Source organism: Rhipicephalus sanguineus, chromosome 1 (assembly GCF_013339695.2).
Source record: "Rhipicephalus sanguineus isolate Rsan-2018 chromosome 1, BIME_Rsan_1.4, whole genome shotgun sequence".
Taxonomy (NCBI): Eukaryota; Metazoa; Arthropoda; class Arachnida; order Ixodida; family Ixodidae; genus Rhipicephalus; species Rhipicephalus sanguineus.
In genome coordinates, this window is record NC_051176.1 from 79,226,738 (window position 1) to 79,370,916 (window position 144,179).

The following is a 144,179-nucleotide window of genomic DNA, read 5'->3' on the forward strand; positions in this document are numbered from 1 at the left end:
GTCAAGATAGGACGTTGTTCTATCTTGTGTAACTGTATTTGCACGTACCATTTTTGGGCGCTGTGAAAGACAAACCACCTATAATAGAATAGCACATTCTAGTCCCGAAGATCTATTTTACCCATTCAACAGCTAACTTCCTAATTGTTCCTCATCTTGCTTCTATAGCAATATATATTACACGCACGTAGGCAAAGGGGGGGGGGCGAAATTTGTCCAGCCTTCTATATTACCGGGCAACTTTTTTCTTTTTGCCATGGAAAGACTTTCTTTCGAACAATTAGGCCTTGCCCCCCCCCCCTCCCCCCGAAAAAATATCCTGGCTACATGCCTGATATATTAATATCATATATGCCACTAAGCGCTACTCCTTCGCGTTTTAACCTTGCAAATGACCCACAGCCTTATGTTTTCCGGAGGCTCGAATACGAAACCCGCTGCCGTTCATCCATGCTTGAGCGAACAATTTCCCGTACCGTCTTCACCATGCAGGCGTAAATAGCTTCGCAAAGACCTAGATGAGATGTCGTCGCCTTCGCTTACCCAAATACCGAGCGTCAAATGAAAAAAGAATGTAATGGTAAAACGCGCAATTCTTCCAACCCCTTGTACAGCTGTTTCCTTGGTGTCGGTTGACGCGTTCGTCGTGAACGTGACATTCCTCGAATGTGTGCGAAATGTTCCCCCGGCGTAAACAAGAGCATTCGAAGGGTGAATCTCCGCGGCGTAACTCGCGTGCTCGATGCCTCGCGCGAGAGGAACGCGAGAAATTTCGCGGTCAATCGCAAGGTGCCCGTTTCAGACTAGCGTCACGGGACGCCGATACCTTCTAACTTTCCCATTGCAGGCATGCTATAGCCAGCTGCGTACGCGTCTACATTTCAGCATCGGCGTTCCAGTCGCCGTGGCATTCACGTGAGCCCGAGTTCGCTCGTGACTCTCGAGTCAGTAGTAAACACTGTTTGACTGTAATGAAGCGAGCTTCTTGTCACTTTAGGAATATCTGCGTAAAGTGTGAACGTGAAGCTGCAGATCTAACGGCGTTTTCGAAACCATAGAAGCAACAATCGCAACTCTCTCCAGGTAATGCGCAATGGCTGTCTGATGTTTTGAAATTGCTCCAGCTTGAGGAGACCGCATATACACCGGTTGTTTCTGCGAGCACCTTCCGAAATTCTTAAAGATAGGTTTTTTGAGAAAAAAAATTATAAAATCAATCTCCTTAAACGCCAAGCTGTCAAGTTAGGCGGACGTCAGTACATATGAGAAACATGCGAATTGCATGGCTAATTAAATTAAATTTCCTAATTAACTTTTAAATGAGTCACGTTTGGCGGTTAGTGCCAATGGTTAGTTTGTAGCCACGGAAACGACAATGCCGTGGCAGCTTTCAAAGCAAAGAGAAAATTATTCTCTGGAACCCTGCAGCCAGCAAATATGTGGTGTGTATGTTTTTTTTTTTCCCCGCATCAAACCGAAACTCTGGGCATGACGAGCGCAGTAAGTCATGAATGAACGCAACGTCCGCTGGTGACGCGTTGGAGCGATTGTGGCGGCCAATTCAAAATATACGGGCTATTTTCCTGAACTAGCTCAAAGCTTGCGGCCGCGAATAAGTGGCATCTTTCTTTCCCCCCTCCGAATAGGCAAAAGATAACGCTGGCTGTTGCCAATGCTGAGCGTCGAGGCTTCTTAGCTAGAGCGAGTATAATGTACATTTCGAATTCGCCGCCGCTGTCATTGCAACATGTCACCAGCGGACGTTGCGTTTTCTCATGGCTTCCGGTGCCTCCTCATGCCCAGAGTTTCGTTTCGGTGAAGAAAAAAAAATACAGGTTTTGTCGTGCCGCAGGGCTTTTTCTTGTTTTAAAAACTGATATGGCATCGCCTTTTCCGGGGCCACAAAATCAACATTGACAATAACCTCCCAACTTCGCAAATTAGAAAGTTAATCAGTAAAGTTTCGTTAAGCAGCTAATTAGCACGTTCTTGACACTTCCTGACGTCCACCGCAGCTAACAGTTTCCTCATGAAAATGTTTTCTTTTTTTCCCCCAAAGAGCCTATTTTTAATAATTTTCGAAAGTGTTCGCTGAAACACCGAGAATGTAGAGTCAGCTTCCAATGTTTATGACCACGAGGCAAAGCAAAAGTTGAATATTCCCGCTGCTTCGGCAGGCAGCCTTGAATTTATATTTGCAGCCTGTTCCAAAACGAGCTAACATGTACTGTGCAGTTCGACCGAATAGAGTGACAAACTGCTGGGAAACTCAAAGTTTTCTCATACCTAGAGGCACCCAAAGTTCTGACGCCCACTGTAACTCCTCATCCGAACTTTTTGTACAGTGAAGGTGCCAGAGAAAGTGTTTCCGAACTTTAGCTGACAAGTGCGAGGGAGATGTCGTTTGTCGGAGGACATATATTGCGTCTCTTCTTTTTCAATTTTCAATTCAATGTCTTTATTTTCTTGACTAGTCAAGAGGGCGGCCAGGACTAAAGGCTTGCGAGCCTGACAAAGGTCCCAGCCCCCACATACACTTCAGACAACGTTTAGCAATGTTCTTTGCAACATCTCTCTCTTATACGCTAGACTAAAGCGGTACTATAACATTACCAAAAACACTATTTTAAACTGAATACATCCATTATGCGCACATAATATATACATATTTATATAACGTTCACAACGTAGCTCATATAACACCAATATCTGGAGAGAGAGAGAGAGAGAAAACTTTTATTTGTGAAGGCCTCAAGGATTATCCTCGTTAGGTGGAGCCCTTAGGATGCACAATGCTCTGTTGTGTCTGAACTCAAACCATATACACATAATGACCACAAACATTGTTATATCACATGGAATAGACCCTAAGTAAACATAGGAAAAACCAAATAGATTGTGAGTATGCAACAATTTTTGTTTGGTATCTATAAAATCACTGGAAGGAAAAATGCAACCCAGTTGTAATTTAGGATTTAATTTGCTATTTTAAATGCGGACGAGGAGCATTCGTAATTAACTTGGCCTTCTGTTTTTGTTTAAAAGATAAATACTTTTCTATGAAATGGTTTGTTTTCCGTACTTCGTTCTCGTTTGTGGCGTGTTGAGCTGTGTGTGTCGGAGGGAATGCATTATAGAACGATTCTGATTCAACTCAAGGAAGAGCTTCTCCTCGTATATATATGTTGTAACATTTTTAAATAGTATACCAGATCTGCACGAATCACTGACAACTGCCCTAACAGCGACGCAGTTTTGAGGTCTATCAGCGGCCCTGTGTGATTTACATGAAGGCGGAGAACTCTTTTCTGTAGTCTTACGAGTCGTAAATTATTAGATTTAGTGGTAGTACCCCATACTAATGCTCCATAACAGAGCTTTGAATAAAAAAGTGCGTCATAGAACAATATCTTTACGGAAATCGGTACAAAGCGTGCTGTGTTGTGCATGGTTCCTACAACTTTTGATAGATCTTTGGAGAGGTGTTTATGTGGCAGTTCCAGGACAAGTCATCACTAAACGATACTCCCAGAAATATCTGTTGTGTTTTTCTGCTGAGGATAACTCCATCAAACATAACAGATATATTGTAATCAACCTTTTTGTTGATTGGTCTGAATAGGATGTAGGTTGTTTTTGACACGTACAGTTGTAATTTATTTCGACTAAGCCAAACAGACAGTGATATTAAGTATTTATTAACCATTTCTTCTAGTTCATGCAAGTCATTTGATGCAAAAAATAAATTGGCATCGTCTCCGTACATAATTATCTCAGGCGACTTAGGAATGACAACTATGTCATTTATATAACCAAAGAAAAGCAGTGGGTCTAATTTCGATCCTTGCGGAACACCTTGTTTAATTTCTATTAATGACGATGACGCTGTTTCTAAACTGACAGTTTGCCTTCGCTTCTTTAGATAATTACTAATAAGGCTTTTTGATGCCCCCTGATGCCATATTTTGTAACATTTCTTATAATATATCGTGGTCAATGCAGCCAAAAAATTTCCTAAGGTCGAGAAACAGACCCAGGGTAAAGTTTTTCTTCTCAATATTTTCGATTATTCTATCCTTGATGTAAAAAGCGCTTGTTCCGTACATTTGTGTTTCTGAAAACCGTACTGACTTTTTGTAATATCATTATGGTTTTCAAAAACTGTAGTGACTCTTTCCAATATGACATCTTCGAAAAAACGGGAAGAACAGAAATGGGCCGATAGTTTGACAGGTCATCCTGCGTGCCACCCTTGTAGGCAGGAACTACGCTCGCAACCTTTAGTTCGTCGGGATATATTCCAGAAGTGAGAGTAAGATTAATAATATATGATAGTACATCAGAGATTAAGGCGGCAATATATCGAACAGGTTTGTCTTGTCTACGAAGTGAGCATCACTACATAAAAAGAAACAAAGAAAAATTGTCTATACGACTATCTGCCGTTGGCACAGAGCTGATACGAAATTCATGAACAGATCTTATGCTAGATTAGCTCGCGAAAGAATATCTAAGCCGATCCTGATGCTGGACGCATAATTATCGAAGGTAGACGGACTGGCGAATAGAACTTACGAGCGATAAGTTTTTGTGTATTCGGCCCAACAGACCTACCTACGGTAGAAAGACAGATTGCAGACCTATAAAAGTAGGTGAACCGTAGGGAACGAGTTTTGTTGGTCCACGCCCTATGATGCCAACAGATAAGAGAGGATCATTACCGGTTGGCTTCATATATAGCTGTCACAACAGGCATGTTAAATATGCAATTCTCGCACCCTAATCACACAAGCAACAGCATCTGCCGCCAAACCTTCGAGTCGACTCCAGAAACAATTCTGTGACATTAAACCCCATAAATCATTATGATTACTGTGCGAATCGTAGCTAGAACAAGATACGCAGCAAATCCGGAAAACCGAAAGCACTTCAGTGCACAAGTAAGCACCAGGTTCCCCTAAATGCCTAATTTCGGTGACAAAAGCCCCATATTTGCCTTCAAAGCAAGGTGCTGCCATGCCATCGTTCTTCAAGGTGGAAGAAACCGTCCCTGTCAAAGGGAGAAAATAATCAGCGGTTGATTTCACCAAGCTTTCCCTTCGTAAGCGCTAGCATAGCTCGTGGCATTAAATTAAAACCAATAAGTGCCTCACCTACGGCAGCAAAGGCTGACGTTGCTTGTGCGAATGGAGACGTCGGGTCGGGCATCATGACGTCGCCCGAGCTCCACTGCGACGGAGGGGGAACGTGCGAACCGAGCACAGCGTTAGCTGGCAACTGATTCGTGTCGTCTTCATCATCGGTTATCAGCTGGTTGCCTGTCGATTCGGCAGCCGCTTGGGCCCTGTGGACAAAAGCGCGCACACTGTTTGCACGGACGGATGCACTCATTCACTATACCCAGGGTCACAGTCCTAAGACATTTATAATACTCAGAAGTAACAAAAACAACTTAGATTGGGAAAAAGTGTAAACGAGACAGGATATGAAAGAAGATGCTATGACACTGCCTGTCTCTCTCTGCCTTCTAGGGTATTTCTCCTTTGAGCAATGGTTTTGGAACGTCTCAGATGTGAAAGTTCCAGCCATCCAACATCTCAGGCTTAAATATGCCCCAGGGTTAAACCCTGGTTAAGCTCCAGGTAAACTTTACAATTCGACACTTTTTATGCAGCAGCTATCAAGAAGCACTGAATTACATTTAGTTGAAAGCCACCTGAGTTTAACGTGACTGGCTTACGTAGGAAATTTATCCAATAGGTGCAGGGGCTTTTTAGGAAGACGTGATAGCTTCACTTCATGTATTTTTACTGTTTTCTCCAATGTGAAAGAATAAGTGGTGCGCATAGTTCTGATTAGCGTTTACAGTCCAGTGCGAAGGCCAACCAAATGAACAGTAAGTAGAACAAGAAGTACATAAGCCACTATATACTCCAGGTCGCTGTAACCGTGGCAACAGCTCCACATAGGTATGAAGGGCATATTACCTTGCTTGCATACTAACCTTTAGCGTGACAAAATGAACAAGAAATACGTCGTTCTTGTGTCATTTTGTCGCGCTAAAAGTTACTATGGATAATCGCCAATTAGCCCGGCAACGCCTCGTATTAAATAAATTCGCATGCACCTTCTTATAACGAACTGCTATTGGCTGTGTAACATTCGATAGACGTCGCAACGAAAAATATGATAGGACTAGGTTGTGAGGTAGGTTGTGAGGCCGTGTGGTAAGTATTGTAATGAAGAATTTAGGGAACATTTTCTTCACTAGAGTGCTTATTTGGGCCGGTTCGTACATGTCCATAGACAACGAGAAACAGTGTGAACAGGACAACTGGACGGGAACGGAATAAGCACTTAGTCCGTCTCTGTCCGGTTGTTCGCACTGTGTCTCGTTTTCTACAGTTTTTCTCGACAGCCTTCTTTGTAGCACCACTGTTTGCTTCCATATTAAAGATGCATCCGGAGCCCCAAAAGTATCACTATTCAGTAGCCGCTGGAAAAATCTGATACTGTTTATTATCCCTCATCGAGTGACTCACACTATTCAAACAAACTTTCAAGCAGCTGTATTAGTTACAGAGACTCCACAAATGTTTGTGAGAAATAATTACCGTGAAAGATTACAAAAAGCAAAAAGAGTGCAGTAGTCAACAGCTAAGTGTGTATAGGGACTGTATGCTGGGGAAATACTATAATTTCCGCACTATGTTATCTTTCGTGTATTCCGCGCGCACTAACGTTGCATGTGTCGCACTCGGCTTTTCACGAACAGCAAAATGGTTGAGAATATTTACGCCTCATATCTGCTTTTCAAAATATAGGAACGCTCGCGCGCACCAAATGCCCCACATTTACAATACGACTCGGGCAACTACTTCATCACCAGAAAAGTGCAACCCCACCCAACTCAAGCAGCAACCATTGGCGTAACCGGGGGGGGGGGGGGGAGGGGGGGCAAGCGAGCACAAACTAAAACAAGGAATTTCTTTAGTTCTGCATGTGTGCATGCATGCACACTCACACACATAGACGCACGCACGACCATACATAAAGTGTAGTTGTACCCCCCCCCCCCGAAAAAATTTCGGGCTACGCCCTTGGCAGCAACAACCGCAGTGACCCGGCATTCCATGTGAAATTCGAGTTCTCTGGCCTCACTTTCGTCGCGTGCAACGTGTGATCCGTTCAGCCCATTAAACGAGGCACCAGCGCGCACGAGCGCGCCTACCACGGTCCGTAGACGCAAAAAAAAAAGAGATGTTGGGGGTTTACCTCCTCAGGGCCACTTGCTTGGCCATGACCCGTTGGCGTTCGGCAATGAGCTCGCACTTCTCGCATGTGCATTCCCGAAAGGGACACTGGCGCTTGTGACCACGCACCAGCCGGCGGCGACCGTGGTTGCGGCAGCGGGCGCACTTGGGCTGCCGGCCGGTCGGGGAACGCAGGGCACAAGCCGCGGGCAGCGCGGCCGCCTCCGGCACACCGGCCGCGGCATAGCGCGCAGTCGTCGTTGTACCGCCGTTCATGTCGGACGCAAGTTGGACGCAATATGCCAGAAGGAACGCCGGCATCGCCGCCCGCCTACAGCGGCAGCGTGCGATGGGAAAGGGGCTTGCGAGGGGAAGGGTGCGCGAGCAGCGGTGCAAACGCCGGAGGCGCTCCTCTCCCAACGTAGCTCGGAGATCACGACGGAGATGATGACGGCGACTCCTAACGACGATCGGAAGGGCGGCCGAGACTGCGTTAGAGATATGTCACGTGGTCGAACCGCGCGGACCTATTCAAACATCGACCAGATGCCCCAACGTTTGTTCCTTTTGATTCTCCGTATTCCATGAAAAACATTCGTAGGTTCCATAATCGGAATACCCGTATTAGAGAACAAAAGAAAACGTCAGCCGGAGAAAACAATTGCCGTCGTCTGCTGCGTTTTGTCCGCGTGCTTTTATGTATGTATGTATGTATGTATGTATGTATGTATGTATGTATGTATGTATGTATGTATGTATGTATGTATGTATGTATGTATGTATGTATGTATGTATGTATGTATGTATGTATGGATGGATGGATGGATGTATGTATGTATGTATGTATGTGGAAAAATAAGCACACTGAGATTATTTGCTGCGCTTCTTATGCATTCTAAGGCTTACTGAGTTAACTGGACCTTATATGTTGAACTCAAACGATAGCGGAAGCCCCCTGTCTTTCGGTGGTCTGAATTCGGAGCATCTCACTAGGTTGAATTTATTCTCGGAAGGTGGTCAACTCGAGTGCCCCGGCCATACTAGAACTCTGCCTTTTGGGCAGTTTGGAGAAATAAGAACTGCAAATATGAATTGAAAGCCATTGTTCTTCCAGCTAACATTCATACGTATTATACAATTATAAAGAACACGAAAACTTCGTCACGCATTTTGCGTCACTATTTATAAACGTTATTCCTAAGAAAAAAAATGTTCTAGGGAAGAACTTTGAGTACAACACTGTAGATACAATGTTCCTCCTGGACTCAGAATACGACAAATAAATATTGCGACTTTCTTACATAACAATCACGCTGATGGGTCATGTCGAAAACAAAGTTCTACGTCAGCTTTCCATATACGTGAATACCAAGAGAGAAAAGCTTTTAGGCTCTGTCACTTTACGACGTCCACAACGGCAGAACTATTTGCTATACTTTCTGCTTTACGCTACATATATAGACAGACAGGACCACTTTGATGGGTAATTTTAAGTGACTCGCAATTATCATTAGTGTGTATTAAAGACATCAACTCAGGAAGAACATATAACAAATGAACATATGAAATTCGGAAGACATACGCCATAGCAAAAGATTCACATCATGATATCGTTTTCCAGTGAATCCCAAGTCACTGTGAAATCACCGGAAATGTCACAGCTGATTGTTGGGCACATGCAGCGCATTAAGATGACGATTTATCTTTATTACCTCTGGAGGCGAGTGATTCACGATGTTTCTTGAACAAACTATGGTCGATTGTCCAAAGAGACTTGGTTCGCGAACAGAGCTCAAAACTCTCAATTATATACAATCGATCCTAGAATGGACTTTCAAATTCCGATTAAAATTAGCCGTTCTGTAGAAGCATTACTTCACAGACTTTGTCTAGGCACTGGCTACACTAAGAGCTTCCTATATAGGATAAGAAAAACTAACTGCGCTACGTGCACATGTGAAGAGGCAGAAGAAGACATAGAACACCTCCTTCTACACTGCAAAAATTATGCTGTTCCCCGTAAAAAATTGTTAGAAAAACTAAAGAGATTGGATAGACGGCCGCTATTATTAGCAAAAGTTTTGGGTCTATGGCCAACAGAAACCTTTCAAAACATTGCTGCACGCGCCCTAGCACACTTTTTAGAGGAGTCGGAAATATCAACAAGATACTGATTCACATTTGTAAATTATTCTTGACATTGAGATACTTCTGGTCACATGTTTCGCGTTGCCTTTTGTGATTCAAGACAGCTGTGTTTAAAGTGCGGGCAAGGGCCCAGTGAGTGTTGTGTGATCGCATTATACAAAGGACTCTGAGAGGAACTCTTCGGCAAAGTGCGAACGTTTCTTGTGTGTCCTGTGTGTGAACATTGTTGTCGACATGTGGACATTATGCATGACGTTCCTTTTAAAAGGGCATTCCCGTGAGGGAGTTTTACAGTAACCTACTGTTATTTATAAGTTCGTGACACTAATTAATAAGTAAGGGAAGAGGAGTAGCCGGAGCCATGTATAGGCACCAACCTCTCTTTAAACACATTTAATAAAAAAAATCGCATCAGCTATCATCGTGAGAATTTGGTTGTGCTCTATTGCTATGGAGCTCAGGAGAGCAAATAGTATTTCGTGTTGGGTCTTCTGTTTGTGTTCTTTTTTATTTTGACATCACTGAAACATGCAGCGCTATCACTTGAGTGAATATGTCGCCGGAAGCAGCACTACAAAGTATGTTTAAGCAAGCGCATTCATTCACGTTATGCAGTGAACAAATTGCCAGCAATGATCTGATGCAAAGTTGAGTGAAGTTAACAGTTCGAATCGTTAACAGTAGGGGTGATCAACCATTTGTGGGAAATTTGGCGAGGAACTTTACCGTGCTTCCCATTGCCATTCCGGTAACATATACCACTGCAACCTTCCATGTTAATTGTCAAGAATCTTCAATTTAAATATAAATCAACGACGGAATTTTCAAACGACTTTCAAATGGTTTCCATACAATACTATACCCAGACAATCCGCAGCAAGGCCTCTTGAAAGAGGTTACTGCTGCGATAGTTCCAATAAAAGAAAACAATTGTCTCCCGCCCTTGGGCTCTTGGGCCCTGATGAGGCATTCCGGCTGTTTCAATATTGTCGCATTTTATTATCATGGTCCATTTCCGTACATTCGACACCCATAGACCACTCCACGTGTCACTGTCGTAATTTTATGCTATATATCTTTTGCGCTCCCATATAGCGATTGATTTTAGGTCATTTTACAGCAATATTGCACCCCATCATCGTAACTCATTGGTTGGCGCTAACACCACACTTTCAGTCGTGGTGCTTTTTGCCCCCACGTGGCCCTTGCAAAGATAAGCATCCTTTATAGTGCCAATAATTGCGACGAAGCAGATGCTTAGAGCGACAACTCGAAAAATTCCGCGTTGCCGTACTCCAGTGGCTTTGAAGGCTTTCTTAAGTTATTTCAGTAGATATCCCCTCGCTAGTTTTACTACTATTGAGGTTCCAAACGTAATCACGTTTTCTGCACCTATTTTCTCACTCAGACAACAGCAGCGAAATTTCAAGCAAAGTGACCATTATTGCATTCGAAGACGCATCTTTATTTTATTTTATTTATTTTCTATTTCATTCATAGTGTCAGCATATGCCAAGACAGAAGTTGGGATCACATTGTTGTCACGTGCAGACATTGTACATGTTTAAACAATTCCACACAAAACACTCAAGATAAGAAGGCACAAACTATTAATATAAGAAAACAATACATGAAGCTAAAAATAAATAAATAATATAACATGTTAGAATACATCCCGCACCCTTCACCGAAATAAACTTACAAATATTAAAGCATATGAGAGTTAAACATGTGCTACCGACGGGCAACCCACTATAAAGACAATTGAAGAATGAACATGCGCAAGCGCAATACAATCCAGCTACAAATACTCTGACACAGCCATTTCGAAAGCTTGTAAATCACAACAATCGACTATGTTTTGAGGTAAGCTATTCCTGTCATCTATGCTCCGAACCAAGAAAGAATACTTGAATGAACTTGTTTTGTGGTTATGTTGTGTAATATGTTTTGAGTGCATTGTTCGGTGAGTTAAAGCTTTCGGTAGCGTGATATGTTCATCTAGGTTTACTTAGTAGCGCCGTTTAATATGTGAAAAAGAATATGAGTCTATCAAGCTGCATTTTTTTTGCTTCACCGTCATTACTCCAGCTTTTTCTCTAACCTCTCTGACAGACTGCGTTATGGAGTACGAGTTAAATATGAACCTTAAGGCTATATTTTGTATGAGCTCACATCTTAGTGTTTTTTTTAGTGTATGGTTCCCATATTATACCTCCATAGGTCAATACAGGAAGAAGTGTCATTATTGTGTGCCATTGCTTTAACCTCCGCGGAAGCATCATGAAGTTTTCGTCGCAACGATCAAAGTCTACGCATGGCTTTGTTACAAATGCTATCAACATGTACGGACCAGCTCAGTTCTTGTGCAAGATGAATACCTAAGTATTTAACATCCTTAACCTCCGATAGCACTGGAGCCTTTGTGTGATGTGCATGAAAAGAATTTCGAATGCATTCATGTTCTATTTGCCATTAGTCGCACCAGAGACTGTTTTTTTTAATAGCTAACAAGTTCCAGGTGGTCGTTCGCGGAGAATGTATTCGCATACACAATAGTGTCATCTGCATAATGTCTGATAGCTACTTGCTGAGAAAAACCGGCACCCATATTGCTGATGTAACTGGAAAACGTAAAGGGCCTGTAACGGACCTTTGCGGTACACCTGATAGGACCGGTCTATTGGTACTGCAGTCCTTATTTGTTCTCTACTTGACAAATGTGCCTCTATCCATTTTTAGAGCTGAGTGTTACCTAGAAAGCAAGAAAACTTTACAAGCAGCCTTCTATGATATATTTTATTGAATGCTTTCTGGAAATCAATAAATATGGCATATACTTGAACCTTCCATCAATACACTGGCAAATTTCGTGGGGACATCAGTGAGAATTGTAATTGTGGAATACCCTCGTCCGAAACTCGTGCTGAGCTTTACCTAAAACACTGTTTTCTTCCCCAAACTTCATTAGGGGAGTAGTCAAAATATGCTCCAGTGCTTTGCAACAAGTACTTGCCAAAAAGATTGGGCGGAGATTAGTGGCATAGTGTTTGGAACCTTGTCTGTGAATTGGCATCACCTTGCCACACCTCCAGTCTGTGGGAACGTCACCATATTCAAAATATTGTGTAAGTATGTCCAAAAGGAAAAATGAGCACCATTTGGCATATCGCCTTAAGAAGGTGTTTGAAATTTGATCAGGCCCTGGTCATTTTTAAATGCGAAGCATTTCTTAGCGAACCTCTGGCAGTTTGAAGGTTTCTATCTATCTATCTATCTATCTATCTATCTATCTATCTATCTATCTATCTATCTATCTATCCAGGCGCCTACGTCTGGGTGCTCTCATGATCGCCTCCTTAACTTCGTGTAGACCAAAGTTGACATTGGAGGGTAAGAGAATTTGACAAATATGACTGTTCTGTCATAACATGAATAATGTGAAAATCCTGTCGCGTACATCGCCAAACCATTTCTTCCAGACACGTGTGGCGAATACCCGTTTGCCACGGGCCGCGGTGTACGGGTATGCGCCACAAGTGATTGAAAGTTTATATTTACCCAGAAACGGCAAGAACAGGCATTGGTAATTTAAATGCGAGAGCGTTAAGAAAAACCGACATCGGCAGCATTGACCCAACGAATGGAAAGAATAAAAATTAGGATCCTAGTAGGAATCGAACCCAAGCATTATGCGTGGCAATCCGGCATTGTACGACAGAGCCACGCAAGGTCTATAAACTTCTTTGGAAAAACAGCCTATGCAGGCGTAATGTCGGTGCAACGTCAATTGTGGTTGTGGTGCTAGCTTCTAATTTTGCAAGAATGCAACAAACACTGCATATGTACTCCTACGATACAGGCGTCATATCAGATTAACGTCTGTGGTTCCATTGTTGGCTCCGCTTTTATAGCAGTCTAATAAAAATTACATTTGTATTCCTACGATTCAGCAAGCTATATTGAAGCATTGCTCGACTTCGGCGGAATACATTAACGAAGATTACGTGTGATATTCACATGATTGCACCATAAAGTGCATTTAGATTCCATAATACTGACATATGTACTCTAACGTGAGGTCTGACGTTACGTCGCACCATAAGTTACCCTTCAAACGCCAGTGTTGTCGACGTTCCTGGTAAGCCCACGATGTGCAGCACACAACTACTACACTTCCAAAAACACGTCGATCCACCTCGTAACGCTTGGCACAAAGCCGTAAAATACAGCATAGAAGTACTCGCTGACTACTTCGCATGAAACCGATTCCCACAACGTGTGGGATCTGCCGAATTTTTTTTCACATCTGGTTTACGAAGCAAATCCCGAATGCCACCTTGTCCTATAGTTAGCTCAGGGAGACATTCCTTACTGCAATTTTCCATTTGAGGAGTTGAACCATCGTTCCAAATGAAAACTGAAATTAAATTTCAAAATATACATTGAAGAGGCAGGCCACCTCAAAGCAATCCGTGGCAGTTACATTATTGTTCTTCAAAAATTGGATGCCAGATTTTGGTCCTGAAAGGCACCTCCAAAATTTTTACGGTGATGTTTTAATAAAATTGGCGAGTGTTTCATTCATGAACCCTCATTTTTCTTGAAAAATTTCCCTTTTGAGTTCCTCTGAGAGAGAACTGGCGTAATGACGTGTTTTTGCAGACAATGGCTTTTTAGCCCTTGTTCGTTTGAAAAGGCATTTTTTATGAATTAATTTTTGTGTAATCCATGGGTCTTTTCTATTAACTTTCTTGATGTGCTTTGGAACAAATAGTTCTATTGATTTCAAACCTACGCCCTTAAACATCTACCAAGCGTCATTTACTGATGTAGTATTCAGAGAAATAAGCTGGATGAAGGCATCATAACACTGCTCTAAATGATCTGTTAACGCAGTGTCATCTGCTTTACGGAAGTCAAGAACTGACGCGGTTTTATTCTTTTTTTGTCCGAGTATATGTGGTAGCTACACGCGTGATCACCATTTTATAGTCCCATATTCATTCCGATACTTCACACTGATATTTAGACTGCTTTCCGCATTGGGATAGCCGACACCGCAGCCTGTGACCACTGTGGCAACGCAGAAACAATTGAACACATTTTTTGCGACTGCCCACTGTACAGTGCACAGCGACTATCTCTTTGCAACGCGCTGAACAAGTTGCACTGCCGACCTTTGTCGGAGGAAAGAATTCTACGCCATCGACAAGACGCAACGTCGCAGAAGAAGGCCGAGCAAGCGCTACTGCGCTTCTAGCGATAGACTGGCCTTTCTGAACGACTGTAACCAGAACGCCCTTGCTGTGTGTGTTGTTTTTTATCCTGCGTGTGTGTATGTGCGTCTCTTTTTTTTTCTCTCCCTCTACGTTGCCTTTCTTGCCCATATTTCCCCACCCCAGTGCTGGGTAGCAAACCAGATGCTAATATCTGGTTAACCTCCCGGCCTTCGTTTTTTCATCTCTCTCTCTCTCTAGACTGCGCGACAGACCTACTCATAATTACAAATATAGTGCGAAAATATAGTAAAAAAATATTGTCATATATGCTACAAATCGCATATTTTCTCTGATTTCACAATTTTTTGGGGGTAAGATTTGAAGTCTATTACAGCCCTAAATATTTTTTAACAAAAATACACTTTCCTAAAAACCATACTAATATTAAGATTGCTGAAGGAGGGTTCGAGTTAGCTGAAAGAAAAATCGCAAACTTTGAAAAATTTCGTTGTTTTTGAAAATACGTAGCTGGTAGTTGAAAACAAAAATTTCGGAATTGTTAAATAGCACAACTAACCAGAATCTCTGTAGTAGCGCAAGCGCTGCTTCGAAGCTCAACATGCAAAATTAGATTTTATATCCATTTTTAATTAGGCACAGTTTAACAAAGACACAGTTTTAGGTACAGTTTAACAAATCCGAGGGGGTGCCACGGTCTTGAAAAATTTTTTGGAGCAAAAATGTTTAGTCACAATGCTCCATGGCGTATACGAAAAAGGTATAAATTTTATCAGCAAAATCTGCGACGTGCGAGCGCCACGTCTGGGACACTTGGCATGGAATGACCCATGTATATATTGCGAAAATGTCCATATAATTGCTACCTCAATAAAACAATGAGCGCACATGTACTGTACGCACATACACCCTATGTTCAGTGTACACGAGCTATGTTGCTATGACTAGCTGGCCGAGAGAGTTAGCCCGCGCTACGAATCTGAACGCCCTGTGGTATGAAAATAACTATCCTACCCACATACAAGTCTGCAATGCCAGTAGTGCCATAAGAACCGCTTACACAGAAGAATGGCATTTATAGTGAAGGCGCTGCGCAGCCCATGTGGCTTTTGACAATGGCTGTAGTACTTCCTGGTCAAATGTCTTCTTGGGTACTCCCTGAGAAAAAGAATTGGCGATAAAGCCAATTTCTTTTCAATGCTGTGAATGTAACTTCAAATTCAGAATAGGCAGCGTAAACATGGCGCTGCGAACTGTTCAGATGAATTTTTTTTATGTCAAGAAAACAGTGCATTGCAAAACTATTGGTTCTGTAGCTTAAGATAGCTTTAATGTGTTATTGGCATGCCAAGTTGTTAGATGTAATCATTACTGCATAATGTGAACGAAATATAAATTAGGTTTAATTAAAGGAAATGAACAGTGAATTAAAGGGACACTAAAGAGAAAAACGATTCCTCTCGTCTTAGTAAATTACTCTTTCACGATACGAAAATAACCACGCTTGCCGCGAGAAGACGCTTGATAAGCGAGAGAGAGCGCAAAAAGAAAACGCGTGTAGCGACTCCACCTTGATGTCATAGATGTTGACGGCGCCTGCTATGCCCTACGTTGTTCCTAATCGGTAAAAATGAGGCACACTGACCTATGCGGGGGCCATGTACGTCACAAGCCAAGTTTCAGGGAGTCAATGTCGCCGAAATGCGACAAATACACTTTGACATCTGTGACATCACGCCCGGAAGTTCTGGCGCGAAATTTAAAAACGATATACTTTGAACTTGATTTTCTCCAATATCAACAAACCTATGATGGTGAAATTACTAACGTTAGAGTCCTCAGAGAGCCGTTTATTAATCTAGACCGATTCACTGTTTCACTTTGGGCTCCCTTTAAGGTGAATCACATGTGAACTAAATATCTATAAATGTAGAGGTTTACACAAGGGGCTCAGTTATGAACTAACAGTGAATGAAATGTTACAATCCATTAAAGCGAACCAAGTATTAGACTGTATAGAAGCGAATGAAAGGTAAATGAAATATGAATTAACATCTCGCCGACCAAGGATCGGCATGTAGAGCCCGTGGTGATGTCTCGGCGACCGAACGTGAACAAGTAAAAGGAAGTACCAATGCATTCGACTGATAACGTCAAAGTGATTTAATCTCAGAGTCTCGTGAGAGCAGATATTTTCGTCTGTACTTTTCTTAGCGTAAGCTACAAGGACTAAGTTGTTTTTCCTAGCACCCCACCCCTCCAAAAAAATACAGCGATTCTAAGCACATAGCATACAGCAAATACAATAGCACCCTCCATCTAACAGCTGCTTGTTTGTTAAAGGAACACGCAAGTGACGTTACGGACACTGTATAGCAGTCGATGCCTGATAAGAAAATAATGCAACAGCTCAAGGGACTTTTGCTGTTGTTGCTGCTGTTCTTTAGTGATGTAATAATTTTAATGTATTTAATGATTTATTTGTCTCCTTCATCCCCTTGTCTATGAATAATCTTATCTCGTCAATCAAATGTAATAATGAGCACACCATCTTCTTAGTACCGGTTAGTGAAAGTAAAGTAGTTTAGTTTTGTCTTTTATTAAAATAATTAACAATGAGTTCCTCGATGCATCAGGAATGCAAATTACCCCATTTAAATATGTAATTGATATAATAGGGAACTGCTTAGTTCATATTTATAATTTTAAATATATGCGTTACAACCTCCGTAATTCCACGTAAAACACAATGTGCGAAAGCCAAAGTATAAAACAACGGTGACAGAAACCGTCTTTCCCATTATCTTCTTATTTTTATCCTGGCAGTTTATTCGAAAGAATTAGAGAAGGTAATACTTAAACAACTCTCATCTGTCGTTGACCGATACAAGATTTTAACCTAATACCATATCGATACAGGATTTTAACCTATACCATACCAATACAAATTAATTGAGGTGTACCTCAAGGGAGCATCCAAGGCCCGTATTTATTTATTCTTCATGCATCAATGACATCATTAGCGTTAACGAGATGATTAAGTGCGTCGTTTGCACTGATGATACGAGAATTTTCTTCTCTCGCTGCTCCGCTGTTGATTTAGCAAGTTATGCCAACATTACTATACATTTAATTCAGAAATGCTCCCTCCAAACCACCTGAAATTTAACGTCGGCAAAACGAAAGCATTGATGTTTCATTCGCGTCATGAAGAGTCTCCCACGTATCCCTATTTACCAACGGTACATCGGTTGAATGCGTTCAGTCGTTGAAAACTCCAGGCATCTATTTTCTGCAACCACCTCATGGGATGCACCAGTTCATTTCTTAGTTTGAAAGCTTTCATGCACTATTAAATTCTTGCGGAGCAACTGTCCAGCGTTTGCGCTTACCGTAAATGTGCTCTCTTATAACTAATTATTGTCTTCCACTCTTAGCTATACTGCTCTTGTGTGGGGAAACCCACAAATTTTACCATTATGAAGTTGTTATTAATGCAAAAGCGAATTGTTAGCTTAGCTTGTAGGATGCCATATTTGTCTCATGAAGCTTAATTGCTTACAAAATTACACATAGTAATGTGCATACATGTGTATAAAAAAAGCAAGAGAAAGTATCGCAAAACCCTGTCAGTCTTAATTCAACGCAGTCGGATATGAGAAACTTAATACGGAACACGAGGAAGCAACACGAAGTCGTGCTATGAAAAACAAATGCTCCGGTACCAGCTACCTTCATTGTTAAATAGCTGACAACGAAGAATGGTGTTCACATTGCAAGCATATCATCGCTAGTGATTCGTGAATGTGAATTGTTCTTTTGAACATCCTTTAACTTTATTTGATTTCGCCAAACATTGCTCGAGTTGTTCTCTATGCTGCCTTATTTTTACTGCTGTGTCCGTTTTTAATAAGAGTATTTTCATCTCGCTAAAAATGTTTGACACAAAGGTTTTCTCTCAGTCTACTGTTCAAGAACCTCGCACCAACGTGCAGCACTTTTCGTTTTACGCGCTGTCTGTCGCTGTCGTCAAGCTGTTTACTTCAGTAGCTTTTTGTGACTGTTCTTTTCGTTATAATTTCAAGATAAATAAAGAATTCAATTGAATTGACTTGTTGTTATTGTTGAAAGCGGCGTGGTGGTGGTACATGTGACTCATACCTACCAGAGAGCACCAGCCAGTAGAATAGCGGCTGATGTCGCTTCATATGCGGCAGGTTTGATCCAGATGTTTCGCCCTCCGCAGCACTTTACTAGGCTTACAACCGCTCTCGGATCACCGACACACGGCATCACTCAAGTTTCTGCACTGCATCATTAACTCCTCTTGACGACTTTCTTCAGATACTTACCTAACTCCTGCTATACTATAACACTAGAAGCCACCATCACGTGAACATCACGCTTTATTTTGCCCGTAGAGACACTTTACAAAGAGGGGAAAAAAAACTGACTATCACCAGCTGATCACCGGCTTACTTTTGCCATTGATTTGGCTTTACTTGAGACCCTAGCTATGGCATTTAAAAAAAAGGAGGGAGAGAGGGGGGAGGGCAGTCTCTCGTAATATATGGCCTCTGAGATTACGGTAGCAGCCATTTCCTGGTACTCGCGCCACCGCGGCATCTCGGAGGCCATGCTCTACCAATGCAGTGGATCGTGCTAAACCTATAATGCAACCAGAATTTGAGAATGGATTTTTGAAACAGGGTCGAATAGTCACTGTTATTCCCATGTCGAAGCATCTGCAAGAGCCATTGGCAAATATAGCCTTCAGTTGAGAACTTACGGGCCGCACAGCCCACAATGACTTGGTAGGAAGATGCAAATGATACCAGCTTCGGAACTTTTGTTGTTGTTGTCGTTGTTGTTGTTGTTGTTGCCCTGCGCACGAGGCTACGCCGTTACAGCCATAAAGTAATTCCGTTATTACCCGCGCCGCAAGGAACCCATACCCTTGCACTGCTTGCACACCTCGGAAACACCACGCTCAGCAAGAGTAAAATTCAGATTACAGAATTTATATAACACAAGGAGGAGCAAAACACGATAACATTTGAGAGGGGCTTATCAGAGCGGAGTATTACTTTACGAACGCGCTTTCCTTCAACGGACTGAGCGCCTTTTTTTTAGGGGCGAAGCTCCTTATAGCATCACCTGGTCGGTCGTCGCTCCATGCAGCGTGTCCCCGCCGTCGCACCTCCCGTATCATTCAATAGATGGCGTTGTCCCATAGAGATGCACGCAAACTGCAGTTGGGTGACGATATACTAGATGGCGTTGTCCCACAGAGAAAGTGTGCAATATGTGTGCAAAAAAAAAAAAAGAATTCGACCTCGCGAGCTTTGGGTGAGCACTAACCAGGAGTAGGATTGCGTCTCAATAAAATAAAGCTTGTCACGTATACTGCTTCAAAAGTGGTTTGCTTAACAGTTTGGCTTGGTTTGTCGGTTTATGAGGTTGGCTTCCCAGAGCAGTTCAGGCTGCGAGAGACGGCGCAGTGGAGAGCTTCGGGTAATTTCGACCCCCTGGGTTTCTTCAACGTGCACTGACGTCGCACACAGTAAACGGACCTCTACATTTCCCGTCCGTCGAAATGTTACCACAGCGTTTAATACTTTGTCACCTCTTCACCTTGGTGCACTGCAACCACAACTCGCGCAACCTCCTTTGTTGGTGTCGCTCACAATTTGTCCTGTACCGTATTTTGTCCAAAGCTTCGCTACCATGCATGTCCGCCTTGGCTGGACACAGCATCGGACGATGGGAATATAAGTCGATAACAAGGAGAGATGCTTGATTTCAAAAAAAAAAAATTGGGAGTGGGGCAAAACAGGGAATTAGAAGCTTGGTGGAGGGCTAAGGCCAGTGGAGCCCTGGACAGGTGGATAAGACGTTTCATAATATTAGAAGCTGGTCAGATTTTGTTGTGGGAAAATGAGATCATTCTGCCAAAACTGACTATAGTACCTGAGCGTCTCAATGCGTGAACGTGGACGCCTAAACTTTACAAATTTAGCTGAAATCTACAGGGTACAAATAGAACAGTGTATTTGTACAGGGTACAAATACAACTCCTTCGGTTCATCGTGTATGAGCATGAAACTCATCTACAGCAAGTCAGCCCTTACTGCCTGGAGCCCCTCAAGGTCACTGTGATGATAACGCATGCCTTTTCATCAAATCCAGTCATGTATTTTGTTACATCGAAAGTGGCTGCCCAAGTATTGTTAGACTTCTCGGCCGACGCGAAGGGCCGATGTTATTCTTGGCCGCAAAATCTACTGTATAAGGAAGTGGGCAAGTACGTGGAATAATACGGTCCCTTTAGTGTTACAGGACTCGGCAGGTATTAGTGCTAGCAAATTCCTGGTATTGTTCACCTTTTATCTGAAGCCTATTTTCGCGATTTTTAATGACGTATTTTGCATTCACAGGCTATTTTATTACGTATTCTTGGTCTTAAGGAGGAAAAGTCTCACGGAGTAAAATGCTCTAGCCCATTCTTTTTGCAGCTTTAACATGATTCATGAGCTCTCATTGTAAAGGGACGGGCCGTAAAAAATCCTCACAAAGTGCTTTCAAAGCTTCGTCGTAACTACAATATTGACACTGCCACCGCAATTCGCAATTTGCGCAAAATATGCCTTAGACACGCGGTTCGGTACGAACATGAATAGGCCATCCTTATGAATAACGGTTACAAGTTTAAGTTAGCAGACTTGCTAAAGCTTCGGGAAAACGAAGAACAAGTTTAATCTCGAGGCATAAAAAACAGCTTCACGAAACCACTTGCTTCAATGTGGAGCACTACAATGCTTTGCAATGAAAGTGTTTCAACGAGCTTGTTCTTCCTGCCGTATTAATTCAGCAGGCACGAAACACTGGGCGCATTTGGAGCCAATTATACGCTAATAATAGTAACAATAATAATAATAACAATAATAATAATAATAATATAAAGTATTGTCAGATAAAGTCCTAAAAAATGGGGCCAGCTACGCACTAGTGATGCGAAGACTGAGGAAAAAGCAGAGCTGCTGGTGTTGCCCTCCTCCTTTCCCTCCTCCTCATCCACACTTACACTTCCCACCCTTTGTCGTACTATACAATACAAGACTATGCTATGCTTTACCCTCTCACCTCCTCCTTTCCCTACTCCTCACCTTCACTTTCCTTGCCCACCCCTTGCTATACTATACCATACATGAGTATGCTTCCTCTCTCTTTTTTTCTTTCCCTTTTTCGTTGCGTCTGTTTCTTGCCATCTCTTTCTCACTCTGTCTATTTCTTTCTCTGCCTTTCTATCTTTTTATCTCTTTTTTCCCTTTCTTTCTCTCTATTTCTCTCTTTCTCTTTCTTTCTAGCTCTTTCTCTATCTCTCTCTCTGTACGCGTTCCCTCACCCATCAGAGTTATTGCATCCCACGCCGGACAAATCGGCGCATGTGTTAGCGAAGAAGAAGATGAAGAAGAGAACGAAGACAGCGCGTGCCGGTTCATGATGGTGACAGTTTTCGGGTCACGCCAGGCGGCAAGGAAAAGCTGAGCAGTTCCGCTGTAAAAACGCCAAAATACCAACCGAGCAAGTCTACAGGTTACTGAGGGGAATAAAGTGTGATCTTCCACTCTGTGAGTGGAATGGCTCACATGCCCAGATAAGCTTTCTAGCACGCAATACAGGCGGCGTCCACTTTGGTATAAAGGGCCACTAGGGGTCGAAGGGCGGGGTGCTTGAGGGGGGTTGAAAAAATTTCTGTACGATGAAGCAGATGCTCTGAAATGTCAAAGTAAATATATTTACAGATTGGTCGGCGTCGTTCAAAGTTTTCAGCAAACTTTCTGCACGTAGAGAAGCCAGGGGCAGCCATCTAAAGTATTGACTGATAGCACTTGCGTTAAGCGTGCAATCTGCGTGCGCTGTTTATTAAGGCGAAAGCCTTAGATGCCTCAGCAAACGTGAAAATTGCCGTCCCGCGTCGGCGGCGTCAACACAAGCGATGCTAAAAATCATCGGGTGATTATGTCACCATCACCATATCACGTCATCATGGCGTCACAGGATCACGTCGTGACATGACACAGTCGCTTGGTCAAAGGTTGGCCGATCACGGAGGCAGTGCAAGGCCACGTTAGGTGCAGAAAACTTTCGGAGGGAGGCGGGGGAAAATCAGTACGTCGACTGAGAAGAAAAAGAAGATGGCTTTCGCCTTCGAGTCGTCTTAGGCGAATGCATAAGGGACACTGTGAGTTTTTTTTTACCGCTTAATAACCTTACTACGCCGACAATAGTATAGTTATATAAAAAGAACATCCCACAGTACATTCTTACCGAAAAGTTGCTGAAAATTTGTTTGATACCTTATTTTATCCTTATGCAGAAAGAAACGCCATTAACAAAGTGATGCAAACATCCAGTGCTTCACTTTTAGCCATTCTTAGTAGCTTTTTTGACACTAAGGGCAAACGCCAACTAACGAAAGAGGCAGAAAACGACTAATCATCGTAATTAGCTCGTAAAACCTGCAAAAATATTGGCAGCTTTCAAAACAATACGTTCGTTTCCAAGGATTAACGGTTTTATAACTTGTTCAGCTTCATAGTAAATTTTTTTTTTCTGCCACATTGGTTCCTTTTTCGCAACAAGCGCGTGAATGGGGTCTTAGAATGCGCCCACATTTCAAGATCGAGCACGGCACGCAGAATAGGGCACGCCGGCACGCCTGTACGGAAAACGAAATAGGTCGTAAAAAGTGCTAACTTAAGTGTCCGCCCGCAGCGGTAACTCGCGCGTTGCTTGTGGCAATTGTCCCTGGACACATAAAGTTACTGCTGCGCGGATATTCTGTTTATTGAAACCGGCGAAGCTGAGGACAATGCGAGCGCAATTCAACGAAGCCGAGGTGGGTCCCGTCGCTTCCAGACAACCGGCGCACACACGATGTTGGAGCCACATGTCGCCTTCGCAGACGGTCAGCGAAGAAACACTGACCGAGCAGCTGCGTAATCTACGCAAAAAAAAAAAAAAACAAGAAAAACCGGGACACAATAGAAAAAGAAATCACATCGCCTGATAAAAAGAGCAGAAATAAAGAGCTATTGCGTAGGTTGTTGAGAGTAGAAGCCTTCTCGGAAACACAAAGAAAAATGTTTTTCCAAAGGCAAATATTGTCCGAATACTTTGTAAGGAGAAATAAAGTGGCATACGTTAGAATACTTTTTCTCTGCGAATTATTGTGAATTATTTTATTTTTTTTTACGTTCCGCTAATATTGTGTAGTTTCGTCTGATCTGTTCTTGACTTGCGAACATTTTATGACTTGCGATTCTTTTTTATGGCTATGTTTTATGACAGTAAAAAAAGAACATTAGTAACACTTCCCTTTATACAGTTGTACTCTTGATGAGAATGACTATTCTTTTTCTTCTTAGTTAAAAAATGTTGATCTCTAAGCGATTCCACCCGAACTGACACAGTAATTGAATGTAAAAATCAGCCAACCCGCCGCGATGGTCTAGTGGTTATGGTGCTCGACTGCCGACCAGCAGGTCGCGGTATCGAATCCCGGCCGCGGCGGCCGCATTTTCGATGGAGGCGAAGATGCTTGAGGCCCGTGTAGTTAAATTTAGGTGCACGTTAAAGAACCCGAAATTTGCGTTCTTTAACGGGTCGAAATTTCCGGAGCCCTCCACTACGGCGTCTCTCATAATCATATTGTGATTTTGGGACGTTAAACCTCGACAATTATTAATATAAAAATCAGTCAATATTTTGTGGGTCGCGTCGCAACTTTATCAGCAGTATTTTCGTAAATACGGCGCCTAATAAAAAGCAGGCGCAGAAAGGCCGCATGGAAAAAACTTCTCATTAATCAGTGCCCTACTAATTGAAGTAATTATAAGTACGCCAAGGCTTTGTTTAAAATAATTGTTTCCATGGTGAAAGCTAAACATGACGAAAACCGTTATAACTTTCTCTCAAAAAGTAGGAGCTCTTCTTAGATTTCCTAGGTCTCGTAAGGTTATTTCTGCGCTCATAAACATAGAGTTCGTTCTGCTAACTCCAAAAGAATTGGCTGATTTGTTAGACGGAACTGCGTTGGGATTACAAAAGCTCTTTACCTCTCAATTGCAATCATTTTTCCCCAAAGCTTCATGTGTGGATGATTTCGTCAGCGTAACTATCTAAGAACGTGTACATGTTGTTCAATCACTCTCCAGTTCAGCTCCAGGCCCAGAGTGCATTACGGCAGGGATGCTAAAAATGTTATTTGAGGTGTCTTTTCAGACCCTTCTTAATCTCGCCAACTACTCACTCGGAAATGGCTGCCTTCCTCCAGATTGGAGAATAGCAAAAATAATTCCGCTGCTTAAAAAACAAGTAGTTGTTGCGTATATTGATAATATAAGGCCTATCGCACTAACTTCGCATGTTATAAAATTAACTGAAAGAGTAATATGCATTAGAATCATCAAATATATAGCAGATAATTCAATATTGAGTCCACGTCAGATAGGAGTTAGACATGGATACTCCATATGGTATGCACATGGTATGCACACGTAGATTTATAGGGACGTATTAGGCTTGCTCGTCGCAGGCGGCAATATGCAGCATTAGTGACTCTAGATTTGGCTAAGACGTACGATAGTGTAAAATATGCCGCCCTACCCAATTCATTAAAAACTCGAACTTCTCGCCATATACTATTAATTTATTGTATGAGTTTCTAAAGGATAGGGAATTTTATTGTTCCCAACGCGGCTTATCTTCCCCAAAATATAATCAGTCCAGAGGGGTTCCTCAGGGTTCTGTTGTTTCTCCTGTTTTATTTAATGTTTTATTAAGCTCAGTACCGTTGCACAATAACGTTCAGGTGTATGTATATGCAGATGACATTGCGTTCTTCTCTTCTGCATGTGATATTCCCTTCACTCATTGAGGGCTTCACTCATTGCATGCAACATTACAATCATATTTAGGAACCTTAGAGTTATGGTTTGAACAGATTTGAATGATCCTCAACGATAGCAAAAGTTCCGTGAATTTTTTCCCTTTGAATGCTCCCATTAGCATTTTACTTCAGTATCGTCAAGAAATAATTCCACAAAATGACTCCGTTAAATATTTAGGTGTATTTTATGATGAAAAACTACGTTGGCGGAATCACACTGAGCATGTTAAACCTAAGGCAAACGCGTTGTTGGAATGATTAGTAAACTTGGTCGATACCCCACTCGCCTAGGCAGGGACAATCTTATGATTTACCGCAGGTATGTTCGTCCGATGCTAGAATTTGGTTGCGTTTTATTCTCAGGGGGGCAGCATACAAAATTAATCCCCTGGTTCTTTTAGAGCCAGAGGCTCTTCGTAGTTGTCTAGGGGTACCAAAATTTACTGCGAGCAATGTTTTATATCAAGAAGCCCGAATCCCCACTCTAGCTTGCAGATTCCGCATTCTTACCGTATAAAAATATTTAAAAATTTACGCATCTTCACTAGAACGATTACAGTTTGTACTCATTTCTGAATTGAGAACATTTTTAATGAGCCTTGGTCTGGGGTATATAAGCCCCAAGTTTTGTTTGGGCAAGATCAGCTGGAACCTCTAAATGTTGACATACGTGACATCGTTTGAAATGACAACTCATTGGCCAACACAAAAATTCAATTTGATAAAATATTCCCGTCTAATTCAAGCTACTACCTTCGAGATATTTAAGTGGCTTGTTATAAGACAATTTACTTCAGTTGAGAATTGATAACGTAATTGCTACTGATGCATCCATGTGTGAAGAGAAAGCGGCAGTAGGCCTTTTCTCAGAGCCTTTATCATTGTCATTCTCATTGTGTCTCCGAGATTATATTCCCATATTCGAAGCAGAGCTCTAAGCAATGCTTTTAGCCCTTCGAAAACTTTCAATAAATGATTCGGCAGTTGCTGTAGTTACTGATTCGCTGTCTGTATGTAGATCTTTCATTTCAGCTTCTCCTTGCGAGTCTTCTATTCTGAATGCATACCCATCATTAATCCCTAAAAACGTGCGTACAGTGCGATTGGTGTGGGTTCCTGGTCAGAGTGGCATATTTCTAAACGAGATGGATGACGCTCTTGTGCGGTGGTCCCTCGATGGTCCTGTAATGTCTGTTTTGTCTGATACAGCTTTGATTACTGAATCCAGATTCCGCAGATATTCCTTACTCCAAGATTACAAGAAAATGAAATTTACAGTTCAAGAATATGGTCATCTTTCTCTTGCTTAGGATAATAAATGGTGTCCCACTCGCAATTTGGAAGTGTCTTTTAAAAAATTGCGATGCCGTATACCTCCTCTTAATTTTTATTTATACAGGTCTGATTTAATGCCATCTCCACTATGTTTTACAGCGAAAGCTGTTATGAGATCATTTCACCGGCCGTTTTTGGCGCCGTAGTTGTCCGCCGCCGCCGCCGCCGCCGCCGCCGGTGTCCGTAACCAGTATCGCTCGAAATAAGAAAAAAAAAACGAAATAGGAAAAAATTACAGGATGGAACGAGGTTCGAACCTGGGCCCTCTGCGTGGGAGCCCAGTATTCAACCTCTGAGCCATGCCCGTGCTTGAAACTGCTTTGCAAAAAGGTCCTATACAGGCTTCATGTCGGGAAGGAACCACATTAGCATATGCAATATAGCGTGGTAGAAGAGTAAAATAAGCACCAAGCGTCGCACAACGCGAATTCTGTAACCAGGCGTCACACAATGCGAATTGCACAACGAGTAGGTTGTTGAATGCTTCCAACCCATTACAAAGGGCTCTGCCATAATTCTTCATCGTCATCAGGGACAGCATCAACAAAGTGTGCATAATGCCTGCATGCGTTTAGCAGGTACCAACGCTCTCCGTAGAATGACGAAAAATGGCACAGTGCCTGCTGCCCTACTTCTCAAAAATTACAATGCTTTATAGCGTAGTGGGTTCCTCGCAAGTGCACTTGTATTGGTTGCCAAGGAAGCCCATAAGCGCATGATCCACTTCCTCGGGATCTCAGTAAAATTCGTCGCCTCCCCCTCCCCGTCTCTCTCCCACGTCAACGTATGTTATACAGCATGACGGGAGAGGGAAATAGCGACCGGGCGTCACCCAATGCAAATTACGTAACTGGTGGGCCGTTTAAAGATTCCAACCCATTACAAAGGGCTGAGCCATAATTCTTCATTGTCATCAGTCGTCGCGTCCACAAAGTACACATAATGCCTTACAGACGTGTAGCTGGTGCTTCGCTTCTCCGCAGAATGACGAATAATTGCTTAGTAGGTGCTTCCCAACTTCACAAAAATTGTGATTTATGGCGTAGTGGATACCTTTCTAGTGCACTTGTATTGTAGCCCCAAGAGAGCTTAACGGGCTCTAGAAACGCCGCTCTTCCAGCTTTCGCTGTGACTGTGGTGCGGTTTCAGCGCAGGCCTGGCGTTTTTATTGTCAAGAGCCTGAAAACATCGATCACTTTTTACTAACTTGCCGTCGTTTCACAAGCCATAGGAAAAACATTTCCAAGTTTTATTCAGAAACTTAAGAATTACTCTTAATTCTGAAAATATTCTATTCCTTGGGGCATCTTCTCTGGGCCACAGCAAAAGGAGCGCCTGAATTTCTTGGCTACACAAAAATGATTCCTTACTGCCTTTTCTCAATCAAAATTTCGTACTTCGGACTTCCTCTCATTAATCGATTATATCCCACAGTATTGTTCTATGCTTATTTTATTGGTACAAAAACTAATCATTCTTAAAAACTTTTCTATATACCTGAGACGACCGATTAGTTCCTCTTCCTTCGTCTCAATTCTAAACTTCATTCCTCATATTAACCGCCGGTTTCACGGCCAATCCCCCGAAGTGGGTAAGACCCAAAACACAAGGGTCAAGCAAGCAGGCAAGCAAACACACCGTGGACGTCAATTCGAATCCTCCCTGTTTGCTTGCCTTAATCGCATCCTCGGAGCCAGACATTGCCGTACCACTGCCTATCATCCATGTGCCAACGGCATGGTGGAACGCATTCACCGACAACTGAAGAGCCCCCTGACTACCCGCTTCAGTAAGTGCCACCTGGTTTGATGCCTTGCCTCTGGTGCCTTTGGTGCCCCTGGGTTTACGGGCTCTCATCAGGGCATATATACAGTGCCCAGCAGCACAGTTGGTGTAAGGCAGCTTTCTGCGGCTCCCAGGAGACTTCTTTATATCAACACAGCTAGCAGCCCAGTCGCGAAAATTCCTGCAACGCCTCCTGGACTGCGTTCAAGACCTCCGGCCCACTCCCCCACGATCTTCCAATCACAAAACAATTCGCGAATAGTTTGAGCCAATACGCCACCTAGCGGAGAGAGCGCGAAACAGGCTATTGAGGTCCATGAAGCAGACGACATTCCCTTTCGCACGTGCGGTAGCGGTTCTGGCAGATGGATTCGTCGTCAGAAACGCAAAAAAAAGTGCATTCCAAAGCAGTTTTTCAGCGTCTCGCTTTGCACATGGCGATGATAATGGGATAGTATCTGTTCACAAGTTTCCGTTTTCTGAGTGAACGGCGTAAATAACCAACCTCCTCATCGGCAATGTTACTCCGACGATACATCAGGGACGCTATAGGCTTTGAAAGCCTATAGCCTCCCTGATGTCTCATCGTAGGGTTCAGGGACCTAGGAGAGGGTCAATTTACACCTAGCTATAACGATACATTGCTGTAGCAGCAGGTAAGCGGAAGAATTTGCGGGCATCACAATTCCGTTCACGTATGCGGACCAGCTGACACACACGCACAGACAGACAAATCAATTAGGCTCTGCGCGTTGCAAAAAATGGTGAACAAGTTTCCTGCGATCATTTCTTCAGCAGTTAACACTCATTGTTTCTCGCCGCTTCTTCTTGTACCTGAAACGTACCTCATTTCGCTCGGTGTACCATCACCGCCTCATTCTTTGGATTTGAACATATTTATACACGGACGCGACAAAGCTACCGGCTGACAAAGTCGCTGCAAAATACTGACGTGTCGCCGTGGTGCTCTAGGCAAACAGCATTTCATAAACGATACCCACCGGCAACTACCGAGTGCGCTAGCCCACCTACCTTCAAAACAGTGCCGAAGAATTATTCTGCCTTGCCGATTGACACGGCCCGTGACAGCGCAGGAGTACTTAGCAGTAGATGAGAACGACTGATATGCGTTTGCACTTCGCTAAAAGGGCATGGTGCAGGAGGAATGGCCATCAGAGATCACAGGCTCAACAAAAACTCTTCGCAGCCGCACCGGGATTTCTTGCGCGTCCGAATTCACGCCAGACGTTTACACGAAGTGCAACATTTATTTTATCATCGATCTTGCCCTTCGCGACCACCAAAATGAGGTACTAGGTACCAAGTACTCTCACCTTCGACGAAACACCACGTTTCACATTGGAATCTAGGAGACACAGTATTTCCAGTAGCAACAATCCGCATATGGACCTCCTTACCGCCGCCATGCTTGCCAGTGTGGCCTAACTTCGCAGCGCCCCCTGGATTTCGTTTTAGGTGCGAATATTCGTCCACCTTGACTTGGTCACCTCAACACACGTTTTCGTGCGCCGCGACGCAGTCCGACCACCTTTAACCCCAACTGAACCAAAATCGACGCCAGCAGGGAACGCGAGCCGTGGCTTCGCGTTTGTTTGTTTGTTTGTCTGTTTGTTTGTTTTTCCTTCAGCCCTATGGCACATACCCACTCCAGAGGATTGGCCAAGAAACCGTAGTTTAAAATGTAGATGTTAATTTGAACAGTGTTGAATCACAAGATTAATAAAAAGCAAATATTAGCTAATATATCAAACAAATACTGCAATTACATTACTATGCAACTTCACTAATAGACCAGACTGCCATATTAATCTGATCAGAAAATTTTCGAATAAGCTTGTTGGATTTTAGCGCATTTTTATTTGCGAATAGTTGCCCGTCACGATTAAAACGGTGTACGTTTAGTAGCCTGGATGAAATTACACACCGCATTAAAAGCATCCCTGTGGCAATATCCCAAACTGGAGGCACCGAAGCTTAGCACAATTTCTGCAGTTAACTTTAAGCCTATCTTTGAAAGCGGATTAATGAGAAGTCCCTCTAAATGCGCAGCATTTCTTTGCCAACCTTTGGCACTTTTAGCGTTTCTATCTACGTATCTATCTATCTGTCTATCTATCTATCTATCTATCTATCTATCTATCTATCTATCTATCTATCTATCTATCTATCTATCTATCTATCCGCCTACGTCTGGGTGCTCTCATGATCGCCTCCTCTACTTCGTGTAGACCAAAATAGGCATGCGAGGGTAAGACGACTTGACGAATGTGACTGTCTGGTCATGACATGTATAACATGAAAATCCCGTCGCGTACGTCATCAAACTCTCCTCCAGACACGTATGGCACATACCCGTTTACCACGGGCTGCAGTGTACGGGTATGCGCCACAGGTGATTGACAGTTTAATCTACCCAGGAACGGCGAGAACAGACATTGGTAATTTAAATGAGAGAGCGTTAAGAAAAACCGACATCGGCAGCGTTCACCCAACGAATGGAAAGAATAAGAATTAGGATCCCAGCAGGAATCGAACCCAAGCATTCTTGCGTGGCAATCAGGTATTCTACCACAGAGCCACGCTAGGTCTATAGACTGGTTTGGAAAAACAGCCTATGCAGGCGTAATTTCTGTGCAACGTCAACTGTGTTTGTGGAGATGGCTTAATATTACAAGAAAGCAATAAACACTACATACTACTTATGTACCACATATGTATTCCCACGATACAGGCGTCATATCATATTAACGTCTGTGGTTTCAGTGTTGGCTCCGCTTTTATAGCATTCTAATAAGCATTGCATTCGTATTCCTATGATTCAGCAAGCTGTATTGAAGCATTGCTCGATCCCGGTGGAATAGAGTAACGAAAGTTACGTGCGACATTCACATGATTAGACCATAAAGTGCACTTAGTTTCCATAATACTGACGTATGTACTCTAACGTGAGGGCTGGCGTTACGTCGCACCATAAGTTACCCTTTAAACGCCAGTGTTGTCGACGTGCCTCGTAAGCCCACGATGTGCACATTGCTACTACACTTACAAAAACACGCCGATCGACCTTTTACCCTTGGCTCAAAGCCATAAAGTACAGCATAGAAGTACTCGCTGACTGCTTCGCATGAAACCGACTCCCACAACGCCTGGGATCTGCCGAATTTTTCTAATAATTGAATATGTGCGAAATGACCAAAAATAATGTTCTATATTTTCTATTTCTTCGCAGAATTGACAGAGGGGCGATATCGTGAGACCAGCCCTGTGTAAATATAGGTTTAATGGGGGGGGGGGGGGGGGGGCATGGTATCGAAATGCCAAGGTCAAGCGCCTCTTTTTCTTCCTCTCTTGCAGTCGCGCGCTCTCCGGTTTGCTCGCCACCCAAACGAAGGCGCTACAACGACACTCCTGGACTTTGTGAGTGAGCCACTTTTGCCTAGGCGACAAAACAAAACGAAACAAGCATAACTGAGACCCAGAACGGAGGTTCCGCATGCCTCACAAACTAAAGCGAAATATCACATGAATGATTCACTATAGATTCGTCTTGGTGTGGCCTTCACAAGACGCTATGCCCACGTGATCGGCTGCAGTGACACAGGTCCCAATTGTGCTCACTGTCAATTACCAGAAACATTTGAGCAATGTACGTGGACGTGGTGAAGAAGTTAGAGAAGGGCTGAGGGAAGACGAGAAAGAGAAGGGTGTTCTAAATAAAGAACATGGCTGACACGGGAACGTCAAAAACTGTTTACTCGATTGCACAATTTAATAATAATATATGGGGTTTAACGTCCCAAAACCAGGATATGAAATGAGAGACGCCGTAGTGGAGGGCTCCAGAAATTTCGACTGCCTGGGGTTCTTTAACGTGCACCTAAATCTAAGTACACGGGCCTCAAACATTTTCGCCTCCATCGAAAATGCAACCGCTGCGGCAGGGATTCGATCCCGCGACCTTCGGGTCAGCAATCGAGCGCCATAACCACTAGACCACCATGGCGGGGCGATTTCACAATTTCATAGCAGACCGTTAACCGATAAGTGGCCTGATTTCAACAGCGCAAATGTGGTTATAGGAGCAGTCGTAGCCTTCCTACAAGCCACTCGACTGAATGCACGACTTCAGAGTTGCCCTAACATGACTGGACTATATTCTCACCTCCCTAATTTACCATTATCATTCATTACTCTTTTGCTTTCCTTTCCCCTTCCCCAATGTAGAGTAGAAGGCCAGAGGATGCTATCGTTCAGGCCTACCTCTCTGCCCAAGTTGTAAATAAATTCTCTCGCTTAACTTAAAACAAACCACCCTATTTTGCCAGCCGCTAAAGACGGTGCATATTTTGTAAATATATTCGGTAAATATTCTGTAGCTGTAGGTGTTCTGTAAATACATTTGAGTTTCTCTTACTCCTGTGAAAATAGTTTCATGCGGCACATTCTGGTGACTCATGCGGATAAAAACATGTGCACGTATATTTTTATCAGGAAATACCGTAGAATATGTATCGAAAGCCATAAAAAACACACACAAACCCACTTGTTCACCATGCGTCTTCGCGTTAAAATAATCGACTTAAACAATGGTCGGCTTAAAGCATTTATATTACCACGGCGGAGCTTCGGAAATCAAAACATGGTTTGTTCTGCTGTGCGTGGGCGGCCACTCAATGCATCGCCTAATTTTTGTCACATAGAGATATAGTATATAAGATAAATAAGCAACACATGCAATAATTAGTACAACCAACATATGGATAATTATGACGATAGTTTAAAACTATTGTCTAACGCTGACATGTTGCTTTCGCCCCTGGACGAAAAACCTGTCAAAAATGCCAAACTAATGCAGTTCTTTTGCCTTGAACGCGTGAAATGGGGACGAAGCGGGTGCCGTCAGTGAAACTCATTCAAATACTGTATAGAAACGTAATTTTCATGCCAAAGAGCTAGATGTTTGAAACAGTCAGGCCTAGTTATCAAGGAGTAAAATGAGCCAGGGTAAAAAGAATGAGGCCTAGCAAACAAAACATATAGATTGCTCTGTTAAAATACAGTACTCTCAAATTTGCCGAGCTCCTTATGAACTGAATTATTTGAGAATAAATGTCGACGTCATACTTTATTCAGATATGGTGCTTCCAAAAAAAATGCAGTGCCTTCCAAGGAATACAAAACAAAGTTTGTCGGCCTATTATATCGCCTAATACAGCTGAGAAAGGCTGTTTTAAGCATACTGGCGCATATATAAATGGTGGCACTCAGTGAATGCAACAGCAATGCTCGTAAAAAGGACTCTTTCCGTGCTGCAGATTGCAGCTTGCACATATGTTAGAGTTCCTGGAAGTCAGTGCGATATCTAGCAATATTATCGCAAAAGAAATTGTTCAGGGAAAAACGATTGTCAGGCTAGGCACACAAGGGGTTAGTGAATCTGCCCTGTTACGAGCAAAAGACTTGTTCTATCTCAGGTTGTATTTTTTTATTGTTGTCTAAGGTGTGCATTGTGTGTTGAAAATTACTTGTGTATACACAGTGTCGCGCTAAAACGTTTTTTCAGGGTCTGGGCTAATGTGGCATTCCCTTCACTGCCCTTGGAGTATTCCGATTGCTTTTGTTACACTCACCCTTTGTTATATCATTTTCTGAGCTTAGACTATAGTAGCAATGACGTAGCATTTCTTGCACAGATAGAACCTGCACGGGTCAGGGGCTTGAATACCTCGAAGCACACACACGAAAAGAAAAACATGGCTGATTCCTCCGTCATAGGAATCGGTATAACACGAAAGTGAAACGTGTCTTCACAGAAGTAGTGCTTCTTGTGTAGTGATATATGAGAGCTTGTACAATGTCTTGTGTCCTCTTCTTTGTGCTCCGTCCCGTTCGCGCTGAAAAGTTTTCAAAATGTATATTCGTGTTTGGCAGCTGTAGCACCGTATGACGTGGGTGCACCCATGTTGACGCCTAGTGGCATGTCTCCATCGCGACGACTAACGCCCATGATCATGATTAGACTGTTGTGGTAACTGAAGTTGTGGACATATATTCGGACACAGCGAATCGTGAATCCTGCGTAAAGATGACATCAACTAGCTCATAATCAACACTGGCACCGGATATGCACTTCTTCAAAACGTCGTCAATTAAGGAGAGAAACGGCACGGTGGGCGCTTTCTAGTAATGGGTAATCGACGCCTGTGCTCATGTATACACTACCACACTGCGCTTCAGCAACACGGGAGGCAGAGGTTTGGGAGGCAGAGGCCCGTTGAAATCGTGTCCTTTCTGCAACGCGTATTCCAGCAGTTCTTTTAGTCGGTGTTCTCGCAATCGAAGCAGTCGGCGGCGGAGAAATCCGGTTGGTGCATGTGGAAGCTGCACTACTTCGATGAGCCGGCGCACGCTAACATGAAGAGAAAGGCAAAGAACGTAACTGCGTCTAGGGTGCCTCGGCGACGCCAGCGTGGCCAGTGTCCCTCGCTGGTATCGAGACGCTTTAACCATCACCTCCAGGATCGCGGGCAGTCTCGGAGTAAGCGCTAGTAAGTGTCGATCGTGACGCATTACTTCTTTTCACCTCTCAGAGACAGCGGCACCACCCCGCTCTGCCCCGCCTATACCTACACCGCAACAGAGAGCACCGTGCAAGAGAGAATGTGTGAAAGATATAAGGTGCGTTCGTGAAGTGTCCAGCATCTGCCAGTGTAGCTTAGTCGCTTGAACCTTACCGCTTGAGCTTGGCGCTTACCGTCGCGGCCACAAGGTCGTGGGTTCGATTCCCAGCGGCAGATCTTTTTCTTGGTTTTTTCTTTCTCACCCATTGGCGTCCATTTTGTCAACGTCATATCCGTAACGGATGTACTTGGTGGACCCCGGCATAAAACAATTTCGTGTTAAAAGTTTCAAAGGCCATTAAATGAAAGCGTGGTGTTGCACAAGCCCCAAAGAGATTCTCAAATAATCTCCATTCACTCCACTCTATTTTTTCGATCGCAGCAGTGTTTTAGAACGTACTCGAAGTCCGTGAAAAAACGGAAGTAGAGAGTGTGCTAAGGAAGGCTAGACTTCTACCGCTGAATTGCGAGAAAGCAAGTACGGAATATTACGAGATATACGACAGGACATGAGAAACCCTGAATAGATCTGGAAGAGACAAAAAAAATTGCCCTTTGCCGAAGATTCAGACAGATCATAAGCACGTCATGTTAATTAACAAAAAAAAAGAAGAGCATACAAAGGAAGGGTCTTGTTTCTTTTGTTTTTAAAGGAAAAGCCTTAAGGACCGACAACCGACAACGGAAAGCTTACCGGTCAGAGTGTCTAATCACTAAATGGTAACGCGGAAAACGCCTTGAAATATTTATATTCTAAATGGTTCGATGTGCGGCGACTATGAAGTCGTATACAAACACCACATGCTGCAAACCATGAAGGAAGGAAAAACTAAGGATGGGTCGTCACGTCACTCTCTGTGAAACCTCGGTGAAGCAGGAAGTTTCTTCTCTATTGTTTACGTGTGAACAGCGAAGTAGAAGGAACGTCTCTCTCTACGGCTCGAAAACCACATGGGCTGCGCGGCGCGCGTGCTGTGGCGATCCGAAACAAACGGAACACAACGCACTGGGCCAGCGCAATCCCCTTGGCGAGATCGTGTCGCCCGAGTATTCTTCTCTTGCGCTGAAAGAAGTTTATATGAGCACTGTACATTATACCGTTTATGCTTCTCAGCGTGCAACTCGTTTTACCTCGTAAGCATCACCGAATAGAGGAGGGATGGATAATAACATACATACATATACTCTAATATTGAGCACTAATTACGGTGCGCGTGAAAGTATCAGGCTACGTACAGCAGAGTAAACGACTCCATAATCCACCCTCAAGGTTCTTCCGCTAGGCTGCGTGACACACCGGTTTTTGTGACATTTACACGTGATTTAAAAATATAAATCCTGCTCACATCGCGAAAATGATGCTTGAATATGTCACTATAATTCAGGGTCCTTTCATTTCCACCAGGATCTAATCACACCTTGTGGCCAGTTGTCGGTCCCTTTTAAGCGCCTCATCAGACGAAAAACGCGTCGTGCGGTGCAAAAACTCCCGTGACCTCGCACACAGAGCCCCGCCAGCCTAAAATGCCCTAACAAGCGCCACATGAGCGCAAATTATATGTCGTTGGTTTCATTCCGTTGCGGTTAACCACTTAAAAAACATCCTTGGTCCTTGTTACGTGAAACATCCGGTAAGTACAGATGCAAAATGTAAACATTTCGGGAGGGGGGTGGTTTGAACCCCGCCAAACCACCCACCTCGCTCACGGCAATGATAAAACTCATATGTTCGCATTGAAGGCTTGGACAGTGCATGATACGGAAGGCGGCAGTAATGATGTCACTAAGCAGGATTTCCAAACCTTAACGCTGCAGACCCATGTACGCTACTCTGGTTGGGTCAAACTTTATGTATGTTGGAGAAGTGAACACTGGTATCTCTTTTCAGCGCTCGAGATGTCACGTACTATCGCGCTGGCCGAGTGCTCTGCAAGGTTGTACAGTGGCGCCGATTATGGTATATTTTCGAGTTATCGGGAGAGAGTTTGGCTGAATGTTGTACGGAACGGCGTTCCAAGGAACGACTTTCCAGGAACTACTTCCTTTTCGGAGGAACGGAGGAACGCTACCGTTCCATTTATGATCGGTGGAACTGTAACGGTAACTCGTTACGTTTACGTAGGAACGGCATAGGGAACGGCGTTCCTTCTGTAAACGTTCCTCGGCATTGAACAGGCGCCCGCACAGAGCACATCATCCAGAAGAGGGTGGATGGGCGACCGCGTGAAGCGCAAGAATCTACCGCTCACCTGTCACTTGACTACGCTGGTGGCCTCCCACGGCGCATGAATGGTATTCGGCCCCAACGTAACGGTAACGAAGTTACACTTTGGTTCTACCCCTTGGGAATGAGCGCCTTGCCGCGTGCATCGTGCTCTTCCGGCGTTTTATTGGTTTTATGTTCGCGCGCTGCCGACTGCGAAGCTTCAGCCCAGTTCCTGGGAATGTTTCTCTCGTTGCGTGGTCTTTGGCGGCTGGCTCGGTCGTCCATTTAGTTTCTCGTGCATGCCGCCGGCAGCTATCAACGCATCTGTCTTTTGACATTCCGTTGTGTGGATAGCGGGGAAGAGGACCGAAACGCAGTGGACGCGGGTGCTGCAGTGGCACCTGTCCGGTGCCTTCGATGGTTTCGTTTGGGCAGGCATCCCTTCAACATACGAGTTATCCCCGCGGCTCTCGGTCTATAACTTTTATTATAGTTCAGTTCGACAGCCGCCGCACCGATAACGTCTGTCATGCAATAAGCGATACGCGTACATCCAGCGCTATTCTTTTTGCGCCCGCTGAGCCTGCCCTCGCCCCTACGACCACGGTTGACTTGTCCCTATTTGTGTACAACACGGCAGTACCCTCAAGCACTTGATGGAACGGCTCTTCAACATTGCCAACGAAGTACTGATGAGAAAGCAGCTTCCTCAGTCGGATACCAACATCGAGATTCAACTCTTGCTGAGTGCGAACAAGGGACTTTACTAAGTTGCAAATGTGTATACTGGACATTATTTTATACTCACACTGCGATAGTGAATCATCACTCATTAAACGCCTGTGTATTGTTCTTTTCGATGTGCTTTCCTGTGCAAGAAACTCATTTATATTGGTGCATGCGTGGGAATTTCAATTTAAATATCTGAAGCGCAGTATTCTGACGGCGCATTTGAGGACTGACGTGGAAATTGCCCCGTGTGTTGCACTTGTAATAGACGAGCACAAAAGTTGCCGTTAGACATGTCTGTAACATGGCCGGTGGTCTCTAAAAAAATTCGTCTACGACCATTTCTTTAGATTAATTTTATCTACATATAACCTACTGCTGGCGATGTCAAAATCGTAAAATATATGTAGCTCAATGTTAGCTTTAAATTGCTCTCTTTATTTCGCCTGAGGATTATCCGGCACTATATTATGATTAAAAAATCAAATGTAACGTTAATGTAACGACACGTTCCAATTTTCGAAATGTAACTGGAACGAGTTCCTTTCACGCGAAAGGAACTTGTAACGGGAACTCGTTCCAAGATTGGGAAGGAACGAGGAACGAGCTTTCGTTCCTGTTTTAGAGCAACGTGTACAACAATGGTTTGGCTGTCCCTGCTAGCGCGCATCCCCTCCACTTGCTTTCACCCACGCCCTCGTTTTACCCTGACGTCATATCAGCTTCGAAAATGATAACTTCGAGGATCCAAGCGAGCAAGTGGGATCGATGCGCGCTCGTACCCGAGCAGCCAAACTTTCTCCCGATAACTCGAAAGTACGCAGTGATCGGCGCCGCTGTACAACCTTGCAGAGCGCTCGGCCACGCGCTCGCGTGATGTAGCTCATACTGAGCGCGATAGTACAGCATACTCCTCATGTGTTTGTGTTCAAGTCATTCTGCATACTCTTTACTGAATTCATTGTTACGTTACTGCGCACCACTTTGAGGACGAAGACTGAACCACGCGAACACAAGCGCAAACTTGCAACTGAATTTATTGGACGGACACATGAAGCTTTTATACAATCGCGTATCATAGTTACAAACAACCAAACCAAAAATACTTACAAAAAATGATTTAAAAATTATATAAATAATATTACAATACCGATAAACACTCATGTTGATGAATCACGCACCTACCGCATATCTCTGGATTACAAATTCAGATATGTTATTTCCTTCTGCGTTAGTGCCAACGTTTACTGAATATTTTGCTTTACCTAACTTGAGTTCAGCATCGCAGCGCCATATGTCTATAGGGGATGCAACAACAACGACAAAGAGCACAACGACGAGAAACAATAGAGGATATGTGTGCGTGTTTCAAGACGCATCGGTGTAAAAGAATCAAAATCGTAAAGAAAGACGACAAAAGAACACAGTCGGTCACTGGCTGCGTAGGTGTTCAGGATTGGAAATGCTACAGCTATACGATGTTAAATGGGCAAGTGCACCCGCCAATTCTTCTGAAATAAATATGTTCAATTGCTTCCCGCTGTATTATTCTCTTCGTTGTAATAGGCTCGTTAATAAAACGAATTACACGGAAACTTACGTAAGCAGAAATTTTGAAATACGAAAACATACTTGCCTATTCATTGTTACACAAAGTATGAGAGAAAATGTTTCCACCGATGGTGTATACATTCTACGCCCGCGCCTCTGGGAAAACAAGTACTCATATGACTTCAAGAGAAAAGGAATCTAAAATAAGCGGTCACCAAAAGCAAAGGGCTGATTAAAATACTGCCAGAGATTTGAAAAGCAGGACGAGCTTTTTGCACTTATCGCACCTGTAGCAGAGTGTAGCATAGTGTTACGAATCAGCACAGCAACACATGTGGAACCGAGATCGTAAAGAAAAATGACATTCTTACTAGTATGTTGGCGACGTGTGACTCGGCCATATGCATGGCATGCCGCTTCGATCATAGGGCTAATACACGAAATGATACGTATAGTTGCCCACGCAAGCTTACGAGACAAGAGATTAGACAATAAAACTGATTTGCCGGGATTCCTTGCTATCTATCTCCTCAAATTCCAATTCTTAGTCTTCAAAGTTGTTTTATTCATCAACATATTTATTCCCCAAATCAGCGCACTGTGCTAATCAATAGAGCATAAGCTCGCATTCGTCATGGAATTCGATCGCGTTCCATAAGCTTTCATGCCTAACTTCACGTCAAATACGGGTATGATGTACGAAGCTTACAGAAAAGCGAAAATTGACAGCACTCGGCGAACTGGTTCCCTTCTCGCAGGAACCCCTTCTTGTAGGGTATTGAACCCTCGCCCTTCGGAGCGTGCGGAGACTCGAACCCTCGACCTTTTGAGCGTGTAGCGAATGGAACCTTCGACCATGTAATCACGTAGGGTATGGAACAATTAAGCTTTTGAGCGTGTAAGGCGCGTAACCTCGTTTGAGCGTGCAACCTCGTTTAATTAGACATGCGTAGCGTTGAAAGACCTAGCGGAGTCTCTGCTGCCGTTTTTCCACGTGGTAGGTTGTTACAATGTTATGATATCAACGCATTTCACGGTAAGTGAACGATTACCGGAGAAAATAATATCCAAGCATCCTTTCTTTTTTCGCATTCCCTGCAAAGATTCAGCGCACGAAAGTCACTGTGATACCACAGATTTCAATCTATTCTTTCGCATTGAGGCTGTCTTGGCGCATAAAAAAGTGAACTTTTTGTAGGTTGCAGTCTTTCGTTTCTTACTAATGTAATGCAGCGAGTATTTAGCGATAAACATATACCTGAACCCGAATTCTCGCTGTCAAAATTGATAACGTCACGGCAAGCTCATGCGGGAAGTTGGGGGCGCAGTCACCTTTGTACTTTCATTTCTGCGCCTTTTCCTACTTACCCGTGCTCATCTTACACTAGGACTAGCTGTTTTGCTCTTGCAGAAGCGCAATAAACTAATGTACCCAGGCTTGTCATTCTCACCTGTAGAGTGTCACTCTAATGAAGGGCTCCAAGTCGAACGTACACATTTCTACCCTCTCTCAGTATGGTGACTCATGAATTTACGTTATCACCCGTGGTGGTAGCTTAGAACGCAATGTGACGCGCTGCTAAGCTCAAGGACGCGGGTTCGAATCCGGTCACGGCGGCGGACACATTTAGGTGGAGGCAAAATTCAAGAACACCCACTCACGAAGAGTTAGGTGCACGTTCGAGGATCCCAGGTTGTCAAATTTAACTCGGACAACTTCACTACGATGTGCCTCGTAACCATATCGCGGTTTTGGCGCATAAAAACCGTCAAAATTTATCTCATCGCCTATGTATTTTCTTAAGCGCGCACTGTACAGCTCGCAAAGATGACTTCTTCCCCCTCACCCCGATATCCTTGAAAGTCATTGTTTTAAAAGTTAATAACTTTCTCCGTCCGCGTCAGTGGTACAGCGGTTACGGTGCTCGGCTACTGACCTGAAGATCGCGGGTTTGGTCCCGGCTGTGGCGGTCGCATTTCGACAGAGGCGAAATGCTAGAGGCCCGTGTACTCTGCGACGTCAGTGCACGTTAAAGAACACTAGATGGTCCAAATTTCCGGAGCCCTCCACAATGACGTGCCACATAATCAAATCGTGGTTTTGGCATGTGAAACTCCAGATGTTACTATCCATTATTATCAATAATTTCCTCCTTACTCATCGGTCGATACAGGTGATCAACCTGTTTTCTGTGTTGCAAGCTTAGCAAAATTCTTCACGCTGCGGATAATGTACACTGCTCGCAACATTCGAGTTGCGCAGCGCACTCACTGGTAACGTTCCAGCCCGTATTGCAAGCTGTTGCAGTAACCGTCCACCCTCACTTCCTTTTCACCGCATACCAATGCGGTGCATTTTTTTTTTTCTTTTTTAATAAATGCTTGTTATCATTATCGGGCCACCTTCGGAGCGACATTGTATACCAAACAACAATGTTGCGGCACCGTTTGCATAAACAGACTGATGAGGCTTGTAATCCAATGCGAGCGATTAAGTTTTGACTCGGCAAACAGACCAGGCCTCGTAGGCGCCCGTTCGTCGTGTTTGTATTTTCTTTGAGTCGGAGGGAAACATGCTACCCGCGCTCTCGGCGTATCTTTTTGCCTCGGCGAAGCAAAGACCGCATGTGAGAAGCGATAAACTTACGCCTAGGTTGCAGGAAAGAGTTCAGAGCCATCTTCGCGTAAAGCGCGGCTCATAAGGAAACATCCCATTCAGGGCGCAGGTACGACCGCACTTCTTTAAATCGAGGACGTGCGTTCGTATCTCTTGTTGCCATGTTTTTGACGAAATGGATTACGTTGGTGATGATTTTGCTGGGAACGAACGTAAGTAACGAACATTGCCATGCTTTAAATAAAGCACGTGCGGATGCTCAAGCATAGGCTCGCTATTTGCAAGAATGAATTCTTGGATGTTTTCGTGTTCAATACTACCTTCGCTTTGCCGGTAATCTAATTATGTGATTTTATGCGCCGAAACCACGATATGACTATGCGCCACGCTGTAGTGAGTAATTCCCGATTAATTTCGCCTCCGGGCGTTCTTTAACGTGCACCCAAGTCTATGTACACGGGAGTTCGTGCGTCCTATTCGAAGTTATCATCGTGAATAATTTATATAATGCTCAGAGTAAGCTAATTAGTCTATAATTATTCGAGTGTTTTACGTTTTCTATCGGATTCATAAACATTATATCGGCGTTTTTGCAGCTGAAGTGTAAATCTATGTGCAGTGTCGCAGTTTTCTTAAATATGGCGGCTCCTCCATCCTTGATCAGATCGTCTGCTATGCCGTCGTCTCTAGCCCCTTTTTCACGGGAAATGTCTCGTATGGCCTTTCTAACCTGACTGATAGCTACAAATGGAACTTCAGTGTCCTGTTCGACATTGATTTCACTTAAGGTTGGAGGACATAACTGCGAACTTTAGAGTTCAGAACAGAAGCCTTCTGCAAGCTTCACTATTTCATTGAAATTGCTCATGCGTGCAGTTTGGTCCTTCCCATACACAGTGTTCTTTGGCTGCTGTGATGTTCCCGCCAATTTTACTGCTGCGCCTCCCTCTTTGACGTCATAGTTACGTATGTCACCAAGATAAGAAGTAAGCAAGCTCTCTCAAACCACAAAGGACTTAGTAAAGGAACGACAGCAGATGAATGTCACTACCGCAAAAGATTAAAAAAAAATTATCTTTTATCACTACGGCGAAAGATAAAATAAAACTAAGCTTTCAAAGCCGATCAACAAGCAAAACTCAAAGACATACGCAGTTATAACGTCAAAGACAAAAGATGGTGCACGCTATTAAGCCACTTCGACAGTTGTTGAATGGTGTGGAACTAACAATGTGTCCGTAATGGCGATTGCCTGGCATCTCTTCATACAAAAGGCTTGCCGGTCATTTCTAGTCCAAGCACATCTATTTCGTGAAAACGATCACTTAGTTTCGACAAGATCATTGCAATGAGCCAAGTGCGCGCATTTTTTCGCTCACTTCCTGATATCCTTCTCGATAGCGCTATATTTCTCTAAAATGAAATTGCGCGAGCGTGCAGTCAGGCTTTTATTTCATGTTACGCCAGAACTATGTTGTATAATATAGCAATGGCGGTCAGCCAATTCTATAGAGCACTTACCATTTTAGCAACGAAAAGCCTTGGAACTCCTGCCTCGGATTCGTGTCTTCGTCAGTTTGCAAAAAGTTCAATATTTAAATATGACTTTAATCACAACGAGTTAACTCAGACTGACGACGAAATTCATTTATTTTCTGACGATAATGCAGCAATGTTCTTTAATGTATTCTTGTTAGTCATTAATTTTCTAATCTAAATTAGTTATTGAAAGTAAGCGCATTAGTAAGTTTGTTATTAGTCATTAGTTACTAAATCCAGAATTCACAGTTCTATTGCTAAAATAACATGCAGAATGTTTTTATTTTTTAATTTTGCAGTGGCCAATGGTGCCAGTTAGGACAGTTAAGTATCTAGACTTTCAGATACGACCCCAAAAGCGGCTAGCCACGCTGACATGCATAGTAATCATTCGCCACCACCCACCCGACTTCTCTAATCGCAAAAGTGGCCTCTGTCAAATTCTGTGTTTTTTGACGTCGAAACTTCAAGAACCAGAAGTTACAAGTTATCGGAGCTCTGTTGACATTTTAATAAGGCGTCTGGCTGAAACGTGAAAGGTGGAATTCCACGTTGCAAGTGCCCTCCACGAGAGACTTCCTCCTCGACTTGTAGTGTGTGTGTCCGAGAAACTCGGTTGAGCATGTATTCACATCTTGTAGATCACTAAAACGTTTCTTCATTCTGCATTATCTTCTTTTTCTTTGAAAAGCGCATTGGCACTCTTTTTTTTTTACAAAATAAAAGTCGCTACCAATAATCACTGCCCTATAGATATAACACGTGGTATTTCACCTAGTCTCTTATTTTCCACATCTAATTATTGTTGCACACGTTTCATTTAATCAATTTCAGAACTGTGACGGATGGACAACGCATTCAATCCAGTCTTTCGGCCATCCACGCCCCAGCGGTAGGTCGAAGTTGGTTCTAGGCACTGAAAAAGCGTGCAAATGGCTTCATTGAGAACAAAAAAAAAAACTTTTCTGGGCTATTTTGGGGAGCACGTGCAAAACAATTCACAACACTGTTAGTACTCTCGTTTTGAAAATGATACCATGTCAGCATGATGGTTGTTAACAACAAAGAAATTGTTTGTTCATAGATATTGACAACTTTTATAAGCAGCCCATATATATGTCTGCGCGTACCACGCCCTGCTTACGTTATTTTATCTATCGGTCCGGGTCTTTCTTACGTTGCACACCAGGGAGATTCAGATTAGGGACAGCAAATATTTGGGGCACCAAGGAGCTTTGCGTGCGCTAGCTTGAAGTGACTCACGGGTTGCAATCTTTAGAAAAGTGTTTTCGCGCTCACTGTTTGCTTCTTGCGCTTGCAGCTACGGCAACTAGAAAGGCAAGCTACGATGAACAATAATTAATGGATGATGCGTGAATTGTCTTGGGCACAGGTATTTTAATAAAAAAATAGAAGCCTAAGTTTTAATAAACTCGATTGTAATCACCAGAAAAAAAAAGTTCTGGATAATTTGCCATCATCACACAAGGTGAAAATTTACGATCGCCAGCCTATCAGCCATCAACTCGACAACAGATCTTAAACAGTGACAATCTATCACAATTTTTTTCAATATTCGTGAGATGAGACAAGTCGGAAACTTAAACCAGAATTTATTTATTAAGAACATCGTTAGTTACATCGGCTAGGCCATTTTGCTACGCCGTTGTTTCAATGGGTTCCACCATGTCGGTTGACACAAAGATCTCCAGGCTCATTTTTCGGCTTCCCAATAAATCCGAGTACTATAACGTGCCCGACGCACTACGGAAACGCTCTACGCGTTTTCAGCATGTGTAGGAGCGCAGACGCTATTTCTTTCGGGCGTAAGAACGTTTTAGGCTTCTATTCTGAAATTTCAATTTTCATATCCAAAGCTCGCTGTTAACGCGGTCGTTTTTTCTCGTATACGCTTGCTGGTCATTCACTTAGATGAGAACGAATCATTTAAGAGGCAGAAAGAAACTATAGCGCCTAAAACGAAGACGAAGAATAGACACCCAATGACGAATTTTTACTAATCACTAGAACCATTTTATTCAGACGTCAAGCTCCTTCTCGTCCATGCTCAATTTGTTATCATGGCTTTGTGCCGCACTAATATACAGCGGCAGCAAAATGCGTAAGACACCTGATAACCTAAGTCGTGCGTCTAAGATGGCAAGTTCATTGTCCGGCAGGGCCAGTGACGCTTGGTTCATGCACACATCTCAACTGCTTTGTACACAGTGTCTCCATTAGCTCTCCGATTAGCGCATCGTTATGACGTAACAGTTCTTGCTCTCGTTCGAAGTTTCAGTTTTAAGGAACATTATTTTTGAAAAAACGGTGGTTGTAAGTGTGTCATCATGTTGCTTCGTGCAAATTAACTATTCGTCTTCAGGGTTTATTCTTTGTTTATTCGTTTTTTTTTCGCGATAGTAAAGTTTGAATCAATGCCAACTAGCTCGATTCACCGTTTTCCTAAGGAAACCTACGAAAAGAATGCGACCCACTTCGACCAAGAAGCTTTACTTGTGCTCTCCCATGAATCATCGCCCACTCATGCAGCCACTATTTGTTTCTCTTTTCCTTGTCGCAAATGCCTTCGTCAATTTGTCTCTACTGCTGCTTTTCTCAGCGCATAAAAGATAAAACTGGTATTTCACTTCGTATGTGCCGTTAGCATTTTCCTTTTTTTATTTCCCTCTCTTTCTCTCTGTCAATATCTTCAATCTGCCAACTGCTGAAACTGCTGACGGACTCACAATGAACAGACCTCCCTCTAAGCCGGCGTCCCCACCATCCACCGGCGGTCCTTCCAACCCGTCTCAATGTGTTTGCGGCTGGCTGGCCTTCATGGTTCACCCAGTGGTTCAATCCCAGGAGCGACGAGGTCGACAAGCCGCTGCAGCGGATTTCTCGCCCACCTATGAGGCCCAGCGGTGGTCATGCCCCAGAAGGTGACGCAAAAAGGATATTTTGTACACTCCATCTACACACTGCACCCTATTAATGCACCAAGTATTTGAAAATAACATATTATTTTTTTTTGTTAGCTGGTAGGTCCAACTCACGCTGGCGATACGGGCGTTGTCACAGCTGAAAGTTGCGCAAACATGGGAGGAGGTCGGTATTGGGTTATATGCGGCAAATACAAGGACGTTACTACGACCACTGGGTCCGTTTGTTTACCAGTGAAATTACATGAGAATGTGCAATACTTATTGTGATTGTGCCGCCTAACGTAGTGCATTCTTCTACTGGTGCGAAGTTGTTCGCATGTTTTTCATTGGGTGAGCTCCGCAGTGTCCTCGGAGTGTCGCTGAATCAATGCTAAGCACTGTGACACTACGTAGAGAGCGTTGGCCTCGGCCCCATTATGCGAGTCATCCATATTTTTTTTTAGGGGCGAAGCTCCTTAAGGCGGCACCCGTTCGTCCCTCGTAGTCGTAGTCGTAGTAGTCGTAGTGCGTAACCAGTCTTACGCTTTGACCTCCAAGGTGGTGCCGGTGGGAGATTTTTCCTGTGCGTTGTTGAACAAGAAAAAATTCGCAGCGTGCGCGTTAACTAAAAGCCGAATTCTTCTGTCTCTCATTCCCCATTAGCAGCCATTGGCATGTTCCAGTAGGAAACGTTAGTAGAAGTAGGAGTGTAAGTGTTAGCTAAAAGCCGACTTCTTCTGTCTCTCATTCCCATTAGCAGCCATTGTTTACCTCCAAGGTAGTGCCTAGTGAGATTTCTCCTGTGCGTGATTAAACAATAAAAAATTTGTTCAAAACGCCGTTGATTGATGAAATAACCAACGAAAGACGCCAGATGTTTTGTAAAAGCAAAACGAAAGAACGCCAGATGTTTCTAAAGCAAAACGAAAAGATGCCAGCTGCTTAACGAAAGACGCCAGATGTTTTCTAAAGCAACGGTTTTCTAAACAATGAAAATTCACAGCGTACATGTAAAATTAAAGTGAACTGCAAGTTGTCATAACTCATCGAACCTTTAGTATAAACGCGCCCGATCTCACGTCGGTGATGATGTACTGGGCAGAATTCACGGAAGATTCACGGTTTACCGATGAACCTCCGCAGCTTCGCCCACTCATCATCATTCACTCCGTGGATATGCTGTGATCTTTTTTAGTCCTGCATTCTAGATACTCACAGCTTGCTGTCCCAATATTATTTTAAAAAATGTTTGTCACAATGCTGTGGAAGTACAGGAAATAGGGTCGTGAGGGCGGGGTTAGAACACCTGTACAGCATGATATCCAAACTTTGATAGTCTGTCGCTTGTTTTCTTCTTACAGCTCGGCGAGGTAACATACCTGTGCTAAGCACGACCTTGCCCACTTCGAATCATACCATACGGTGAGTAGCTCAGTGAATAAAGCACCTCCGACGCTGATCCTTAACTAATGCACTAAACCTATCCTGGCAAGGCAGAGTGTACGCGATTATTCTTCAGAGAGAAAGCCGTATGTTTCTGTAATGGAGATTCATGTGTCTTGAGGTCGTCGGTGACGATTTTGATTAATATATATTGCGCATAACAGCCTAATGAATCCAACGCACAAGGAAGCCACGGAAGGTATAGGGGTCATTACTTGCATATTTTAACTGTAATATAATAATTATGACGCAAATGGAAAAGAATTAAAGAGGATGAAAAATCAACTAGTCGCAGGTAGCTGATTAATAACGCGCCCGATGCTCTACCAATTGAGTTACAGCAGCGGTCGCTGTAGCTCCTCAAGCCATGGCGGCGAGAGTCGAATACTGTTGTTGCCAGCTGGCGTCACGTAGCAGGTGATATTACTACGAGTTGGAAGCTGACCAATAATCCTCGTATTCTACCTAAGGCATAGCGTCTGCCGGAAAGAGACCCTCGCTTTGAATGAACAAACGAAGGGGGGATCGATCGAGGGCTCGTTTCTTTTGTTAGACACAAAGTAAATAAACAGACGGACAATAAAGCAAAGGAAGACCGAACCCACAGCGTTCGGATGACGCATCAGATGCGTTTTCCGAAGGTTGTAGCGTCGGTCGCTACCTGCAGCTAGTTGATTTTTCATCCACTTTAATTCCGTTTTACAGCAGAGCTGTTATGGTCGAGGTTTTGCCGTGTGTCGTATATAGAAAATTATCATCATCATGAACCGGGACGCGTTCAATGACCGCCCAAGCATTCTGTACAGATGGTTTACAAGAGAAACTGAAACGTGCCCATCAGCTCTGTTATGACCCAGCCTTGCGCGACATAGAGCAAGCTGCGCTAATTTTTTTATGTCATAATTACTATACTACAGTTAAAACATACCAGTCATGTCCCCTGTACCTTCTTTAGGCTTCATCGCCTGTTGGTTTCATTAGGTTGTGTCTCACAAAAGAAGGCCGCCCTCGATCAATCCCCTCGATTTTGTTCGAATATATAGCCTTGTGTTTGCCAAGAAAAAGCGAGAAAGTTATGGATTTGTGCATGCATTCGCAGCAACAGCGTTTGTCGAGAAATTTTTCTAATTGATAATAGCTTCAGCGGAAATCAAATTATGATTGCCGAGAAGAAATTTGCTTCCGATCTGAACAACTGTCAGACAAAATATTTCACGCGTAAAACCAGTGAAGGTGAATCTCTAGCCTCAAGACATACCCTGGGCGGCATGTAGGGCGGTCGTCAAGCATAACTGACACCTCAAGCAGAAAACGACGCCCTCTATACATGTGCCCATCTGGACGACAAGAACTCGGGAAACACGCTTGAAACCGTTTATTAAGTCACTGCGAGCACCTGCCCTGGCGTTGTACTCTTAAGCATGAAGTCGCGGGCTCGATTCCGGGCAAACGCGGGCGTATCAGTGGATGCGAAATCCGGATAAAAACCGTGTACTGAAAGTAGGGTGCACATTGCAGAACCACAGTTGGGGAAAATAAAACCAGGTCTCTCTCCCCCCCTCCCCCCCTCCCCCCGCCGCTTACGGCGTGCCTCATGATCGCATTGGTGGTTTGGTACATTAAGAAGCACTCCATGAAAGCGCATTCTAGAATCACTTAGTTCTAGAGATTATCAAATACAGAAGAAAGAAAGAAGCTGGTAAGGGTAGTAATCTGCTATTGTTGTTTCAACAAAACGTAGTTTGATTAAGCAGCGAGTAAATCAGGTGCCGTAATAACTTTTTTAAACCAAATTCAGCTAAACTACCCAGCAAAAAGCGTCCTTTCCTAGTACCATATCCTATACGCTCATATATTGCGATTATGGGAAGTACTTTTTTAGCCTCTGTACTCGCAATCCGGTTATCTGTTCACCAATTTCGATTTTGCAGCCTTCGAGGAGGAAGGCTACCGCACGAAGGCTTCTTGGAAATGAAAATCGCAGGGAAGTGGCAGTCGCTGTGTGGTGATGCGTGGAACCAACGGCTGACAGCAATGGCGTGCGCCGAAATGGGCTTCAACAGGTGAGCTTTCATCGCGAGCAAGCACAGTGAGGCCCCGCCGTTTTTCATTACATTTGCCCAATTTTTCCTCAAGAGGCGGAGAATACGTACAAAGAAAATATCCCTGGCTGACTGCTCGGCATGGTTTTGACGTGGACTGCCCAAAGGAGGTCAACAATTTGGCACACTGCACCGTTGAAAGAACAATGTGCACCAGCACGCGGCGAATCAGGATTTCTTGTCATCGCGATTCTGGTAAGACCTCCGTTTATAAAGTGCCCTACGAGCTAAATCACTTGGCAATCGGTCTCTAATGAGATCAGTGAACAATGTGTCTAGGTACCAGCTAGCTTCGCTACCACAGAAATGCATGAGACGCAGAGTAATTTTTCCTGAAGTTGATACCACGTGGCGCAACCATCTCGCAGCGTCCGCCTGCAATCCGGGTGAGCACCCGTTCCAAGGCATGTGTCACCTAGTGATTGCGGCCCCGAGTCTGTCACACGCGGAAGCCAAGTTGTTCTGCGAATCGAAGGGCTCTCGACTTGTCAGCATCAGTTCTAGTGCCAAGAAGAACTTCGTATCCGAGTTGTTGCTAGCCCTTCAAAAAGGTAAGCTGCTAAATCATGTGTTTTGAAGGCGCGAGCGCGTTTTCGACGGGTGATGGTGACAAGATAGGTCATTCGCTTGACGAAAGTCACTGGCGCTAGAAAGACGTTCACAAGAAGGCGCAGAAGAAACACGGGACAAACACCATACTACCAAGTAGGCACGTTCCATATGGTGGCTCTCGTCTTATATGACGTTGACGTCATTTACCTTAAATTCTTTCGCGTGCCAGTGTCTTTCGTCAAAAGCATGTACTAAATACATATGCAGTCCTATAGCAACAGGGTCATTCGAGTTCTTCCGTCAAACCATGACACACAATCGTTCCTACTTGGAGGACTCGACCGCTGGCACACTGATGGCGTTCGAATCAACGGCGTCTGGACGTGGGAGGCGACTAAACAGGTGCTGACACCAGACCGGCCATGGCAACATCACAATGCCATTTCCCCGGCAGCGCCAGAGTGCCTCATTCTGGACAGAGTGTTCCAAGAAAGGCCCCATGGAACACCGATCGACGAGGCGCGCCACAGGTGGAACACAGCTCACTGCTCAGAGAGGCTGCCATTCATATGCGAGAGAGTGGCCTTTCCAATAGGCAAGTGCATGATCTGGCTTCCTTTTTCTAACACGAAAGTGTTTCATGCCGGGATCCACCAAGATTTCACTGACGTGTTTCTGTCGCGCAAATATGTCAGTGAAATTAGATGACAAAGAAAAAAAAAACTTTCGTGGATTCGGATGACCCGGGAGTCCAACTCACGATCTCTCGGTCCACGAAGATAGGAGCCGGGTGCAGGGGCGTAGCAAGAAAGTTTTTTCGGGGGGGGGGGGGGGGGGGGGTTCAACCATACTTTATGTATGTTCGTGCGTGCGTTTGTATGTGTGCGTGCCTATATACGCAAGCAAAACTGAAAAATTTCGGGGGGGGGGGTTTGAACCCCCCCAACCCCCCCTTGGCTACGCCCCTGGCCGGGTGCTCTAACCGCGACGCTACCGGCGCAAATGCGCGAGGCTTCACAAACATGCCTTCTAGCTTTCACACCTCCCTCTCACAGTGTTCTTGGTTCGCGGGGGGCGGTGTCGCCCCTCACCAACCAAGCGCAGAAAGCGAGCGCTTCGGTAGTTTGAGCGCAACGGAGGTTTTTGGTGCGTATGCGGTGATTCGGTTCGGTGGCAACGCAGTTATGGGCCTTACCTTTCTCATCGTCTTAGCGTGTGTCGGCTCGTTGCCAGAATAGTGCAGCTTCCACACGCAACAACGGTGTTTCTTCGCCGCCGACTGCTTCGAGTGCGGTAGCACCGACTAATAAAACTGTTGCAATAAGGGCCGCAGAAAGGCTGGCGAACACCGGCGGGCGAACGTCGTCCCGCATTTAGTGCTTTGGTGAAGCGAGAGACAGGCTAGCAGGAAGCGAAACGCCTTCCCCCGTTCACTGCTCAAGCTATGAATTCTGCTTCTCGCGTTCCTGAAGCGCTGTGTAGTATATGAATGAGCACAGGTGTAGGTTTCCCTATTACTGGGTAGCGCAAACCTTGGCGTTTCTCTCCTCAAAATGACGACGCTTTGAATGAATGCATGTCGGGTACCAGTGTTTATATTATGCTAGTCAATGCGATCTTTATATTTTGCTAGACAATGCCATCTAGTCAGTACCATATGCTGTGTCCGGGTGTATGTTAACTACTTGTGCCACCCAAAAGGGTTCATCATGATCGTGGACGTTGGTCCTAGGGCTGGAGAAGTGCCACTAGGCGTCAACGTCGGTGCATCCACGTCAGATGGCGCTATAGCTGCCAAACACCAGTAGACATTGTGCAAGCTCCCGTATATCAATGCACAATAAACAATCAAGTACTTCTGTGAGGACACGGTTCACTTTATACCAATTCCTGTGACGAAGGGATCAACCATGTTTTTTTTTTTCTTACAGTAATGCTGTATATGGCTAGGCACTGGCGAATTGCGTCTGCGGACAAAACGACGCGTAGAGCAACTTTTGCGCCCTTCACCCTTCGCTACAGGTGCCCCTCGCCCCCTCTCCGCCACCAATGCCTCTTTCATAAGTGACGTGATACTCGGTGGCGGCACTTCCCACCAATTATTGTGCCCTTTGTCTCGTGACGTATAGAGATAGCGCTGGTGCTGTAATCAGCACTTGCACTTTGGACTCACTATGGGGCAGACGCGTGTCGTTCGCTCGGGGGAAAAAGAGCGGATAACTGAAGGAGCGCGAATGCGCACAGAAGCGCCAATGGGCACGAAAACCACCTGAATCCGCAGCCAGCCGCTGGCTTTCCTGGCTTCCATCCTCACAGTAATGGAAGGGCTCTGAATTGTTTTCAGTTTTTCGTTCTTTCCTTTTTCGGCGACACAACAGAAGTACCTGTAGCTGAGGGGGGAGGAGGAGTTTACGACACTTCTTTACGTGAAACGTTATAAAATTTGCACAACAAACCTTACCTTTCCTACTATTCATGTGTCCTACTGCTCTGGTGCTATACCTTCGTCGGTTAAAGCCAAAACTGAAAACTAACTTGGCATACACTATTTTGTTTCGGTGTTCCCCAATTTAAAGTGAAAATGCGGAGAACTGCAGTGATAGAGTGGACCGCCGACGACAGCACAGAGGGTTTTGACTGTATAAAGTGTTTAGTTTTGGGAATTGCGTGAAATATTGATTGACTGAATTTGTTACAGGTTGTCGTAAACCTGACGGGGCATACTTTGGCTCAGCGAATGTTACGGAAACTGGAAAGCCTTGCATACGTTGGGGGGATCCTCGAAATGGCCCTTCTGTGAGCAGACACTATCCGCAAGCGTACCAAGTGAGTGGCTTAGCTATCGTTCCCTCTCTGAGTGCTTACCATGTGCTGAAGTGGAGCTTGATCGTGTGGCGTTACAACGGAAAACGACCGTACCTGCTTTGGCAGTCTTTGTTTGCTTTCTGCGGCGTCATTTGTCCAGAAATGATTGTACACCGAAGTTCACTTCGCGGACCGTGGGCTGCTGTCGTCGTCGTTCGCTAACACGCACGTTAGACGAGGTGTGACTGAAGGGGGAGTGAATAAATAAATAAATAAAAGAAAATAAACTTCCTTGGCGAAGCGGGGTGTGAACCCAGGCCCTCACGGTCCAAAGACAAGTGTCATAACCACTGGGCTATAGACAGCTTTCACGAAGAGGAGAACCGTATAGCCTCGAAACAGTGTATTTTCATCCCATCTCTCTCTCCACCGCGTATCCGGCCGTCCGGCCTTTGCCGCTGGTGTGTGCGGATTGCCGCGTTTTGCATTTCGCTGCGCGTGAGAGGTCAAGGTGTTTCCATTTTTCGACACGCTAAAGCAACTGTGCTGCCGAAAATCGAGATGTCGGACGAGGACTGGTCGACAGGCTACCACTGCGCTGTGTTTTATTTGGACAACAACTATCGGAATCGTAAAAGACTGGCAGCTGAGACATGCTAAGTGCACTGTGCTTCGAAATCATACGCCTTTTCTCCAACAAATAGTATATCATATGTGGTGTCTGCACTTGTGGCCATTTCTTCAAGTCATCACACCAGCTTGTGATTGTGCTTGGGTGCTGGCACACTTTATCATCTGCACCAAAGAGAAGCAATGTCGAAGCTGACGATTAATGCAGAAAATGTTTGGCCAAGAGTTGTTCTCCTATAACGTCACCATCCCTCCTTTCTATACAACAGCACATGATTTACAATGTCTGCGGCTAGCAAAATGTTCTCTCCAAGTGCGTGCAATTTGAAAATGATCGAATCAACACTTTCCAAACTACATGACAGAAAGTCCCGTACGGTATAAGTGTTCTTTGACACAGGTACGCGGCTCTGGCGTTTCGTCGAGAGCACGTTCTTTCTCGTCTGTTCAATTTTGTGACGATAACTAGGGTAGCGTTATGACACCCGCACTTCTTTTTTTTTCCGCGCCAACCTGGGTCTCGTAAATAATCGACCCACGTTCGTTAGTCAGGTCGTTACCTGAACACGTGCACCCGTCGTAACGCTTCTGAAATTATTGTGAAAAAACAAACTGACAACAACGCTACCAAGAACGGGCGCGGTGTATCGATAGTGGCGGCTGCTCACGCCGAAGCAAATTTACGTCATGCCGTGCTTCCAGATGTGCAACAGGCTTATTTTAATTTTCTCATCGTGTTGTTTCTACGCCGAAGTTTGAGCTCACTCGTCGTACACTTGTTACTTATCCTGCGCTACGATCAGAGGCCACAAGGTTTTAACTACGACGACGACACGAATCAACACAGGCATCGGTGTTTGTGCTCCCTTCGTTCCATGAACATTGTATTGCAACGCGCCAAGCTGAGTCAGATGGTCTGTTAGAGTTATGTTGAACTTGAATAATCACTCCAAAGAAACCCGAGAGTCACTTCAAACACTAACACGCGCACTTAACGCGCATCTGGACAGTGACGTGCGTATTCGCTCGAGCCTCCATTATGTTTGACCTATTACTTCACGAGTTGTCCTGAAAGTTAGCGCTAGTGCATATTTCCAGAACCCCATAAGGCCAGCTATAACAAAACATACAAACCAATTAATTACCAATTTATGCGTGCTGATTAAGACCTGCATTGGAATTCTACTCACCTCCTATGTCTATCGTCGGCGCCGCTACGGGAACGTCTCGTGGGCCGCCGCTACTTGCTCTTTCAGTCATTTTGAAGCTGGCCGCTTAGCGATTACTTACTAGCGCCTCTACACTAGCGAAGCGTTCCTGTGTTTCGCCCGTGTATCGCGAAAAACAGCAATACCTTGTGAACTGAGCGTACACGCTGCATACACCGCCGCAGTACCCCACGCACCGGCATGGAGTCAAAACATTGCAGACGCTAGATGACGCTGCGACGGTGGCACGCGTTAAAAATGACAGCCTCATTGTGAAATTGGTGTATACGTCCACGTTTGTACGACATGAATTTATGGGAAGCATATGAATGTACCGACGATTCTACCGACGATCGCGTGACCAGGGGAAGATGAGGAGCCTCGTGAGAGGCGAAAGGGAAGGAGGGAGGTCACGTGATCGACCGCACAGAGGAGGTGTGACTGAGGGTGGAGTGAGAGGAGAATAACGAATGACGTTTGTGAAAAGTAGGTTAATCCGAGAGGAGGCAGCTAGGCCCCGCGTCCGCGTTGCACGGTTTGTCCCGAGCGAATGCGTTGCGTGGTGGCGGAGCCGGCGATCCCATATAGCTTACTCCGTAGGTGTGACATACGCAGCGCTGCATCTTCTGCTCTCGCACACGCAGTGAAACGCTACCAGGCCGCAGTGGAACGCAACCAGCGCGGCAGTGCATGTCATGCACAGCAGCAGCACGTGCAACGATGCTTGCGTTCCAGTGCAGCTGTGGTAAGTAATACGCATTTTGGGCTAGTGGGTGGGTGGAATGGGCCGCGGCCGCACTGGAACACTACCGTAGCGTTCCAGCGAGGCCGTGAATGAGCATACCGTCGAGCGGGATCCACATGGCTTAACCTGAAGAACAAAGAAACAACAAAGAAACAACAAAGAAATCCTTAGTGAAAACTTTGCCGAAAGTGAAGAGCGGCGTGAAACTGGCTGAAGTTTTTCTTCGTGCTGTGGGATGCCGTGTCGATGGAAGGACGCATCCCAACATAAAACGCAACAACTGTTTATTAACGAAGTAGCAGCAGCGGGTCGAGCATACCGACGCTGCGCTCGGTCAGGTAGCGAAGGAATGATGAATTCCGAGCTTCGCAGCTTGGGTTTATAGCCACCGTCGGTGACGTAAGCCTCCGGTGACGCTGCGGTGGCGCTGTCCCTTAAGGCTCTGATATACTCCAGCGTAACGTCGACGCGCGCGTGCGCGCGTAACGGCGACGTTACGTCAGCAAAAAACAGCCCTCTATAGTCCGGCGTCGGCTGACCACCGACGCGGTCGACGGCTGCTGGCGCGCTCGGGCGTCGCTCGGCGCCGAATAGATCCTGCCAACGTTACTAGAACAAACTCAGTTTCAAAGCTCCGTATCTCCGCCAGCGGAGGAGGGTGGTCCGAACGGCGGTCGCGAGAACTAGCGGCGCTGCAGTTCCGTCTTGCGCCACTATCGGCGCGTCGTCTGCTGCCACGGCATAACGCCGCGGTCCGCCACGCAGTTGCTCGCGGCAACTGCACGGTAACTTTCTTATTGTACTTGTTAGGTGGATACTTAGGTGGATATGCATAAGGTCGTCTGTATGCATTGGCCCGCGTGCGTTGATCATTGATTGGCTAAGAATCGATGTTCGGTCTATATTGCCACGCCCACTTCTTGTTTTATTTTGATGTGTTCGGGTTTGACCAGCAAGGACGGTTGTCAACGCTCGACGCTGTCCGCGAAGCAGTGTTCGAGAAGCTTCGCGATTGTAATAGATCGTTTTGGTAAGATTGCGCGCTGCACGCGAATGTTTCAGCTTTGTCGAGAGATAACGCCGCCACCAGCGATATCGCTGGAAAGTTCGATAGCGCCTGTATAAAAGCCGACGCGCTTGACCGCTTGTCAGTTGATCGACGGTCGACGCTCTGTTCGCCGCTATCAGTGTATTGCTGTAGTTTGACTTTCAGTTTCCCGGCCACAAGTTCGGCCAAATAAAGAGTTTCATCTCGGACCTGCTGACTGCTGCCTTCGTCGACGTCACGACCCTGTGACAATATTTGAGCTGTCTACATTGCGCTTAACTTCCTAGCATAGGAGGTTCTAAGCGAATGAGGGTTTTCAGATTAATTTTTATAACTACCACCACAATTTTAGCCGCTGCCGTCTTATCTAGACCAAGAACAACGCAACACGTTTGTAAAAGCCTTTATAGTGCACAAAGAAGCGTACTTACTCGAGATACAAAAACGTTCTAGAAAAACAGTACTCATGTTTCTACAATTTATTGAAAAAGCTTTCTCGAAAAACATCACCAATGCTTTGCAATGTTTAGAAGACACGTTTTCGCGACTGTTAAAGGGATACTGACCCAAGGTCGGAAAATTTTACGAGAACTCGGTAAATGAAATCTCAGTGTGCAATTACATCGAATAGATGCCGTCTCTGAGCAATTATTTCAGCGGATAGTTGTATTTTCGGTGCCACATCTTTCTACGTCGCATCCTTCTACGGTGCCTTAAACAATTCGAACAGATCGGCCGTGATGTGAGCACCGAGCAGTTATTCGCGCGTACTCTGTCGCTAGAAGAGTCGTCAGTATTCAACTTCAGTTTTTCAACTTCGCCCTCAAGAGCTCGGAATATCAGCATCAACTTTTGGCTGTCCAGAGAGCCTGCGATGCGGCGGTTAGGCTAGGTCTAACTGTCCCCTCGTGGGAGAGGCCCGCGGTGTCACCCTAAGGGGTGGCACTTCTCCGGATCTTTAAATAAAGTTCTCCGTACCGTACCGTGCCGCACCGTACCGAGCAGATGTTCCATGCCCGCAGCACTTTACACTGTACGACAGCCGTTTGCGTTTCGTGCTGTAGCCGTTCATTACGCAGTTAATGCTCTTCAACTACAATTATCTTTTGCACAATAAGTCTCCGTTCCCGAAGCAAAGTGTGGGATTGGGCTAGTTGGTATTCCATAATTAAACTGCTCAGCGCAAAAAATTTGACACGGTACACATGGAAAAGACGAGGACCAGCGCTGGTCCTCGTCTTTTCTATGTGTACCGTGTCAAATTTTTGCGCTGAGCAGCCCGTTCCCGAGCCGGCGAGTGTAAAATATTCCGCACATCTTGTTTAATACCTCGTCGTAAAATCTCTCGAAAATCCACTGCTTTGAAGGCATAGCGACAGCTGACAACTGATCGAATGTCAGTGTGATGCAACTCTCAGGCTCGGTAGCGTATAATCACCTGCCTTTTGTTTTGCCGTTCTATTTCTGGCGGCTCAAAATTGGGCACTGGGCTTTCGCGGGACGCCGTGCGTTTTGGGGGGGATTAGCGCCTAAACCCCGAACATTTTGGCTTTGAAATGTGGTGTGGAAGTGCTGGGAACAAGTGCGGCACGGCACCTGGCGCGAGTTCCCACTTTCCACGTGGGATCAAAACTTCCTGTCCCGCAACGACACGACGATAGTGCTTTACAATATCGTCACTCTCAAAATGAACGTCACAGACCTTGCATTTCGCAGTAATCTTTCTATCTTTGCGATGCAAAGCTTGAATAGCGTAGGGTCTTTTGCAGGTCCGAAGAAGTGTCGTGAAGCGGAGTCGTCGTTGCGGTAGCCGCTCTTGCAGCCCAGCGCAAAGCAACTCGGCATACCGCACTGTGAATCTGTTCGCCCTCGTTACGCTTCGTACATCATGGACGTGTCTTCGTACAAGACGCTAAGCTTGGTCAAGAACAGTCGCAAAAATGACGAGCTAACAAAGCGCAGACGACGCTGTAACCCACGTGCGCTCGTACATCGGCGGCGCCGATCACAACAAGCGCCAGCCGCGGGAGCTAGACGTGACTGCAGCGCCACTAGTTCTCACGACCGCCACGCGGACCGCCTCTCCGGCGGAGCTTTTAAACTGAGTTTGTTCTAGTAACGTTGGATCCTGCTGCATTTCGCGCCAGCCGCGCCGGACTTGCATGTACAGAAACCTGCTTCGCGGGCTGTTTCGTCGGTTCCCGACAGGTGGCGCGGGCGTTATTCGCTTTACTGCGCATGCGCTCCTCTAGATGCGATCGCACCGGCGCGTTGGAGCCGGCTCGACTGTAGCGGAGACCGATTTGTGCCTGGCGTAGCGTCGCCGGCTCGGCGTGACGAAGCGCAACGTCCTCGCGGGCGCTCGCGTCGGACGTCGGAGTATAACAGAGCCTTAATCGGAGGCGTGGTGCAGCATGTAGCCGTGTCACGCCGGGCTAGCTAGTCATGAGGCGGAGGCTGCGCCGGTTTGTGCGCAGTGTGTCGCCACATCACCCCCCCCCCCCCCGCGTAGTGCAGAGCCCTCAGGGTCTGTAGAAATCCGGGAGGCGTACCAGACGTCCAGAGCGTGTCGTGAAAGGAGTGGGCTGCGACGTCGGCGGCTTTGGATAGATGCCTGTCGATGGAGTGGCGCTGCCCGGTTCGTTCGCAGCGATGTATGCGGGCTTGAGCCGGTCAATCGAGACGAGGACGTCGTTCCCGTTCAGGCGCAGCGTGAAGTTTTTGTCCTAGCGATGGACGATCAGGTAGGGTCCGCTGTAGGGTGGCTGGAAAGGCCTGCGGACGGTGTCGTCGCGCAGGAAAGCGTGCGTGCACGATGCTAGCTCCTTGAACACGAAAGGTGTAGGCTTGCTGTGGTGGGCTGCAGGTGACGGGCGTAAGGCGGCGATGGTGCGTCGGAGCCGGGTGACGAAGTCGGTGGGATCTGACGTCGTAGTGCTGGATGGCATTGCAGCGAGAAATTCACCTGGAAGACGGAGTGGTTCCCCGTAGACGAGCTCTGCTGGTGTAGCGTGGATGTCCGGCTTGAAGGTGGCGCGAAGACCGAGGATGACGGCTGGGATGACCTCGAGCCAGGTTGAGTCCGGGTGGCACATAATGGCTGCTTTGAACTGTCGGTGGAAACGCTCGGTCATTCCGTTGGCGCAGGGGTGGTAACTGGTGGTCCTCGAGCGTTCAAAACCGATGGTCAGCCCGAGGAGCCTGAAAAGATGCGACTCGAACTGTCGTCCTTGGTCGGTGGTTACGCGGCGGGGAGCGCCGAAACGAGCAATCCAGCCGGTGAAGAAGGCCGAGGCGACGTCTTCCGCGGTGATTCCCTCGAGGGGCCATGCCTCGGGCCATCGAGTGTACCGGTCGATGGCGGTGAGGCAGTAGCGATAGGGTCCGGCCGGGGGAAAGGGTCCTATAATGTCGAGGTGGACGTGCTCAAACCGACCGGAGGGCTGAGGGAATGTTCCGAGTGGTGACGTGACGTGCCTGGTGACTTTAGCACGTTGGCATTGAATGCAGGAGCGCGCCCAGGTGCGACAATCCCGCTGCATGGAGGGCCAGACATAGCGGTCAGCCACGAGGCGTGTAGAGGCACGTATGCCGGGATGGCTGAGGTTGTGGAGCTGGTTGAAAAGACCACGGCGATGGGACAGGGGCACATAGGGTCTGCTTCGTCCTGTCGACATGTCGCAACAGATTGTGGTTGTCGACCCTGGAATGGAGACTTGTTGCAGCTGTAGTGAGGACATGCCCTTGAGAAGTTCCTGCAGTTCGGCGTCTGTAGTCTGAGCCTCGGCGAGGACGTCCGCTGTTATTGGCACCGAGATGATGGCTGCTACACGTGAAAGCGCGTCGGCGACCACGTCGTCTTTCCCGCTGACATGTTGGATGTCGGTGGTGAACTGTGCAATGAACGAGAGTTGGTTCTGCTGTACAGGCGGGAGTTTGTCGCGACGTTGAGAGAAGGCGTAGGTAAAGCGCTTGTGGTCTGTATATATGGTGCAGTTCTGTGCTTCGAGAATGTGGCGAAAGTGTTGCACTGCTTCGTATATCGCCAGAAGTTCTCTGTAGTAGGCTGGTAAATTTGTCGGGGCGGTAGTCATGGTTTCGTCAGTGGAACTGGTGGTTGAAGGGGTCGTTTTCTGAGCTGCGAGTTTCTTGGAGAAGAACGCCAAGGGATGCCAGGTGTTGTCCACGCGTTGCATGAGGGCGGCGCCGATGGCGAAGCTAGATGCGTCCGTGAAGAGTCCCTAGGGACCGTCTGGCACGGGATGGGTGAGGAGCGTGGCGGTGCAGAGGAGGTGGGCGACGACGTAGTCGTAGCGGGTCCGGTCTTGTGTGATGCGCGCCAGGGAGAACTGGGCCTCGACTTGGGCGAACCATATCTCAGGTGAGACCGCCCAAAATGGCGGAAGCTTGACAGGGGCACGCCAGACGTCCAGGTCGGCAACGGCCGCAGTGGTAGCAGCGCCTGCGTTGACAGACCTGGACGTCTGGCGTGCCCCGCTGATGTGGCGACACTGCGCACAAACCGGCGCAGCCTCCGCCTCATGACTAGCTAGCCCGGCGTGACACGGCTGCCTGCTGCACCACGCCTCCGATAAGGGACAGCGCCACCGCAGTGTCACCGGAGGCTTACGTCACCGACGGTGGCTGTAAACCCAAGCTGCCAAGCTCGGAATTCATCATTCCTTCACTACCCGACCGTATGCTCGACCCGCTGCTGCTACTTCGTTAATAAACAGTTGTTGCGTTTTATGTTGGGATGCGTCCTTCCATCGACACGGCATCCCACATCTGGTGACCCGGAAACCGAACAAACCGCACCGCCGTGGCCGAACCGGAAGCCCTTGCAGCTCTTCGCCAGCAAGTGGAACAGCTTGAACAACAACTTCACGGACAACAGCAGCGCATGCAAAATGAACCGCATTCGCCCGACGATTCCGTACAGCCTCGTGCGGACTACGCCACCCAAAGCTCCGTTCCAATGGTCGCTGTCAACGCAGGCGCTGCTACCACTGCGGCCGTTGCAGACCTGGACGTCTGGCGTGCCCCTGTCAAGCTTCCACCATTTTGGGCGGACCCACCTGAGATATGGTTCGCCCAAGTCGAGGCCCAGTTCTCCCTGGCGCGCATCACACAAAAACCGGACCCGCTACGACTACGTCGCCGCCCACCTGGACGCCCGCTACGCCATCGAGGTACGGGATATCCTCGCCAACCCACCAACGGCCAACCTGTATGAATACCTCAAGACCGAACTCATCCGCCGGCTGTCACTCTCGGAAGACCAGAAAGTGCGACAACTTCAGTCCGCAGAATTTGACGAGCGCACACCTTCGCAGTTACTCCACCACATGCGTGCTCTCGCGGGTAACATGGAAGTCCAGGAATCTTTCCTGCGATCACGTCCGGGTCACCAGATGTGGGATGCCGTGTCGATGGAAGGACGCATCCCAACATAAAACGCAACAACTGTTTATTAACGAAATAGCAGCAGCGGGTCGAGCATCCCGACGCTGCGCTCGGTCGGGTAGCAAAGGAATGATGAATTCCGAGTTTGGCAGCTTGGGGTTTATAGCCACCGTCGGTCACGTAAGCCTCCGGTGACGCTGCGGTGGCGCTGTCCCTTATCGGAGGCGTGGTGCAGCATGCAGCCGTGTCACGCCGGGCTAGCTAGTCATGAGGCGGGGGCTGCGCCGGTTTGTGCGCAGTGTGTCACCACAGTGCTCTTCTAACGTGAGAAAAGTGTATCCCAGTAAAAAGCACGACAAGCAGATTACCTTCACAGAAAACGTCACAAAGAAGCAAAGTGCCACCGGCGAGTGAGGTTTGGTGCGTCATAGGAACCCTATCGAAAATCTAAAATCACACATACGCCTCGTATCCAATAATCTTGTATGAACACATATGAATCATATGTGTTCTCGTACGATCGTACCAGGTTATTGGATATGTGTCATACGTCTCATATGAGAATTTTCGATAGGGAAGGTAAAAAAGTCACAGTTTGGCCGCAAGGGTGCAGCAATGAATGCGATAGCAAGAAATTGGAATGTCACACGAAGAACGAGAAGGAGCTCGATACTTGCAGCGCGCCCCTGAAGCACAAAGAAGGACGCCCGAAAAGAACGCAGAGGCATACACAGGACAAGCATGAACTAACAACTGTCACATTTGTTACGTCTTTGTGCTTTAACAACGCGCTGCAAGTGTCGACAATGGAGAACCAGACGCTGTTAGATATTTCTTTTTCTTTTAAACTGTGGCGCCTGGAGTGACCCCTCTGCGTCTCCTGCCACACGGGGGCGTCTGACGCAAGGTGTGCCCGGTGTTCTTTGTTTTTTTTTTAACTTCCACATCACAAGTGAGAACAGAAAGGGGCCACTTTGTCGTGCGCGTCTCAACGGCAGTTTTCGAATTGAAAGAAAATGTAGGAGCGTTGCGTGATAAAAAAACACGCTCAAGCTCCTCCGAGATTTGCTTACCACCAGCGGTAATTGGTGTGTATAAATAGCTCGCCGTTATTTCACCGGCACATGAATGGCGCATGGTTGAGTTGCCTAACGAAGCGCGCTGGGGGCGACGGGTCGATGGTTCGAATCCCCGGTCGGGTACTTCGGAATTTTTTCTTCTGTTTTATTTTTCTTTGTGCCGTTTTTTACATATACATGCATATATATATATATCCGGGACATGACGGCGATGGCAAAAATTTGCCGAGAGTGTCCATAGAATGGCTATCGTAATAAAAGAAACTGCATGAGGACACAAGAGCAGCACTAGTCTTGCGTTAGCCGTAACACTGGTGGTTCATACCCTCCCGCAAGCAATCGTGGAAGCGAGCGACAATCAATACATAGATTGAGAAGAATAAGATGGCTTTCGCCTTCGAGTCGTCTTAGGCGATTGCATTAAGGACCCTGTGAGTTTTTATTTAGGATTTTCGGACACATTTGTTGAAACACCCTGTTTACTCCTTTAGCGGCGACTGTATCATTTAATATCATATAGTGGTCATATAATGTCGTGCTAATATAGCTCAATATCGTATACTAATACCGCTTAATATCGTATACTATGGCTTCTAACGAGCGCATCTGTGAGCTCCGTGTAGTCATTCTTTGCCTCTTGCTTCCCATATTTCTACCGCGTCTCTTTCCTGTGGTGTCACTGTACATGTTCCCCTTCTGGACAGGTATTTGGCGCAGCGTCTGCCTAAATAATACATGCCCCTAGTACAAGGGCTGCTTTAACGCACGCTTGAAAATTACGACGACTGCCATGAGAGAGAGAGAGAGAATAAGGATGAAAGAAAGGCAGGGAGGTTAACTAGGGCTGAGCCCGGTAGGCTACCCTGCACTGGGGAAAGGGGGAAGGGGAATAAAATATAATTACGAGACGTGTGTCTGTCCTGCTAGAACACTGCAACGGTCTAGAAAGCATGAAACTAGGAAAGGCAGCCTCTGAATTCGAGTTTTATTAACAGGTCACTACACAAGCTCGCAAGGTTAGGTGTTCAGAAATCGTATATTGTTTTGGGTGCATACTACTCGAGTTACTTATGTTTAATGCTGTATTATATGAGTCGTTACCCTAAAATGCGGGGTGACCAACCTCTATCAGTGTCGTAGGAAGATCAAATAACTTATCTTTGAACGGTCAGCGGTTTGATCGATGTGTTGGCGTTATAAGAGCTCCTGAGCATCACAGTTGTGCCCGATTGTGTTTGACAACAGCTGTCAGCTATGATCGCAATTATGTCTATTTCGGTGCTACTGAAACACCAGTTTGTCTTTCAGTCTCTTGCGAAAAACTGGCGAAAAGTAGGTAGAATTGAGAACATTTTGAATAATTTTGTTGCGCAGCGTTTAGGTTACAATAACTAGTTCGAAGGAGTTAACGAGAACCGGAAACGTCCATGACTTTCATGTAAACAAAACAATAAAACATTGCCTGTTTGTTTCAGGAAATGAAATGGCACAACCACTGCCGTTCTCCTGACGGTGACGATACGCCCTGGTGTTTCGTGAGTAAATCCGAATACGAACACTGTGATATACCGGAGTGCTCGGAAGTTCAAAGTAAGCATTACTCGCACAACTTTCCTGCTGAGCTACAAGAACAAGAGCAGCCATGATGATGTTGCATTTTCCCCATTTCCTCGACAGGTCCAAGTGTTGCCATTGTGTTCATGAAATGTGCTGACAACGAGTTTCAATGCAGCCATGACCAGTAAGTACGGATGAGTCAGCCTTACGATCGCAGCTATTTAAAGGAGACTAAAATGTCGGTGCCCTCCAATGCCCGCTATATTCCGCCCATTAACGCCCCCACCTTGAGGTCATGAAATGGGTAATTGACAATCACCCGTTCGTAGCACGAACGCACACGGAAATGCGTACGGATTTCTCAGATTTCAGCTAGAGGCTTTCCTTTCTGAGAAATCCGTATACATTTTCTTGTGGCTTCGTGGTACAAACAGGTGTTTCTCAATTATTCCTTTCATAACCCTTCGGCCACCTTGCGGGATTCTGTAGAACTCATCTGCAATAACCTGGAGGTCAATGTGGCCCGACCTTCTCTGTTGCTACTACCCAATTTTTCAGGATATTCTTCTACATTTTTGTATACCTAACACGCCAGACACACATGCGAAGTGGATATTGATAAAAACGCAGCATGAGCTGCTCTTTTGAGTAATCATTAATTGTATCAGATGTATTCTGTGAGAGCGTTCTCACTCCTGTTTTTGTAAGAGAAAGCAAGAGAAGGTTGGAACTGCACCGCACTGCGGCTACACGCGAATAACAAAGGCTGACAAAAAAGGAAAAATGTGACCTCTATAGGAAGGCGTTGAAGATGACGGATATAAAATACGAATTTCTGCGCATTCTGTACGAGCCTTCTTTATCTCTTGCGGTGAACTTGGAAACATGGAACTGCGTTTTTCTCAAGATGCATTGTTCGAATTTTTCATGCAGCTTTTCTGGAAAATTGGATGAAATATTGTAGTGAGACTTTTTACAGTTTATAGTACATTGTATTGGAGACAATCTTGACTTAAGCCAATGCAATACCTTGTGTATTTTAAGCTATGCAGAATTAATATTGCAATGTTGTTCTCTTATGTTATGACAAGTTGAGTAATATTTTTTGCTCGTTTGTCTCCGGCACAACCAGTCTTTTATAGGATTCGTATGAAGACAATAGGATATGCAAAATACCGCGTGTTTTTGCGAACAGTCAGGAATTCCTAAAAATAGAGCACCGAAGAATAATATTCTGTTTTTAATAAGTTACCGGAAACGGCGGACGTCATAAAACAGGTTATATGTTTTAATATTCTAAGTGCACTATTCAACTTACTTTATTTTCGTATTTACGTGGATACTAACAATTGAGCGTCGTAGCTATTGCCAAGAAGATTCCACATCAGTTTTGAAATCACGCAAGAGGTCATTCTCGTCTGCTTCCTTGCACGAGAAGGTTAGGAACTTTTTCGCTGGGAAACTGAAAGTGAGCGCTTGAGGAGCGCCTTATTTTCTTTCTCGCTCTCTCTCTCTTTCTTTATTCTTTTTGTTTACCTTTCCGTCTCGCCTTGCCCTTTCCCTTTGGCAGGGTGGTAAAGTTGATTGTTATCTTCCGGTTAACCTCCTCGTCTTCCGCTATACCATTTATCCCTTTCTTGAGGAGCGTAGGAAACCATGTCTACAAGAAGCGTCAGTTTCAGCCGTCTTCTGACGTGAAGAAAGAGCGTGGCATGCGATATTATCTCATTCGTCATTCAAGCGCCAAACGATGTGCCAGCGTTTTGGCCACGCTAGACAACACGTGCTTGGCGGCACGTGCTATCGCGGGATTCCAGACGTATTTTTTTTTATTATAGCCTGGCTGTAAATGGCACACCTCCTTGATCTTGCGCCGTCCGTCCGTGTCTACAAAAACAAAGGTATCCTTGGACCACCTAGCAGCAGGGGTGTATTCTGAAGCTTTAAAGCAGAACCCCTGGCGCCCTCTATGGAACGGCGGAAGGAACTAACGCATTAGGGGGAGAAAAAGGCCTGGTAAATAAAAAAAAATAAGTGAAGAGAACAATGGTGGGGCTGAATTTGAATCTGGGCCACCAATCTCCGAAAGCAAGTGCCTTAGCCACTTCACTACACACCGATGCTTGCAGAAAGTGAACATATCTGAAGGATATTGGAAAACCGCGGTGCAAAACCGCGGTGCAAAACAAATGAAAAAAATTGTAGGGGCTTAGCTCGGCTATGCCAGGATATACGTAGCGTGAGCTAATGTTCAGCTGATTAATTCTTAGCTCTCCTGGTTGTCTAGGATTAGCTTGATTATCATGCTTACTGCTGCGTCCATGACACACACACGGTATACGCATTATGTGACACATGTGTATATTTTTTGCTCAACGCCATTTCTCTATTGCCACAAAGACGGCGCGGTGGTCAGTGTAATAACACGCTGTCGTCTCTATGGCCCCAACGCCCGGCGCAGCGTCGCACGGCCACTACGCAACGGAGGCGCACAGCTGGCCACGCGCCGGCGCAGTATGTCTGCCACGGCTATGACGTCACTCCTCTGGAATGCGCAGGTCGGCGAGGCGCGCGCGGCGGCCGCGGCTCCGGTGCGCCAGCGTCGCGCCGTGTGACGTCACTGCTCCTCGCACATGTGCAGCACGGCTCTTGTATTCGCACGCGAATCCGCTCCGGCTCGGCCAGTGCAGATAACGCTACAAAACATGGCAGATCCCTCTGTCATAGGAATCGGTATAACACGAAAGTGAAAGCTGTCTTCAAAAACGTAGTTGAGCGTTTGTTGTGCATTGTTTCGCCACAAGGGCGAAGGAATGAATGATATAGCAACAAATTGTAATGTCACGCGTAGAACGGCAAGCAGGTCGAAACTTGCAACGGGCTGCTCAAGCAAAAGGACGTACTGAAACAACATACACAGGATGAACGCGAACTAACAGCTGTCACATCTCGACAGTTAAAGCGCGCTGCTCAAACACAAACGAGGACGCATGAAACGAACGCACAAGTATACACAGGATGAGCGCGAACTTACTGTCTTACAGGATGAGCGCGAACTTACTTATTTGTGTGTGAGCAGCGCGCTCCTTTCACAAAAGCGGCCGCTGCAGTGAGCGAAGTGAACTTCGTGCTCTCTGTAACTTCAACTCAAACTTGCGGTGCGAGCACAAGACGTACAAGCCACCGCGATCACGAGATAAGCGCGCGCGCACGAGCGACCACGCCCTGTAGAGGCGCGCGCTCATCGCAACGCGTGGGGCGACGACCTTTAAAGCACGCCCTTCGAGCCCTTCGCGCCATCCCCCCAGTGATAACGAAAACACGCTGAACTTCCATCAATCTCTGAGTGGCGCCATCGGTAAATGGTATATATAAATAGCTCGCCGTTAGTATTGTGAAGAACGTGCCGTGTGTGGCCGAGTCGTTTCGCGTGTTGCGGAGCGAGTGGTCGTAAGTTCGACTCCCGGTGACGTAACTTCTTCTTGTAGTTTTTTTTCTTTGCCATCTGTTAGTCTATATATTTTACAACGTCACATCCGTGACGGAAATACATCAGTGGAGCCGTGGTGGACCCCGGCATAAAACACTTTGGAGTTAAAAGAGAACGCTTTCTATAAGAGCTTCGCTGACTTTCGTGCCGGTGGAATCAAAGCCCTCTGCGGAAGAACATGTTAAGCCGAGATGGAGAATTGTGCACATCAGGAAAATTCCGGCTTTGCGAAAATGCGCTTCGGTGATTCCGCGTTGCGCCTTTTAACGGGCCGCTGAAAATGCTGACGAACGCAGGAAGACTTTTTCGTGATTTGAGAATTGATATGGGAGCATTTAGGCAGTATGTACAACTTTTCGATTGTGAGTAGACACAACAGGCAGTAGCTATGTACGTATCTATCCAAATTAAATTAATTGGCATATTTCGTTAATTATGAGAAATTTAACACATATATTGGGTATTTGGCGCTCACGATTCTAAACAGAAAATGACGGCATCAAAAAATTGCGTAAAAGACATTTTGCAACAACCAAATGTCAAGTATGCGCGGAAACAGGCTCACTTTGCGCAAGTAGGCATGGGAACTAACGTATAAAAAGGAACATAACAAAAAATTTGCGCAAGAAGTAGTGATCATGGAGTACCAACTAGCTCGAACCCACACCTTGTTAAAAAATAGCGCTAACGAGAAACAAACGGTCACAACGGTAAATTTGTGCAAAAAAAAACAACATGCGTAAAAAAGCGCCAGAAATGGCCAACACAAACACGTGTAAAACAATAGCAAAGGAGAAAATGGCAACAGCAGTGAAGGTGTACAACAAACAAAATGCACAAGAACGCTAAGACAAAGAAGTGTCGAACAACAAAAAAAAATTCCTTAAAATGATTTAACGGTAACAGCCGTGAAAACGTACCAGAAAGTGCGCGGACAGCCGAAACACGCTTACACGCGATTTTTTTACGCAGTTATCTTATAATTATATGGCACGAGAACCTATGATTATTTATAGTTACCTGATATATGCCATACCTATGACGATAACAGTTTCGCACGTGCTGGGGGCCCCCTGTAATACTCATGCATATAAGTGCATTTTTATCTATACCTTGTGTTTCCTGACGAAGGAGATAGATAGATAGATAGATAGATAGATAGATAGATAGATAGATAGATAGATAGATAGATAGATAGATAGATAGATAGATAGATAGATAGATAGATAGATAGATAGATAGATAGATAGATAGATAGATAGATAGATAGATAGATAGATAGATAGATTTTAAATACGGTTCCTAAAGAGACAGGGAGAAACAGAGCAGAGCGGAAAGGCAAAGAGGAAAACCAGGATGAAAAACTCGGCATGCAACCCTGCACTCGAAGCAGACCCGCTGGAGGTTGTAAGATAGCAAAGAGAGGGAGAGAGAAAGAGGGAAGGCCGGCATGTCACCGCAATCTGTCACTGCTGGAGCTGGCTGTTACTGCATAATAACAATTGTATATCACGGGAAACATCAGCAACACAAGCTTCAGCCTTTGGAACAGCCCTGTTTCTCTTAAAAAGTGCAAACGGTGTCTTTGTCGCCCTTGGCTGCGATGACTTGTGAGGACAGCATTCGTGATTTTTTCCTCGTTATTGATTTTCGGTCGAAGCAAGCTAGCGCGTATAATGTGCAGGGATCGCGCCTGTGCGCAATGAAGACAAAGAAGCATTCTCCGACACACTGTAGTTAACTAGTGTGATTATTAGAGTGACGTTTTACACACAATGGTCATATTGTACGAAATGGTGTATATTGTAGATGCATTCGAAAAGAGTGGATCTGTGATGGCGACGTAGACTGCCATAATGGAAGGGACGAAGCGAACTGCGGTGAGTATTGGATATTCATGTGTGTTTCCCTCTAGTAGACATTGTGCATATTGCAATTTATGGACAATAAGCGAATATTACATAACAGAAATAACGAACGTTAGTAACTAAACACTAACGTCGACAGAGGCTATAACCGAAAATATTTTTCTATAAAGAACGAATTCGTAGCTCTAAAAAATGGCTAGGCGGTAATGATCAGTTCAGTAGTGCTATTCATACTTGTGAACTTCTTTCAGATCGTCTCCTCGAAATGTTCCATACGACGCCTATGACTAGAATGAGCAACTACGAGTCAGCGAGGTATTTTTCTGTGAGCGTGACAAAGGTATATAGTGTGCCACTTTATTAACATTGAGTGGGGACAGCAAGCGAAAGCTGCGACCCAGTAACAAAGTACGAGTGATACCGCCCTACTGCTAACGTCTTGTTTACCGATACTATCGTACGGGCCAGTTTCATGCGCTCTGACACAGTACGCTTGCTCTCCCCTTGTCATTCACACTGCCACTTTTCTGCCAGTGTTTCTTACATCTCTAAGGTTGGTGCTATGTCTACGAGGTTACGATATACAGATATCTTATAATTTTATGTTAGTGTGCAGAAGCTGAAAACAGCACACGTCGTACATCTGCAAAAATTATATACACGGAATCTGTATACTAGTGGATTCGTTGGGCTGGTTACTAACATTCACTATAATATTTCACAGTCACCCCATCTTTCCTAATAAAGTTTCGCAAACAAACAACCAACCCCATCGTCCACTCCTCCTGCCTTTGTCTCTCTCTCCATAACTCTTTTCCTAAGCTGCGGAGTAGCGGGATAGAGACAAGCTTCTGAGCCCGACCCCTCCCCCTTTCCTGTCATTAAACTTCTCTCTCTTCCTCTCTTCGATGAAAAAAGAAGCACGAAAATAACTATGATAGTGATGATAGTTTCTAACGACATCACCTCCGAAACGAGGTGGCGACAACTAGTCACCTAGTCAGCTCGAACTAATCAGGCTTTACTGTACATATGTTGCAGTCAACCACTTCTTTTATCTGTACTCCTGCGCGGCACGCAAGTGTTCTACTACAGAGCTACAGCATTGCTTCAAACTCCTTCGGGAAAAAAAAAACATACCTGATAGAATGGCCATGCGTGGTGTCGCGTTAATACATGTAATATTGCGTGGCAGAACGGTGGAATTGCACCAGGCGTTACACCATATGAATTGCGCAACGAGTGGGCGGTTTAAAGGCCCATCCATTACAAAGCGTCCAGGCGTATTTAATCATCAGCAGCAGCAACTGCATCAACAAAATGTGCAGGCTGACGTGTTGACTTACTGGCCCCTAGTGGGAACTTGACGCGTAGTGGGAAATATGATGGATTGCGGCATAGTGGGTACTTCGCAACTGCACTCGCAGTAGGCAATAATTCTAGGAGAGTTTAGAACGGCCAATGTTACGCACACAGATTTGTTCCTTTCGTCGCGGCCCAGTTGAGGTTTCCACTTATTACGCTACGGCGTGCTCAGGCGTCCTCAAACTCAGGCGTCCTCATGTTTTTCCTCATCCTATTGGGAATATTTGCTTCCGTATGTTTTCATCCACAGTCAGCCAGCTTGGGCGTCAAATAACAGACTACTACCGTTCGTTCCAGCACCTTTCCGGTGTCCTTCGCTGCGTCCTTTGTCTAGAAAGCGTTTCGATACACCGAAGTGCTAGCGGCGTTTCAATCTGTACTTTTCCTTTGTTTGTCTAGTGCGCGGCCAAGTGTGTCAACACAGCGGCGTTCACCTGTCGATCCTTCAGCTACATGGCGTCCGGCAGCCTCTGCATACTTAGCGACCGCAACGTGGCTCAGACGGGTGCGCTTGTAGGCGACCCTCGGTTTGACTATTACGAAAGGACGACTCACACTGGTAAGTAGAACGCCGCGCCCGTCACGTGTACATTTAGTTAGTCAGTCGGTCTGTCGGTCGGTTGGTCCGGTCCTGTAGTGTACGGTCACTCATACTATCTGTGATGGTGCAACGGCTGCGACGTTGTGCTGCTAAGTATTTAACTCCCGCCCACGACGGCTGCATTTCGAACTCAAAAAACGCCAATGTAATGCTCGATTTAGGCGCACGTTAGAGAAATCTAGGTGGTCAAACCTATGGGTACGTTGTGCCTCATAATCATGTCGCGGTTTTGGCTCGCAGAACCCTGGAATTTATTTCGTTACTTATTGAAAGTACCCCTAATGCATATAAATATGATGAGATATTACATAGGCGGTAGGCACAACCCTGTCACGAAACAACGCAATCGCAAAAAAAAGCATACGAACGAAAAGCCTCCCACTCTTTTAGGCCAGTGGGATACGATCGCCTGCCACGGAGTAAGGATATGAAATGCCAATGTCTGTTGTGGTGTATATTTACATAGGAACATTTTCTAATGCATGCGGCACTTCGATGCGCGTGATACATCAGCATCAGAAATGCTGCCAATACTTCAAATAAGTTAGACACCAAACTTAGCCCTTAGGGGTGTCCTGTTTTCATATGACGCGATGGCTGATGCCTGGATAGGCCTATAAAACGACCAATCGCAGGATACCATCGTCGAACTCTCATGACGAAATTTCTGCCGAGTAATTGATCTACGCGATAGGGGACTCATGGACTCCAAACTTTTATTTAAATAATTTAAATCCAATTTATGTCAGACACTCGCTGCCACTTCTACATAATTCTTGAAAACTGCAGGGCTTGATTAGCTAAGCGAAGCACTTATTGTTTGTTCATGCCCGTGGATGTATAAGTGCCGCCTGTGCGCACATGCTCGTGACATCATCATGCTTTATCACCCCGGACAGAGCCCCTAACTTTATGCAGTAGAAAATTTGAAATTCTGCAAAGATATATGAATGTGCAAATTCCCGCGGTAACATTGAACAGAGATCAGGTACATCTAACTGTTTATTTCTTAAACATATTCAGCCTCCGGACGCGCTTGCATTAATGTAAAACTGAAGGAAGCTGTGCTGTATGTCCATCAGCCGATTCTTTGTACGATTCTTCACTAGTCGATTCTTCACTAAGAGAATGACGCTTGTGGGACACAATGGCACCACCTGAATGAGCGTTTTACGCCAGCGTAATTAATCGGCAATGTCAGGTACTTGAAGGCAACGAAAGAAAGCGTTGGAGACAGGTGTTCCATCCCTGAACAGATAGCCAGAACATCAAAATCCACACCTGGGGTGCTATGCAGGATGGCCCTATAGTGGGATACAACTTTAGAAGTCAGTGGAATTTCCTCCTCAAAGGCGGATGAACACAAGCCTGCGCCAATGGGCGAGCACTCGGCACTGACGTCATGAGCGGGACAGCCGGTGGCTCCGCCTTCGGAGAACATCGGCGCGTGCATGAGTGGGGGACTATTTCTTTTGTAGCGGAGGCGATCGGCTGCCGCGCTTCGGTCATTTGGGTGGGGCCTCTCCTGGCTTCTTAAGTTGTATCCGACAATAGTTTGGCGAAACTCGTAATCTTTCCGAGCTCTGGCGACACCCCCTTTTGAACGAACTAACAGTGTGAAAGGGTGAAATCCAGCCATCAGCGCGCGCTGCGTTCTACTGGTTACGATGGAACGCGGCGTCACGTCAAGGACGGTCGACAAAGTTGCGTGGTGTCTTCAAACCAGCGGCATCTTCCTTCATTGTTTGTCGTTCCGCTTAGTGCAGAAGTGCAGCCATGTCAGAAAAGTGTCAGACATTTTTACTAATGCTATTTTTAGAGGTACGGGCTGTTTAAATTCATTTTCAAGCGCTTAATGCCAGCACTGAATATTCTTTAGGATACTTAGTACCATTGCCTCCGAGATTAGCTCCGGCCGAGCGCCTTTTAACAGCCCACAGCCAGAGCTAATCGCCTAGGCCACGTGCATAATCATCATGGACGGCCTCTACCTTTTAGCGCGTTGCTCGGCCGGCACGCCCTCTTCATCGTCTGCTCGCTCCCCGAGCACGTGCGCGCGGCTGATTAGCTAATTAGCTAGGTGCTAGACCTGGCTAAGTCAAGACATGCTATGACCAAGCTAATAAAACCAAGTCATGCTAAGGCCGAGCTAAGTAAGCCACATCTTGCAAAGACCAAGCCAATTAATCCCTGTAAAGCAAAGACCGAGCTAATTAAGACCACGCTAGGTAAGACATTAAATACGAGCACACTAGGTACTCACGTTCAGCCACGTAAAACGCTGTTGGAAGGTAGGAGATGACAAGCTCATCTGATGGCTCCAGTCTTGCACAACTTGTGCAAGCTGACCAAACTTTTTATATAGATGCTTCTTAGCGTCCACTGCGTGAAACGCTTGACAGTCACACCCGCACAATGACAGTCTCGAGTTGAACTGGGGCCTTCTCAGAATCAAGGAGTTTCATCCCGAGTTCGAGTTTCAATAACTTTGATTGTCAGACGCCCAAGGCAAGGATCGGGTCTGCCCCCCACGTTTGCTCTTGTCGAAGAGCACTGCTTACGCCGCAAAGCCAGCGAGCGGCACGATTCAACAATGAGCTGAGTAGCCCAGACTATGCACACAAGCGCGAAGAACTAAAGGTTCTTTCATAACGCGGCTACGATGCCATGCATTCAATTTCACCGCGCTCACGACGTACCACTCGCAGTCGCGTTGCCGCCATGATGCGAGCGCCCTTGGTGACAACCTGCCCATTTATTTACCTGTAATATTACATAGAAGCGAAACGAGCTACGCGAGAGTGCTGCGTGCGCGCCCTTGTTGCCTTCAAGCGTGGAAGTTTCCACGTTCCAATTGAAACGAAAGGACTTGCTTTAAAGAGGACAAACGCCCAAGAACATGCCTGTGGGAGGCACGATGTTCAGTTGGCAAAGATATAGTGCAACAATCACGCTGGCGTTGCTGCACTGCTCAAATGTTGATTGAGGGGCGGCGCTCGCACGCGGTGTGCCTTTCCAAACCGCCGCAAATGCCACGCACGCGTTTGTGACGCCATGCGCGTTCTTCTAGCCGTTTTTCTCAACGCTCCGCACTGTCTTCCTGTCATGACTGCCGTATTGCAAGCTCGGAGCAAACTCGTGTTCCCGAGAAGCTCGGGCCGTCCTGCATAGTACCCCTGGCTTTTGTTCTTTTGGGAAGAAATAGTGCTAAGTCCTTCTCACTATAGTCCCTGTCACTAAGTCCTTGTTACTGGGAGCGTTTGAGAGGGTTGTTACTCTTCATGCCGAAAAAACTAATAATTGCGTGGCGGGATGCAAGTTAGGAATTTCTGAACAGGTAGTTTGGCAGTGGTGGCTGTAGCGTGACTAAACTTTTACGTGTGACGCCGTGGTTTTCGCGGCCCGAAAAAGCGGAAATACAGGAGGCGCACTTCGAAGCCAGCAGGCCCTGGGCACCGAAGTTTGTGAAGAGGGCTGACTAATGACTAGAGGCCCTAGCTTTCCGCTATTCCGCATACAGGCATTATTCGATTCCAATTTGAACTCTAATGTTAGCGCAATCCTAGTGTTTTCGCCTTTCCGCGCAAGAACATTAATTCAACAATTTTTCGAGAGAGAGAGAGAGAGATACGAAGAGGAAAGGCAGGGAGGTTAACCAAGCTTTGGCTCGGTTGGCTACCCTGCACTTGGGGTGGGGGAGAGGGGGAATAATAGAAAAGAAAGGGTAAAGAAGAAAGAAGAAGAGTAAGAAAGGGATGGATGAACTACACAACACGAACTCGCGCTGTTAGTTCACAGGCGCTCGTGAAGTCCGGTGGTCCTCAAGAAGCACAAGAGGGCTTTCGTGGCCTTGCGCGTATGCGAGACCGTAGGCCAAGGTCCCAAGATCTTCTTTTCTGTCAGCGGTCTTGAGTCCAGGTGACGGAGCTTGACTTCCATACTACGTCGTTGAGCTTGGTATGATGGGCAGTGGCATAGAATGTGTTCAAGCGTCTCCTCGCAGGCGCAAATGTTGCATGCCGCACTGCTGGCCATTCCAATGAGACACGAATACGCATTCGTAAATGTCACGCCCAACCACATGCGGCACAGTAAAGTTGCATCGCGTCTTGAGAGCCCTGATGGCAAACGAAGTTGCAAATTTGGGTCAATCGAATACAGGCGCGCGTTGGAAAAACCCGGCGTATTCCATTGCAGAAGAGTGATACGGCGTGCAAGTGATTGTAGTCGCCATGCGGCGTCTGTTCTCAAGAGTGGTATGGGTGTACGCAGATCTTGGTCATGAGCCGATCGTGCAGCTTCATCCGCGCGATCATTGCCGACAATTCCGCAATGACTCGGCAACCATTGAAATATAATATCATGTTCTTCCTCGAGTGCTTGGTGGTAGTCGTGCCTTATCTCGTACACGGATTGTTCGTGTAATCCGTGCCGTAAAGCAAACCGTAGTGTTTGTAAGGCTGACCTGGAGTCGCAAAAGATGGCCCATCGATTAGGTGGCTGCTGCAGGATGTACTTGACCGCACCTTGAAGCGCTGCGAGCTCTGCGGCTGTCGACGTCGTGATGTGAGAAAAGTTGAACTGTAACAGTACGTCATCAGATGGAACAACCACCGCTCCGGTAGAGCTGTTGGAATTAGTGGAGCCATCGGTGTAAACATGCTTGCGATCAATGTAGGTTTCTTCCAACAGACGCAAAGACAACTGCTCCAGGGCTAGCGGTGACATGCGTGCCTTCTTAACGATTCCAGGAACCGATAAGCACACGTCAGGTTGATGCAGAGTCCACAACGCAGATGACGGACGCATCGCAGGTTTGAAGCCAGGTGGTAATATGTCGTAGTGTTTTGTCACAATACCGCAGAATGAAGCATGGGGCCTCCGCGCTGGCAAACACGCTAAATGATGTGACGGTAGCCGTGACAAATGCCGTATGTGCGCTCTCAGCGTCTCAACGATGATATGAGTTGCGACCGGCTGTTCTTGTGCGATAGCGATAGTTGCAACTGTCGATGAGCATCTTGGAAGGCCAAGACATGTCCGAAGTGCTTGGGCTTGCACGCTCTGTAGTGCACGGATGTTAGTCTTGCTCGTGTTGGACATTCATGTGTTGAATGCACGTGTTGCATTCAATGCTGCAGCTTTATACAGCCCTCTTTCTCGGATTTCTACGGTACAGCCTTCCTGCCCTGTCCAACAATTTTTCGAAAAATCGGGAAAAGCTAGGGCCTCTAATCTCGGAGTAGTACGCCCTCCGCAAGCCGAGCTTTTCATTAAGATCTTCATGGCTCTCACTGTGCCTCCGTTACGAACACGGGACCTCGTCCTCAATACTCATCGCGATTTTGATCATTGTAAATACCTGACGGATAAAATGTGGCATTGTTGCTTATCGCTATTCTCCCCCGTCACTTTGTAGACAACTGCACCGGCATGTTCCGCTGTCGCAACGGAAAATGTATCGAAATAAACCTCGTGTGCGACATAGCCAATGACTGCGGTGACCAGTCGGACGAAACAAATTGTGGTGAGTTGCCAGGAGCCACGTATATCGCTAGGGCTGTCGCGTAAGGTACACGTGATAACTAAAACGTTTTCGTTTACAGTGACGCGGATGGGCTTTCAGGTGCGCCTTCGTGGTGGACCCCAAACCTCTCCACCGCCAGCCGAAGGTCGCGTGGAGGTCAAGGTTCACGATCAGTGGGGTCTCGTCTGCGACGACAACTGGGACACTGAGGCGGCCAACGTTGTGTGCAGGGAGCTCGGCTTCCCCCTGTGAGTATTGGGCGCGAGGCCCACCACTGGAAAAGCGGGCACCACCATCGGCGTGACGTGCTCCGCAGGATCAGCGGTGCGTCGTCTGCTACGGGAGCGCCTACGCGCGATGAAAACGAAATTTTAGAATGCCACCTGCTCTGTAATTCTGATTGAACGAAGAGGTTTTCCCGCTTAGGCTGTGCGCTTGACAACACTTGTAAGCACTACAATATGCAGTCGTTGTCTTTGAAGGCGTCTTACATGGCAGGCCAGTACTCGGTGCCGCAGCGCAATATGTACGCAACGGAGTCCTTCACACGTGTCCGCACGGTAAGATGCTGCGTTAAGCTTGGGTTGTGAAGCTTAGAAGTGGTGAACAGCCATCGGCTGCAACACGCGCGTGCAGCCAGCACTTCCGCGAGGAAGATTTCTGCTTGGGTGTGGTGCTGCGATGTTCGGTGAGTAGCAGGTAGGGCTCACTGAGACGCTCGCCCATGCACACTGGCCAGGTAATGACGCCTTTCGCCTTCAAGCAGGCTCAGAGGTTGCCCACCTCCATATCGACCCTAAAATTAGGTTGATTCCCTACCAAATTCAAGTTGGCCCATCCCATCCTTACTGGTTTTCTACGGAGGCGTATGTATTCTTGTCGCAAAGGTGCCACGCCTTTTGTGCTATAGGCATAATTTGTCCACCAATATTGTTGCAAAACTTATCAAAGAATGTTGCGCATTAAAACTTTCCGTTGCGGTCTCTACACCTTGTTTTTCCCCCGCTTTGCAGCTACTTGCCGCAATATCTTCCCTGTTCTTAACTGCGATTCCTAGCCGATGCGGGTCTTTGTCTACTGCCGTCGTTTGGAGAACTAGTCTAGCGAACGTTGTTGTTATGTTTTTTTTTCGCCTTCTATTTACACAACACCACATGTTACGCCTCGTAGACTGCTTCTCCTTCTCACAGCAGTCGCAAAGCCTGCAGTCTCAAGCTTTGGTCTATGCGAGTTTTTATGCTATTGATTATAGCATGTTCACTGGAATGGAAAGGGAGCGGTAGGAATCATATTAAAAAATAAGGCACGGTATATGCTCATGTTTGTCTTATCCCCAACGGATGAATGTACTGGATAAAAAAAAGAAGCATCGTCATATTGCTCACTGAGGAGATTGGTAAACGTAGAGTGCCACGGTACTTGAGTAATAATGGCATTCAAACGTCTAAGAACTTATCAGAAAAAAAATAATCTTGATGACAGCGCGAAGAAGTAGCCGTAGGCGCCAATTTTTTTCAGTTTTCAAAGGAACTGCTTTCGAAAAACTTTCATAACGTACATGCAAGAACATTTACTTATGTATGCAGTTATAAATGCTCATATATATGTTTTGGCCACGCTATCACTTATTTGAGATTTCATCCTGGTATGCCCCTTTATTTACACAGATAGACCACTGTATGTGTGTATGTCACATTGTTCGCCCTCGGGGATTGTTTGCATTTCATGCAAGAATCTTGTTGGGGTACCCCATCCCGGTGACCGCGCGCAATGTGCGCTGACTGTACGTATTCTGCAAACAATTATGTGCTTTCTTTTTGTCCAATATTATTATTTCGACTGTAAAAACTTCCCTCATTCCAAAAGTATTCACAGAATTAAATGTAAACCAGGGCTTCCGCGTGGTGTTTCCGCAGAGCGCCGCCAGCCAAACATATGACGAGCGCGTCGGCGTTATCCTGCTTAGCACGCAAGAGAGCTGGTGGTGGTGTACTCTTTATTATACCCACAAAGAGGGGACAAATGCGATGACTTCCGAGCCAGCAGACCATTGCCGGTTCATCCAGCGCGCGGTGGAGGCTGCGGTATCCCAAGGGATCACCGCCGACCTCCTCTAAGCCAGCAAGAGACACGCATCCGATAGAAAGCGACTGCCTAACTCCTCACCCCCAATTGCACGCCGTACACATGCGGCAAAGACAATGGCTTGCACTTGGAGTTCGGAAATTCCGGACTCACATAGCCATGATCAGGCTATTAAGAATGTATTAACAGCCCATAGACGATAAGGGAAAGGAACATCACAAGTTGTCGTATGTGCGCTCCGTCGTCTACGCACTGTTAATACCTTCCTAATGGATCCTGCCCAAGCTTCAATTCTTACACCTTACATGACCAGGCTCGTCCACGTATGATTGAATGTGCGGCTGTTCTACGACTGAGTATGTTATGTCACAAGCACCGCTATCAGTGGACGGCTGAGGCACAGCTGCAAGACAAGAATTAGGTCGTAACACATTCGCAACATCTAAAGCAATTCTGTGCCGATTGACGGCTCTCAACAACCCAGTAATCGAAGTTCATTAAGACAATGACATCTCTTTTCTACGCGCGCATTGTGCACCTAGCATCATCTCCGAGGGAACTATAGCATGTTCATACAAAGCTAAAAAAAGCTATGCGTCACCAAAATCTGTCGAAACAGCAGGAGCTATAGAGCCTAATACATGTGTACGAGGTCCGTTATATTCACCCGCGTCACCTGAACCAGTTCAAGGGGTGCTGCATCATGCTATTCGTTTCAGCAGTGCAGCAACAACGTCCTCTGAAACACACTGTTTGTTTCAAAATGTGTAGCAAAGGTTCAGCACTCGTTCACAATTTTCTTGTACCATCTCTGCTCATGGTACTGGTCTCGTTACTTCCGTGCGTAGGTGCGAAGCAGCGGCGCAGTGTACAACGTCGCGAATGGACTTCTTAACCCCATTTAAGCGCATCTGCTGAGTCTATGAAACGTAGGGTGTGTTCACACCCCAGAAACCGTCCTATACGCAGTTCGCGAGCTCCCAAGCTTACTTTCACGGTCTACATTAAGCGGACAAAACATATGGCTTCTCTCGCGTCGACACCTCCCCATTCGTCTTTTGTGTTGACTTGTACCTGCACCACAGAACTCGAGTTTCACAATTCCTAAAGCTCTCGTGCACCACCGTGAACCACGTCAATGCGGTGCAGGTGAATAGAACGTACCTAGGTTGACGCGCATTGGGGTCGGATTGTAACCCTCTTCATTGTGCAGGGGAGCCATCGAAGCAACCAAGGAGTCGCAGCACGGACTTCCTCCCGAAGACGGCGTCGCTGAGATATTCATGGACGACGTTCTGTGCGTCGGGAACGAGACGTCACTGGCCCACTGCTCCTTCCCCGGGTGGAAAAAGCACAACTGTTTCGTCAACGAGACGGCGGGAGTCCGATGCAGAACGAAAGGTATCGTCTGCCTGGCAGTGAACATCGGCTCATTTATGTAGAAAACCGTCGTCCATCAAACACATTTCAACAACGTACAGGGGTGGTAGAAAGTTCCCAGGTCACCATCCCAGGTCGCGTTGCCATAGGATCACATATGTAATCCTATGGCAGCGTGACCTGGGAACTTTTGCATAGGCGTGCGGAAAGTCGGGAATTGGGGGACACCTTAGCCTTGCGGCGCTCCTCCGGCCCCACACCCCCGCCCTTGTTTTTAGTGGGCCCCACAAAACGTAATACTAATAACTGTTGCAGTTTTACGTCCCGAAACCACGATATGATTGTGAAGAACGCCGTAGTGGAGGGCTTCAGAACTTTCGACCACTTGGAGTTATTAATGTGCTCCTAAATCTACGTACACGGCCCTCTAGCATTTCGCCTCCATCGAAATGCGGCCGCTGCGGCCGGGATTCGATTCCATGAACTTCGGGTCAGCAGTCGATCCGCCAGAAAAAGGATAAAAGAAAACAAGAGCTTACTTGCACTAATTGCATGATTTATCTTCGGTGAAACGCGGATTTCAACATCCATATTTTATTGCCGTTGCAATACTAGCCCTATCAGTCACTGTGTATCCGTGTGGATACGCAACATACTTTTGAATGTTTACCATGAATGACATGATACAATTTCTAACGTAGCCCTGAATGTAAATTCAAGCATCTGCTAACAAAAAACAGCGTAGTAATCTTTATCACGGAGAACACAATGCAAAATAATTGCATTCTCAAGAGGTGCGCTATCAGATTTGACGAGAACTTGGACGTGTTTCCCGCTAGAATCAGTGCTTTTTCCTTCGTCGGAAAGCCCCAACTCAACAAGAACAGGCGCATCAATGTGTCCCAAACATTTCAGTTCATTTATAGCATAATTTATAAAAGTCGGTACGAACAATTAATCACTTTTCACACGAAAGTATTTTCTGCTCGGGTCCACCAAGACTTCACTGACATCATTTCGGTCATGGATGTAACGTCGGTAAAATGCTAACGAACAGATGACGAAGAAAAACCAGAGGAAAAGGTTTCGCTGATTTGGATGACCTGGGAGTCACACCCACGACCTCTCGGTCGGCTGCGATAGGAGCCGGGCGCTTTACCCACTGCACTGCCGACGCTCATGCATGAGCCTTTACAAACGCGTCTGATATGTTTCATACCTTCTCCCTTTCACGGTGACCTTGGTTCGTGTAGGGCGGTGTTGCCGTCTTGGAGAGGTGAAGTACTGCATCATGATTCATGACACTAACGAGCGCCGACAGGACGCGCTTCGGTGGTCTCAGCGCAGCGGAAGGTGGCTCCCGGATTTCCACTCCATTTCGTTTCACTACAGTTTGAGTGAGTGCTTTCTTGAAGTGAGAGACACGCCAGCGTGGGTAGGGGACGCCTTCGGGAGTTCACGGCCCAAGCTACGAGCTTTGTCTCGCGCATTCCTGAAGCGCTGTGTGGTAGTGTATGCATGAACAGAAGTGTAGGTTACCCAATTGCTGGAGAGCGCACACCTTGCCGTTTCTATCCTCAAAGACGACGCTTTGAGGAGAGAAACGGCAAGGGGTGAGGATGGTTGCGTAGCCTAGTGTTCAAGGTCCTCGCTTTCGGACCGCGGAGCCCCGGGTTCAAACCCCTACCCAGGAAAGAGAAAATATTCTGTTTTGTTTATTATTTATTTGGTGCGCGCGTGACAGCTTAGGGTGCGCAGGTTTTTTTTTTTTTTTTTTTTGAACACCACCAGCCACACAGGTCAGTCAAATGCAATGTTCGTTTGAAAAACAAAAATATTTTAATCGTATAGTTGTTCCCGTATAAAAACAGCATGCCTGCGTCGAATGATGTATTTTTGGGGTTTTGGATTCCTGTTCACAAAAGTCATTTTTCGAAGTTGTTTATGATCGCAGCGGAGAGGCCGCTTGCTTAGATATATGTGAGCATATTAGTTGCCTTATGACTCCGAAAAAATCCCGCCATCTCCCCGTAAAGGGAACCCTGAGTAGTATGCGAAGCAGCCATGAGTCGACTTAGATTTCTGTAAATGTTTTTTCTTATTCACTGTTCATGGTCCTTCTATTCGAGGTTCCCCTGATGTTGTTACTCGTCATATATGACTTTAAGCTCAGGAGAACGGTTCCCCTTGAGTATAACGGCCTTGTGGTCCGTAAAGTATAAAGTTAATGGCTCTTGCTGCAAAGGTTGCAGCTTCAAGTTTGAGAATGCGATGTCAACGCGCCCGTTTCGCTTCGGCTTCGCGAACCCGCCGCTCCTGATCGGCTAGGGCACTGGCTACGTCGACGCGACGCCGGGGAGACAGGCCTTGTTCATAGGCTGCTTCGCATCTAAGGGTACCTTGCATGATTTATGGTGTAGTGGGTACCTTACATGACTGACGATGATTTATGGCATAGTGGGTACCTTGCATGATTTATGGCGTAGTGGGTACCTTGCATGAATGACAATGATTTATGGCGAAGTGGGTACCTTGCATGATTTATGGGGTAGTGGGTACCTTGCATGATTTATGCTAGAGCACGCGCCGCAGTAGAGCGAGCGCTCTATCGCACGTCCATATGTCAGGCAAACATTCCTTTCTGCACACCATGCGCGAGCTCTCCGCTCGTGCGAAAACTTCGTTCTCTTCTTTCTTCCATATATCTAGTGGCGCCGTTTTGTCAGGCAAACATTCCTTTCTGCACACCATGCGCGAGCTCTCCGCTCGTGCGAAAACTTCGTTCTCTTCTCTCTTCCACATATCTAGTGGCACCGTTTTCTCAGGCGAACATTCCTTTCTGCACGCCATGCGCGAGCTCTCCTCTCGTACCAGCACTTCGTTCTCTTCTTTCTTCCATACATCTAGTGGCACGCGGGGCACTGGTCACGCCGGTGGGACAGGCCTCGTTCATAAGCTGCTTCGCATCTAAAAATGAATGTTAGTAGGCATTCTTATGGTGTATTCGGTTGGCAGCTCTGGTCCTCTGACTCAGAGTCGGTAGATCCGAGCGCAGCTCGCAATCTAAGCGGGAGGCTCAGTGTAGAGCTGTGCACGGGCCGTGTTTCCGAGCCCGAGCCCGGCCCGGGCCCGCTGACTTTGTCGAAGGCCCGCCCGAGCCCGACGGCAAAGGGCTGCGAGCCCGCCCGGCCCGGCCCGACGTACGAAAACACAATCCCGGGCCCGGCCCGTCCCGGCTCGGCTTTTTGAACGACATTTGAACGAGCAGGTAACGCATTTCTATATCGAGCGATTTTTTCACAGAATTAAGGGAATTTTTTTATTGTCCTTTTTACCGGGTTTGGCTGGCGGAGGAAAAACGAAACGCGAGACAGCCGGCGAGTCACATCCACTCTTCTTGCGTGCTGACAGATTTCGCGTAGAGTAGTTACGAGTAAAGGCCAAACCCCATATGCGCCAAAATGCACGCGACAGCGACAAGCGACGAAACGGGCCGTTCGCGCGATGTATCGCGTCGTTGAAATCGCGCGATCGCTCGTTTTTTTCACATCTGGAAACTGTCGCTCATTACCAGGAAGTCACAAAACACCCGAACCGGATGTAGATCAGCGATGTACTAAGCACATCAGCCGTACACCAACAAATAACGTAATAATTATGCACGTGCATGTAAAAAATACTGCGATACAACGGTAAACGTTCTACGTAACAACATGCAACAAATATTTTATTTGCATTGCATACCTGCGACAGCGCGGTACTTTTGCTATACAAGTAGACGGCCTCATGCCAGCTACAATGGAGTTCGCTCGCCAAAGCCGTCACGTGTATGGGGTATGCCCATGCAAGCTTGCACGAAGGCGATCTACGTCGGGTCGCTCGTTGCTGTCGCATGCATTTTCACTCATGGGATTAGGCCTTAAATCTAACGCGAACAGTCGCGTGGCGCCGCCACGAGCTCAGGTGGTGTTACTTCTCTGTTTGTCGGAGTGCAACAGAGGCAGTGCTTTACCTGCTCCCCTTTTGTTTAAAGTAGCGAGTGGAAAGGAAAAGCGGTAAAGGGCGGTCGCGGAAAGGGCGTTGTATGCGTGCTGAAGAACAATTCCCGCTCATTCTATATATTTCGGGCTTGAGTCGGACTTTGCGTCGGGCCCGAGCCCGGCCCGATAAAACTCCAAGTAGCCGGAGCCCGGCCCGGGCCTGAGGTGAAAATACGTCGGCCCGCCCGAGCCTGGCCCACGGGCCGGGTCGGGCTTTCGGGCTACCCGGAACCCGTGCACACCTCTAGCTCAGTGTACCAACCGAATGCATCAGCGATCTCGGAGCAGCGCCTACAGCGCCACGGCACGGGCTGCCACTGTGTAAACAAACAGTCGGGCGCGACCTCGACAAATGGTGCAGCGACAGGTTCGCGAACTTGTTTGCATCAATTTGGTGATCGTCGTCGTCCGAGCTGCTACCTTTCGGGCATTCGGACATTCCGACTCTGAGCCAGAGGGCCAGAGCTGCCAACCGAATACACCATAAGAATGCCTACTAACATTCATTTTTAGATGCGAAGCAGCTTATGAACGAGGCCTGTCCCCCCGGCGTGACTAGTGCCCCGCGTGCCAATAGATGTATGGCAAGGTGCGGTAAAAGCAGCACTGATTATTCTTGTGCCTTTAGTAGCCGCCTCCGCTTTGACATGGTGCAGTTAAGCCTTGTTGAATGCATGAAAACGGCACGGACGCAATCCAACAAACCCGCAAGATGTCTCGAACAACGTTTCACTTCCAAACTCCCGAAGGTGTTAATGCTAAATAAATGCGCGCTGGCGCTGTCACCTGTCAACAACCGCGGCAACCACGGAGTCTAATGTCACGTGACATGTCCTCTAAGCCAGATTGCGCCAACGTCCTGACTTTGAAGTCAGAGCGGTTGGGAGCGCTCTGAATCGGTGGCTGACGCTCTGAAAGAACCATCCAAACATAGTCCGAGCGTTCGACCTCTACCACCCGAACGCGCGGCCACTTTTCAGATCCCTCTAGAGCGCTCGAAAATGACCATCCGAATACGCTATTACGTTGCAAGTTTTCTTGACTTTTTTTTTTAACAGGGGTCCGCATGTGGTAAACGTTGGCCTTAAGCTCAACCACGCAGCTTAGTTCTCTAGACGTATGGGTATTAAATAATTATAAAGTTTATGACAACTATCATATCAATATGCTTTTTCTCTCGAGCACTGTGCGCCGCAAAATATGCAAGAAACCCTGTATGAGCCTGCAACACCAGCGACAACGCAATTCTTCGACCCCATTGCAGCGTGCGGGCAGTCGGAGCTGGAATGTTCCGGAGCCTGCATCCCGTACTACCTTGTGTGCAATGAGCAAAGTGACTGCGCCGACGGTGCAGACGAGGAGTTCGAGTGCGAAAGTAAGCCCAGCCAATGGCGCACACTGTATGGGAGCCAAGCAACTCCCGTCGTGAATGCTCAGCATATGATTCTTCTCCCCCTCGAGGTAAGCTGGCCATCCGGCTCATGGGAGGACCACACCCGTTCTCTGGAAGGCTGGAACTGCGCAGACACGGCATCTGGGGCACAGTCTGCTCCGACGGCTTCGGACCAGCGGAGGCTCGCGTGGCATGCGCTATGTTGGGCATGGCTAAGTATGTGGTACCTTTTATCCTACGACGTCCTGTAAATATGCACTTTTGCAACTGATCTGAGCGCTTATCTTTAAAGGCAGTAAGTAGCAGCAACTTGATTTCGGCAAGTTGGTTCTACATGAATATAACTTGATCCTGCGTGAAGAGACATGAGGACACGCGCGAGAAACAGTATTTTGGTTCTTGCGTGGTTTCTTCACCGATAGTAAATAGCTTATGCTTCCTCTAATTAAGCTCTCTCTGCAATCAACGCTTCTCCTGTTGTGGTCGTTTTCTTGTGCCTGCCCTCGTCTTTTCGCCCTGCCTCAAGTTGTATTAAACTTGAAAGAATTTGCGATGTGCAAATTAAGATCAGCGAAGAATGGGGGAAAAAACCGCACGTGTGTACCAAGCTTTGCGCGTGCGCTGGAAAAAAAATTCAAGGAATTGAAAATTAATCCAAAGCCTTCCACTGCAGCTTCTTATCAAGCTTCCGTGTTGACTTGAGAGAATAAACCCTGGCTGGATATTGATCATTCTTATGCTGTTTTTTTAGCTAGGATGATTAATGTGGATGAATCATTTGGATTCGGTGTCATTTTCGCGTAATATTTATAGGTATGCGGAAAATCTAAGAAGGAAAGTATGGAAGTATTGGAGCCGATTGCGATTGTGAACAAGGCTCCCGCGCGGGTGTCGGAACGTCTTTTAAATAAAACTGTACTTAGCTCGGTCCGCGCTGTTCTTTTAATTACTGACACATTTTTCTATACTTCGTTACTGCTCCCAGCCAGGCAAACGCATATACTTTTCTCCTGGCTTGAACGCTCTAGGACATAAAGTTACGATGAGCTAAAGAGGGGCAAAACCTTATACTCGTAAATTACCCTCTTGCAATACCTCATGTCATCTTTATTGAAGCACCAAGTACTTCCAAAAGCAGAACGACCGCTTCCTGGTGGTGGATACGGACGAAAGGACGAGTCTTAGCTCTTTGTGAGTCAGCAAGAATGTATAATCGGGTACAACATAAGAAGTCCGGATAGGACCCGCCCAGAGGACCTAAGCGCCGCAGCCGATCGCCTCCGCGATTACAGAAATAGTCCCGATCATGCACTCGGCAATGTTCTCCAAAGGCGGTGTCATCGGTCGTCCGGCTGATGACGTCAGTCTGGAGTGCCCGCCCTTTGGTCCCGGCTTGTGTGCCTTTGAGAAGGAAATACCACACACTTCTAAAGTAGTTTAGAAGTACTTGTTGCTCGGCTAGTTGGTTCATCCTAATGAGGGAAATCCTAGACGCCTAAAACGCCGCAAGAAGAAAGAAGCACAGGGAAAGAGCGTCCCTGTGCCGCGTCCCTGTGACGCTCTTTCCCTCTGCTTTTTCTTTCTTTTGCGGTGTTTTAGGCGTCTAGGATTTCCCTCATTATTCTAAAGTAGTACCCGAATGCAGGAATGATTACAGGGGCGTAGCCAGAAATTTTTTTCGGGGAGGGGGGGTTGGTTTCAACCATACTTTATGTATGTTCGTGCGTGCGTTTGTATGCCTTCGTGCATATATACGCAAGCAAAACTGAAAATTTTCGGGGGGTTTGAACACCCAACTCCCACCCCCCTTGGCTACTCCCCTGAATGCTTACACAAAGCTGCTCTTCTTTCCCTCCCACTGGCGTAGCGCCAGCGCCACCGTTCTCGGAAGCCTCGTCTACGGTCCTGGGAAAGGTCCCTCTTGGCTCGAAGACGTGCACTGTTTGGGTACGGAGAGTTCTCTGGAAGCGTGTCGCAGCAGCCCTTGGGGATACAGCGACTGCAGCCACGATAAGGACGTGGCGATCGCGTGCAGCTCGTACCACGTGCAGCCCAAGACACCGAGTATCGGCTCATGTACGTTTGTCTTCGATCGAACTCTAATAGGGAGTTTTCGAATAGGGGTCCCAAATGGTTTGGGGTCCCAAAGCCCTATGCGTGTGCTCGCTTTGGGTTCAGCAGGAGCTAGGAGTTTTCGAATAGGGTCTGCGGCGCTTTGGACACTCCACCTATTCTAGGTCACTCTAGTCTTGGCCAACAGCCGTCGCTTTAATGGGTGCCGTCATGTTTGTTTGACGCAAAGCTTTTAGGAGGCTTTGGGGCTACCGCTAAATTCGAGAAATAGCGTCCCCAACGCAAAACCCAAACGCTGTTTGGGTCTCACGCATGCGCAGTGGCCTCGACGTTATTCCTTTGGGGCCCTAAAACGATTGGGGCCCCTATTCGAACACTCCCTAATATCCTCCGCCGCTCTTCTCTATAAACCGATCTATTGAGGCATGCTTCGAAGACATGGAAGGCCGGAGGCGATTCGGGAACCTCAGGAACACGAGTAACGGTTAAGACCCTGGTTACTAATATGCTTCTTCAATGACAAAGTGACCAAAGACAGATTATGATATCTGCCTGAGGATGCGTTATCGGTTGCATCATAAGCAGGCTTTACTTTCCTATCTTCCTTCCTCTTTCTCTCTTCCTATCTTCCTTCCCTCTATCTCTTCCCTCCTCCCGAAATAGTAGACAGGCATTGTGCCCCTATAGGTGGCAGGTGTCAGTTTTCTATCTCCCTACCGTCTGTGTGTCCTTGTGCGTTTGTGTACACATATCAAATAATAATAATAATAATACTGATGACGGGTTTTGACAGTGTAACGCATTACTGAAGCAGTAGACAAAAGTGACACCTTCAATTGGCCTGTCACAGAAAATAAAAGCTGCTGTAATAAATCTGCGTCTAAGTTGGGCCTTTAGCGACATGCGATGCCTCCCGTCGAACATTTCCGACAGCGGCGAGGTGCCACTGGTGTTGTCACGAATTCTATGCTGTGCGCGCAAATGGAGCCGACTTATAATCACCCAGCCCCAGGGGTTACTGTTCGAAGAGACGGCGTCATGGGTTTGAATACTCTCCGCAGGGCGTCACACAATCGCGACACTACACCTGGCCAGGGAACGCGTTACTATGGGAGGCCCGGCAACGCTTTTTTAGCATATTCAGTGAATACTACTATTCAGTAGTCAAAGATTCCTGCGAATACGTGAGCCAAAGGTAATTGCTTTGCACGCAGTAGGGAATGCAAAATTTCGTGCCCTATACCTCTATCACTCGGGCACCGGCGAATTCCGTTTAACTCCATTGTCTTTACGTCAACGAAAATGCGGTCCGTGTCACACGATCTCCCTTACGCCAAGGAAGTTAAACGGAACGTTTCGCAAAGGGATTTCGGCGATCTCCATTAGCGGCGGAATGGAGTACTCTCGTCCCCAGTAATCTGTAGTGACGGAAAAAACTGCAAACGCAAAACAGCCGCAGTCAACACAATAATGAATTTTATTAATTTTGAAAGTTATTTCACTGCATAATCCATTCATAACGCGCAAAAAATAAGCGTATAAGTGCACATACTCTCCGCACCATGCCTCGCGAAAAATCGTCGGGCCGCCATTTTAAATAAGTGTCTCCGAGTCCGTGTGCACCGTTTTGTTTACGTTTGTGCATCTCGTTCTCTTCTTATTGCGGTGCTCATCATTCTACTTCAACACTACCAATAGTCACAGCAGTGAGTGACGCGGGTTTCCTGCCTTTTTCGTCGACGCCGGCACTCGTGCTGGCAGTACATGCGGACTGTTGTGGGAGTCATCCGCAGCAAAGGCTTCGTGGACTGGACGTGAGACCTGAGCTCAACCGATATTGGAAAGGACAACGTGATCTGGGTGGTAGCGCAACTTCAAAGAGCTCGACGACAACTTGCAGCGTGTTTGACAATCGGCACGCGTAGAGAAGACGCGTACCAAAACAAACGTACAGTGTTGCCAGCACTCCTGTCAGAATTACTGCCAACATGCTTGCAGGTACACGTTTCTGTGATAAAGACAAAAATTTTTTTGGTATCGGTGTGATTACATTATAATTTTTATAATGACACATACCATAGATAATGTTTTCAGCATGGTTAGACGCGAAATCTTGCATGCAGACTATAGTTACAGCAGCGCCTAATGGATTCATTGCGGCTTCTGTCCGAAGCTTCTAAAATTGCCGTGTGACATGGGCACAACTCCATCTCCGTCGAATTCCCTCATGGAGTTTTACATCGATGGAGTTTAACGAAGTTCGGTGGTGGCCGTGTGACAGGGGTATTAGGCGAGCTCCATTAGCGGCGGAATGGATTACTCTCGTCCCCCAGTAATCTGTAGTTACAAAAAAAACTGCAAACACAAAACAGCCACAGTCAATATAATAATGAATTTTATCAATATTAAAAATTATTTCACTCCATAATCCATTCATAACGTGCGTTTAACGAAAAAAAAAAAACATACGCGTACAAGTGCACATACTCTCCACACCATGCCTTGCGAGAAACCTTCGTGCCGCCATTTCGAATAAGTCTCTTCGAGTCCGTGCCCACCCTTGTGTTTACGTCTGCGCATCTCGTTTCGTTCTTACTTCGGTGCTGTTTATTCTACTTCAACATTACCGAAAGGCATAGCAGTGAGCGACGCGGTTTCTTCTTTCTTCGTGGACCCCAGCAGTCGTACCGGCAGCACATGCGAGCTACTGTGGGACCCATCCGCAGCAAGGACTTCGTGGACTGAACTTGAGACCTGTGTTCATCCAATATTGAAAAGGACAACGTTATCTAGGTGGTAGCGCTATTTCGAAGAAATCGATGACAACTTGCAGTGTGTTTGTCAATCAGCGCACGTAAAGAATCATCATCGTCATCATCACCACCAGCCTGACTACGCCCACTGCAGGGCAAAGGCCTCTCCCATGTCCGCCAATCAACTAGGTCCGGTGCTTTCTGCTGCCACGTTATACACGCAAGCTTCTTAATCTCATCTGCCCACCTAACTTTCTGTCTCCCCTTCGCGCACTTGCTCTCTCTTAGAATCCTGTCAGTTACTCTTAAAGACCAGCGGTCATCTTGCCTACGCGCTACATGCCCTGCCCATGTCGATTTCTTCTTGATTTCAACTAAGATGCCCTTAACACCCGTCTGTCCACAATGCTATTCACCATGCGCTTACAGGAAGTTTTCAGGGCCCTAGATTGTGAAGAGTTAGGGATACGAATTAATAGAGAGTACCTTAGTAACCTGCGATTCGCTGATAGCATTGCATTAATGAGTAACTCAGGGGACGAATTGCAACTCATGATTACTGAATCGTTCAGGGAAAGCAGAACGGTAGGTCTGAAAATTAATATGCAGAAAACTAAAGTAATGTGCAACAGCCTCGGAAGAGAACAGCGCTTTGCGATAGGTAGCGAGGCACTGGAATTTGTAAAGGAATACATCTACTTAGGACAGGTAGTAACCGCGGAGCCGAACCATGAGAGTGAAGTAACTAGGAGAATAAGGATGGGATGGAGCACATTCGGCAAGCATTCTCAAATCGTAAATGGTAGTTTGCCACTATCACTCAAAAGGAAGGTATGTAACAGCTGCATCATACCAGTACTTACCTATGGAGCAGAAAGCTGAAGGCTTACAAAGAGGGTTCAACTTAAACTGAGGACCACGCAACGAGCAGTGGAAAGGAAAATGATAAGTGTCACCTTAAGGGACAAGAAGAGAGCGGAGTGGGTCAGGGAACACACGTAGAGAAAACACGTGCTAAAACAAACATACAGTGTTGCCAGCACTCCTGTCAACGTTACTGCCAACATGCTTGCAGGTACACGTTTCTGTGGTAAAAGCTAAAGCATTCTCTATTTCGATTTGAATAAATTATCGTCTTTATAATCATACGTGCGATTGAGAATGTTTTCAGCGTGACTAGATGCGAAATCTTCCACGGAGACGTAGGCGCAGCAACGCCTAATGGACCTCTTGCTGCTTCTGTCCAAAGCTCACCTAATTACTGTGTTACATGGCAACAACTATATCTCCGTCGAACTCCCTAGAGAGTTTTACATTTATGAAGTTTAACGGAGTTCGGTGGTGGCCTTGTGACGGGGGTACAAGGTAGTCAAACATCACTCACTCTCCCATGGGCAAACTACGCTACAGGCGGAATGGACTACGTAGCAGGCGGGACTGACGCGGTCGTTGGCTGATTTCATGACCGCGAGAACGTCCTCTGTAATAATAATAATAATATATATATATATATATATATATATATGTGTGTGTGTGTGTGTGTGTGTGTGTGTGTGTGTATATGAGGAAATGGATATACCCACCACAAGTAAACAGAATAAAACAACTATTTTGCTAACGTTCAGGCCGGTGGACCGGCCTTGATTAGCGTGACTGCTGTAGCGGACGCGTTCCTTCTAAAGATGCAGGGTGGTGAGGGCTCACATACAAAAGCCTTTTGGGTACCACAGGACCAGTTCTCGATCCTAATTCTAATTATTTTCTTTCAACTATTTACGTAAGAAAGCGTAGCCGTCTGTCGGGCAGTGAAATGCAGTCATGGCGCATGCAAGGTCACGTCACCTCCCTTGGAGGCTGGCTATATAAGTTGAACAAGGGTATGGGGACCTTTAGAACGCAATTTAGCAAACCTTTTCGCTGTCGGGAAACAATCGCTGTGTTGTTTCTGGATTGACATTTTAACGGTGCACATCGACCTATTATTTTGCTTTAATATTTGTTTCCCGCACAGATAGGGATATCTGCGGAATGCCAAAGTACCAGCCTCGGATGGACCAGGCATCTGTGCTATTACAATATCATGCGAGCAGGAACAGGATTCTGCACCAAAACTTCAACTCAGGTAACGAATTTCAGATTATGCATACAGATTCGTACGACACCATAACTTATATTAGAAAAAGAACGTGGTTATGGTTTTACCTGCGCCAAACGTCGCCCGTAAAGCGCACGTCATCGGATACAGCACATTCTGGAGTTTGATGTTGTAAAACCACGACATGACTCCGAGGCACGCCGTATGGGGGACTTCGGATTAAGTTTCACTACCTAGGGTTTTTTAGCATGCACCTAGGGCAATAGGTCGGCAAAAAAGTTAGGGCTCACTCAGACTCACTCAGCAGATATATTCTGCTCTGAGGGCTCACTCGGACTCAGACGCAACAAAATTTTCCTCAACCGGACTGACTCGGACTCAGACTCACTAAAGTTTTTCTCAACCGGACTCACTCAGACTCACGGCTTGACTTGAGCCTGAGTGAGCCTCAGTGAGTCGACTCATGAGTCCGTAAGCGTAATACTACCTTTTTACATCTTGGTGTCAATGCGATTTAATGCCAATATCTCACACAATCGGTGCTCTACGATACGCCTTTTGATCTTATACCTTCAAATACGAGCTATCATTAATCCAGTAATCCACTAAGGACATTTTTATGAAATACCCGACTCATACGAGATAATTTTATGAAGAACTTTCAGTGAAAGAGTTTGCGGGCGTAGGTCAAGGCACCCCTCCCAATTCAAGTCTCTGACCAATAAATATTGAGGTGGCGCATGAACGTGAGTGCGATGAGATATGTGCGAATAGATTTGAGTACAAACGTAAGCCGATATAAGGCTGATAGTAATGCTGAAGATGAGTATATAGGACCATAGGTCGGCAATAAAAGGTGGAGCTCACTCAGACTCACTCAAGAAATATATTTTCGCTGAGGGCTCACTCGGACTCAGACTCACCAACATTTTTCTCAACCTGACTCACTCGGACTCAGTCTCACCAAAAATTTCCTCAACAGGACTCACTCGGACTCAAACTCACCAAAATATTGCTCACCCAGACTCACTCAGAGTCAGACTCATGGGCCGATCTGAGTCTGAGTGAGTCTGAGTGAGTCGACTCATGAGTGAGTTTGCCGATCTATGCCTAGGGCGTTCATACACTTCACCCCATCACCATGCGTTATCCGTGACCGGGAATCAAACCCGCGTCCTCGAGCTTAGCAGCGCAACATGTTACATGCCATGCTTCTACGGCGGGTAGTTCGGTTTCATGAAAAGGACTGGAGGAGCTATCAGTGCTTTAAATATCGTGCTTGAAACACAAAGTCGCATCATTATACTATGCCAGCTTTTTTCTTTTATTTCGACAAATCAATCAATCAATCAAAGAACTTTATTTTCACCAAAAAACAAAAACATTTACGGTGAAAAAAGGTAGCCGGGAAAAAAAGCTGTCCAATGACAGCTTGACAAAGCTCCAGCCACCCATCGGCAGTGAAACGACAGGGTACAGCACTTGATCTCAAAGGATAAAAAAAAAAGAGAAAGAAAACAGAAAATAAAGTGACAAAGTAAACTGCATACAAACAGTTGCTCAACAGTTAAGCATTGAAACCGTAGTGGACTCACTACTGGCGCATCTGCGCTAGTTTTACGAGCTCACATGTAGTTAAAGTAGTTTAATATACGCAACTACAAAATAAACAAAACAGAAAGAGCAAACAAGAAAAGATAAATTGCAATTGAAAATACCAAGCACATCAAGTAACTTAAAATCTGCTATGCGCAGTTATGTACAGATATGTATGCGCAGATATTATACATCATAGGAATAATGAAAAACAGAAAAATACAATATCAATTGCAAAACACATGAAAACACCAATAAAAATTAGAATATTAGAATGCATTCTACTCGAAAAAAAATGTCATCTGACAGGTGGCGTCGTTTCGCATTTTTCATATGTATTTTTTTCGCATTTTTCATATGTATTTTTCATATGTATGTAGTAGGGGCAGAAAATCATCTGCATAGTAAAACAATCAACTGATGAAATACTGGTGTTCCTACGTGTCCGAAAACCACAAATTAGGCACTCCGTAGCTCATAAATCCGCATCAGAGGCGTCAAGTACGCAGGGGAAGAGGGCGGGGGGGGGGGGCGCAGGAGGGGGATCATCACCCCCCCCCCTTCCCGCACACAGAAGCAGCCCTGATTAGCGGCTGCATTTTGTTCTAGACATGTATAAGTCTGGCATGCTGTTGCACAAACTAACTTCCAAATTCTGATTACGACGATGACAAATTTCTTTTCTGTAGCACACTCTCCATGCGCAGTCAGTCCGTCTTCGCCCTCATAGAAATGCGGCACCCGTCATAGGCAATCGAACCCGCACCCTCGTGCATAGTAGCTGAACGGCATAGCCGCTGCGCTACCACGGTGTGGCACTTTATCCTTTTAATGCGTTCGTATTAGGAGGGGCAAGCAGGTAAAAGAAGTGCCGGAGTTTCTCTGAAGCCGACCGGTCGTTTGCGTCTGTGCTATTTGCGGCTGGTCTACCGTCTTTATTCATATAATGCCTGCGCTGTTAAATATTTTGGCTGTAGTGTTGGGCAATGTCGGCTACTGTTGCCTAGAGTGTTGCCTACTAAGTCATTGAAAGTAATTAGACTCAATCAAAGCTAATACTAACGCAGTTCTGTCGCATTTACCATTGAATTTTTTATTTATTTCGCCCCCGTGTAGCCAGATCGCCGACGAGACGCATCACCGGGCGCATCGTTGACGGTATACCAGCCCATTACGGCGCCCACCCATGGTTGGTGGACGTGCGTCTGCGGGACCTGTCAGGAGAAACACTGCACTGGTGCGGAGGCACCATCCTGACCCAGGACCTAATTCTCACTGCTGCGCATTGCTTCAAGTACGTGCGCTTGGCTCATTTTCTTACCCGTCACCGGGAACCAATCCAGGTCTGACGCGGATCTCGAATGTCATGTTATACCGGGTTAGACACAACATAAATGAAAAGCAACAGACAAGAAGCCAAGGAAAGTATACGGGAGAATATTTGTAATAATAACGATACAAATGTGAAGAAATTAAAGTGAACGAAAAGACAACTTGCCGCCGGCCGAGGCCATACCTGCCACATTCTAATAACACGCCCGATGCTCCGCCAATCGAGCTACAGCGGCGGTCGTACTCCCGTCCGCTTTATCGGGTATATCTGTAGATGTAATCCTGGAAGCGTTAGTCAGCGCAGCTCATAGCCATTACGGCGAGTGTGGAACACTTTTTTTTGCCTGCTGGCGTTACGTAGCTCGTGACCTTTTTTTTTTTTTTTTGAGCTGGCAGCTGACCAATAATCCCTCGCACACTACCTGAAAGCATCAAGTATGCCAGAACGAGACCCTCGCTATCGCGAGGATCTCGCTCTGGCATACTTTAGCTTCTTCACACTTTAACGTCTCCAGATTTATATCGTAATTACTACAAAGAACGTCCCTATACTTTCCTTGGCTTCTTGCCTCTTGGTTTTCATTAACGTTGTTTCTAACAAAGGAAAAACGATCCCTCAAATTCCCCTTCTGCCGTGTTATACCGGCTGTTAGCTTCACCTAACAAGAATCAAGTATTTTAAAAAAATTGTAGTGAACCGCAACCGAATGAAATTAACGACATATGTTCTGCCGCGATGCGGAGCTCGTCAGGCTGTTTCTTACATTGCACTCAATTAGTTAATTAACTAAGCTTAATCATGAAAGAAATTATGTTCTGCATAAATTCGTTAAATTTCTATTTCAATTATGCAACCGATCGTCTTCGAACGCCTTTCTACAACGTAACGAAATGCACAGGGCCCTAACGCGAATATTAAAAATATTGCATTATTGATCTTAGTTAATTACATAGTTAAGCGCAATATCAGAAATATCTTAACCAGCGCCGGTTGACGGCAAACCATACTTCGTTGCTTACATTCAGCTGCGGTTAACCACTCTTTTTTTTTTATTCCGTAGTTCCTGTTACAAAGAAACTCCCTGTCTAATAGGTGCCGCAGCTGCTTTGATCAGGAAAAACAAGCGCAAGTGTGGATCGATGATTCGTTTCGCAAAAAAAGATAATAATACGTAGATCATCGCAGTGCGCTTACAACCGAAGTATTCTTTCTTTCTTTCTTTCTTTCTTTCTTTCTTTCTTTCTTTCTTTCTTTCTTTCTTTCTTTCTTTCTTTCTTTCTTTCTTTCTTTCTTTCTTTCTTGCGTGCTCGACAGGTTTTCGCCGAACGTGTCACAACTGGTCGTACGCGTCGGACAGTACAAGCTGTACGCACCCGACCCTTACGAGCTCGAGTTCCAAGTCGAGGCCATGCGCGTACACAGGGATTTCAATCCAGGTGAGAACTCACGCCACTCGTGCACACCAACGCTCTCTATAGTAAACTATGACATAAGCTAAAGAGAAAGCAAGTGGGAGTCGGAGAGAGGCGCATTCACTAAACCCAAAGATTTTATGTATCAAAAGTGTCTGTCGTCGGCCGGTCACTGTCTTTAGTGTCACTGCCGTTAGCACGCTTTGCAGGTATCTGTAGCTACCTGCATTTCAGGTGACGAGTGACGAGCTTGATAAATATGTACGGATACGTGCGTTACATGAATGCAACCAATTTAGCATGACGTTTAGTCATATTGAGCAGCCCAAAGTATATCCTCGCTATGAGCTTAGACAATTAACTAACAATAATTAATTATGCAGCTTTCAGTGCATATAGGGTGCCCCAGCAAACTGTAGCCACAGTTTTAAAATATGCAGACACACTCTATGACGATGGGACCAAATTCATGTTGCTGTCTATTCCATGGAGTAAAGACTGGAATACTTGAGCAAGCACATTGTGAGCCCTCGGTGTGCGGGCTCCCTATTCCTAGTAGCTGCGGGCCATGGCCATCTCTCGAGCCCGTTCTATGAGGCTGCATTGATTCTTTGGGTCCGGGTCTGATAGCTTGGCCTCCCACTGCTCCTCCAATATTGCTTGATTGCCTACGGTGCCAGATTTTCGCACGCATCCCCATACAATATGACATAGGGTGTGTGGTACGTCGCAGTACATGGAGATGTATGGGTGTTCGGTCGGTGAAATTCGGTGCATTAGGATGCCGTGAACATAATAAGTGGTTTGCAGTTGTCTGAAGGTTACTGCATCTTTCCTTATTACGCTGGCAGTGTGGAGGGGGAGGGGGGTGAATAAATAATTTGGGCGAAGGCCTTCCCCCTATCTCAGATATGGGTTACTTCTGAATGGCATTTGGCATCAGGACTCGAGAAACATATCGATGCCGGGCGTTCTCCTCTTCTATCTGCCTTCTCTCTTGTCTTTCACCGGAATCGGAAAGGACGGGAAATCCGGTGTTTCGGAGAAGGAGGCCTTGGGCCACTAGTAAGTCACATCTTGAGCCACAAATTTTTGAAGAAAGACCGTAGGTCGGGCCTTGCTCGCCGAGTTCCTCTCTGGTGCGGACAGCTGTCCATTGCGAGTTGAAGGCTCATGAACATAGCAATTAAGAAAATGATGTGTGTATATTGCCACGCCCACTTCTTGTCTTGTTTTGATGTATTCGGGTTTGACCGGCAGGGACGGTTATCAACGCTCGACGCTGTCAGCGAACTAGTGTTCTGGAAGCGTCGCGATTGTGGTGGATCGGTTTATTAAGATTGCGCCCCGCACGCGAATGTTCCAGCTTTGTCTAGAATCGCTGGAAAGTTCGATGGCGCCTGTATAGGGGCCGACGCGCTTGACTGCTTGTCGGTTGATCGACGGACGACGCCCTGTTCGCCGCTATCGTTGTGCAGCGTGTATTGCTGTAGTTCTGGTTCTCATTTTCCGGCCACAAGTTCGGCCAAATAAACAGTTTCATCCTGCAAACGCCGACTGCTGTCTTCGTCGACGTCACGACCACGTGACATCTGGTGGAGGTGCTGCTTCATGATCCGGACGCCACCGCAGAGCGCTGACCCAAGCCCAAGCCGCGAAGAAGACGACTCTAAGGACAACCCGGATCCTCGAACCAGCCGCCGGCAGAAGGGACTACAACCAGAGTACGGACTCCTTCCCGAAAACGCCAGGCAGCCGAACACCGTCCCATCGACCGCCGAGACGATGACAGACCCCCTGCCACCTACAACGGTCGTGATGCAGCCACCCAGGGAGCCGCCGACGTTCCGTGGTTCGCCATGTGAAGACCCCGAGACCTGGCTCGAGACCTTCGAAAGGGTCTCAACATTTAATAACTGGAACTGCGAGGACAAGCTGCGCCACGTATACTTCTACCTAGAAGACGCCGCGAGGACGTGGTTCGAGAACCGAGAATCCGCCCTACAAACATGGGATCTCTTTCGGACGACGTTCCTAAGCACGTTCACGAGCGTGGTCCGCAAGGAACAGGCCGCGGCTATGCTGGAGACCCGTGTGCAGCTGCCCAACGAAAATATTGCCATCTACACGGAAGAGATGAATCGCCTGTTTCGACACGCCGACCCAAGTATGCCCGAAGAGAAGAAAGTGAGGTTCCTCATGCGGGGTGTCAAATAGGAACTCTTCGCTGGATTGATAAGGAACCCGCCGAAGACGGTCACTGAATTTGCATCGGAGGCTTCCACGATCGAGAAAACGCTTGAGATGCGAACGAGGCAGTACAACCGCAGCTTCTCGGCTACAACCTACGCCGACGTTCAAGCCCTAGGACCCGCCGACCTGCGTGAGACGATTCGGGCAATCGTGCAAGAAGAGTTGCGGAAAATTCTACCTTCGTTGCAACCTCAAGTAGAGTCCATCGCCGACGTCGTGCGCCAGGAGATCCAGCATTCACTCGGCGCGCCTCAGCTAGCAGAGCCGCAGCCGCAAGCTATGAGCTATGATGCTGCAGCCCGCCGTCATGCTCCTCCTCCACGCCCCCGCCAAGACGCCACACCGCCGCAGTACCGTCGCCAGACGCCGCCGCCGCCACCGACGCCCTACCGACCACCTGTCGGCCAGCGCAACACCCCGAGGAAGACCGATGTCTGGCGTGCCCCCGACAACCGCCCGCTCTGCTACCACTGCGGGGAGGCCGGCCACACGTACCGCCGCTGCCAGTACCGTCAGATGGGGCTACGCGGATTCGCCGTCAACGCGCCGCGCCCGCGGCCAGGCGAACGGCCGCGCGACATTGACGACTACCTCACCGGAACACAGTGGCAAGAACGACGACCTTCCCGCTCGCCGTCGCCCGGCCGCTACATGTCACCGCACCGCCGACCGTACACTGGCCCAAACCGGGGCCGGTCGCCTAGCCCGTATCCGGAAAACTAAGGGCAGCAACCGATGGAGGTGCGGTTGCTGTACGACGAACTACCGAAGATCCTCCGCCGCCGACGACGACGCCGCGACGAAACCTTCAGAACACGACGCGAACCAGACAGACCCCTGACGACGAAATCTCGCGGACTGAAGAAGACCCGGCGACGCAAAATGGAAGCAGCGGAACACACCGACGCAGCCGTGACCCCACGCCACGACCTAACTGCAACGCGAGACGACGAACTAGCGACCTCGACGTTCTTATCGACGGCCACAGCGTCACATCTCTCGTCGACACCGGAGCCGACTATTCTCTCTTCAGTGGACCGTTCGCCACCAAGCTGAAGAAAGTAAAGACCGCTTGGAGTGGACCCGAAATCCGGACAGCTGGAGGCCACCTGATAACGCCGATTGGTGTCTGCACGGCGAGAGTCACCATCAATAACCGGACTTATCCTGCGAGCTTTGTAATCCTACAGAATTGCTCTAGGGATGTGATACTTGGAATGGACTTCCTAAGTGACCACGGCGCCGTCATCGACCTGAGGTCTGAGTCGATAACGCTAACCTCAGACAAAGCGCTCTCGCCCCACGCGACGCCAGGGAACCATGCATTGAACGTTATAGAAGAGCAGGTGACCGTTCCACCGCGCTCCAGCGTCATTATTTCCGTCGGCACCGAAAAACCTGCGAACCTTTAAGGCGTCATCGAGGGCGATCAACAATTACTCTTGAACCGTCAAATTTGCGTCGCACGAGGTATAGCCGAGCTGCGCGACGGTAAAGCAAAGGTAGTGCTGACAAACTTCAGCCACGAATATAGGCACGTCAACTTTGGTACGACGGTTGCCTACATCGACGAATGTGTGGCCGCCAGCGATGCTTTCGCCCTCTTCGATGCTGCCGAACCTGCTTCAACGAATCGAGGTCCCGAACCAGATTTCGACGTCAACCGGAGCCTTCCGAAGGTCAAGCAAGACCAGCTGAAAACCCTGCTCCTGCAATACAAGGACTGTTTCTCGTCATCATCGCGGGTCCGACAAACGCCCCTTGCTAAGCACCGCATTATAACAGAAGAAAATTCTCGACCACTCCGACAGAGCCCCTACAGAGTTTCGACGCGAGAACGTGAGGCCATAAAGAAACAAGTCGACGAAATGCTACGCGACGACATCATCCAGCCTTCAAAGAGTCCGTGGGCGTCACCCGTGGTGTTAGTGAAGAAGGACGGGACACTGCGCTTCTGCGTTGATTATCGGCGCCTGAACAAAATCACGAAGAAGGATGTGTACCCCCTCCCATGGATAGACGACACCCTGGATCGACTACACAACGCGACGTACTTTTCGTCGATGGACCTCAAGACCGGCTATTGGCAGATCGAAGTAGACGAAAGAGACCGAGAAAAGACCGCTTTTATAACACCCGACGGCCTCTTTGAGTTCAAGGTCATGCCTTTCGGTCTTTGCTCGGCACCTGCGACGTTCCAGCGCGTCATGGACACCGTGCCGGCTGGCTTGAAGTGGCAGACTTGCCTTGTTTACTTGGACGACGTCGTTGTGTATTCCTCGAACTTCGACGAACACCTCCAGCGACTTCAATCCGTACTTCAAGCAATAAAGAACTCCGGGCTCACCCTGAAGCCAGAAAAGTGCCGCTTCGCATACGAGGAGCTCTTGTTTTTGGGTCACGTGATCAGCAAGACTGGAGTGCTCCCAGACCCAGGAAAACAGCTGCCATCGCCGCTTTCCCGCTACCCACCGACAAGAAGGCCGTGCGCCGATTTCTCGGCTTGTGCGCCTATTACAGACGTTTTGTCAAAGACTTTTCACGGATCGCCGAACCACTAACGCAACTCACGAAGACCGACGTCGAATTCAGGTGGCAAACAGCGCAAGCCGAAGCATTTCATGAACTGAAACGACGCCTGCAGACGCCTCCCATACTTGCGCATTTCGACGAATACGCCGATACAGAGATTCACACCGATGCAAGCAGCATAGGACTCGGCGCCGTCCTTGTGCAGCGGACGGGCGGACTGGAAAGGGTTATCAGTTATGCTAGCCGGTCGCTGTCTAAAGCAGAGGTCAACTATTCCACAACAGAAAAGGAGTGCCTCGCCATCATCTGGGCTACGTCAAAGTTTCGCCCCTACGTCTACGGCAGGCCCTTCAAAGTTGTGAGCGACCATCACGCCTTGTGTTGGCTAGCTAACTTGAAGGACCCTTCAGGTCGCCTCGCACGGTGGAGCTTAAGACTTCAAGAATTTGACATTACTGTCGTGTACAAGTCCGGAAGGAAACACTCCGACGCCGACTGCTTGTCTCGTGCCCCCGTCGACCCACCACCGCCCGACGACCAGGATGATGACAGCTTCTTGGGAGCCATAAGTGCCGAAGACTTCGCCGAACGACAGCGAGCCGACCCGGAACTGAAGGGTCTAGTGGATTACCTGGAGGGCAGGACCATCGCTGTCCCAAAAGTATTCAGGCGAGGATTGGCATCATTTTCCTGAAAAACAACGTCCTCGTAAAGAAGAACTCTCTCCGGCCCGAGCCAGCTACCTTATCGTTGTACCTTCGGGACTGCGACCAGAAATTCTGCATGCCTGCACGACGACCGACGGCTGGACACCTCGGACTTTCCCGAACGCTCGCACGAGTACAGGAAAAGTACTACTGGCCGCGCCTTGCAGCCGACGTCACTCGCTACGTAAGGACGTGCCGAGACTGTCAGCGACGGAAGACACCACCCACAAGACCAGCAGGCTTCCTTCAGCCGATCGAGCCTCCTCGGCGACCATTCCAGCAGATCGGGATGGACCTCCTGGGGCCGTTTCCAACGTCGACTTGCGGAAATAAATGGATCGTCGTGGCTACCGACTACCTCACCCGCTACGCCGAAACAAAAGCCCTGCCCAAAGGCAGTGCCGCTGTGGTAGCAAAGTTCTTCGTTGAGAGCATCGTCCTTCGACACGGCGCCCCGGAGGTTCTCATCACCGACAGAGGTACGGCGTTTACGGCTGACCTAACTCAGGCGATCCTGGAATACAGCCACACAAGCCACCGCCGCACCACCGCGTACCACCCACAGACCAACGGCCTCACCGAGCGTCTAAATAAGACCATCGCCGACATGCTCGCCATGTATGTACGTCGACGTCGAACACAAGACGTGGGACGCCATCCTTCCGTACGTGACCTTCGCGTACAACACGGCCGTACAGGAAACGACGCAGATGACGCCGTACAAGTTGGTCTACGGACGGAGCCCGGCAACGACGCTCGACGCCATGCTACCAAACATGACCGACGAGGAAAACATCGACGTGACCACCTACCTACAGCGCGCCGAAGAAGCACGACAGCTCGCCCGCCTACGGATCAAGAACCAGCAGACGACTGACAGCCGCCGCTACAACCTTCGACGACGCCACATGGAATACCAACCCGGTGACCGTGTATGGGTATGGACGCCAATACGCCGACGAGGACATAGTGAGAAGCTTCTTCGACGATACTTCGGACCGTACAGGGTACTTCGACGCCTCGGCGCACTCGACTATGAGGTTGTTCCTGACGGCATTACGAACTCTCAGCGGCGCCGTGCGCGACCTGAAGTCGTCCATGTCGTGCGCCTTAAGCCGTATTTTGCGCGTTAGCGAGCCTGGGGACTCTATTTTTTTTCCTTTGTTATTGTAACTTATTTGTGTATGCACTTGTTTTTTTTCTCTTCTATGTTCTTTCGCAAGCATCGGGACGATGCTTTTTCAGAGGGGGGCAATGCCACGCCCACTTCTTGTCTTGTTTTGATGTATTCGGGTTTGACCGGCAGGGACGGTTATCAACGCTCGACGCTGTCAGCGAACTAGTGTTCTGGAAGCGTCGCGATTGTGGTGGATCGGTTTGTTAAGATTGCGCCCCGCACGCGAATGTTCCAGCTTTGTCTAGAGATTGCGCCGCCACCGGCGATATCGCTGGAAAGTTCGATGGCGCCTGTATAGGGGCCGACGCGCTTGACTGCTTGTCGGTTGATCGACGGACGACGCCCTGTTCGCCGCTATCGTTGTGCAGCGTGTATTGCTGTAGTTCTGGTTCTTATTTTCCGGCCACAAGTTCGGCCAAATAAACAGTTTCATCCTGCAAACGCCGACTGCTGTCTTCGTCGACGTCACGACCACGTGACATATATATATATATATATATATATATATATATATATATATATGTACGAGAAGGGCAGTCTTGTGCGGGCCAGGCCGCTAGTGAAAGTAAAGGTCCGCAGGGACCCCTGCCTTAGAAGCAGTGCATGTAGGCTACTTACTGCTCGTCCCTTCCTTTTTTGATAGCGTTAGAGAGCTCGTTTCGCAGAAATGCCGCCGTCGGTGTCGGCGTCGCTACGTAGCTTGTGAGCGAAAAATCGTTCGTGACCGAAAAATCGACAAAGGTGCAAATAAGTAAACAATAAAAATCTTCGATCCCATTGAGAATTGAACACGGGCCGTGTGCGTGGCAAGCAGGTGTTCTACCACAAAGCCACGACGTTACTTGCAACTGCTTCGGGAAAAAACACTACATAAATGCCATGTAGAGCCCATTCGGCGATTTGTAGGCGCATTGGCGAGGCCGTCAAACTACGTTTTCTTGCGCGACGTCATGCTTCGAAAAAAGCCGGGATAGTGCAGCCATCGCCGCTAAAACAGCTCCAAAAATGGACAGCTATGTCCATCTAGTGGAAAACATATCAAGCCAACGCCTGCTTTCTAGAGGAGGCGTTGATCAAGCAAACACCAAACATTAGATAAGGTGCTGCAATCTGTGAGGCATTGTGAGCAATATATCTCGACACTTGCTCCAGGGAAGTGCTTTAGATCGAAAACCTGTACCATTACTATAGATACATAGCGCGTGCGCGCGTGTGTGTCTGTGTGCGTGTGCGTGTGTGTGTAACAATACACATTAATAAGTATGCACTTAGTGGTTGAAGTGCGCACTAGGGGCCGGATTTCGCTATCGCGTTCAACTCTTAAAGGCGAAGCTTAAGGGTCCCCCCATTTTTTTTTCTCTGCAGGTTACATTCCTCAATGTGTCCAAGCCGATTAACGGCCGATATAACGCAACAGCTTTATTTATTTATTTATTTATTTATTTATTTATTTATTTATTTATTTATTTATTTATTTATTGAGCCTCAATGACGTTATCGAAACGTCCGTGGGGCACTTCCCAAATTAAAGGGATTGCGAGCTTCTTCACTTAATGTTTCGACGCGTTCTCCGAGTCTAGATACAGTGATTCAAGCGTCAAAGGTGGAATAAACTGCCAAATAACGCATTATTGTAATAGCCACGCTTCCTATCTCCGAATGAGCTCTGCCTAACGCCTCGTCTCTAACAATAGCTTCTTTTTTCTTCTTCGGGTAATACGCGGGGATGGAGCAGACACTTTCTACAACGACATCTGCCTGCTGAAAATTCGTACCACGGACCAACATCGGATATTTTTCAACGAATACGTGAAGCCCGTGTGCCTACCGACGAAGCAAGACACTTACGTCGGCGGCAGCTACTGCATCATTGCCGGCTGGGGAAAGACGTTCACTACTCAACGAAGGCAACCCCGTAAGCAATGATTATTAGTTCCGTAAACGAATTGATTGATAGGCTAGTTGATCGTGCATAACTGGTTGAGATCGATTAGCGAAAATTAAAAAAAAAAACGACGGGGAACAAAAGAAAGAACTCTTCCCTGTTATTAAGGGAGGACGTGGGGATCGATAGTGACTTTTTTGTTTCTTGACACAGAGTAGGGAAATTTTGCATACATACTGTAAATAGTTTATACATTGATGAAATTATCTTCATTATTTCTTGTTTGATGAAAACTTACATGTTTCTTGCTGGTGGAAAGCCTGGCACAATGATGAATAGAGGCCGGATTTTTAGGCATTAAAGAAGCGCCTCTTAGGCGCCAGAAATAGGCAGGCAAAACAATGTTTGAGGCTTCCAAAATAGTAAATATACGCACAATAATTTTTCACATAAATGCAAATAACTTCAAACGAATACGTGCGTTGCTTAAAATGGCATAAAGGCGCCAACGATTGAACATGCACCGTTCGCAGATCATGGTCTCTCCCGTGTTATGCACGGAGAGTCAAGTGCCCACTTTCGAATCAACACACTCCTGGGTGTCTTTTCGGCATAACTGAGAAGGGCAGAGCGGGAGCACGTAGCCAGATCGCTAAAAGACAAGAAGGGAGCGATTCCTCCTACTGTCCGGGTCGAATAGTGTAGAGCCAATTTGTCCCTTGGCAGTGAACCATCGGCGTAGCCAGGGAGGGAAGGGGGCTTCGGAGGGTTCGAACCTCCTCCCCCCCCAAAAAACTTTTCAGTTTTTCACGTGAGTATATACACGCACACATACGAACGCACGCACGAATATACATAAAGTAGGCTTAACACCCCCCCCCCTCCGAAAAAAATTGCTGGCTACGCTACTGCAGTGAACACCTTTAAGGCGCGTTTACACTAGAACGACACGACACCGATTTCGGTCTGCCGACTGTCGCCGGGAGTGTCTTTTGTCGTGCCGTCGTCCTATTTACACTGAAACGACGCCAACAATCGGCCGATCGTCTATGAAAGACGCCGTCCGCGTCTTATCGTGCTCCCAGCCTCTCGTCGGCCGATTCTCTTGTCACACAGAAGGCGCGCACAGCGACACCAACTAAACTTGCGCGCTAAAGTTGAAAACGGGCGAACACCTGCAGCTCATTTCGGCCGTCCTCCCTCCTCTAACATTGTCCCTCTCGGTGTAGCGGCGCGGCCACCGCCACCCCTTCCGGCGTCGGGGAGCGGGGGTGCGGGCAGACAAAGGGAAGCAAAGAAAAGACGTCGGAGGGGTGCGCGAGATGCCCATTGTCAAATGCCCGAGTATGTCGAGGGGGATCTCCCCCAAGATCTACCCCTTCGACGTTCGAAGCAACGACATGGGAAAATTTTCGCTCGGCCACCGATCTCCCGAAGACCTCCCGACGACACGTCGGCCGATACGTTCTGCTGGTGTTTTTGGTCTGCCATCATGTTACACTACTACGACATGCTGTCTTTGGAGTCGTCGGCGTCGTTGTCGGCCTAGTGTGACCAGACGGTCCGGCGACATCGTCGGCGGGTGACTCGTCGGACGACCGTCTGCGTCTGCCTCGTGTCTGCGTCGGTGTCGTGTCGCTCTAGTGTAAAAGTAGATGGCGTTCGTCCGTGCGTAACGCCTTCTTCTTGTGTACGTTCTTCTGTGTTTTCGCTGGTACCCCGTTTTCAAGTTCATAATGCACCAACTCGCCCAACAGCTATTTCAAAGTAAATTACAAAGAAAACAAAAGCCCGTGCACATAACTTTGTTTTTTGATCCTTTTTTTTCCTCTTCACTCTCCTTTGCGCTGACGACTCCGTGGTCTCGCATTCGCCAACCGCCCGCGCCACGTGAGTGCGGCAGCGAATGCTCGCCGGCGTGTCCCACTTCAGGGCTGTTAGCGGTTGTTTTTCGCAAGTTGGCTGAACTAGACGACTAGGTTGAACCCCAAACAGATCTGAACAGTCCATGTTGCCCGCTAACATGAATAACGGTCTCAAACTGCACTTGAAATCGAAAATTGAGAATAAACAGGGTTCATATAAGCGTCAATTGTGAAAACAGGCATTTTTAGGCATTCGTGAGCATTTAGGCACAAACGCCAAAAATAGGCATTTATAGGCACTATAAAAACACAATAAAAGCCCTTCTTAACCCCTAATTGATGCTCATATATCAAAGTGGCGCGATAGGAACGCAAGGAACAAAATAGGCATTTGCCTAAAATTCCGTCTCTTGTGATGAAATATGCTAGAAAGCTGGAATTACTTTGTATCTTTGCTCACATATTGGTTGTACTTTAGGACAGTGTTAGATTTTTTTACAGCCTTAATAATTTTGTGCTGAACGTAACATGCAAACGCATGTGTATCAGCTAATCGTGCCGTGCATTAATTATGAGAAAAAAAATAATGAAAGTCCAAAAATAATTTCAAGACTTTGCTGACGTACAGCACTGTCTATGAATTACAGTAAAACGAACACCATCAAAATCGGTCCAGCCATAGTTGTGCTATGCTTTCCACAAGCGAAGTGGCAGGTACAAAAAACTATTTTGAGAAAATTGACAACGGTTGAAGTTGACCCTATACTAAAGTGTGCAAAAACAGTAATAATTGGTGTCCTTGCCACAAGGAAATCTTTTGGGCCCCTACTTCTTATTCTGGCCTGATTTAGGAAGTTTATTAGCCTCTATCATTTACCGCCGACGCTTTTGTGCAGCCCTCTGGAACTGAAGTGTATACCAGGCTGCATGTAAACATTGGGCATGTTGGACTGTATCGCTACTTTCACGGCCGCGAAACGTGTCGTCGGGCGGCCTAAATAGTGGTGTATTAGTTTGCCGAAGCGTTGCGATCACCCCTGTCAACTCCTAACGCCTAAAGGTTCATTTTCCCGTTATTAACTTTTCTAAGTGAAACGAGAATGCTCTGCCGCTAGTGGGGACATTATATAGACGACCGTTTTATCGAAACGGGACCAAGAACGCGTGCGCACTAAGCTCGGGTCTCAGCGGAGTGGCGCGAGAGCAAGCGTCGGCAGATCGTCTCCGGTCTACGAAGTAAAGCCGGAAAAGCGGCATTCGCGCGTCATCTGATAAGTAGCAAGCGTTTTGATGATAAAACGCTATGGTTTACATCGCTGTTGCTTTATTGCCGCCCTGGCAAGGGATGGCACGACGTGCCGACAACCCAGTCAGTGCGCCGCTATCTAATCGCCGGCTCGCCAGAACCACGTGATACCGTCCTCCGTTTTCCTCCGTACAAAGCTAAAGAAGCTTGCACTTTGCCTCCCGTACACGCGTCAACTTTCGAAGAGCGGCGACTCGCGTGCTTATGCCCGCGGTGTGACCAACACAGAAGCAACGGAGACTGCGTCGCGAAAGAAGGGCTAGCCGATGAGCATTCCGCTGGTAAACACAGCGGCCGTCGCCGTTGGCAACAGCCAATAGGAAAGCGGCTCTTAACGGTGTTGCGCGCTGCGCCAATAGGAGCGCCGCGAACATCGCAAGGATCGTGAGAACGCCTCCGATTTTTTTTTTTTGCGCTTTTTCTATGCGGAGATCGTAAGCGAGAAGGGTGAAAATGGAAAGGCGGAACTTTGAGCTTCCAAACGACGCCAAGATGGCGGCGTTAAGTGGCGGGAAAGACGAGATACGGCGCCGTGAATTGCAGCGTTTTAGCGCAATTTTGGGCTTCTTTTTCGCCGACCGCGCTTACGAAATTATCTTTTCTTTTTTTTTTCGGGCACTTGAGAGTATGTTTTCGGCGTAATCGTTTAGATACTGCGTAAATAAGGGACTGCGGATACTAAAACTAGTGTTTTCCAGAAACTGATTTTTAAAGCTATTTTCGTAATTTGATCCCCGCATCCCCCCTTAAAAGTTTTGAGTAGCACTTGTCCTCCTCTCTTTCCTTGAGTTCTTTTTTTTTGCGCTAATGTACGTCAACCAGTAATACTGCCGTTCTTGCAGACTTATCTTGTGTTGACCCGGCTAGAAAGATGTAAATACCTTACACGCGTAGGGCTACATTAATAAAGAGGTCGGATTCAAGACCAATGTTGACGGGGAGAGCAAGGCGGAAAAAAATTTTGAACGCAGACGCAACAACCAAACGAGAACGAAGCGTTTGTCCTTGTCTTCTCCTATTGTCTGTACCCACTTTTTTTATGGGCCTATTTTTTTCCAATCCACATGATAAATCAACTGCAGTACAAGTTATCAGTAGACGGTCGCGGAATCAAATCCCGGCCGCGGCGGCCGCCTCTCGAAGGAGGAGAACTTCTAGATGCCTGTGTAGTTAGATTTACGAGCACGTTGGAGAGCACCAGATGGTCAAGATTTCCGAAGCCTTCCACTACGGCGTCCCTGATATCGTGGTTTTGGGACGTAAAACACCAACGATCATCATCGAGTTATTAGTATTCCAGAGCCAATGCAGGACCTTCATTTGACAAATAGAGTCCTCCTTCCTCTATTCTCAGAATTATGGCCCAGAGCCGTAATACTTAGTATTGATCCTCGAAACTGGAGGCCACTCAGGTGCCACTGTTTGCGTCACCGTTGTGGAAACAAATGCTCGAACGTGAACTCGCCGCGCACATCTAGAAGTCATCAGTGTCCAGTTAGGTGCGATCATCTTTTCGAGGAGCTGCAGTGAACGGCAAAAAATGAGGAACAATATGCCATGCCAATCAATCTCTCTCTCTATGTCGTTGAATTCATAGAAAGCTTCCGCGAAGCCTCTAACATTTGACGAGGTACCAAAGGCGTGCGCACAGGGGGGGGGGGGGGCAAGGGGGGGGGTCCGCCCCCCCTATTCACCTAATAGGGGGGCGCAAAGTCAGCCCCACGCATTGACATAAAGGGAAAGGGGGACGCTGCGGCGACTTGGGGGGGGGGCGCAATGTCAGCGCCATACATTGACATAATTTGGAGGGGGGGGGGGGGTGCTGCGACGAACTTTCGTTCCCCCTGAAGCGGAACCCTGCGCACGCCTATGCGAGGTACCTTTGCGTTGCACGCATACATTCAATGAAATTACACGTTGCAAAAAATGAAAGTAAGGAACTATACGCCATCGCCAGTTAGATTATTAAAAAACCAGTTCACAAGAGCGTCACAGAAAGTTTCAACATGCGCGCGTTGGATATGTATAATCGTCTAGTCTTCTTGTCTCTATTAGCGATTGTTGTGTTTACTGTTCCTCTTGAAAACTAGGGTTAATTTTTATCACCAACACATTTGAAATCCTTAAAGACACATGTGTGTCTGCGTGTGCGTGCGTGCGTGTGCGTCTGTGGGTGTTTTCAGGCGCCCCGCGCTCAAAGTCACACGCAATGCGTGAGCGATGATTTCTGAACGTTATACCAGATACAAAAAAAAAAGAACTCACCGCTGCCTCTCGGAAAAACGAAAGCTCGTGGTATTTCTGTGCTGTATTCTCAGGTTCCGCCGTGCTTCAGACAGCAGCAGTGCCATTGTACCAACCCGGAGAATGCGAGCAGCCTTGGGTGTACGGAAACAGAATACAGCGGGGCATGTTCTGCGCGGGCCACGCACAAGGCGGGATGGACGCTTGCCACGGTGACAGCGGAGGACCGCTCATCTGCCGATCCGTCACTGGTGAACGCAGTTCTAATTAGGGAGTTTTAGCTTGTAACGTATACTTCTTTACGCTACCGTTACCGGATTACGTTTACCGTTTTACCGGAACTCGAGTTTTAGTACAGTTTTTTTAGCAGCCCAAACGTAAACCTTTACGTACGTACGTAAACCTTTACGTTTGCGCAAACCACTAAATGGTGATGATAACAGCATTTAAACTACATTTAATTTAGATAATATTGAATTACGCTGCGGCAAAATCATAAGAGAGGTTTTTAGCGCGTGCAGTATCCCGGTATAAGCGAAGGTGTGTAGCAATACCAGGTTACCGGGCGATGGTGTTGACATCTCGTGACGTTTCGCGCAACCACAATCATGCACACGTTTGTTTTTGCTTAGTGTTCTTGAGGAGAAAAAATGATTAAAAAGGCAACTCATTCGTAATAATGCCGCTGCAAGGCATTTACATTGGGAGTAGAATGCCCGATGTTTCTACAATAACAATTTTGTGCTCGCCTGGTACACCTTGGCCCCGCTAGATGGCGCCACCTATCCAGCCTGTCAGCGTCTTTAGGCTTCTTACGTTTGCGGATTCGTAATTCTAGGTCGCTCTAGGCTCGGTAATCCGGCTGAAATAAGGTGATCGAGCGCACTTTGCTTATTTTGACTCGGCGGCTGGAGTCTCCGCAAAGCGGATATCGCGAGTAGCCACGAACGAAGGTGGATTTGCGAGATAGGGCCGTAAACGTAAAGCCTATCCGGCGAGTAGTTTACGTTCCGTAAACCTTTACGTTCCGTAAAGGTTCGCGCATGCGCAGATTCCATCCGGTATCCGGTAACACGGTAACGTAAAGACGTATACGTTACAAGCTAAAACTCCCTATTACCTTTGTCCGCAGGCGTAAAGCTACCGGTACGTTTGGTTACCGGGGAGCGTATTATCTTTTGCTGGCGCCGTTTTGCACGCGAACGAGAAATAAAGGGGAGTGAGGAGGGTGGCAGCGGTCGCGCCAGGCACCAACCCTTTATCCTCGGTAGGGACAAAAACGTAAGCAACCGTGTTGGTGGCGCTATCTGATCATTGTGGCGCAAAGTTCACAACCAATGAGGTCCCCGCACCCCAAGTCATGTCGGTATTGCGTAAGTGCCTTATGGCACTTACGCAATACCGACATGACTGTCTTACCGACGATGTAGACGTGAGCAGCCACGTTGGCGGCACCGTCTCATGGCGCGGACAATCAACATACCTGGCCCAGAGCTATTAGTGCAGCGGCCACCTATCATTTACTTTCTGCATAGTGTGAAGCGTCGGCAGTGACAGAATCGTTAACAAACATTCATTATATTCTTTCAAATAGGACGCCTCATTAAATATTTAAAAAGTTCTATGCGGCGAGCAGCACTATGAAAATATCATTTGTCCAGCAACACTGCCGGCTAAACCAATGGCAGCTTGGTATTCCGCTGAAAGGTAATACGCTTACTATACAGGACAGCGATGTTGACTTGCAGCCTTGTAGTACGTCATAGCTAAGCAATGCCGAGTATACATACCGGATGTTTCAACAGATGCGTTCGAAATTTCTAACAATATACAAGGGGAAATAATGATATGATTTCCGCGAGATTGCTATTACCGTATACGCATACATTTCAAAAAATTGGCCGCGTATCTGCGTGCTTCGCTGCAAATGCCGTGTAAAGACGATAGAGGAGGCGCTGCGTGAGATATGGACGCCATCTGGCAATACGTCGGGAAACATGAGCTTGTGCAGAGGGTTTCCTTCCTCCGTGGCAGAGGGCGTTCGTCGGCGCGCATAGGCATTTTCAGCGCAACCGCATTTTCAGCGCAGCTTAAGAAACTAGGGTCTTTAGAATTACGTATCTATGTATTTTCTATTAAAGGAGCACACCACCCAATCCTTACCTAGTGATGTTGCGCCTCAGATATGCGCAATATTTACTTTTTGATCGACAACGTTCACAAGTATGAACAGCCGTACCAATTCAAGATGGGTGGGTGGTAAGCAAGTGGTTCAACTTTGGCCGGGTCGCTGAATCGGGTGACAGACAGACAGACAGACAGACAGACAGACAGACAGACAGACAGACAGACAGACAGACAGACAGACAGACCAAAATTTCTGCGTTTAAGTTCCCCAAGAAAGACTATCGTCTTTAAAAAACATCATCACGCGGTATCCCGCGGCGCCCGCTCTCACTATGCAGCTCATGATGCTCAAATCAGCCAATGGCCGTGGACTTGGTGTTATGGCGTGTGGTCATTTGGGTTTAGGCCATCATTTGTTGAGAGATAGAGCGAGCGATTTCTAGCTGAATTTGAGTATTATTTGTAAATTAAAAGGCCATGGTGCTGCGCTATAATGTTTGGCTCACATGTTAGCAATAGCCTCGGCTACTGATCGGCAGCGTTTTCTGACCATGCTGAAAAAGTGCTGCAGGGCCCCTTTAAGCCAAAAGAGCCATGCGATCATTCCCAATAGAAGACTTGGAGCGCGCCACCCAACTAGCTCATAACCATTCCCATAAACGCAAGAAGTCGATGAGGCTGTGAATGTTTCGCAGCTTAGTAAATTCCGGCTAATTTCACACTGAACAGCGAAACTTGACTGATGGAGAGCGCAACTGTCACACACCGCATGAGTGAACGTGCAAGGTGTACGTGACTGGTTGAGCCTCGCCATCAGTCGAGTATGAAGCGAGCTTCCTCTCCAAACCGCGAGATCGCTCGCTTCGTGCTCACATGACAGAGATGCGGAAACATCACAAAAATGGTGCGACACTTGCGCTCTCCGTCACTTCAGTTTCGCTTTGCTTTAAGTCTTCCATTGGGACCACTCGCGTGGTTTTTTTTTTTTGTCTAAATGTTATCCTAATGTACATAATTGCCTAATTAACACCCGAGTCACTTTCAAGTGTACACCTCTCTGGTAAAATCAATGTAGAACAAATCATGGAACTCTCTTCCTCACTTTTTCAACGCAACAGGGAAGCAGCGTCGCCAGGGGAGTGGTTTGGGGTGTTCAACCCCACCCCCGAAATTTTTACATTTTTTATGTGTATAGATACGCACTTACACGCTTAAACAGCAACGAACATGCATAAAGGGAGGGTTGGACCTTGCCCCCTTACCGAAAAACTTTCTCGCGACGCAGTCGGCGTGTGGCGGAAAAAGGTGGCGCTCATAACGGAATGCCTATCCTTGCTAATCATGGCAACTGCAGCTGTTTTCTCTAATAGCTCACAAAAAAAATGGCGGATGGTGGGATCGAACCTCCTTCCTACACGCTAAGAAACAAAAAGACTATGTGTGACTCCTTTAAGGCAGTCCTCAGTCATATGACTCTCTTTAAAGAGGCATGCTAACTCTCCTGTAGGTCACACGACTCTCCGAAGAGAGTGCAATGACATCCAGAGAGAGTTGACGTGCCTCTTTAAGAGTTTCATATGCATGACAAGTCAGGACTCGCAAAAAAAAAAAAGTCAAAAGACTCTTTTTTTCTTAGACTGTACAACATTGCAGCCAGCACTTAAGTAACAAAAATCATGAAGTCGAAAAAGAAAAACAGGTGCAGGGCTATATGTGAACCCAAGTGAGAATTTTGTTGTGTGCAGAGATGCTCACGCTTTCTTGCGCCCATATATGTTGGGTCGAAATCTTGAGCGCCTCGTGTCAACCTCCTTTCCTCTCTCCGCAGGTCGGTACGCTGTGTTCGGTATCATCAGCTGGGGAGAGGAGTGCGGCCAACCCAACCGTCCGGGGGTGTACGTCAAAGTGCAGGACTACCTGGACTGGATCACAATGACTGCGGACGAGCTCCAGCTCTACAGAGCTTGAACCACACAACAGTGAATGGGCATATCAAGAGCTCTATTCGCAATAATGAGACAGCGCTTGCACGAAGTGTCTAATTGTATACCTCCTAAACATTAAAGGGGCCCTGCGGCAGAAATTAAGCATGTCTTTTTCATCCCTTCTTCTGGTTATGTGTGATGCACCGATATTGTTGCGCCAGTGGCAACGCCGCGGGAACAAAGTTGTTATAATCTTGTTCCAACCGAAAAACCACGTTGACATCGGGCTACATGTAGCGACAGACAACGGCCTTTTTTTATGATTGGAAGTGACCTCTCATCACGTGGCAGGGACGACATTGGGTACGCGTTTTGATTGGCATGACACGGCAAGTCGCTTGCAATATTCATATGGTCTCAGCTATACCACATGCGATAAAATTTTTAAAACACTTTTTATGCTTTCTTAAATCGAAAAAGATTTGTTTTCATTTAGCAGACTTTGAAAACAATTGCAAACCGACGCTAGGTGCGCTGCGCAAAGGCTACCATGTGGCGAGACCTCCTGTATGTCTTTATAAGAGGCGCGCGGTGAAGGAAACTAGCCAGTGTCGTCAGTGGCAGAGGGAAATGCGAAATGGAACGTTTTTTTTTTTAAGACGAAAGCTTTAGACACCTCACCAAACGTGAAAATTGAACGTCGGCGGCGTCGGCGTCAACACGAGTGACGCAAAAAATAATCTCGTGATGACGTCATGATGACGCCAGGTGAGGTGCAGAAAGCTTGCAATGCCTCCGATCCTGAAGGCATTGCATCTGGATCCTGGGCGGGGAAGATAAATGCATCGACTGAGAAGAAGAAGAAGAAGATGGCTTTCATCTTCGAGTCGTCTTAGGCGAATGCCATAAGGGACCCTAGGAGTTTTCCTGTCGTCTGCTCTGGTTTTCAGCTTTCAAGGCTAAAAACTTCAGTTCACGTGCACCAATCTTGACAATATTTTTTGCCTTAATCTCAATATTCAACGGTGCATACACTCCAGTGCTACAGAAGGCAGACTAAAAAGGTTGCAGGGCTCCTTTAAGCTGTCAATAAAAGCGCCAGCATGAGAGTGAGCTACGGAAACTCGAAACTGCCCGTACGAGATCTTTGAAATGATAGCTTTGAAAAGCTTTGAAAATGATATAATTCTCTCGTCGATAGCAAAGTACGGCTGCGCATTTTTAATATATTTTACTGTCTCGCGTAAGGCTCATTGATAGTTGCCGTTACCGGGTTCTTGTACAATTAAATCTTCATTGATCTGAATGGTTACGCACACGCACTTCAATTTGTAATTATATTTGCGGTGAAAAGCCGTGAGTTCACGCGAACAAATAATATATGCCTCCGTGCCCTGTTTGAAAACCCCGAATGATAAGACTATAGAGTTTATATCGACTTAGGCGTAAACTCCCGCCATTTCCGGCTCTTACCTTCCCTTCTTAAGAGAACTCCACTACACTATTAAAGAAAAGGCAGAAAAGGCTACCTTCGGGGCAGTAACTGCTTGTCACCTATGATGCTGCTCTGTTAGTAACTGCAGGCTGCAGGTAGTAACGGCAGTGGAAGTAATTATTACTGCCCTCGCCGTTACTAACACCAATGTAACTGTCATTACCCTATCCGTTAATAACTAAGCAGTAAAATAAACGCTGAGTTGTAGTAAGAAGAAAGGTAGTAACCGTGCATTCATTTCGCCCCATGATTCGCCCGTTGTACTACATAGCACTCAAATTCGCGATCTTCAACATTACGACACAATCTCGGGCAATTATGAATAGAATGAGAACCGCGCACACACACAATAATTGCACTACGCGACCCATACTTCTTGAGCGACTCTAGTATTATTTATAGGCGTATTTTGGGGGAACACAGCTGGTACCTGTGAGCACCTATGTTTTAGGATAAATAATTTTTTTAGTGGACCTATAGTTCCATTTACCCTACTATATGAAAACGTGTGCTTGAGGACGATGCACACGGCTGTAATGAAACAAACAACGCAGCATGTCTATGTTACATAAAGCTGACACAACAAAGCATTGTAGACAATGTTTTGCTCAAGAGGCTATAAGCGAACAACGAATGCTACGATGCGGACCACGCTTGTTGCACCTTGTCCAGTTCATCGACCCACTTCAGCCTTCCGGATGGCATGCGTACAGCCGTTGGTAGTCGTTCAGTAACGGTGTTTCCTGTCGGCGGCACCACCGCGGAGTTCGTAGTAGTACTGGGCGGAAGCACTGAAAGAGGAAATCTGACCTTGGCCATGACAATAGGAGTATGGTCGCTGACCGTAACGCCATACGTCTGATCTCCCGATGAAAGATGTCACTCCAGCCACCAAAGGTTGAGGGTGGGCGGAGGCTGTAGCGTCCTCAAAACACACTTTCGTTGATTCCTGTGTGAATGGAGGTAGGTGCTCCCAAACATTAATGTGGCTGGGGATGGAAGCAAGACGCAATAAAGGGCATTTGCCCGTTCTGTGGTGGCTGTATACCCGAAGTAGGTTGCACCCGGCTATTAAACGCAATGTTTTGGACTTGCATATACGGTAGCAATTGTGTAAAGGGAGACACAGCTGTGGGAAGTTGGAAATGTGCGCTCGCTGGGCTGAACTCCCAGCGACATTTCTGCCACAGGGCCTGTCGGTGGCACATCCATGGAGGATTGAGGCTGGTCACCCGCTGAAAAGTTACACATATGCGCATTCAAAGGTGGCTGTAGATGTTGCGGCGCTGCCATGTAATACGGTGGCGGAACCTGGCCAGCCAATCGCACTTGAGGGACAACGGCTGGAGCGGCCATCCGATAGAGCAGCATCTGGATGCTCGCGTGATATCCGATCATCTGCGTGTCAAATAACACCTGTGGTGTCGACGATGGATCCACAGAAGCAGAATGTAGTTGTTGCATGCCCTCGACGAGGCCGGGCATCTGGAAGCCTGTCAGTGCTTGGGCCGGGTTTGGCGACCATGCACTTGCCGGTGTTTGACGTTGGCCGCTCGGAGACATGTTACGCGTTTGTATTTCCCTTGCTACTTCTGACGGAGAGGGCTGCAGCACTGCGATAAATGGTTGCTGCTGTGCGCTCACCGTAGTACCGAGTGTCTGCACCGCCGACGGCACTTGTGAGAAGTGGCTGGGAGATGTCGTTGTTGACGGTGGGAGCTGTCTGCTTGGTACACTGTTGCATATCTGCCTTGTTAGTAGTGCTCGTGGCAGGGTGTACGTGGGTACACCCGAGATTCTTGGTGGTAGTCCGCTCACTTCTGCTGGCACCTGTGCGAAGGGCGATAAGCCGCAAATCTGTAGGCCCAGTGGAGAATAGAAGTTGGGGCATATTAGTGACACACTCACGGGCATCACTGCGGCGTCTATCTCTGAAACCGTCGGCATTTTAACGACAGGATCCGAGACCGACGCCATTGTGGCGTCGAACTCTCCTTCTTCTTCTCGACCTCAGTAGCATGATTCATAACCAATAGAGGGGAATGATCAAGTATTGGGTAGATTCTTCCAATAGGTTCTTTAGGTTAATAGGTTCTTTAGGATTTCGAATCGTGAGAATCGGCTTCATGCGAAGCAGCTAGCGTGTAACTGTCTATGCTGCATTTTATTGCGATAGCAATTATATGGACACTCTCGGCTTGGTTTTGCCGTCGCCGTCTGTCGACACCGTCATGTCTCGGATATGTATATGTATGGTTATATAAATAAAAGCCACAAAGAAAAATTAATAATAAGAAAAAAACATTTCTATACCCCCTGACGATGTGGAACGCCGAGTCAACAGTGCGTCGAACGCCACCGCGTAGCAGGAGACGCGGAGGGTTCACTCCACGCGCCACAGTTTTAAAGAAAAAGAAGTCTAAAAGCGTTGGGTTGTAGCGCGCTGATCAAACACGAAGTAACAACGGCAACAGTTTGTTCGCGCTCATCCTGTGTGTACCTGTGCGTTCTTTTCGAGTGTCCTACGTTGTGTTTGAGCAGTGCGCTGCAAGTGTCGAGCTGTGACCGTTGTTAGTTCGCGGTCGTCCTGTGTGTGTTCTTTTCGTCAGTCCTTTGAGCTCGAGCGGCGCGTTGCAAGTATCGAGCTGTTTGCCGTTCTTCGTGTGACATTCTAATTTGTTGCTATCGCATTCATTACTTCGCCGTTGCGGCGAACCTATGACTTTTATGGCTTTGAGCCAAGCGTTACACAAGGTGGATCGACGGGTTTGCGTAAATAGAGTAGTGTGCACATCGTGCACTTAACAGGTAAGTTGACTACACTAGCGCGCAAAGGGTAGCTTATGGTCCGATGTAACGTCAGCACTCTCACATTAGAACACGGACGTCACTTTTATCGAAACGTGCTCGCAACGGATGATAGGGATATCATACATAGCGTTATGTATAGTGTGTTCCTCCGGCGTCAAGAAATGCTTCACTATAGGTTGCTGAGTCATAGAAGTACATGTGTTATATTTATTTCTTTGTTGTAGAAGCGTATATAGCCAACGCAACAACCGCAATTGACGTTGACATATGATGCTTGCATAGGGTCTTTCCCAAAGCAGTGTCAAAACCTGGCGTAGCTCTGTGGCAGAATACTGGACTGCCATGCAGAAGTTCTGGGTTCGATTCCTGCTCGAGTCTTGATTTTGATTCTTTGCATCCGTCGGGATTTTTCACTCACCATCAACGCCGCCGACACTGGATTTTCTCCGACACGGTTTCACAAAGCTCTGGGGTTAAAGTTTCCGATGTCTGTTCTCGCCTTTCCTGGGCTGATATAACCTGTGGTGAATGCCCCCGCAATACGGCCCTGTATCTTGCGTAAGTGTCACACATGACTGGGGGAAAGGGTTGCATGACGTAGGCGGCAACCTTCTGTCGTCATTAATCTAATGACCAGGCATTAACGCTCGTCATACACTCACGCACTACTACGCCATTACTGGTATAAGTTAACGACGCGATCATTTGAGCACCCGTGAGCGGCTTTATAGATAGATAGATATACTGTCAAAGTGCCCTTGGTTCGACAGGAAATGCATCGCATTAAAAAGTAAAGCCACCCTAATGCGTGACTAAGTTGTGTGAGAGTGGCACTCGCACTTACTCTGTTGGTGAAGCGGTGATTAGCTGTGCGCCATCTTTTTTTCCCTTCTCGGTCGATGTATTGATCCTCGCACCCCACTCACCGAAAGCTTTCTGCACCTAACGTGGTTTTGCACTGCCTCAGGGATAGGCAAACCTTTGACCATGCGATGACTTGGTGCGATGCCGTCATCTTTCGTAACGTCGTATAGGAAAATAAATATTGGCGACCTTTGATTTAATGATGCCGTGGCGCGATGATGTTATGAAGGCGTAATCTCTGACCACTTGTCTTTTTGCCTCGTTCGTGTTCTCGACGCCGTCGCCGCGGACGGTCACTTTTCTCATTTAGTGAGACATCTAAGACTTTCGCCTCGCTATGACTGTTCACTTGAACCAGAACCATCCGTTTCGTAGCACTTTGCGAAAGCGAATCTCTCAGTCCACGTTGTAAGAAGCACGTGGTTGAGATATGCTCCGCTCGGTGCGGCAGCGATTCCAGCTGTTCACAATCCTTCATTGGACTAAATCAATGAATATTCGTTATTATCCTAATAGTTTACTGGTCCTTATGCTATGGTTTTATGCTCCCATATCATATGTATCCACTGCAACGCTTAACTTGTACCATCGATTTTTGTTTTCAAGGAGACATTTTATGAATATTCGGACAAGCGGATTACTTGGAAGACGAGCAGGAGCGTCACTCGGTGGTGGTGCCACTAAAAAAATAATAAAAAAATAAAAAATAACAAAAAATAAAAAGCTGTACAGAAAGCCAGCAAAACGTGGGTGCATGCCCATTGTCCCAGTAAAGGCATCAAAACGCAAGTGCGTTTATTGGTGGTGATGTCGGTCCATGTCATTTCTCACTGCGGAAATGGGGTCTGATGAGCACTCAGTGTTGATCAAATTGTGCCGAGCTTAATGTTGGTGACGATAGCCGGCGAGGAAATCAGAATGTGAGTTTTGCTTTAAAATACTTTTATATTGCTGCTTGTAATGAACTAATTTGAAACGGAACAACTTTCAGGGCATAACTAATATTTGCTGTGTGTCCTCGCTGGGAGCCCTTCAAGTGAATTTTGCCGGAATACACCAGTGTCATGCGGAACAGCGTATACTATGATTGGGAAGGGGCAAGCTGCCATCCCAGGATACAGCCGTAGGTCGGCGAAAAATGTGGAGCTCACTCAGACTCCCGCATGAAATATACATTGCCCTTCGGGCTCACTCGAACTCGGGCTAATCAAAATTTCGCTCAAACGGACTCACTCGGACTCAAACTCACGAAAATATTACTCACTCGGACTCACTCAGACTCAGACTCACGACTCGATCTGAGTGTGAGTGAGTCTGAGTGAGTCAACTTATGAGTCCGTTAGCGTATAATGAGCTTTTTTCGACCACGTTGTCAATGCTTTTTAACACCGCTGTCTCTCATAATCGGTGCTCTACTTGGCCCCGTTTGACCTCCTGCTCTTAAATACGAATTATCAGTGGTTGCAATCCAGTAAGGACATTTTTATTGAAAGAGACGACTCACGCGAGATATTTTAGAACTTCCCGTGAAAGAGTTTGCGTCTGGAGGTCAAAGCACCTTCTCTCCCCTCCCCCCCCCCTCCTTCGCTTGATCGTAAATATTGATCTGGTGTATCGACGCTAGTGCGTGGAAGTATGAGCGAGCAGACAGGAGTATAAACGTGAGCCGACATAAAGCTGATAGTAATGCTGATCATTCGTGTTCTCCCACCAACAGTAGACGGCGAGATATCGCTCGCTTACGTTCAGAACGCGACTAATAGATCCAGTAGTGAGTGCTTCTCCAGGTTATAAGCGCCTTCCATCTCCCTGGCGTAGCGATGTCTGCAACTCAAGGATGATGGAAGTTGCCATCTCGAAATTACGTTGCCGAGTTGCCTTCCTTAACATTTACTTGCACAGAACAGGTTTAGTTCTTTTCCTTTGGGCTCTTTCTGCAATCAGCAGTGGCCGTTTCACGATTCTGAGGAAAGGGATGCCAGTACCACATATTCGAAATCTCGGCCTGGAATTTACGGAACCAGTGACTCTTTCTTTTTGGGCCACTACTATGGGATACAGCCGCAGGGATGTTTTATTCACTATCGAGGAATTTCTCATAGTGACTAAAAGAATGTCTTGCTAAATTATGTAGGTTTTAAATAATGAGTCATTGAACATTTAGAATACATAATAAAACATTAGTTAATTGCAGTCGTCTATTAGTGGTAACCCACAGAACCTATTGGAAATATCCACCCACTATTTGGTTACTCCCCTCTATGGTAAACGGGTCATCCTACTGAGGGTCATCAAAACAGTGAGATTCTGACGTCACAATGGCGTCGGTTTCGGATTCTGAAGTGAAAATGGGGACAATTTCTGAGATAGGCGCCGCAGTGATGCCCACGAGTGTCTGACTATGCCACAACTACTATTGTCCACTAGACTTACAGATCTGCGGCGTCCATGCCGTGGGCCCAGTACAACGTGAAGGGGCGTTTACCATATCGCCCGTCGCACAGGCGCCACAGGAAGTGAGCGGACTACCGCAAGGATTCTTGGTAATACCCCTGTACCCTATGCCACAAGCACCACTGGGAATGCAGATGTACAACTTTTGTACCAAGCGGACAGCTCCAACAGTCAGAAACCACATCTGCCAGCCACTTCGCACAAAAGCAACCACTTAGGCGGCGATGCAGACGTTCGGTAATACGATGAGTATGCAGCCGCAACCACGTATGGCCGCGTCACAGCCATCTCCGACAGAAGTTGCATGGGAACCAAAAATAATATGCAATATGCCTCTGAGCAGCCGACATCAAGCATCGGCCACAGGTATTTGTGGCATCGGCCACAGGTACAAAAAGGCTTCCAGATGCCCGGTCTCTTGAGGGCACGCAACAACTACATTCTGCTTCTGTGGCTGCATCGTCTACAGCGCAGGTGATATTCGACACGCAGATGCACGGCTATCCAGCGAGCATCCAAATACAGCCTTAAATGGTGGCCGCGCCATCTCTTCACCCGCAAATTCTGTCGGCTGTTGAGATGAGGGGTGCGCTTACGGCTGGCTAGCTAGGCGCAACCATCTGTGATGGCGGCTCCTTCATTCGTCTGTCAGCTGCCCATACTCTTGAAATTCCGACGCCTGGCCAGGTTCCGCCACCGTATTACAGGGCAGCGCCGTCACGTATATTCAGCCACCTCTAAATGCGCACACCTTTTCAATTGGCAGTCAGCCTCAATAATCCATGGCTGTGCCGCCGACAGGCCCGATGGCAGAAATGCCGCTGGGCTATCAGACGTACGACATCCCATCGAGCGCACATTTCCGACTTCTCACAGCTATGTCTCCCTTGACACAGTTGCCACCGTACAGTCCAGTCCAAAGCGTTGCTTTCAACGGCCAGCCGTAACTTTCTCCTGGTGTTCAACCACCACATAACATGCAGATACCCGTTATTGCTTCTTGGTTCCAACCCCAGCCCTATTAACGTTTGGCAACACTTCCCTTTGCGGAAGAATAGACGATAGTGTGTTTTGATGTTGTTCCAGCCTCCGCGCACTCTCAGCCATCAGCGAAGGGGTAAAGTCCTCATTATTAAAATCCTCATAACGAGATCAGACACACTGCGTTGCCGCCAGCGACAGTACTCCTAGTGTCATAACCAAGGTCTAATTTCCTCTTTCCGTGCTGCCTGACGTCAGGGCGGTGCCGCCGACAGGAAGGCCTGTGAGTGAGCAACCACGATAGGCTGTACGCACGCCATTTTGAAGGCTGAAGTGAATCGATGAACGATGAAGTTGCAACAAGCGTGGTCCGCATCTTAGCATTACTTCTTCGTTAATGATCTCCTGAGGAACGCTCTGGTATTTCTCGGTGCATACGAGTGGTTATCTAATGGCGCACTGCATGTTCGATCCCTGGCACGAATACTGAAACTTTGAAATGAAAACTGAATCTGTTGATTGATTTTCCTGTATATGCGTGCACTTCTAACTGATTATGAGTGACGAACGTTACCTTTAAGGTATTCTAATTGCTTTTAGAGTAAGTGTGAGTGGTCATCTGAATTGACAGCATCTCGCGACATCGCTGCTAGTATGAGGCGGATAAGGGAGCATCTGACGTGGAACGAGCAAAGCGAGTGACTAGTTTTCGGGGCCCCCTCCACACGACAATCGGCGCCCGACGGGGGTTATTGTTACTCGCCCCCCTCGCTCTGTTGTCGGGCTGCTTTCGAGGAGGTCCTGCCTCCTTGCTCAAGGGAGAGAGAGAGAGAAAAAAAAAGATGGTTGATCCCTCTGTCATAGGAAGCGGCATAACACGAAAGTGAAACGTGTCGTCACTCAAGTAGTTGATTGCTTTAGGGCATTGGTATAAAGAGCTTGTATAATGTACAGTGAAACTTCGGTGATACGAATCTCGCGGGACCACCAAAGGTATTCGTATCATCTGAAATTCGTATCACCAGAAAGCATGGAAAATTAGCATGCGACAAAGAAAGCTGGCGTAAATTTTTATTTACTGTTTGTCAGGGCTGCGGCAACGTCAGGAAGAATTCTGAATGACTGTCAGTTAAGTTTTTAGATGTCGGCAATCATACCAGCACTCGAAAATATACTGCCCGTACGCGCGCATTTAATTAATGAACCAGGTGCGTTGTGACCCGCGACACTCGGAGGCCGTGACGCGTCTCTGAAGGTTTATTCTGACCGTAAGAAAAGTGTTTTTTTTTTTTTTTTTGCACCGTGATTCTGACCATTTGGCGGTGTGGCGCGCATTCCCACGCTCGCGTTCCCGCGCTCGCACGTGCTTGGCGCGTCTTCCGCGACAGCGCGGACAGCACCTCTTCGAACCTGGGTGGTAGCGAACGTTCGTATCAAGCGTCACTGGGTAAAAATCGGTTCGCAACAACCGTACTCCATTACATTGAGGCCGATGGGCCTTGGCCGGGACCAACGAAAAATTCGTATCATCCTTAAATTCGTATGAGCTGTGATCGTATCACCGAGGTTTCACTGTATATGGTTGTTTGGCAGATGTAGCACCGCCTGATGTGGACGCACTCCCGTTGACGCCTGGTGGCACATCTCCGTACCGACGACTAAGGCCCATGATCATGATTTAACCCTTGCGGCAGAGGCGTAGCCAGAAAGGATTGGGGGGGGGGGGGGGGGGATTCAACAATACTATGTATGTTTGTGCGTGCGTTTGTGTGTGCGTGTATATATACGCAAGCAAAATTGAAAATATTCGGGGGGTTTAAACCCCGCCAACCGCCCCCACCTTGGCTACGCCCCTGCCTTGCGGTAGCTGAAGTTCTTAACATATACGTGGACACTGCATATGGTGAATTCCGCGCAAATATGACATCAACAAGCACATAATGAACACTGATACTCGATATGCACTCCTCCAAAGCGTCGTGAAACGCGAAGAGAAACGCTTCGCGCGTCCTGTCTTCCCTCTAGCCTGGCAGTTAATTCTCACAAGGCCAGCTGGGAACGCGGTCCGACAGCCAGGCGAGCGTCGGAGAGCTATTTTTCGATATGGATGGATGCTATGAGCGAGGCTTGGGCTAAACCCACCACCTCGCGGTGTGTTAAACAAAATTACACTTCTATTGGAAACGCGCCGAATGGGATGGTCGCAGCAAACGCGTTTTTTTTTCGAGCCTGGTGGCACGCATGTCACTACCCCGATATAAAGGGGACGCTCATAGCATCCATCCGTCCATCCATGCAAGAGCACTGCGAGAGGAAAGTGTAAAAGATAAAAGGAGCGTTCATGTGGCCTACGTTATGTGTTTGGCGGTAGCTCATTGGGCTAAACGCCTGCCAGCCATCGTCGCGGACCGAGAGGTCGTGGGTTCGACTCCTGTCAACGGGACTTTTTCTTTGCCATTCATTTTGCTGACGTATTTCCGTGACCTAAAATACGTCATGAAAATTTTGGTGGAACCCGGCATAAAATACTTTCGCGTTAAAAAAATGTTTTTTGATAAATTGGTGAAGGTGGGATGGTCCGAATGTATTTTCTTTTCCTGAGGGGGCACGACCTTGACAGTCCAGTGGCTGTCAGAAGAAGAAGTTTGCCACGCGCCGTACCAGCCCGGGCAACGCGGCGCAGCATCGTGCGTCGTCGTTAGATGACACCTGCAAGGTGGGGCTGCCGTCACCGGTGTGCTTGTCCCGTCAACGGCCGTGATCGAAATGGGTGAGCTGAAACATAGCCCCGCCACGGTGGTCTAGTGGTTATGGCGCTCAACTGCTGACCCGAGGGTCGCGGGATCGAATCCCGGCCGCGGCGGCTGAATTTTCGATGGAGGCGAATATGTTTGAAGCCCGTGTACTTAGATTTAGGTGCACGTTAAAGAACCCCAGATGGTCGAAATTTCCGGAGCCCTCCACTACGGCGTCTCAGTTAATCATATCGTGGTTTTGGGACGTTAAACCCCAGGTATTATTATTAAACTTATCGGCATTCGTTTGTTGCAGCCATGCCCCGAGTACCACGCCCGATGAGCAATTGTAAAGGTTAGAGTATACACACACGCACTTATATACCTAAGCGCAGTGGTGTAGGCTGGATTTTGTTTCGGGGAAGGGGGGTGGGGTCGCTCTTGATCTGACGTGGGGTCCGGGCCGATAAGTGTGGCCGAGTGTCATTTTGGGCTCTGTATTCCATGGGAAGAAAAACTACGGGGGGTGGTGGGGAGACCGTTCGTGGGATGGTGCCGCCTGGCTACGCCACTGCCTCAGCGCACGCACGGACATGCCCACATACACACACGTAAAGACAAGATCCCAAGTGCACATGAACACAGGTACACTTAGATGCACACGCGCACGCGTAGGCGTGCTATCTGGGTTCTAGCTGCAGAAATATCCGGTTTGGCATTTAAACGGAGGTGGCTAAATCTCTGACTTTCCACGCAGTCGCATTTATGGTGAAATGTTTTTCGTGAATCGCGGGAAAACTGATTGACTCATTTGAATATTCGAGGCAATTTTTTCGGCTACTCCTACCCACTTTGTTTTGCTGGCTGTCTGGCCTCGAAGTAAGCATTTCGCCGACACGCGTTTAACGAAACAGATTTTACAGTTCATCCGCTGTGGGGAATCGGATCTGAACCTGCAGGGCAGTGGACCAATAGTTTCTGCGCAAAGGCTGCGCAAAGAAAATAATTATTGTCGTGGAGAATGTTTGATTGAACTCTTCTTCCCTGCGAGAGACAGGGCGTGCAAACACGGACACAAGAGGGAAGTCAAGACACCACAAATGCCGACTAACAAATGAAAAGGCTCACAACTGCCGAAAAGAAAGAAGGCACGAAAACTCTGCGCATGCCCAAGCAATAGGGAAACCTATCAATCCGGCACGCCTGGTGGCCTACGTGAGCGATAACTATTAAACCATCGGTACTTAGGCAACGTGCCGTCAATCTTTTGTTAAGAAATAATCTTGAGACAATAGCGTGTAATGTCAAGAAGGCAAAATCGCTCACTTTAGAATTGTTTTTTTCAGCGAAAGCACATAAGAACGAGATTCCTTTTCGAGCTGTTGTTTCTGAGAAAGGCACCTGGCAAATCGCTGTTTCTTGTTACTTGCCGAGCAGGTTAACCTCACAGAGTTTTTCAGACCCTTTTCGCATTCGTAATTCTCAGGTGTTAGTTCAGTTTCTCTCAGAGAAGAACCCTGTTGGTTGTAAAGCTTTTAGCATGGATGTCGAAGAACTTCATTACTCATTGCCGCATGAAGGGTTATTAAAATCTGTTAAAGATGTTATTAATGAAGAAATGAGGAAATGGTTTTTAGTGATAAGTGTGGCGTGTCTACGGAGGCTTTTGTAGAAATCGTTTCTATGTATGTAAAGTCGACGCTGGTAGGTTGTAAGGAAGGCATTTATGCGCAGAAATCAGGAATTTGCAATGGTTCAAAGGTTGCTCTGATTCTTAGTGATTTATACCTTAGCAAGATCGACAAATGTTTTGAGGACGCCTTAGGTAATTGTATTATAAAAGTTTTTTGGTACGTGGGCGATTACTTTATTTTCTGTAGTGGTGATGACTTTAAATCGTTGGTTGCGTCAGTGAGCGGACAATTGAATTAAACGGGGGAGGGCTTAACTTCACCATAGAATTCTTTCAGAGTGATGGAATACATTTTTCAGACATTTCATTAACGTTTCAGGAGAAGCACGTTTGCTGCCAATGTTCTTCTAGATCTTCTAAATCGCTGTTAAACTTCTCGTCGAAATGTTCTAAGATTGTAAAAAACGGTATTACCATGTCATGCCTTAAGTCTTCTCTCCCTAAGTCCTGTGAGCACAAAATGAGTGCCAGCTTTAAAGGGACTGTCTACCGTCCTTCATCGCTTTTCTGTTTGTTACAGCTGCAATAGAAAGCGTACCGTCTGAAGTGTCCAACCTTGCAGCGGTTTCTCTGGAAAGTGAGTAGCAATTTTTAAAACTGAATTTTTCGATCGGAGTTCGGTCTTCTTCCATTGGCGATAAACATGCCCACAACACTGGTTGGTGGACGCGATGGCGACTATAGTGCCGGTAAAAATTAAACCGAAAGCACGAGTTATTTCTGTAAGATTACTTTATTTTCGCTGAACACTAATGTAATTGAACACTAACGTGCTAGCGGTTAAATCAAGCCTTAATAAACGATTCCAGAACACTTGTATTGCTGTAATCGCAGTCTATGCGTTTATTTTAGCATTGCTGCCGCAATCCAAGCCAAGTCGATTCATCATAAAGAGTCGATAAATGCACGCCTTCACAGCGGAGCGCATGTGAGACATCCTAACAACAATACAGCGGCACAGTATGACCAGCGCGGAGGGCCGCATGTCATAGCGCATGAGTTGAAGCAGACGAAATCGAAGACGGCGCGGCAAGCAGCGCCACCGGGCGCCTTTTTGGATGCGTGAGAAAAAAAAAGCAATAAATTACTCTCTGACGCAACCGAAAGCTGCCTCAAGTGCGTAAAAAAGAATTTTAAAACATACATGTTTGTTTTTAAGTAAAATGAGTCTACCTGCGAGAATTCCTTGTCCTACCAGTAGATTGATCACATCGCTGTTGGGTGACGCTAGCGGTAATTCTTTCACGGTTTTCAACATCAAATTAAAAATATAATTCCTTTTTTATGGGGCAAAAGCGTGCTGGTTGCCGCCGATGTGACGAATGATCTTCTCATTTTCACCACAGTCAGAAAAACAGCACCGCGGCGCCTTCTGACGGCGGTCTGCGAAGCTCGAGAGCGCGCACTGCACACGCTCGTCATTTTTTAGCTAAAGCTGAAATTTGGGCTAGTTGGTCTTCACTTAAATACATAATATAGCGGAACAAAACAAGAACAGAGAAAGAAGCACACAGGACGACCGCTAGTTTCAACTGAAAATTTTACTCTGGACACGTGACATATAAAGTGTAAAAAAACAACATCTAAACTGATGGAAACGTCACCATTCTGCCTTCAAATCAAGCTGCACGTGCCAAGCTACGCGTCGCGCATGCGCCCTTCCAAGAAGCCAATCTCCTTTTTCGTTAGGGCAATTGAGGGCACACTTACACACCTATCTGCCTCCCTGTTTGTATACATGGCCTCACAGATCTCACGTCGTATCTGGTCATGACCCCTTCCCAACGCGGTCGTCTTGTATGCTTTCTCTGTCCTTGTTTTGCTCCGCTATATTATGTATTTATGAACATACACAGGATGAGCGCGAACTGTCACAGTTTTAACTTATTTCTGTGTGAGCAGCGCGCTCCTTTTGCAAAAGCGGCCGCTGCAGTGAGCGAGATGACCATCGTGTTCTCAACGGAAACTTGCAGGCAGAGCGCAAGACGTACAAACCACCGATATCACGAGATAAGCGCCCGCACTAGCGACCACGCCCTGTCGAGGCGCGCGCTAATCCGCGTGGGGGACGGCTTTTAAAGCGCGCTCTTCGAGCCCTTCGCGCTTCTCGCTAGTGATAACGAAAACACGCTGTACCGCCGATCTCTGAGTACCGCCACCGGCAAATGGTGTACATAAATAGCTCGCCGTTAGCATAGCATAGAACATGCCGTCTGTGGCGGAGTCATTTCGCGCTGCGCGATGGCGATCGAGAGGTCGTAAGTTCGACTCCCGGTGGCGGAACTTTTTCTTTGTCGTATGTTAGTCTATATTTTACAACGTCATATCCGTGACGGAAATGCGTCAGTGGATCCCTGGTGGACCCCGGCATAAAACACTTTCGTGTTAAAAAAAAAAGTATAAGGTGTCACTCGTGCAGTCACCGAGGAAGGACCGAGCGATGATATCGCGACATAATACGTAATTTTTACTGACAGTGCTCTGTGCGCGCCGCAGTCTATGCCTCGGTCCCAGACGATCCCTGCCGCGGAAAACACGCATGGCGTCAGTTTTTCTAAAATCGGTATATATGATAAGATCACCAATGAGCGTTGTCTTTTGCGTCCCAGTTTGGTGAACCAAGACACTTATTAATGCTCACTATTAATGTTATGGGCTCATACACATCCAGATATGGAGCTGCTGTAGAATAGACCCATATAAGTGAACGGAGAACCGACGCGGTTATGTTTTCTCGGAAACAGAAAGAAATCATGAGAGAGATTAGAGATGCGTCGCAGGTTTCAATACTTGGTTACATTCATTGCATACACCTTGCACAGAACATGGCAAAACGCAGGAGTTCAGCGAACGAAAGCTTCTGGGTTATGCTATCACATTGTCAATTTTAGAAAAACTGACGCAAAGCGTGTTTTCCGCGCCGCGGAGCGTCTGGGACCGAGGCGCGCACCGAGCACTGCCAGTACAAATTACGTATTTTTGTCACGATATCCTCCCTCACTGCTTCCGCGGCCGCTTTACGCTTTTGACACCTTTAGCTTTTTCTGACATTCCGATACGAGCGCACTTGAAGGGAGCGAACGAGCAGGCCAGCAGGTAAAAGAGGACCGAGCAGGCCAGCAGGTAAAAAATTTTGACCGCCACTGTACGTATGTGGTGCATAAGACTCCGCTTAGCTGCGGCCGCTACCACGAAGGGCGAACGGGTCGCTGTGTTAACCAGAGAATAATGCAACATAAGAGATCGCTAACGGGAGGCTCACCATCTAATCTATCTTTACATTGTCGAGATGTGTAAGTGCACGCCAGAATTCGACGAAAGCACGTTTTTGTACCCGCACAGGAATGAAGAAACGCGGTTAATGTTTAAGGCCTGGCATATCGATAATAGTGGTAGCACATGCGTAAGCCAATCATCGATTAACCTGCATGGAGAAGAAATCTAGGGTCTGAATAGTTATATCTCACGTAGATAAGCCCAGATAAGTTTTCGTGCCTTCTATCTTTTCCGCCATTGTGAGCCTTTTCACTTGTTAGTAAGCGTTTGTGGTGTCTTGACTCCTCTCTTGTGTCCGTGGCTGCGCACCCTGTCTCTTGAACATGAATACTTACCAACTAGCTCAGCTCTCTGTTATTCTGAGTCTTACGTCTAAAACACTATTCCGTCCCTCACTCGGCCATTCAACTGCCACTTCAGTTCGGATCAAGACCATCGCAAAAAACACTCAATACTTTCAAAATATTCCTATTAGCTGTCATTCAAAATAATGAAATCATCTATATACCGAAAATTTTCCTTTTTCGATGGAGGCGAAATGTTTGAGGCCCGTGTACTTAGATTTAGGTGCACGTAAAGAACCCCAGGTGGTCGAAATCTCCAGTACACCAAAGAATCGTTTTGGCATTGTGTTCAAATTGTGAATCCAAATGTGAAGCATGAGCTGCCCTGCGCGTTCGAAACCTATGCGCCTATTTTTCAGTTAGTGCTTCTTGGAACTGACGACATGAGCCAGATCCTGAGTGATTTTGCGAACTATCAGTGCTATGAAATATGTAACATTGTTGAACCCCTGTCGTTTTGGAGACTTCACAATGTCCAGTGGCCAGTGCTTTCTCGCTGCGCGCTGCGTCTTCTGGCGCTTCCTGTTTCTAGCGCTAACGTTGAAAGGGCATTTTCAAAGCTGAGAGTCGTCAATGGAAAGGAGCGGGCTTCGATCACTGACAGCTACCTCGCAAATTATGCTTGCGTGTTTTACAATAAGCTTTAAGCATAAGGTTGTTATACGCACAAATACAGGTGTTATGTGTTCAAGTATTTCGCTGGTACGTATGTTTTTGTGCATTCAAACCTTCTAGAAAAAAATGTGCTTCGTGTGTTTTGATGTTTTAGTATTCAGATATGGATTGATCTAAGATTTTGGGCTTTCGAGGAAAATGCAAAACTCCGAATTTCGGAGAATTAGGGATTTACGAGAAATAAACGCTGAATTTCCGGCAAAAATATAAACTCTGATAAACACCCGCCGATTTTCAAGAAAAATAAACACCGAAAACACGGAGCCCTAGGCATAATGTCTTGTCGGTAAAGTAATGAAATTTGCACTGGAAAACTTTGTGCGGAAACTACGATTGCGCTTTTATTGATATTGAGCGATAAGTTAATGGCCTGCAGCCACGTTTCCAGTCTATTCAATGATTGGTACAAATACATAACTTCTTCCTCGTTCACTTCCTCTACTTTGAATACCGTGGCCAGAAGAAAGCTTAAGCAAGAATTGTAGTTTCAGTTATACGTTAACTGGAATGCAGCACACGTAGGGACCGTTGCATGAAAATCTTAATATTTTCTCACCAATTGCCCTAAAATATTCATTCACTAATTTTACTAAATCATTTTACAAAAACTTCTCCGAGCTTTCCGCGTTTTGTACAATCGAGCATGGACTGTGCCGCTTCGCGCGGTCTCGTGTTGTCGCGCGCTCTCGTGTTCTCGGGCCGTCACGCAGTGCGCGTGCTAGAAAGGCGACAAAAAGCGGAACGCAAGGACACGTCAGCTGCCAGGGCAGCAGCATCCATCGCAGCGGAGGACCACGTTCTACAGCCTCATGGCAGACGACGCTACGGACGCAAAAGATGTCGTTGAGGAACGAGCAGAAGACGCGGCCAGCCATCGGTGTAGGCGAGAAAAGCGTGGCGGCAGGCGCGCACAGAAGTCCCAGCATTCATCGGCCATGCGGGCCCTTTGGAACCACGGCAGACGCTGGTGGGCTCTCCGTCGACTTGCTCCGGTCCTGCGAGGAGGGCCGCAGCTGCTGGAGGCCACACGGACTCATCAGCGCAAACGTCATCTCCAGGAAGAAGCTGGACCCTATACAGAACACGAGCCGCGGAAGGAAGCCTCGCGTCGGTTCTCGCATCAGCACCGTCGACTAATCGGGGAGGCTGCGAGACGACGTCAACCCGCAGGCAAGTGCTGCGTTCACGAACGAATGAGGCACCGGGGCGTCACCCGGGACAAGGACGCTTCGCGTCGCCCCTCTCATCTGCACCGACGACTAGCTGGAGAGGCGGTGAGGCGGCAACAATTAGCTTGTCAAGTCGTACGTGCACGGACACCGGAGGCAATGCGGCGTCGCTCGGGCCAGGGAACCCTGGCGTTGTGCCGCTCACTGCCTCCAGCGATGACCAGTGGAAGAGGCGGCGAGACGCTGCCGTCAATAAGCGGCCAGGAGTCTCTTGCACGAACACCGGAGGCACAGGGGCGTCGTTCAGGCCAGGGAACCCAGGCGTTGTGCCGCCCACTGCCTCCAGCGGTGACCAGTGGAAGAGGCGTCGAGACGCTGCCATCAATAGGCGGCCAGGAGTCTCTTGCACGAACACCGGAGGCAATGCGGCGTCGTTCAGGCCAGGGAACCCAGGCGTTGTGCCGCCCACTGCCTCCAGCGGTGACCAGTGGAAGAGGCGGCGAGACGCTGCCGTCAATAAGCGGCCAGGAGTCTCTTGCACGAACACCGGAGGCACAGGGGCGTCGTTCAGGCCAGGGAACCCAGGCGTTGTGCCGCCCACTGCCTCCAGCGGTGACCAGTGGAAGAGGCGTCGAGAAGGCTCCGTCAACCAGCGGCCGGGTGTCTCTTGCACGAACACCGGAGGCACCGAGACGTCGCTGAGGTCAAGCGGGGCCTGCGGACCTTGCTCGCCCACCCACTGAGTCCCTGGCTGCTGGCGAGCACAGCGTTCCAGCACGTGGCGGCCCCCGCCTTATGCTCTCCATCACACCGCGGGGGCGTCTGCCTATGGTTCTGAGCGGCGTGCGCGCTTGCGTCGATCGTCGCAGCGCTGATACCTGTTGGAGCGGCGCTGGGACTGCACACACTGGTCCTGAGGGCTTTGGCATGGGTCCCGCAGAGGAGTCTCTGGCCGTGTACGGCGCGGGCTTGGGGTGTTGGTGCTGGCGTCGAGCTGCACCATCCCCTCAATGTTTTTTGCTTCCAATAAGTTACTTTACTTTTTTCTAATGTTTTATTGCGCAAATTTACCTAATTCATTTTATTTTTATTGGAATCCTGATATAAAGTTATTTGTATGTGAACGTCGTCTGATTACTTCTTGCACGCCGCGCTCCCTTCTAGGACCGTTCCTGAATTGCAAACGCTCATGCAATTACTGACCAGGGTTATAGGTCCTTAAGGTTGCTGCGTTGCCTACACTAAGACTCTCTGTGAAATTAGCTGTTGACGTAGCAGTGACAACACGCCATGCAACGTTTCCAGATGTGGTTCGTGCCCACGAAGAAAACTATTAGTAACGGCATAATTTTGCAAGCCTGAAAGCGTGAAAACGGCATTTATTTATTTATTTATTTATTTATTTATTTATTTATTTATTTATTTATTTATTTATTTATTTATTTATTTATTGACACATACGGAAGTGGCATACATGGCTCTAACGGGAGTGGGGACAGTAAATTATCATACAGGCAAATACAAGCAAATAATTTAAAACACACAACATGAACAAATGAATACACTTGAAGACGAGGACATTCGCAGTCTTGGCCAGCCAGTCTATCGTGATGCACCCACCCGTTTTACGGGAACCGTATAGTACTGACAAATCGACGTCGCTTTCTGTCGGAGCTTTTTAAGATTGAAGTTCGTGGTTAAGCTTGCGGAACGTCGCCCAGCTCCTTGCGGGCATGTAGCACGGAAATGGGGCAAGCCCCACTACTCACTTCCGGTTTACTAAAAATGCAGAAGCTGTCTGTTGGCCGCGTGGGCCTCCACTGGAGAGGCCGGTGCTGCGATCGTTTTGACGTCACAGATAGGATGCTCCTGGTCGCCTTGCTGCGTAGTTGTTGTGGAACGCGACGTTCGGGTGAATTTGCGTTGAGCAACGTTCAATTCTCAACGTGTGAAGCTTAATTTGGCCAGCTGGAGATATTATCGCTGTATAAGTAGTGATAGGTTGCGTGCAAGCAGCTTCAGCTTGTTGGTGTACTGTTCGGTGCCGCAGTAGCAGACGTATGCGACAGATCCCCCTCTAAGTTTTCATTATTACCCCAAATGTAAAAAAAAACAAAAAATGCGCGGGGCTTAACTGGTAAAGCCGAAAATGGGAAAAGACGCCAACGCTAACTCGCGGATCTGCAGCAAGCACTTTTGGGACGAGGATTTCGTGTACGTCGCCGCAGCTAAGATATTCGGTAACAGCTGACGTGTGCTCGCGAGCGCTCCCTCACTCGGCCATTCAACTGCCACTTCAGTTGGGATCAAGACCATCCCAAAAAACACTCAATACTTTCAAAATATTCCTATTAGCTGTCATTCAAAATAATGAAATCATCTATATACCGAAAATTTTCCTTTTTCGATGGAGGCGAAAATGTTTGTGGCCCGTGTACTTAGATTTAGGTGCACGTTAAAGAACCCCAGGTGGTCGAAATTTTCGGAGCCCTCCACTACGGCGTCTCTCATAATCATATCGTGGTTTTGGGACGTTAAACCTTAGATATCATTATTATTAAATTTTCCTTACGTTTGTCCCGTCGAGACTATATGCCATGCCTGCTGACAAGTTCCGCTAGAAAAAAGTTTGCTTAACATTGCTTTATAGACAGTTCATGGGAAACTTTTGAAAGGGAGCGTACCAATGTGTTGAGTGTGTTTCACGAGGGTCCTGATCTCATTGAAGTGACAGTTGAATGAGCGAGTGAGTCCGTGTGTCGTTTCGCGATACATCGAAGCTTTTCAGATGATTCACCAACAAGCTCACATTAGAACCCTTGTCGATCCATTGTCTGACATGGTTCGTCTTAAACCTGCGTCTTCGTCGCACCGCTTCGTATGATTTGTCGTGTTCTCGTCAGCGTGTGACAATTCGGAATGGCCACCTCAACTGCGCTATGTGTCAGCATGTCGTGGAACATTTGCGCGCTGCTTACGCCAGTGGCGTTTCAAGTACCGCAAGAAGGGTTGTCGTAGTCGCGGACAGCTCGAAAGGTCGTTTATAAAAGCTTCAAGGTAGGACTGCGCATGCAATTTACGTCTCCTGTGCACGCTTCTCCGGGACGCATTCGACGTTGGCCTTACGCACCTCGAGATTGTGCTTCTCTTCGGAATCTGATGGTGACTTGGGCGAGACGCGCCATCACGGACGCCTGGCTGGGAACGAGACGTGCGGAGTGTTGACAGCGTGCGCGTGCGTGCGCGCGTGCGTGTGTGTCGCATTGCGGACGTATTTTAACTTGAAGACACTATGGCAGGAGAGCGTGCCTGCTGCGTCACACACTAGCTGATACCGCAACGCCCCCGTCTTTCCTTCTCTCCCGCACGCGGAGCCCCGATTCAAAAGGCTCTCTCTTACGTCACGAAAACTTGGGCGCACGTGATCTTATGGGGCTTCACTATGGCGGGGCCCTAGTTTCTTATGATATTATGCGGGCGTTTCGAAAGACTCCGAAATTGGCCATAATCAATGATGCTAGCGTTAGTTCTACCATACGTTAGAGCACTTACGATTCAGTTTCGGAATTATCATACAAAAAGCTACAAATAAAGCACACAAGTCGCCAACAAAAGTTTAGCTCTCAGTGCTCCTTTGAGACACTGCCTTCGGAGCGTGAGGGTGCGGATTCATACCAAAGCACCGAAGTGCAACCTATTTTCTTTTATTCATTTATTTCTTTATGGCGGCGATCGTCTTATCTGACAGGCAGACGGACTGACAGTTTTTTCGTTGAGTCGGCATAGAAATGATTACGCATTGAAACTATGCGCATGCGAGCTCTGTGGAGTATGTGCGGATGCTTCCGGAGTAAATTAGGCATTCAATGCGCGAAATGTATACTAGATATCTTATTTAATTGTTAAAAATGTACTGTTTTTGTACTGTTGGCTCAAGCATTATACGGAACATAAAGGGCAAACGTCTTCGATCTGAGGTGTATGGGTCCATCCAATGAAACTTAAGCACTTGCACATGTCATAATCAATGCAATGCGTCCTTCTTAAGGTGTTGATGATATGGCCTATTGACATCATCGTTTCTCTTATCACATTGAAGACGTCCCATGCGTGTGCATAAAATAATATTATGTTTAGACAGTGAAGTTGTTCTACAGACCGTGCTGTATTCTCGAAAATTTATGCTTTATCTTGGCACTGCTCCTTCTACCAGCTGTCAAATATATCTAGCAGCGTTCACATTACTTAATTCATAATTAACAGCACACGTAACCTTGCGGCTTCTAAAGGAGCGAAGTTCATGATACAATGAGTGTAGTAATGAAGAATTCGTAAACAGGGGGTGTCCTGGAGCCCACGTTTCGACAAGCGGACTTGTCTTCTTCAAGACTGCAGCCTTGAAGAAGACAATTTTCACGTATTTTGCATCACAAGCATCCATCGTCCCCTGGCTTCGGTCTTTTTGTGGATTTTTAATGAGTGTAATAAATACGATGTAACGATTACTTCGGTTATCGAGCCGGACATCTCTATGATAACCTTTAATGAGTCCGACACCACGATGGCGTTGGTCTCGGACCCTGACATGACAGTGCGGTCGGTTTCAGAGATAAACGCCGCAGTGATGCCGATTAGTGTCTCACTCATATTTGTCAATTGATATTCTCCACTGGCCTTACAGATTTGCGACGTCCCTCCATCGGCCCGTCAACACGTGCAGGGCCATTACCACATTGCCGTTGCCCAGGCACCGCCGGAAGTGAGCGGACTACCGAAAGGATTCCTGGTTGTATCCATATGCCCTGTGCCACAAGCATCACTGGGAATGCATACGGCGAAGTTGTACCAAGCAGACAGTTCCAACCCTCAACGACCACATCTGCCAGCTGTGGCAATGGGTTGCGTGCAATAACTTGCAGATGCCCGTGGTTGCACCTAGGTTCCAACCCCAGCCATATTAAGGATTTCCAGCACCTCACTTCACGCAGGAATTGAGGATAGCGTGTTTTGAGGGCGTTCCAGCCGCCGGTCATCCTCAATCTTCAGCGGCAAGGGTTTCGGATGACCACAATAAATAGTTTTCGTAAATAGCGCAATAATTTATGTAGCTCGCGCAAATCATGTCCACCTCTTGGAGCAATCGAGCTGGACGACTACAATTGTGTGATCTGTCAAAGGAAATTTTTAAGAATTGTTTTTCGTCTAAAAACGAAAAGAACAACCAGTATCTTGAGAAATGGTTGTCGGGATTAATATGTGTTTTTTCCTCTGTCGCTGTATAACACGTAAATCATTTTCATCAATAAAAAGCACGTCAACCTCAGAGATCGAAGCTGACGTGAAAAGGGTGCATTGGAGATTGAAAAGATCGTAAGAACAAAATTGGTGCATAATTCGCAGTTTTGTATAGGGCGCATCCATTGTAACTTAACACGCCTGACGAAATGTGATTATGTGTGCGTGTGAACTCGCTGTGAAACATAGTAATTACCAATTTCAGCCTGGAGACATCTATAAACAATGCATTTTAAACGTGCAGATTTCAGCAGAAAAGACAGTACTGCCTGTTCCACGCCTAAAAAACCGTAGGCAGCGAAGGTTTTGCCCCCTTACACGGGGATCTTCGAAGTTTCTGAAGTTTATGAGCGAGTGTCCTGTGTGCCTCCTCTTTATGTCCCCGTTTCTTAGCGCTCGTTTGTTTCGAATGAAGTTTCCCTCTTTATAGGGAACCCAAGCTCAAGTTTACGGCGTGACGACAGCGCCGCGCTGCGGCTCTGTAGTGAAGCTCTGGAGAAACTGGGGGCAGGCGCAGCCGTCACAACCTGTTTGTCAGCTGCGGGAACACGCGCGCGCGCGCGTTGCTCAGTCGATGCGGGGAATTGGGGAGCCGTGCCGACAGGTTGGCACGCTGAACCGAGAGGCTTGCTGTGCGAAGCTGCATTTCCGCGTTGGCAGAAGCGACCCCGCGGAAGCGGATGCGAGGCTGTGTCGTGGCCTGCCACAACAGTGGAGAAAACACCGAGGCACGCGATTCACGTGTGAAACTATCGGTTCCCGGGCATGTCGCACGAGATATAGAGGCGACAAGCGTGGATCACCGGAGTAAGGAAAAGGTCTGAGTTCATCGATTTCGTTCTATTCTACTACCTGAATCAGTACGTGATGCGGGGCATGCACGCGACGACTACAGCAATGATTACTCGCTGTCTTCTCGCATTGTGAAAGTCCAGTTACGGTTGTAGGTGAACAACTTTGTGTTTTGATTCCCCATGTTCGTGAGAACTACCCGTCTTTGTTGAACGTTCACACTCGCGTTATACCGTTAGCGTTGCGCGGTTGGTTGAATTCAACTGAACTCGGCACATTGTCAAAAGTTCAGCGCCTGCAATTTACGCGTCGGGAAGGCTGCTTTATCACACCAGAACCGACGTCTGTGCATTTTCAGCAAACTTTGACATCGTTCTGCTGGTTTTCTTTGTTTTTGTCACTTTATTAGGGTAATATATTTAACCCGCTAAATATATCTGGCACTTAATACATGCTTTGCAAGTACCACCTTGCAGTAGCCACCGTCTGATTTTGTGCGATTTTCTAGCCGCGTTCGCGCAACAGGTTTTATACGCCTGTAAAGTCGATATTCTCATAAAAAGAGAGTGCAAACGTTACGCGAGAGCCGAAAAAACGGGGCGAGCAGTTCATCTTTCTTCACAGTGGTTAAAACTCAGCTAGGTGCCTCGCGTCTAAATCGACGGGTGATGTTCCAGCGGCACGGAGGACTTGACTGTAACCATTTCAGGAAAAAGTGCCATGGCCGTATAAGTTCTTTTTTTCGTACGCCGCAAATGTTTGTTTGTAAACGTTTGTTTGCAAACGTTTGTAGGTGACGGCAAAACATTATCACGACGACCCCCGTGGGGGAGAGGCGAAGGGAACATCAGACATGACAAAGGCAGATACAGTGGTCACAACGCCCAGCTACCGGGAAGTATTTTTGAGGGAGAGAGGGGACAAAGCAGCAGCCGTGACTCATGCTAGTCACCTAGTCAGCATCCAGGTGCAGGTTTCAGAAGGAATGTCTGAACAGGTCATTATCGCCGGTGACTCAAATTTAGTCCGATGCGCAGAGGCAATCAAGGAGAGGGTGAAAGGCTATAAGAGAGTTTCGTTAGGGTCGTTCCTAGGACATACGCTGGGGTCAGTCATGAGGCAAGCGAGGGAAAAACTCGCAGCTAAAGCTAACAGACGTAACCTCGTGGTAATTGCGGGAGGGCTAAATGACGTCTTGAACAAAGAATCGTCAGGACTAGCGACGACCTTGGTGAAAGGGGTCAAGGCCAAGCGTGCCGTGTCCCCCCAGGTGCAAATTGTAGTACGCACAGTACCGGAAGTACCAGTGCGCAACGGCAACTTGCAAAGAGCGGTTGTCGACGCAAACAAAGAGATAGGGCGAATTAGTCGAGAGAAGGGTTTCGAGGTAGTCTCATGGCTGAAGGAACTTTCCACAAACTTAGAGAAATGAGAATTGTCGAGGAAGGAATTGAAAGCTTGGGTAGTGATCATAAACGAATAACATTACAAATGGGATACGAAACTGAAAATAAGAGCATGGGATCAGTCTGGCAGCTCGTATTTAAATGACATACAAATAATAAATATAGCCACAAGAGTCGAGGAAGAAGTAGACAAAATACCAGGCAAGGACTGGGAGTATAGTGAGCTATTACATCTAATGACGAAGGAGATAGGGAAAGAGAAGAAAACTATTTGCTGGAAAGGAAAGAGGAAGCCAAAAGTGAGGCTCGCCAATGGATACTCTCATTTTGAACAGTGCTCCTGTTGCAAAGGTGGCCAAAGCAGCGAAGGAAACTAGCTTGCTTCAAGTGTCGAGCTGTGACACTTGATAGTTCGCGCTCATCTTCTGTTTGTTCGTTTAGCGGCGTCCCTTGTGCTCGAGTGACTTTCGTATGCTCCGTAACATGAGCGCGGACATCACGGTGAAAGCTCAACACGTCCCTCTTCCCCTCACTACGAGAAAACCGCGCGAGCAGACAGCGGAAGAGCAAGGTTCTCCCTGCGCAAATATAAGAAGCGAGCGAGCTCGCCGAGGACTTTTAAATCCGCCCGTCGCACTCCTCGCGCCATCTCGCTGGTAATGAAGAAACGCGTATAAGCGCCTGCTGTCTCTGAGTCCTGCCAGCGGTAAAGGGTGTGTATATAACGCTCGCCGTTAGCTGCCTGCGCTTTCTCGCGCAGTGGTTAGCGCCACTCGCTGCGGAGCAAGAGGTCCCTTGTTCGATTGCGCGCTTCGGAAGCATTTTTCTGAATTATGTTTCTTTGGGACTTTGATATATATATATATATATATATATATATATATATATATATATATATATATATATATATATATATATATATATATATATATATATACATTTATATATATATATATATACATATATATATATACGGTGCATGACAGCGGCGACGGCGACGGCAAAATCCAGCCGAGACTGTCCATATAATTGCTATCGCAATAAAAAGTTGGTGGAACAAGGAAATCCGGGAAGCGATAGAGAAGCGACGCGAAGCATCACGGGAGCATAGAAAGGCAAAAAAGGAGAAGCGTCCGCAGGACGAAGTTAAGGAAATATGGGAAATATATTTAGAGAAAAAATTTGTTGTAAAGAAATTGGTCGAGGCAAATATTAAAGGTGAAAAAAGGAGGCCGCGCCTAGGATATTTTGGAGTCACATAAAGGCGCTAGGTAGGAAGTCTGTCACAATGCAACAATATATTGTAGGTGAAGGAGGGAATCAATTGGAAGGGTACGAAGCGCTAGGTTACATCCCAAAGGTAACAGCCGATTCGTTTAAAAAGAGCGTCCAGGGGATTTCCCCAGTGAGTAAAAGTGGGGCGGAGAGAGCAACCAAGGAAGAGCTAGTACTTGAGAATTTCACCTGAAAAAAGGCCGAAGGAAACATTCCAAAGCGCACTGCCACGGGTTTGGATGGAATTGCCGTTAGCCTCATTAACGAACTAGGACATAACACTAAAGAAGCATTGTTGAGAGCCGTAGCAAAATGCTTAAAGGACAGACAAATACGGGACAGTTGGTCAAAAAGTAGAATGAACTTAATCTACAAAGGCAAGGGA

General features: G+C 47.0%; 2 protein-coding genes across 4 annotated transcripts in view; one reads left to right on the plus strand and one right to left on the minus strand.

Annotated features, from left to right (window-relative positions):
- Window positions 1-7,734, minus strand: part of LOC119393251 (uncharacterized) — an 18,564-nt gene extending 10,830 nt beyond the window's left edge. Inside the window, exons 1-2 of the mRNA XM_037660180.2 lie at window positions 7,276-7,734; window positions 5,154-5,344 (exon numbers count right to left, since the gene is read on the minus strand). Coding sequence (XP_037516108.1) covers window positions 5,154-5,344; window positions 7,276-7,574 — 490 coding nt within the window. The 5' untranslated portion in view covers window positions 7,575-7,734. The remainder of the gene's footprint in view (window positions 1-5,153; window positions 5,345-7,275) is intronic.
- Window positions 7,735-42,521: 34,787 nt separating this feature from the next.
- Window positions 42,522-116,711, plus strand: LOC119393259 (neurotrypsin). 3 transcript variants are annotated; one of them, XM_037660192.2, is made up of 26 exons: window positions 42,525-42,671; window positions 44,833-44,890; window positions 46,755-46,940; window positions 48,284-48,344; window positions 50,297-50,428; window positions 50,502-50,662; window positions 50,836-51,018; window positions 51,354-51,614; window positions 53,718-53,845; window positions 65,416-65,530; window positions 65,618-65,681; window positions 70,797-70,867; window positions 71,107-71,195; window positions 72,620-72,779; window positions 78,241-78,348; window positions 78,428-78,596; window positions 81,647-81,834; window positions 87,118-87,228; window positions 87,315-87,462; window positions 89,114-89,322; window positions 94,084-94,194; window positions 96,880-97,057; window positions 98,411-98,532; window positions 106,913-107,092; window positions 112,552-112,728; window positions 116,433-116,711. In XM_037660192.2, exons 1-26 carry the CDS (start codon window positions 42,621-42,623, stop codon window positions 116,570-116,572), a joined length of 3,561 nt encoding a protein of 1,186 aa, XP_037516120.1. In that variant the 5' UTR covers window positions 42,525-42,620; the 3' UTR covers window positions 116,573-116,711. The 3 variants fall into 3 exon arrangements, with proteins under 3 accessions (XP_049270836.1, XP_037516120.1, XP_037516129.1); XM_049414879.1 differs by lacking the exons at window positions 106,913-107,092; window positions 112,552-112,728; window positions 116,433-116,711 and having other exon boundaries at window positions 42,522-42,671; window positions 94,088-94,194; XM_037660201.2 differs by lacking the exons at window positions 42,525-42,671; window positions 44,833-44,890; window positions 46,755-46,940; window positions 48,284-48,344 and having other exon boundaries at window positions 50,296-50,428; window positions 50,504-50,662.
- Window positions 116,712-144,179: the final 27,468 nt, after the last annotated feature.

Coding starts and splice junctions, on each gene's coding strand:
- LOC119393259 (XM_037660192.2), top strand. CDS start 42,621: ATGTTTTTGACGAAATGGATTACGTTGGTGATGATTTTGCTGGGAACG. Junction 70,868..71,106: donor AAGGGACGAAGCGAACTGCG/GTGAGTATTGGA, acceptor AACTTCTTTCAG/ATCGTCTCCTCGAAATGTTC. Junction 72,780..78,240: donor CGAAAGGACGACTCACACTG/GTAAGTAGAACG, acceptor GTCACTTTGTAG/ACAACTGCACCGGCATGTTC.